The sequence below is a fragment of the Lethenteron reissneri genome, chromosome 25 (genome assembly GCF_015708825.2).
Source record: "Lethenteron reissneri isolate LAM-NWPU_2019-01 chromosome 25, ASM1570882v1, whole genome shotgun sequence".
Lineage (NCBI taxonomy): Eukaryota > Metazoa > Chordata > Hyperoartia > Petromyzontiformes > Petromyzontidae > Lethenteron > Lethenteron reissneri.
In genome coordinates this window covers 1,817,610-1,939,505 of record NC_083803.1, presented here as the reverse complement: position 1 = coordinate 1,939,505, position 121,896 = coordinate 1,817,610, and the positions used below count along the sequence as shown (strand labels likewise).

The 121,896-nt window shown below is 48.1% G+C and overlaps 3 protein-coding genes across 4 annotated transcripts; 2 read left to right on the top strand and 1 right to left on the bottom strand.

Moving 5' to 3' along the window:
* The first annotated feature begins 364 nt into the window (after positions 1-364).
* Positions 365-18,229, top strand: NEURL2 (neuralized E3 ubiquitin protein ligase 2). Its single transcript, XM_061558706.1, has 10 exons — positions 365-890; positions 10,297-10,416; positions 11,106-11,277; positions 12,589-12,706; positions 15,621-15,694; positions 15,816-15,825; positions 15,919-16,006; positions 16,160-16,195; positions 17,077-17,220; positions 18,032-18,229. Exons 1-10 carry the CDS (start codon positions 689-691, stop codon positions 18,142-18,144), a joined length of 1,077 nt encoding a protein of 358 aa, XP_061414690.1. The 5' UTR covers positions 365-688; the 3' UTR covers positions 18,145-18,229.
* Positions 18,230-21,635: 3,406 nt separating this feature from the next.
* LOC133346992 (cysteine and glycine-rich protein 2-like) lies at positions 21,636-35,741 on the top strand. Of its 2 annotated transcripts, none has more exons than XM_061558858.1 (6): positions 21,636-21,789; positions 23,511-23,627; positions 27,467-27,635; positions 32,045-32,174; positions 32,264-32,357; positions 35,410-35,741. In XM_061558858.1, exons 2-6 carry the CDS (start codon positions 23,513-23,515, stop codon positions 35,484-35,486), a joined length of 585 nt encoding a protein of 194 aa, XP_061414842.1. In that variant the 5' UTR covers positions 21,636-21,789; positions 23,511-23,512; the 3' UTR covers positions 35,487-35,741. The 2 variants fall into 2 exon arrangements, with proteins under 2 accessions (XP_061414842.1, XP_061414841.1); XM_061558857.1 differs by having other exon boundaries at positions 21,652-21,789; positions 23,506-23,627.
* Positions 35,742-37,721: 1,980 nt separating this feature from the next.
* LOC133346991 (palmitoyltransferase ZDHHC17-like) lies at positions 37,722-71,813 on the bottom strand. Its single transcript, XM_061558856.1, has 17 exons — positions 71,436-71,813; positions 68,289-68,383; positions 65,400-65,522; positions 61,050-61,127; positions 59,243-59,387; positions 57,528-57,592; positions 51,688-51,850; positions 50,368-50,493; positions 48,983-49,125; positions 46,684-46,783; positions 44,705-44,827; positions 43,858-43,920; positions 42,785-42,878; positions 42,057-42,140; positions 40,016-40,179; positions 39,202-39,296; positions 37,722-38,027 (listed from the first exon to the last, which is right to left on the bottom strand). The coding sequence occupies exons 2-17, from the start codon at positions 68,381-68,383 to the stop codon at positions 38,012-38,014; spliced, it is 1,677 nt and encodes a 558-aa protein (XP_061414840.1). The 5' UTR covers positions 71,436-71,813; the 3' UTR covers positions 37,722-38,011.
* Between the last annotated feature and the right edge of the window lie 50,083 nt (positions 71,814-121,896).

The following is a 121,896-nucleotide window of genomic DNA, read 5'->3' as shown; positions in this document are numbered from 1 at the left end:
AACAGCGAACCTGAACGCACTGATGCAGTTGAAAAAGTATGTATGAACAAAATAATGTTATTACAACGTCCTAAGTACAGCACTCTGGCATTAAGCTATTCTTACTGCATACGTATTGAACAAAGTAGTACGCTGCACCCTTGAAATGCAGTATATCTACAATTGTTTGAAAAAAAAACACGATTTAAAGATTACACTTACAACACGAGACAAAACACGTGTTTTCATCTTCGACACAATACAAAAAAACCGGGTAGCGAAATGGTGTGTGTGTGATGTGTGTAAAGTGTTCCATAAATACTCTCTAGCCATCATTATCCGCGTGGTCACGCACACGAGATAACAGCTGCTACCGCCAATCACGAGCCTTCCAAAAGAGGGCACATGCAAGTGGTGTGCTCGCTATATATACACAACTGGAAGGGACAGCATTGCGCCGGCTGCACTACACAGGGCGGTAGTAGTAGTAGATGCGTGTGCGTGGCACGGATATATACATCACGATTTCCGCACGTTATTTGCAGTGACAACGCACACACGATAATCTCTTACTACCACTGTATTGGTTGTTCATTTACGAATGTAGTGTTTTATATATACTTGACGCCGGGTTATATATAAACACACACGCATCAAGCTGCCAAAGCAAAGGGAGTGTGTATTTATTCAAAGCCCGAGTCAACTTTGAATGGCAACCAGTGCTATCACTGGCGGCAGCTGCAGCAGCAGCAGCGATGTTGACGACGAAGACGACTGCGACGACTTTGCGTATGAGAAGTTCCACGTGGTGCACGGAGGGAATATGCACATGGATTCTACGCGGACGCACGCGACACGTGTCCGCAGCTTCGGGGACGCGGTCTGCATGAGCGCTCAGCCACTTCCCCCAGGTGCGTCGATGGGTGGAGAAGGGGCAGTCCACGGAGTTGTATCAGGATCTGAACGTCTCTTACTGGAGGAATCCTATGAGCACTTTTTTCGCAGACGTCCAGGAGTTTCTCACTGACGTCCAGTATGATTACACTATGTAACACAATTTGTTATTCCTGGGTAATAAGTGTTATTTTTAAATCCGTTATATTAAGTTCGCTTGCTTGTGAAGTACCCGTCGAGGACGCTTGACAACGGAGTTGAGGCACACGTATATTTATTTAACAAGTTGCCAGTACAGGACAGCCCTAGAGGGGGTAGCGGCCCCCTCACCCGTATAACTCAGGGAACACCCCTAGCTATCCATAGCCTATCCCCTGAGTCCTCCACTAAGAGCTAGGGGAGGCTGTCTGGCCCGACACTGGTAATCGGGCTCGGTACCCGGAGTCCCAGAGCACTGGCTCTGGTTCACGGGACCACGCCACTGGCTCGAGCCTGATCCCGTGGGGCCCTGATAAGGGCGGCGATCAGGGGGAGTCCAGGGCTCTAGCTACGACGTCTTCCGACTTCTTAGCTTAACTATAACATAACTGCCTAAGCCCATATAACGACCCCTTTTTATACCCAACCCTCCTTGAGGGGTGGGGCCCCGGGGGATCGTAACGCCGAACCAGCCCCCCCCCAGGGTGTCTGGCTCGGACGTCGCAGAGGGCATCTCCCTGTGCACACACGTAGCCCCGCCCACTGTGTTTCTTTCCCATAGGCTGCCATGCATAACGGCCCTCTCTCCAACATCCCTACATCACTCCCCCCCGCATAGCTCGCAGCCGTCCCGGCTGCAACAATTTCAACCAATGAATCTTTACCCCTTGACTCCCCCCGTGTGTGCCCCATTTTTTCCATTTAACAGAACGAGAATTAAACAACAACACTAACAATGCCCCTAAAGGGAGAACAAACCGACGCGCCCCCCCCCCCGAATAAATACGAAATCCGTAGAGGCAAGATATGTACATTTCCCGGAACCCTCAGCGCACGCACAACACGCACACAAGACGCACACACACACACAGCCATAATACAACAACGCGCCAAGAGCGCCACACGAACGCAGCGTCCAGCAACAATAGCACACGAAAGTGTACCAGAAAACGCAAAAAAAAATAAAAAAATTTTCTTCTTATTTTCGTTTCGTTTTCACTTCTTGTTCGCGTTCCAGTGTTTTTATAAGAGTCTGCGCATTTTAGCGCGCGTCCTTGCCGCAGGCCCGTCACAAGGGCCAACCTCAGATGGCGGACCATTCGGTGGCCGCTGTCCCATCCGAGGCGAGTCCGCAATTGGAGTGGCGGGACCCTCGGCATCCCCCGTGAGGGATGTGCGCGAGCCCGTCATTCCGGGAGAACCTGGGGGCGGGGCAACCGGCAAGACGTCAGGTGAGATCAACAGAGGCGGACCCTCCGGGTCGGTCGACCCCTCACATGCTTGGCCCTGCGCGTGTGGAGCAGAGTCCCGCACCGCAACGAAGGGTTTTAGTCTAGAGGGGTGAACGAACCACCGGCGCCTCCCCCACTTGATACGAACGCACTGCGGTCGCAAAACCTCGACCACCTCGACGGGGCCCCGCCATGGCCGTACCAGTTTCGAGGAGGTCGCAAGCGGTACCTGGGGACAGTGCAGCCATGCCCTGTCCCCTGGCTTCCACTGCAGCACGTGCGCGCGCGCGAGTCTGAGGCGCTCATTCGCCTTTTGGCGCATGCGGGAATTGAGCATGGCAGCATCCCGCGCCTCAGTTAGCTTTCGAAGGTTAAATTTAACGTGCTCGTCCAATTTAATTTTACCTAGAGGCGCGGGGATCTGCAGCTGTGCCCGAACAGGTGGGTCATGTTCGCGACCATACATGAGAAAGAAGGGTGAAAATCCCGTGGCAGCATGGGGGGCCAATCGATATGCTGCCAGGACCCCTTGAATTTGCAAGTCCCAATTGGTCTGTGACTCCGAAACCAGGTGCGACAACATAGACGTGATGGTACGATGCAGACGCTCGACCATCCCGTCAGTTTGTGGGTGATAGGGAGAGGTACGAATCTTCTTTGTACCTAGGAGCTCACAGACTTGTTTGAGGAGGTTCCCGGAAAAATTTTTACCCTGGTCGGTCAGCAGCCGCTCCGGAGCACCTTTGTCCATGACGTAGCCTTGGACAAAGGCGTCCACGATGGCTGCTGCCGACTGATTTGCCAGGGGCCAGGCCATAGGCCAGCGTGTGAAGTATTCGACCCCTGTTAGCAAATATCTATTGCCCCTAGGGGTGGCGGGAAACGGCCCCAGGATATCCAACGCTACGAGTTCGTTCACCCTGGAGACTGTGATGGACTGCAACGGCGGGTTCGACTCCCGAGCTGGTGGTTTGCGTTGCGCACACCGGGGGCATGCTGCCAGGAGATCCGTGACATCCCGTGTCATGCCCGGCCAAAAAAAATCCAGCTGGAGCGAGGCGAGGGTCTTTTGGGTACCCAGGTGGAGGAGGCGCTCATGAGCAGCCCACACCACCTTACCCCGTAACCCCGCAGGAACTACCAGCCGGTGACGGTGGGATTTACCGTCCCAATGCATGAGCAAGCCCGCGTGTATTTCCCAATTGTCGGCATCACCCGTCCCACACCCCCTCTCCCTGGCGCGACGACGCAGCGCGAGGAGGGAGGCGTCCTCCATCTGGAGGCGTCCCCACTCAATCACAGGCAACCCAAGCAGGGAATCCCTTCCCTGTTTCCCGATCTCATCGGGGAGCGATGTGTCAACATCGGCGGCGGCCGCCAGGACTGGAACCGTCATGTCCCCAGCTGGCTTGCAACGCCCCGACCCCAGGAGGCATGCGCATTCGGAGGTGGTTGGCATGCGCGACAGAGCGTCCGCATTTGTGTGGCGAATGCCCTTACGATAGGTGGTGTCAAAATCGAAATCCTGGAGGACCTCCAGCCATCGGGACAATTGTCCCGATGGCTGTTGAACCTTCAGGGCGTACTGCAGTGCCGCATGATCCGTACGGACAGTGAAATGCTGACCGTACAGATATGGGCGGTACTGTTGGATGAAGAAAACAATTGCCAACAGTTCTCTACGGGTGACACAATATTTTTGCTCCGCTGGAGACAACACCCGACTGCCGTACGCAACCACCCGTTCCACGCCATCAACCACCTGGGAAAGCACGCCTCCGATACCTGTGTTGCTCGCGTCGGTGTCGAGCAAAAACGGCCTCGAAAAATCGGGGTAAGTCAAAGGAGGAGCCTTCACCAATGCATCCCGAAGGGAGCAGAAAGCTACTTCCTCATCCCGACCCCAGTGGAACCGAACCCCTTTTGATGTCAAAGCATGTAGGGGTTTGGCAATTGTAGCAAAATTAGCGACGAACCGTCGGTAATATGAAGCGAAGCCAATAAAACTCCTCACCTCCCCCACCGAGGTCGGAATTGGCCAGGAGCTGACACACTGCGTTTTGGCGGGATCGGTAGCAATACCCGAGCGCCCCACGATGTGCCCCAAATAACGCACTGACTCGCGAAACAAATAGCATTTTTGGGGCTTAAATTTCAAATTAGCAGCCCGCATCCTTTGGAAAACCGCCCGCAGCCTCTGGAGATGTTCGTCAAAGGTTCTTCCAAAAACAATTACGTCATCCAAATAAATCAGGCACGATTCCCATTGCAATCCAGCCAAAACCAATTCCATCAACCGCTGGAAGGTTGCCGGCGCTGAGTGTAAGCCCATCGGCAACCGGTTGAATTGGAACAGGCCGTGCGGTGTACGGAAAGCGGTTTTAGGCTTCGAATCATCGTCCAGAGGAAGCTGCCAGAATCCCGAAAGTAAATCTAGTGTGGAGAAGAATCGCGCTCCCGCCAAGGCGTCCAGCGATTCGTCCATCCGTGGGAGCGGGTATGCGTCGGCAACCGAAACCTTATTAAGGCGACGGAAATCTACGCAAAACCGCAACGAGCCATCCTGTTTCTTAACCAGGACAATCGGTGCTCCCCAAGGGCTGGTAGAGGGAGAGATAATGTCGGCGGCTAACATGTCATCGACAGCCGATTTGACATGGTCCTTTTCGGCGGGACTCAACCGAAAAGGATTTTGGCGAATAGGCGCGCTGTCACCCGTGTCAATATGGTGACGCAGCAGGTGAGTACAACCCAAATCGTATTTATTCCGACTGAAAACGTCGGAAAATTCCTTTAGCAGCGATCTAAGCCGTTGGCGCTCTAAATTGGACAGGTTCGTCGATCCCGCACAAAGCGCGTCGAGCCACCCTTCATCGCCGTCCGAATGCGGGTGCGTCCGAGCAGCAGTGTCAATGTGGTTCACGGCAGGTTCCTCGCAGGGCACCGGCGTCGCGTGAGCGAGCACAGTCCCTTGGGGAACCACTACTGTCTGCGACCCGACATTGAGGACCGCGATGAAGGGATCCTCGTCCCCCCTTACGATGGTCTGGGCCGGAATTAAATGAGGCCCATTAACCCCGGCCCTAGACGGCCCCAGCACAACACCCTGATCCCCAACACCCTTAGCGAAGGGCCTACGAAGTTTAAGAGGTACCAGCATTTGTGCCCCCGGCGGCACACGCACTGTTTTTACGACGAACGCCGGTACCGTCGCGAACGCCGTCCGAGTCGCTACAGGGGAAGGCAGGAACGCCATACGTCGCCCCGACGGAAGCTCAATGCATCCTTGGTCGATCAAAATACGAATTGGCATCCTGCCCAAGAAGTCCGTCCCCAGCAGGCACGGAACTGCCAGTGAGGAGGAGACAAAAATCGGCCCCGACAATTTGATGTCCCCGATAGAAATTTGCGCTCGAATCTGTCCCACGATGCCGAGAGAGCCCCCGTTAGCGGCATAGAAAGGGACATTAACCGGTAGCAAAGGACGGCTCTGCACCGGTAGAATATTGTAAATTAGTTCCGAAATAATTGTCGCCGATGCCCCTGTATCGACTATGATGCGTACCTCCACCCCATCAATGTAACCGACCACGGCCGACGATCCCGACGCCGCGGCCACCACGCGATGGGCCAACACGGACCACCGCTCGGGCTCGATTTGAGCCCCCGCAGTGATCCGCGCCGGTCCATCGCAGCGCCCCACCGGCCCCCCGTTCGTTACGGTGCGAGAGTGTGCGACAGGTGGGTGCGTTGGCCAAACATGTGAGGTGCCGCGACTCGCCGGATCATGGTGCTGGAGCTTGGGAGGAGGAAGAGGAGGGCCGGCGTCCTGTCGAGGCGTCGTCCCCCGCTGTCGAGGAGAACGGCACCCCGAGGCGACATGGCCCCGGATGCCGCAGTTGAAGCACCGCGGGAGCGCCGATGGAGACGATGGACGGTCGAAACGCCTCGGCCCGTCCCGACCCGGCCGCGCCCCCGTCGTCTGTTGCCGTCGATGGTCGACGGCATAAAGTTCTTCTGACGGAAGGGTGGCTGCAGCCACCGCACGCCCAGCCGATGCCCTGTTTGCCTTTCGCCGCTGCTGCAGAAGGTTGGCGTGGAGGAGTCGCGCAGCCTGGAGGGAGGTCATTTCTGCATCCCCTTGTGCGATGACGACGATGTCGAGGTCGTCCGCCAAGAGGAGGATCTTCTCCGCGACCATTGCGTCCACGCCGTCGTCGTCCATGCGGGGAAAGGCTGTTTTTGCCAGCGCCAGAAGACTTGTCCGGAAAGCCAGAGGCGACTCTTTTTCACCCCGCCTGCGATCGTAGAACTGCTGACGGCATTCGGCTGAAGGTCCATAGACCCCGGCCAGCAGCTGTAGCGCCATTGGTAGTGTAGCCCGCTTCTCTTTTGGCGCCGACGTGAGTGCGGCGAGCGCGTCCCCATCGAGGAGCGCCGGCAGCGCGCAAAGGGCCTCCTCGTCGGACCACCGCGCCATCTCCTGATGGGCGAGGAAGCGTCGCCGGAAGCCGCCCCAGTCACCCTCCGCACCGATGAATTCCTTCAGCGGGGGCAGCCTTTGGTGAAGCGCAGCGGTCGATGTGGACTCCCGCAGGTTGCTTTCACCTCCCTTTGGCGGTGCCTCGGCGCGACTGGCCGATGGCATCGCCTGTCGCGGCAGCGATGACGCATCCTTCGGCTGCGATGACGCTGCAGCCCCGGCGACGGCGATGTCGGAGCCGATGTCTAAGCTGGCCACGCCCCGAACAGCCGCGGCGTCCATGGCGGGAAATTCAAATTGTGAAGTCGCTGAAATGGCGGGAAAGTGCTCCGGCCGCCGGTTCTCCTCGCCCTGCGGTGGACCACCAGCCCCCAACCGCGTAATGCCTTCCAGTGTGGCGGCAGCGGCATAAAGTAGCTCCGCCAGCCGTTCGTGAGCCAGTCGTAGTGCATCTGGCTGCGGCCCCTCTCCATGCTGACGTCCCGGTGAGAAGGCGCCAGGCTCCGGCTGCACCCCATCTTGTTGCTCTGTCTCGGGCTCGGCGATCTCCGCGGCGTCCTCCTCTTGTGGTACCCTGGTCCGAGCTGTATGGCGCGTTTCCATTTTTACCACTTCTGACGCCAGATGAAGTACCCGTCGAGGACGCTTGACAACGGAGTTGAGGCACACGTATATTTATTTAACAAGTTGCCAGTACAGGACAGCCCTAGAGGGGGTAGCGGCCCCCTCACCCGTATAACTCAGGGAACACCCCTAGCTATCCATAGCCTATCCCCTGAGTCCTCCACTAAGAGCTAGGGGAGGCTGTCTGGCCCGACACTGGTAATCGGGCTCGGTACCCGGAGTCCCAGAGCACTGGCTCTGGTTCACGGGACCACGCCACTGGCTCGAGCCTGATCCCGTGGGGCCCTGATAAGGGCGGCGATCAGGGGGAGTCCAGGGCTCTAGCTACGACGTCTTCCGACTTCTTAGCTTAACTATAACATAACTGCCTAAGCCCATATAACGACCCCTTTTTATACCCAACCCTCCTTGAGGGGTGGGGCCCCGGGGGATCGTAACGCCGAACCAGCCCCCCCCCAGGGTGTCTGGCTCGGACGTCGCAGAGGGCATCTCCCTGTGCACACACGTAGCCCCGCCCACTGTGTTTCTTTCCCATAGGCTGCCATGCATAACGGCCCTCTCTCCAACATCCCTACACTTGCGTGCTTGCGTGCTTGCTTACGACCGTGCAATTCTTTCGGTCGTTTTTTAACCCACTTCCCGTGATCCAATCGAGCTGACATTTTCCACACAGACTCGTTGTGCGTGACAATTAATTTTCGCGAAATTTTTTTTGCAAAATTTTACACTGTTTAGGAATTTTAAAAAAAATATTTAATTACCAATTGCTTAATGCTGGCAGACAATCATCTGACCCATAGGTGGCAGCCATCTCAAGCCAGAGGACGAGATGACTAGCCGTCACGCATATAAAGGATTTAGAGTGAAAAACTTTGTTTTTACAGGTTAATTCTTTTTTTTGCTTATGCCTAAAAAGGATAGAAAATGGATATTATTACCCACAAACTTTGCTTTTGTGACCAAGACTTTATGTGAACGAAAGACACGAATGCACACGTTTTCCCATTGAAAATAGGTAAATTTCAGAAATATCATACTCTTTGGTTCTTTCGGTAAAGTCACGTAGGTATAAAATAAAATAAATCACGACGTTTCGGGCGCAACACAAGCGTCCGTCATCAGGTGGGAAAGCATGGTCTGCTGCTGATGCAGACTGTTTTAAAAAGGTTTGAAATGAGTGTAGCCCAAGGGTCATAAAGAAGTAGCCGGGGCTAGTGATGTTAATGTGAGAAATTAGCATGTAACTGTAAGATAGGAGAGCGGCCTCTTGACGAGGGCACCGAAGTGGCTATGTTAATGTGAGAGATTAGCATGATGCGACACAACTGCTAATCTCTCACATTAACATAGCCACTTCACATTAACATCACTAGCCCCGGCCACTTCTTTATGACCCTTGGGCTACACCCATTTCAAACCTTTTTAAAACAGTCTGCCTCAACAGCAGACCATGCTTTCCCACCTGATGATGGACGCTTGTGTTGCGATCGAAACGTCGTGATTTATTTTATTTTATACCTACGTGACTTTACCGAAAGAACCAAAGAGTATGGATTTCTGCAGTCACGAAAGCTTCAAATCAAGATCAAATCAAGATTCTAAATATCACTGTCCTGGTCACAAAAGCAAAGTTTGTGGGGGATAATGTAATATTCATTTTCTGTACTTTTGAGGCATAAGCAATTAGGAATATACACTATCCAGCAACAATAGTTTTTTGTTACACGGTGGTATCACCAGGGCTTCATTTGGCATGGGATATTTTCCAGCCCCCACAAACTCATGACCCTTGCCACCCCCCATGACCCTTCGAGTTTTCCTTGACAGTGTAGGAAGGGGGGGGGGGTCATGGAGAGGGTTGCATTCAAGGGCTGTAAATGATGGTTATTATTGTTGAAGTGTAATATTATTATATTCTTGGTTCTTTCGGTAAAGTCACGTAGAAGGGAAATAATAACATATTACAAATATAAAACAATAAAAATTCTCACGACGTTTCGACTGCAACACAAGCAATCATCATCAGGTGTGAAATCCACAGCAACAAAATCTAAAATAAAATATTATAGTTTGAGTTTACAGATGTATTCCAGTGGAATTCCTGTTTTCCACGGTGATGCACTTAATAATATTTTATATTTTCCGAATGTCAACAGAACTCAGCGTGGAAGAGTCTGCGGCTAAAGCACAGTCTATATACCTATTTCTAGAGCTCCCTCTAGCGGATATCCTTTGCTAGCAGTGATCCACGCGGTCTCACCGTGACTCATGGACAATTTGCTTCCTGCGCGCCTTTCTGCCATGATTATTCGAGGATAAACGCGTGTTGGGGGGAAATCATGAGATCCGCGCATTATAGAATCCATACATAGTTTTTATTCCTTGTTTACGGAATGTCCCATTGTCTGCATGGGGCCGTCCATAAATGACGTCACGCACCTAGGGGGGGGGGCATTTGTGACGATGTGTGACGAGGGGGGGGGGGGTGAGAAATGTGACGTCACATCAAAATGCGAAACTTTAAATAAACGTTCTACTTAATTAAATATACTTTTTAATAAATGTTTTCTCCTACAACATCAGAGTGTAGCGCCACATTAAATACGCACTACAATGACAATAGTTTAAAGCGATTTGAAGCATGTTTTATTTTTGGTTGGGGGGGCAGAGCTTTGTGACGTCATATTTGAGGGGGGGGGGGTCTGACTTTTTGTGACGCCGGGTGACGATGGGGGGGGGGGGTCAAAAACCGTCCAAAATCGCGTGACGTCATTTATGGACGGCCCCCATGCCGCATGCTGCTCTTGACGCGTGGTGCGTGTGGGATTGTGGGACGTTGTGTGTGCGCGTGTGTTGTCTGTGTGTTCACCGCGTGCCGTGACGCAGGCCGCGTGTTTCTCGTGGAGCTGTCTCAGAAGGAGACGGGATGGTGTGGACACCTCCGCGTGGGACTCACGCGTTTGTGTCCCGGAGGAAGCGACGGTCTGGGATGTCCCGTGGGTTCAGGTGAGCAGTGTTCATTTCCTGACAATATGTTTGTGTTTTAGGCTCGTTGAGGGCAAACTAAAATATTCGGAAAGTCTTAGTCTGTGGATCTCATTGCGTCGTTCTCTTAGCCTTCGTCGACTAACGCAGTTAAACATGAAGTCCACTCTTGGTGATGAAATGTTGGTGTGAGGTACTACGTCGAAAAAAGCTTGATTCTGGGAATTCAGGATAGATGACGACCCGAATTGCCACTCATGTTAACCAGAAATGCAACATCGGTCACTGCATTCATGGTGCAGTACGGGATCAGTTGCACCATCAACTTCATTATGTCAACGTTATATTTAAGATTACAGCAAGACCACGTGAGATCTGGCCTCTTGTTTAACGCCTTACGAAGCTGGGTGTAATCTCCAGTAAAATGTATGCAATTGTCTAAATCTTACTTGCTTTTCAACGTACCGGTTTGTTGAAAGACAAAATCAATTGCTACCTTTGTTCACATGACAACTTGATTTGTTGGGCCCTGTCGGGTGGTGGGAGGTTACAGCTCAAATTGACCTCATACACGATCTAACCCAAGAGAAACCGATCATGAATTAACGTTACATTTAGTTCATTCTATTGTAATGCTCGTTTAGCACCGTCTCCCTCCACCACAGTGACTACTCTCTCCGTGTGTGTGTGTCTCCCTTCCGGCTCAGCAGAGCAGAGTGGCACCCGGCAGTGCACCCACAGCAGGCACGGCATGCATGGCCCCGCACTGCCGATCCCCGTCCCCCCGCACGCCTCTCCCGAGATGGAGGCCCTGGGGGGCACGTGGGTGGTGCCCATCAGCACGGGGCTGGGAGCGCAGAGAGAGGCAGACGCACTGCTCGGGTAACCACCTCGTGCACAACCACATCATCCACCCTGGCGTTGCCACCTGTCGGGGTTTTTGCCAGAACGTCCGAATGACGTGGTAGCTGTCCTGGTGTGATTTGTAAGTGTGCTGCAGATGTTAAAGTCTTGCTTTTTGTTAGTCGCATGCATAATCATGCACTGGTCAAGACAATGCATTTGGATGTAGTTATTCCCACTTGTAAGATACACTTACAATAGTTGTAAGATACGGTAATTTTGTTCCCATAATATGACCTGATTTTTGTTTTGTGCCTCGGTGGTAACCCTCATCCACCTGTAACGAATCGCCCCCTTGTGGCCGATTAATTGTTTTTGATTCCATTCAATAACTGTTTTTATTGTAACCGCTGACTGTGGAGCACTTGCATTCGTGTCTCTCGTAGCTGTCGGGGGGGGGGGGGGGTGACATATTTGTTACATCATGTACAGCCCCTTTTCTATATCCACTGCTGGATGAATGCCTCCCCACGCTGTGTGGGTCGTGAGTAATGCACACGAATTTAATGTTCATTGATGCTCATGCATCAATTGTGAGCGCAATAATGGATTTTAATGGGTGAATCGATGCAGTGGCCCAAAGCCCTGACCCATTTGATCGTGTTGTGTCTCTTGAGCAGGTTTACAAAGCAGAAGTTTATTTCCTGTTAAAAAAAACTCCATACACACCTTTGCTGTAGCAGACAGACAAATGCGGCGTCCACACAGGGCCACCACCCCCCATGCCTGAACCCACACTGGAGTTTCCATGAGCTTCTCTGCAGCGTGCCTGGCAAGACACGCACGTACATGACGCTGTTTTAGTAGGTTACTACATTAAGAAGGAATGTTGCACGTTGCATACCGTACAGCCGGATTAAGAAGTCTGCACAGTTACTCAGAACCTTACTGAGAATATTCCGCCACCAACGTGTGAGTTTGCAGTTCTGCATTACTGTACAAGATAGTCTATGTGCAGCACTGTCATAGCTTTATATGACATTTTGTCATTTTGGAAGATCATGGGTAAAATATGAATCAGAAATTATCTGAGAAAAGTATGTTCTTCCATGTAAAATTGTATTCTTTTTTCAGGCCATTGGCACGGCATGCTCCATGCCATGTTGTGGTCATGCCTTGCGTGGTGCGCACGAGACAACATTTATTGTTGATGTCTGGTCAGAGGCATGGAACACAGAGCTAGCTCCTCAGCTTCACCTACCCGCTTTCAACTAGCAGTGGCTTGGCAACACGACTGCACTAGTGCTGAGTTAATGGAGTGTATATTTATAAAGCTGCGTGTAATTTCAGCGAAAGTGACGGAGAAGGAGACATTGTGAAGGTTGGCAATCATGTGATCGTAAGGGACTCCTTGGTGGGTCGGAGCAGAGTGGGCCGCTACAGCCACTTATTGGATCCACTTTTCAAGGTGACGTTTTACACAGGAGAGCGAGTATATTTTTAAACACACCACTCGCTCAATTATTCCACACTACTCCTACGCACAGAGTGATACTGCGGAGTAAACTATGTTGGGATGTGGCCACTCGAATTTAGGCACATAGGTCTGTGTTTAGACACATAACACATTCAATCTTGTATTCAACACGACTATACACAGAGCACGTAATGCTTGGAGTACAGCATTGGGAGGTGACTGGGTGACTTAGGGGTCAAGAGCCATACGCTGGCACTGCTAAGATTCTGAGCTGGAATCCAAGCAAGCATCTGTGATTAAAATGGATTCTCATGTGCAGCAAGTTGATATTCTCAGTGTTTTCACCAATGACTGCACAAAACCCATCATGTTAACTTCACTTAATTTGGCCTATTCCAGCTCTGACGCTTAAAAAATGTGGTGTGATTGACGTAAAATGATACATATTTGCAGTATGTTAAAAGGCACCGCCCTTACTGGTAACAAATTGATGTTACCCGATGCCATGTGACATTACTTTTGCTGGGAAAATATGCAAACACAGCATCGTGGAAGCGAAGTAATATTTTTAATCAACTCAAATAACTTTTTTTTCAGATTATCTAAAATGTTTTCAGATATTACGGATTAATCCACAATCCGATAAATTAATCAAAATCCTTAAACTCGAATAGCATGCCTACACATCTATACTAATGTATCAGTGCTAAAAAGCAGTGATTCTCACACTTGTGAAATGTGTGATGATGGCTGCTGCCAGTGGACAACGTGGCACGCACGACAAATATATATCGTGCCAAATGCGTAGGCTTCGAGTCATATGTTGCGATACTGGATATGTCCGTGTGATAGGCCTGCGTATATAGGTTCAAAATAGTGCTAATAAAAAAATTAAGCGGACTCGAATGTTCCTAAATTACACACCGGTTGTGACATTGTTTCACAACTAAACAGAGCATTTTTTTAAACTACTGCACACAATTGCATTTTCATGCAAAACCAGCATTTGGTGGCTTACAGTTGTGCTTACACAAGAAGGTGATTGCTACAGCACAATTGCTGACACCAAATATTTTAATTATACGTTCTCTACTGTGGGCAGTAATTGCACACGTGGGAGGACGTAACAAAGCATGTTACTATATGTGAGCCACCATGGCCAATATTTACACCAGCAACAGGGTAGCTGTTCAATTACCGATGTGCAACAAGGCCAGTGTAGGAGTGTGCTTACACGACACCAGCACGTTCTGCTGCACAAGCGAAGTGAAAACAAAAATGTATAACATGATGGGTTGGATACGTGACGTTCTTCTATACGTGCAATTTTTCGCTGGACTCTCTCTGTGCCTGCCTTTAGAGGAAGATTCCAAAGAACACAGGATTAGATGTTACTATCCTTTGTGCAAGCACTTCCAAGAGTTCATGAACAGTGAGCCTGGTGAAATTTGGGGAGTGCATCGTCAGTAGTGAACCTTTGGTTCCTAGGGTGTTTCGGCCTTTCATACTATACACCCTCCCCAAAGGCGGCCAGCGACAGGGTGATCAATCCTACGCTTGCGTCTCATTCCCAATTAGTCATAGGAGTTGCCTTGTTGTTGATAGCCAACATCCCATGGGACTATGCATGGCAGGGGTGTCCTCCTCCCTGAGTCAAGCATTGTTGACTGCATACCTCGTGAATGCCCAGGATCGTCTTCTTTTTAAATCCTTTATATTAAGTTCACTTGCGTGCTTGCTTGCGCGCTTACGACCGTGCAAATCTTTCGGTCGTTTTTTAACCCACTTCCCGTGATCCAATCGAGCTGACATTTTGCACACATACTCGTTGTGCGTGACAATTTATTTTCGTGAATTTTTTTCCCAAAATTTTCCACTTTTTAGGAAAACAAAAATGTCATATTTAATTTAAAATACCAATGTGATAAAAATGAAACTCTTACTCAAGAAAAACAGAAATGAATAATAAAATAAAACCGATGCCATGCATATAAAGGATTTATAGTGACACACTTTGTTTTTACGGGTTAATTTTTAGCTGTTTCTTTACCATGATCATTGAGCATTTTGTACATTCCATGCCTAGCGAAACTTGTACCTGCTGGAACTGGACATTTCCAAAAGGCAAAAAACTGGCAGCTTGTCCTTTCTGCTTCATTCTAATTTGTTTTCGTGAAAACTTTTAAGTGGGCACTGAGGGGTTTGCACTTGGACACGATCGGCGGGTTGGGCACACCATGTTGGCTTTCAGCTTTGCATCATGATGCCATGGCACAAATATGCTTGGGCAAACTAGACCGGTTATGGGGACACAAGCGTGGCATTATTAATGCATCGAAAAACATGTGGAAGAGAATGACACGCACAGACAAGGATACTTTGTTTAACCGTGCAACTGTTGTGGTATGCATCACGAGTGATGAGTCACAGTTGTAAAGTTATTAAGGCCAGACTAAGGGGTGATTGTGGCCAGCACCATCCTCAGCCTTTTTTGTCTCCCCAGTCCTGATATACATGACCTCAACACACAAGGCTGTTTTTTTAGGCCGAGTCAATTTTGGGGAATTCAAATTCTAGGGACAGTTCGTAAGTGCATTTGCAATGGGATTAAAACACGAGGTGCACTGGAATAACCTGATAACAACTACCATTGTGGCAGACAGTTGCGTGGCAATGATCCAAGCAAATAAATTAATGAAAGCATGAATGAGCATTTCAAGAATGAAATGTCAGACTATTGGCAGGGGGTGGCCGGTGTTATGTGTGATGTTTTACAAAATTACGAACTTAAAGTATTTTACCGTCATGTTTCTGTATATTGTATATTTCATATAAAAAAAAGTATTTTCCCTTCCTGTTTCTCTCATTCCGCTTTCGCTTCTCCACCACTCTTCCTGTCACGAAGACTCACATCTTGTCAACGACAGCACGCGGGACTCGTATTGGCGTGATCTGGCGAATATTGGAAGGAAGATACTGGTGACAAAGAGCGTAAGCGACATACCTTATTGATGTACACATAAGTTATCTACACACACCAAACACAAGTGTACGCATGGCACCTTAATCATAACTATCAATAAATGTCCACCTTATAAAGCTGGACTCAAGTAAGACAAAACTTGGGGTAAGGTTACCTGAACATAACTAAATAAAAACTCCTTTCCAAAACACTGTTGCTGTTCTAATTATTCTGTGGGCAGCAGGATGTGGCATTTGATAGTCAATCCCCATGCATCAGTCTACCATGGACACGAGGTTTACACAAATCACGTGCCAACATTACGAAGTGTAAGCTGCCAAGTGTGACAATTGTCACGAATACAATTGACATATGTGCACGAGCAATGCCCAAGCTATATACTTATCTGTTTTTTGTCAAGAGGACATTGTAGCAAAATTCCGTTGATGCCGCCATACCCCAATATCGTTTCCTTCTGCTAGATCCTGTGCTCGTAAAGTCTACACCTGCCCTTAAAGGTTTGCTCTTACAATAAACCCCACCATCCGGCTTTAGCTTTTCCCATGGTACCACTTGGTACTACTCCAACGCCTCATCTTGAAAAGCTGCTCTCCTCCATCCTGCACACATCCCACCCATCACAACTTGATTTTTCACGTTTCTATCTACAACACTTGCCACCTATCATGATCTTCGACGTTGTTTACCCTATGCTGTCCATGAATCGACAAAAATACCGATATATATGCACACATTATCACATTGCTACGAAAAATTAGAAATTTCACACACATCCTTATTTAATTGACTTGGACAGAGGTTAAAGTCCAGAGTCTCATATCTCATTCACTGGGTGCTGAGGTACCGTATAGAGGGATAAATGATCCTTATGGTGGTACCCCGGGGTACCAAATAATACTAAATGGCCGAGGCAATTAAATATTTTATTTCTGGGACACTATTTTTTCTAGGGGTGTACTTAACTCCGCGACTTGGGGTACCAATTATTCCGAAATCAGTGCTACTCCTCAATGTCGAAACGCAGCGAGGACGATTGCGCTTAAACCCTGAACGCTCGTGGTACGCACCGTAGTGGTGCATCGCGTACAGCTCGAGACGAGTCGATTGCCGCATCGCCGACCATCAACAGACTAAAAGTGACTGCACCACGGACATTATGCGAGAGCCGGGGTACGATGGTACTCCAGGGTACCGCTATAAGGTTAAAATGTTAAAAGGATTTGTGAACATCTGTAGAATATTACAGTTGCACCGTGCACAAGCTCTGCACTGGCTGTCGGTAGGTTGATTGGCCAGAGCGGATATTTGACGGTTGGATACGCGAACTTCTACTGCACGTATATTTTTCACTAGGCTCTCTCTGTGTGCTTGTCATTAGAGGAAGGCGTCATGCACCTGCTCGTGAATGGCCGTGATCTCGGCGTCTTTGCGCGAGGGATCCCCACACACACCCCCATCTTCGCGGTGGTGGACGTGTTTGGATGCACGCGCGCCGTCACAGTCCTGCACGTGGAGTACGCCGGTGTGTGCTCCCTACCAACATTAATTCATGCTACCGTGGAGGTCCTTACATGTGTGCTGTACAGCTCCCGGAATGGTTCAGATCACTCGCCGCTGGTGTTACCCATGGCCAGGATTCGAACTCAAGGAGACGGGTCCTTAGAGAAGAGTGCTAAACACTTCGCCTCCACTCAACGCCATGAAACAACCTCAGGAAATATGATTTGATTAATCTCCCATTTCTTTTTGGGTTGTATCGCCATAACCAACGTCAGTAGCGAGTGATATTTGAACTGGTTTTGTGTTTCCCCCTCGCAGCAGTATAAATGGGTACACAGTCTGGATACTCCCACCATTCGCAAGACATTTGGCCAGCGTGGATAATCAGGCTTAAAATAGTGGAGGCCCATCTGTCAGTAGTGGCGTGAACAACCAATTTCAGGGCTGCAGATGTATCTCATGGGCAGTATAAAACTATTCTATTGAGGGACTGTGGGGCAAGTGGATTCCAGATCAGGGTGTGAACCCTTAACCCCGTGGTTTTTGAGTCAACCGTCCCGACCACAGAGTCAAGCAGCTGGGTATAAAATCACGTTATAAACATTCAGCTGTTAAACACACACTGGCACAGTTAAAGAAAGTGTATTCTTATATTTGCAGCAATATTCCAAATATTTTGTATGCTTGTTTGAGAATACCTTCATGTTTAGTAAATAAAGGACTTATATTTGCACTTAATAACCTGTAGTCTGTACAAGCTTAAGAGCATGATAATTGCACATGCACTGTCGCATGACTGGCCGTGGTGTGTGTCTTTGTCTGTGTGAATCCAGTTCCATCCCTGCAAACCATCTGCCGACGGATGATCCAAAAGTTGACCGTGAACAGACTCGCAATCTCCCGTCTGGGTCTGCCCGCAGCACTCCAGTGCTATTGCCAGGAATGATCACTTTTAAAAACCATAAGTGAGATATAATGTAATTTATAAACATGTTCGTGCTTTTAGTACAAATTAAAGAGTATTTTTTAAATATCGCCAGCACGTTGAGTTTTTATGTTGTACATACATGCTGTAAATATTCAACGCAGACCAGCCACTTGTGTGAAGACCTCACACGAGGTCCTTGGTGATTGTTGGGTAATTATTGAATAACATGTAACAAAACCCCACTACCTCTACTGAGATAATTTGTGGAGCACAAAAAATATCATCAGCCATGATAAATCCACTGCTGGATGAAGGTCTCCCCAAAATTACAATCTCAGTACCCATAAAAGTGATGTTTAAATGATTGCTGGGACAATTATATTATCCGTTTTTCGTACCTATTTGATGCCACAGATATTAATACCATTCCAGTAACGTAAAACTTAAAATAAAGTGAAAATCCTTTTGTCTGGGGTGATGCCGAGGATGAACTAAATTGATCTGCGAAAAAAAACACATCGCGAACAAGATGAATGTGTCGATGAATTCCACTTATCCGCCAAAAAAATGTCGCGAGAGGGATGATGACGTTGAAATTAAAGTCGCGAAAAAGGTAACGAGATCAATGTGCTTAAGTCTGGCCAAATGGCCCCCACGACTTGCACAGGGTGAAGAAGCCCTCATCCAGCAGTGGATTAAAGGCCAGTGCGTGTGTGATATGCGTGTGTTACACGTGCGACTGTCAACATAGTGTAAAAGCGCAGTCCTTAACTCTCACCCACTCTATCTCTCTGGCTCATGTGCTATGTAGAAGGGCCATTGCCCGAAACGTCGCCTATTATATACAATACTACAAGTATTCATTTTCAAGGAAGTGTTATTGACGAATGTGTGGAGTTCTTGTTATTCGTGCACCTGCGGTATTAACACCGCACGCACTGCACGCGTGCTTCCCCCCGCTCTTCCCGTGGGACTCCTCCCATGTGTTAGACTCCTCCATCTTCTTGGTTCTTTCGGTAAAGTCACGTAGAAGGGAAATAATGAAATAATATAAATATAAAACTATAAAAAAATTTAATTCTCACGACGTTTAGACTGCAACACAAGCAATCATCAGGTGTGCAATAACATTTTCTTTGCTGTGGATTTCACATCTGATGATGATTGCTTGTGTTGCAGTCGAAACGTCGTGATAATTTTTATATTTATAATATTTTATTATTTCCCTTCTACGTGACTTTACCGAAAGAACCAAGAATATGAATCCCTGCAGTCACGGAAGCTTTAAATAAAAACTCCTCCAGTCCGTGAGACTCCTCTCAGCCCGTGAGACTCCTCCCATCTCGTGAGACTCCTCCCATCTCGTGAGACTCCTCCCAGCCCGTGAGACTCCTCCCATCTCGTGAGACTCCTCCCATCTCGTGAGACTCCTCCCAGCCCGTGAGACTCCTCCCATCTCGTGAGACTCCTCCCATCTCGTGAGACTCCTCCCAGCCCGTGAGACTCCTCCCATCTCGTGAGACTCCTCCCAGTCCGTGAGACTCCTCCCATCTCGTGAGGCTCCTCCCATCTCGTGAGACTCCTCCCATCTCGTGAGACTCCTCCCAGTCCGTGAGACTCCTCCCATCTCGTGAGGCTCCTCCCATCTCGTGAGACTCCTCCCATCTCGTGAGACTCCTCCCATCTCGTGAGACTCCTCCCATCTCGTGAGACTCCTCCCAGCCCGTGAGACTCCTCCCATCTCGTGAGACTCCTCCCAGTCCGTGAGACTCCTCCCATCTCGTGAGGCTCCTCCCATCTCGTGAGACTCCTCCCATCTCGTGAGACTCCTCCCATCTCGTGAGACTCCTCCCAGTCCGTGAGACTCCTCCCATCTCGTGAGACTCCTCCCATCTCGTGAGACTCCTCCCAGTCCGTGAGACTCCTCCCATCTCGTGAGACTCCTCCCATCTCGTGAGACTCCTCCCATCTCGTGAGACTCCTCCCATCTCGTGAGACTCCTCCCAGCCCGTGAGACTCCTCCCATCTCGTGAGACTCCTCCCAGTTCGTGAGACTCCTCCCATCTCGTGAGGCTCCTCCCATCTCGTGAGACTCCTCCCAGCCCGTAAGACTCCTCCCAGCCCGTGAGACTCCTCCCATCTCGTGAGACTCCTCCCATCTCGTGAGACTCCTCCCAGCCCGTGAGACTCCTCCCATCTCGTGAGACTCCTCCCAGTCCGTGAGACTCCTCCCATCTCGTGAGGCTCCTCCCATCTCGTGAGACTCCTCCCATCTCGTGAGACTCCTCCCATCTCGTGAGACTCCTTCCATCTCGTGAGACTCCTCCCATCTCGTGAGACTCCTCCCATCTCGTGAGACTCCTCCCAGCCCGTGAGACTCCTCCCATCTCGTGAGACTTCTCCCATCTCGTGAGGCTCCTCCCATCTCGTGAGACTCCTCCCAGTCCGTGAGACTCCTCCCATCTCGTGAGACTCCTCCCATCTCGTGAGACTCCTCCCATCTCGTGAGACTCCTCCCAGTCCGTGAGACTCCTCCCATCTTGTGAGACTCCTCCCATCTCGTGAGGCTCCTCCCATCTCGTGAGACTCCTCCCATCTCGTGAGACTCCTCCCATCTCGTGAGACTCCTCCCATCTCGTGAGACTCCTCCCATCCCGTGAGACTCCTCCCATCTCGTGAGACTCCTCCCATCTCGTGAGACTCCTCCCATCTCGTGAGGCTCCTCCCATCTCGTGAGACTCCTCCCATCTCGTGAGACTCCTCCCATCTCGTGAGACTCCTCCCATCTCGTGAGGCTCCTCCCATCTCGTGAGACTCCTCCCAGCCCGTGAGACTCCTCCCATCTCGTGAGACTCCTCCCAGCCCGTGAGACTCCTCCCATCTCGTGAGACTCCTCCCATCTCGTGAGACTCCTCCTATCTCGTGAGACTCCTCCCAGCCCGTGAGACTCCTCCCATCTCGTGAGACTCCTCCCATCTCGTGAGACTCCTCCCATCTCGTGAGACTCCTCCCAGCCCGTGAGACTCCTCCCATCTCGTGAGACTCCTCCCATCTCGTGAGACTCCTCCCATCTCGTGAGACTCCTCCCAGCCCGTGAGACTCCTCCCATCCCGTGAGACTCCTCCCATCTCGTGAGACTCCTCCCATCTCGTGAGACTCCTCCCAGCCCGTGAGACTCCTCCCATCTCGTGAGACTCCTCCCATCTCGTGAGACTCCTCCCATCTTGTGAGACTCCTCCCAGCCCGTGAGACTCCTCCCAGCCCGTGAGACTCCTCCCAGCCCGTGAGACTCCTCCCATCTCGTGAGACTCCTCCCATCTCGTGAGACTCCTCCCAGCCCGTGAGACTCCTCCCAGCCCGTGAGACTCCTCCCATCTCGTGAGACTCCTCCCATCTCGTGAGACTCCTCCCAGCCCGTGAGACTCCTCCCATCTCGTGAGACTCCTCCCATCTCGTGAGACTCCTCCCATCTCGTGAGACTCCTCCCAGCCCGTGAGACTCCTCCCATCTCGTTAGACTCCTCCCATCTCGTGAGACTCCTCCTCTTTCTCGAGGCTCTTCTACTCACGGGCTCTGATTACTCAGCCTCCTTCACAGGCGTGAGACCCTTCCCGCCAGCGCGCACTTCGCGTGGCCGCTTCGGTGGCGATCATCATTACCCAGGTGAGCACAGCTCCTCATCCTCCTCCTCATCCTCCTCCTCTACCATCATCATCATCGTCGCCTGCGCTCTCAGTCATCCAGCAGTGGAGCTGTGCGCGCCGCCTGCTTGTCGGTGCTGACAACACCAACACCACCAACACATTCTCGCGACCTTGTGGCACGAGAGAACACAATGCACACCGTGTTTGGTGGCGATGTCAGGAATGTTGTTATAAGATCACAAGTTGGCCAGGTTCTAGTTCGTTTAGCGACACAGATCTCCTCTCATCATCATCATCACGGCTTCACTCGTCCCCTTCATCGTCATCTCTTGAGCCAGGGGTGGAAATTACACGTTACTATGCCGGGGTCACTTTGCTGCCCAGAGTTCAACTTTAATTGCCGTACACCCGGTGGTTACTGATTGTGTTGGATTTGAATTTTTAAATAAAAATAGGAAAGCGTTTGAATCGCTTTTGGGGATCGGTTACATAAACACAACTTTTAACATCTTTCAGGTGAAAGAACATTGCGAGAATGTTTATTGCTAAGAATTGCCGAGGCATGCAAGTGGTGGCCACTCTATTCTGCGTCAGTGGTGATTGTGAGAGATATCGTCAGAGTCCAGCAGCCTGTTCATACACTTGTATTGATTAGTCAATCCATAGCCACCCCTGTGAGTGTGCGAGTGTTGTAGGTCTGGTGCAGCGGTGTGGAAACATCGCCACGAGGGAGACAAAGGCGGCCGGGCGTGGTGCTGGCCACCCCCCCCCCCCCTCGCTAAGAACACTTTGCCCCTACAGTCTTTTAAAGGCGATACGGGTTGGTTATTTGCATTGTTTAGAATGTTATTTCGTGAACCCAGTAACCTGTGTGTGTGTGCAGTGTGGAATGTGAGTGTGCATTCAAAGTGCCGCTTCAACTCTTCGGTGTTGCATGCGAAGTTGGAGTACAACCACGTGGTTGCCCCCCCCCCCCCCCCCACGTTTAGAAAGGAACGAAACTTCGTTCCCATGCAGCCCCATTAGGTTGCCCACTTGCTGGGCAGCAGTCAGTCCTTCACTGTCGGCTATCACCAGGGACCATTTGTTGCGGATGTTTCTTTGCCGTTCGTCTCCGTTCTCACGTCTCTTGGACTCCCACGAGGCCATCCTTCCCTACTCGTGTGCTGCCATCGATATTCACGGATTTCTGTTTGGTGGCATCTTCACCTGCTGCCTCCGTGCGGGTCAAAGGTTACGCACGAAGTGAAGCTCCGCGTGATCCTGGGCCATTCCACCTTTTTTGCGTGCTGTGCCAGTCGTAGTAGGCGCTCGTTAGCAACGTTTTACTGGTAGGAACCACCTGGTTCCACCAGCCCACAGGGGATTATTGTGTCCGTCCGTCGTGCATCAAACATGGGAGGGGCTGGGTGGGGTGGGGAGGGGCTGGGTGGGGAGGGGCTGGGTGGGGCTGGGGTTGGGAGTGGGCTGGGTGGGGAGGGGCTGGGTGGGGAGGGTGGGGCTGGGTGGGGAGGGGCTGGTCACCCCGTGGTGTCCTTATAAAACTCAACGTTTAATCTACTCACGCCGGCTTGTGCCCGCCCTCACAGTCGGGCATATTTGCGGAATACACCACGCCGCCATTGACCCTGGCCATTGACCGAGCAACCCAACGTTCCTACCAGCTCCCTCCGCAGGAATGTGTTCCTCAGCAGTCTGTGCGAGGCCATAGGGGGATCTCTGTGCGTGTGTGGAGTCTAGGCATGTCGACACTTGGTGGTGTGACGGCTCGGTGTGGGAGGTGTGCCAAGGCAGTCTACCAGGCGGAGGAGGTGATCTGCGATGGACAGCGCTACCATCGCCTCTGCTTCCGTTGCTGTGAGTTTCTCTCCCCTGTGGTAAAATCGCGGTATGACAAACACCACGCGCACGTTGCGTTTGAAAGGGGACAGCACAAAGACAACTCTGACTGTTATCCAGCCGTGACTGGACAATGTCTAGTGACGGTGGTGCTTAGTCAAATATTGACTTTGAACTTGATAATGGAGGTTGTTCAGGTGGCACAGAGGTCAGAGCTCTGAGTCGGCTTTACTGCTTCAAATATGGATTTCTAGTTTTCAGCCGCCCGTGACTAAACTGGATTCTCAAGTTTAGAAAGTTGGCGTATCTTGCATGAGACCAACGACACACTAAAGACATCATAAATGCGAGAATAGAATGCAATATCATGCATTTTTGGATTCATATCATGTCTAGATGTGTCTGTACCTCAATACCCTGTATGGAAACAGTGGGCATGTTTATTTTAAATAAAGAGGCTGTCATATGCAGAAGCATAAGTAATATTTAAAAATACTTTGTTTAAAACACGCTTTAATGAAATGCACAGTACGATTAATGGCAGAACTCCACGACTCCAGGAAGTGGCCCCGAGGCTTGCCATAACGTAAGGGGCCGTGGTGATTTACAGCCAACGTCAGTTGAGCGTGGACAATTAGACCCAAGCTGAAACACAAGAGATAAAAATGCATGTTTAAAAATATATATTTTTTATGATAGAATATAGTATTGTCATCAGTATGACATAAGTATACGAAGTTTGCAATCGATACCACATTGGGAAGTGGGTTAAAATTGAGTTATAAGATTTGAGATACGACCACGACGACAACGACAACAACAGACAGAGTGAGTTAAATAAAAGCGTGTAATAAAAAGGAAGGTCATGAATCTAACTTTGGACAGGGGCATGGATGATTGGGGGGAAGGCAGTTCTAGACAATAAGGCCAGCATGGAGAATTCGTGAGTACAATGCTAATATTTTGGATATTCTGTATGGTATTAAAACGTAGTAGGACAGTGCGTACATTTGTGATTTGTTTTGAAAAAAAACATCCACTAAGAGAGCTTGTATTCTCAAGACAAGTAGAGATCTTAGAAGATCTTATTTTTTTGCTATTTATTATGAGTGCATTGAAATGGAAATGGCACTAATAACAAACACTACATCATGAAAATTTTAAAACTCCATCATTTGTGTAAATGTGCTGGTTAATCTTCAAAGTGGAGTTTCTCAGTCACAAGAGGAACGAGGTAGATCGATTAAGGAAGGCCACTCGTGGACCGCTAATCAATGAAAAGCCTTAATACGACATGGTAAAGTGAGACAAACGATTCGAATTTGACCAAAAACGATGCATGGGAGAGATGTCAACACAATGGTTGACGATAGGCAGGCAGGGTGAGCGTGATGAATGGTATCAATTGCAGCATTAGTTGAATAGAACAAGAGGGAAAAATGCCAAGGTTAGATGAGACGAGGTCATTAAGAGCACAGAGAGGGTTACTGATATCATGGCCAGTGTGGTGAGCAGATCGCCCAGGGGCAGAAAGACTGCATAGGGTTAACAGAAGTAGAACAGGTCAAGAAGGCCACATATAAAAAAATAGGAGGTCTAAGTCAAATGTATTTATTCTGTATCGTTCTCTAACATGTGTTCAGGCTGTACAGCTGTGGTAAGCAGATTAAACTGTCACATCAGGTTTTTGAGATATCAAATATTTTCGATAAAAACTGCAGAAGAAAAATATTAAATAAATGTGGATATCTACATAAAATGATATTATAAACACACTATCCTAAAAATACAGCACCATATTTTAACACTAAAGCTGTCACTGACTCACAACAACTTGCAATCATAAGTGACAGAGTTAATTTCGGGTAAAATCAATGAAAATGGGATATGCCGATAGCATAAAATGAGATGTGATAGAGCAAATCTGAGATCAGATTTGGAATCAGCACCCTGAAATTAGTCTAAAACAGCTGCAAAAGTGCAGGCCAGAATTTTTTTTTGACCAGTGAATTATTCAACAAAAGAGACGTGCATACGAAAGAACAGCGCTTCTTTCCCAAAAAGTGGAAAACGTCGGACATGGTGCTGCACAGCACTGCGGAAACACATCGGAGAGCTGTGCAGTGAATCTTGACTTGAAGCTTTCTTGACTGCAGGAATTCATATTCTTGGGTCTTTCGGTTAAGTCACGTAGATTTTCTTTGAACCTATCTACGTGACTTTACCGAAAGACCCAAGAATATCTATGCAATAATTTACCACATTTGCAGTGGCAGCTGGCTCCAAGAGTGCAGAGCAGGGTGTTGTCTGCAATGTGTGCACTGTCTGGGATTACACACAGTGCAATTTTCACAGGCTTTCTAGTTAATTTTGTCTAATGAGGCATTGCAATGTTTTGCCATCTCAGTGTGCTGCTGAGAACTTCATTGCAAAGGTGTGCCTACGTGTGCACACACAATCACCCCATTGAAAAAACTAAAAACATTGATTTAAAATCCTGCTTTGCATAGGAATCTGTGTTTAAAAGAATGTTGGTGTTTGGCTCATTTGTAGAAAAAAGTACTTGATGGGAACCCCTACCTGTGCAGTTTATATCTATTACCACGTCCACAATTGTAGCCAGTCGTAGATTCTCACCGATATCGAGTGAACCGGCCAAGTTGTATTGCACAAGCACTTGGCTTGTGCCAAGTTGGATTGTATAATGAACGTACAGTGTGCAGTAGTAGCCATGCGCATGATGCAGGCAAACTTCCTCGTGTGTGTACCGCCACCGATGTTTGTATACACACCTACACCTTGGTGAATGCCTTTCTCACTGGAAAGCTCAACCAATGCTAAAGCTCATCTTATCACAGGAAATCATGGATACCAACAGTGGATGAATTCTAAGTGATCACCCCTTCTCTTTTATAGGCACGCATGTCAGTCAGTGGTCGTTCTGTTGATCAGTTGGACACTTGCGGATAACAGAATAAATTATCCTTATGCCGATACCCCGGGGTACCAAATAATACTAAATGGCCAAGACAATTAAATATTTTATTTCTGGGACACTATTTTTTCTAGGGGTGTACTTAACTCCGCGACTTGGGGGGTACCAATCAATACGAAATCGTTGCTACTCCGCGATGTCGAAACGCAGCGAGGACGATTGCGCTGAAACCCTGAACGCTCGCGGTACACACCGTAGTGGTGCATCGTGTACAGCTCTTCGAGATGAGTCGATTGCCGCATCGCCGACCATCAACAGACTAAAAATGACTGCATCACGGACGTTATGCAAGAGCCGGGGTACCGCCATAAGGTTCATTTGGATAATAGGGCTCTGGTTACAAGGGGTTTCAATGAGTACACGGTATTGTGAATGCAATAGTGGATATGGTTAAGAGTTGTAGCGATGAATAATATCCTTCGGATGTGGCTGGTGGCTCATGAGTGAGAAGGATGAGATTAAAGATACAAATATACTGATATGTTTGTATGCCCAGGACACTTAAGCTCAGTAATTCAACTGAATCCATCATGCGGAATGAATGAGGGCTGTGTGCTCTACTTGAGCGCTGTACCACAAGTGGGAGATGTGTGATATTATTGAGGGAGGGACACTCAGGAGTGGAAGAAGTACTCTGAATTGGCTGCGCAAAGTGGGCACGCTGAGTGTGCACGCTGAGTGCGCACATTTTCCACAATGAGTATGGCCAAGTTGGTTCATTGCGTAACAACTTTTCATAATCTATTCTTTACATATCTCACGCTTTTTCCGGAAATGAAGTACATCGAAACAAACTCGTGCAATGGACGTCGGAGTCACATGTCTCACTCTCGTCCTGTGTGTGCGCCTTGCGCGGATGCAGCCGTGTGCCGAAAGGGCTTGGACAGCACGACGCTGGCTACGCACGGGGATGAAATCTTCTGCCGTTCGTGCTACGGCAAGAAGCTGGGCCCCAAGGGCTACGGCTACGGACAGGGAGCGGGAGTCCTGAGCACCGATCGCGGGGAGCGCCTGGGCATCCGCCCCGAGGAGTGAGTACCAGCGCTCACCATTTAAAAAAAAATAAAGACTCCACGTATGTTGTCAGTTTTGTTGTATGGTGCGGAGGCCTAGACATTGGTTCAAGCAGATTTTGATCAGCTGTTGTCCTTCCACATGCAATGCCAAAGACACCTTCTTGGCATGCGATGGTTCGACTTCGTCAGAAATGTCACCACTGCATCTGCGACCGGTTTTCTAGTGACCGACAGCTTAGTTCGAGGGAGACGACTGTCACTTTATGGACACGTCGCCCTGTCTTGATGTGCAAACTCCAGCAAATTTCGCACTTCAGTTAGAGGACTGCGACCCTCAAATGAACGGTGCCGCCCTGTGGTCACTTCTGTGTTCGCTCCTGTGATCCGTGGATCAAACAAATTACTCAAGACGCCGGTGTATGACAGGAAGAGCGGTTTATGTGAATGCTGTCACAAGAGGTCACACTTCACGGACTATGCGTGATAAATGAATATGTTGATCCCAATTGTCATATGAGAAATACATTCCTGGGTACATCCCCTTACATTGGTGGTTGCCCAGATTGAGATGGACACAGGCCTCTTTGCTCAGGAGGCATCGACTGCTGCGAGTGACTGGCTGGGGTGGAGGGTGCTTTGGACCCTTTGCCGGTCAAGCGTTGACAGGAGTAGTTGTAGGAGGTGTGATGAAAACTATTGACAAGCGCTCCTGATTCATCGTCACAAATCTATGTATGTATAACGATTCGAAATAGTTGCCCTATCCATGGAAGCTGAAGAGAAGGCCCTTACATCTGTTGATGCCGAGTTGTTCTCGGCGTGGCGAGTCCCCGCACTCCGACAGTCGACACCGCTCACCCAGCTCTTGAAGTGGTTTCTCCGCACTCCCAACAGTTGATAGAGCCCTCTTCAGGGCTCTGGGTGTGGCGTGTCACCCCCACCCCACTCCAGCAGTAGAGACTGGACCCACACCTGTCAGCACATCACACTCAGCTCCAGGTACAGCACTCGCAGCTTCTAGGGCTGCACTGCTTGAGGCTATCGCAGCCCTGGTTGTGGTCTCTCCCCACTCAAAAAGTAGATCAGGCCCTCTTGCTGCACTCAGTGTGGTTGGTCCACACTCTTGCAGTGGACCAGGCCCTCTTGCTGATTGGCTCCCGTGCTTGGCGTCCTTCTTCCATTTTACAGCCGGTACATTAGCATAATTTGGCTTCCCTACACCCATTCTCCCAAAACCGGTCCCACCAGCTATCACTAACACCATCGGGAAGCCAGGGATGTGATCCTCAACTTTCACCTCGTTACAGTATGTAGAACTTCTTTCACACCATACATAGCCAATCGTACTAATCAGTGCGGGGAAGGACAACAAGCTGGGACAGTCCTTTCTGCCCCAGTTTTTTTACTAATAGTGAGAGAAATCCACATGTTCTTCTTAAGAGACTGAAATAACAAAAGATGAACTGAGAAAACCACTGGAGCGTTATCGACTCGCTGTTCACGTATCCCTGTGACACCTGCAGAGAGGGTGAGCTCCCTTACCTTGCCAGTGCAGTGTTTGGTTACATTACTTTTGAACCCTGTCAGGCATTTACAAATAACACTTACCAAACCCTATTATTTCTGTGCATACTGAATGAGAACACTAACTCCTGCTGTTAAATGTTTCCACTCCAACATTATAATGCCTCTGATTGTGTGGACCCTTACAGTGCTATCGAAGGCTTTTCACCTTCTCATTCTTTCGCCTGTTGATGTCAAACCTGAAGTCCAGTCCTGGCGACACCTCATTTCAGAACAATCCGACATGTTCTTGCTTTGATACAATGCTCTGACACAGAACCAGCGTTCCTTCTTATCAACTGCCTTGGTAAATCATGGGGGCCTAGGTCTTAGTAGTAGGAAGATAACCTATTTTTAAAGGAGTTTAAGGTTTTTTTTAAGGTTACAATGTCAATCTCATTAACATGCCTGAAGGCACATACTGTATATCATAACTGTTAACTGATGAATGTCAAGACGGCACTGACAAGAATCATCTTGAAAGTACTGTACCACTAACGTGTGATTCTGATGAACTTATAGCAGGAAGTGAAAGCTGCCTGTCTGGCCATGCAAAGCCATGGTCGGAGAGGATTTAAAACATATTTTCTGCCTCATTCCCCTCGCACAAATAGAAAAGATGAGGCAAGACACTGTCCAATGCCCGAGTACCATAGCCTAGGTGCAGGAAGAACGCGGTGTTTATTTTGTGTAACACGTGAGGTGTGCAGTAAACACAACACTTAAGGGTCTGTGGATAATTGCACCGCTTCACTTCCTTCTCTGAAGAGAAGCTATGAGAGCAAGCTGTGCCCTGGAAACAAATTAAAATCTACATGGACGACATCACCCATTCTTAGTTAAATGATTTTTTTTTATGCAGTGATCACTCTACATTTAGCTTTGTTTTCAAAAGTCACTATAGTATTGACGTTTTTTTTATTAAATGGCTTTTGGTCTTTTTCTCCTAATGTATTCCAATTGTGTTTTGGCATAATGTCAGGGTACAAAGGATTAATTTGTAAATCTGACAAACCAGTGCACCCATCACGTATCGGGGAATGGCTGCTGAAGTGATTTTTTTTTCCACAGGACTTGTAAAAAATATATTTGAGCATCCTCTCTGTCCACTTTCCCATACACTCGGCTTTGCGATTGTTTCACATCACAGTCAAACCGATACAAAATATTTTCAGAGCTATACTTGAGCTAGATTTTATTCAATTGGTGGGCGAGTCTGCCAACTCACTGCACTTGAGAACCTGTTTTAATCACAGGTGGCTAAAACTTGGATTCAAATCGAGGCCCTTAGCAGTGCCAACTCAGCTCTCTGACCACTTGGGCCACCAGGCCACATTGCACTTGGGCACAGATCCTGAAGGCCATTGTGCATCTCCGATTAGCACGGTTGGCTACGTATGGTGCGAAAGAAGTTAAACATACATATGCATACAGATCCTAAAGGCCATTGTGCATTATATGGAGTTGCATTTTAGTACAAACGCCTAGGTTTTTTTCTGATCTGTCATTAAAATATCTGCCACATTACTGGAGATTCAGAAGTGCGGATTATCCTGCAGTTTAATTTGAGAAGCAGTGTGGTTTGACAGCGAAAAATAAAAAAAAAACCCAGAATATTTTGCTCTTGGTGTTTTGTCCATATTCTGGAACACCCGATGCGTAGTACGATTAAAATGATGGCTGTGCTTTGTTGCTTAATTATGTTGTTAGGTCAACATAAACTAAGATTGTCTGGTGGCAGATTATCCGATAGTCAGTATGCAAATGGACGTGCAATTAAGCTCAGCTGCACAATGCCATTTCGTTCTCATTTCAAAAAGCATTTCTCGATGAGCTGGAGCCACTGCGAGTCAGGCAAGTAATATGAATTAGTAACCGAGTCGGGCAACTATATGGATTAGAAACCGAGTCGGGCAAGTATATGGATTAGTAACCGAGTCAGGCAAGTATATGGATTTGTAAGCCACACTGATGGAAATGCGCCAAAAACTTTCCAGCGCCAGTATTTTTTGACTCTTACAACAATCGGAATATTTAATTATACTGACGGAGGAATCTGATGAGCTATAAAGCTCTTTTTCACAGAAGTCCAGTAGGGGCGGGTCAGAACGTTACAACAACTAACAATATAAAATCACGATAGGAGTACAAAGTATAGGAAAGGTAATCAAATCACAAAAAATTCATTCAAATAAAACTAAACTGTTATTTTACCAGGTAAAGCCCCCCACTGAACTATTCGTTTCTTTGTCAGCAGCAACCTGGCCACAAATGATAGCTCAGCGAAGTGGCTTATCATGGGGAAATGTATAGCAGCCAAAATAATCTAAATGCAAGCCAGCTGGTGCAATTAATCTTATTACATACATCTTCTATTATATTAATAAAAATGTCCAGTGAAAAATGCAATTCCAACGCATATTCAAGTAACATTGATATTATTACCAACTTCGAAGCAACACCCTGCTAACCCTGCCTAGATATCTGCCTGGAAAGGTGTATTCCACGCAAGCTAATTACCAAGTCGTGTAGAGTATGAACATTTGTAGCAAGGCATCCTCCGGGAAGAGCACAGGCTTGTAATTAACGGTGCCGCACCAGTCTGTGGGTGACCAGACCTTGTGAATTGTGTTAAATGGGCACGTGGGAATCCAACTGGCATTGGTGGTTCCTTCTCGACAACTAAATCGGCCACTATAAAGTGGAAACTTGACAGTTGAATGATTCGAATGATTCGTCTTGTATGTCCCTCTGGCTCAAGCGTGATTTTAGGGGCAGCAGGGAAGGGACGGTGCTGGCATGCTGAGCAATGGCTGGTAGATTCTGCTGTGCTGAACATCTGGCCGTTTGTGTTCATACAGGCCTGGTGCACCTCAACCTACATTCAACACCAATCCATCCCCACTGGCACGCTCCTTTGGTGGATCCGATAAATGTCCACGTTGCAGTCAGTCTGTTTACGCGGCGGAGAAGGTGATGGGGGCTGGCAAGGTACGTACAACAACAATTTATTACCTGTAACCTTTTGTCAATTACATACACGATCGTATTCGTCCTTGACACGTAATTTTATGTCTCAGCCTTGGCATCGCAGCTGCTTCCGTTGCAAGCAGTGTGGGAAGAGTCTGGAGTCTACAACACTGAATGACAATGATGGCGAAATCTACTGCAAAGGTGCGATCACTGAGCACACGGCATGCACATTATCGGTTTTACAGAATTGGGGAAAGGTCACAGTATGGTTGAACTTCTGAACTTCTTCCGCACCGTACTGATCGTTAATTGTATTAGAATCGTAGCACTCGAATTAAGTGCATTCTCAGTGAATGAATTATAGTAAAAAAACAATCAAATCACGTTTGTGGTTTCACCACCAAAATGAAAGAATGTTTACTTATATTTATTCACCAGCCAGTAAGCCGGGCGTTTGTTTCAGCAAGGTAATCCCCAAACTGGTTTAAACCTCTCTATTATAAGCATGGTCTCACCTGCATGCTATCAGGTGGCTTGATATTCTGAGCAATGAGTCATCCACGATTGACTACTTTGAGGCTGTAAAGCAGAATGCTCAAAATAACAATGTTTACTTTAGTTCAACATGTTTTGATGTTTTACACTGGCATGGGTGAGGTCAATTAATGCCTCGCACGATTCATCAGCTGCTCTTGCTGCAGGGTCGTAGCCCTTTTGGAATTGAGAAACTGAGTTCCACTTTGTGGGATGCTGCCAGTGCTCATTCTACAGAGACGCTGGCATCTGTCATAAGAATGTGGAATTTTTCGTTCTGGCTTGAGGCCATCAGTGGAGATTAGCTGATTTTAATGGGAAGGCCTTTTAACTTCCATTTTATTTACAAGTGTTGGTGAACTTGATGTTATTTGTTTTTACATGCGTCTATGTAGAAGATGCAACCGTTTTCCTCTGCAACTCTATCTAAGCACAGTGACAAATCGCTGGTGGCAGCAGCAGCAATCTCTCTTTACAGTCCCCTTTGTTGAAAAAGCCCACAAAATTAAGGGCGAAACTACATTTTGCACTGTTGCACACAATGTGTGTATTTTCTACACAAGTTGTTGGTCTGAGCCGACCAAACCCCACAGGCTCAAAGACAATGTTTCATTCTTGGGCAACTGCCCAAAGACTAATCCCAGGATCTCAAACATACAACGCTATTCTGATGCTAATTATTTGGTGATGTTTTGTTGGCCAGTGGTGCGCAAGCACAAATAACAAAAAGTAAACTTTACACGTTTGTCAACAACACTGCCTTGTAAAGAAAAATTATATAAGAGGTGACGTTTCGGGCAATGGCTCATCTTCACAGCACAGAGATGCTAAAGGTAGAGTCACTCTAAAGAGTCACTCTAAAGTTACTCTACCGCTCTGGCCTCTCTATCTGTTGAGTTTTATTTATTTCTGATGCAAAGTGATCTCAATACAGATCTTCTGTACTACCACCACACCGCTCGCCCCTGTTTTGGCTGGTTTCATCTCATCTCACAGTGCAAGTGTTAAACTTTATAATCACATGAGCAAAGTACTCTTGGTCACTGAAACCGTTCTCGCATATGTTTGTGTACATTTTGGGGCTTTTGTTAAATTAATATGAGGCAGTGGAGTTACTCTGAGCAACGCTTCCCCCTGGGGCACTTGTATCCTGCGCATATTTCTACTTGCCATGTGCTTGGTGGATACAATTTTAAGATAATAAAATAACATGTTCAGCATTCGAACTCTTGTTTCACTTGCAGGTATTATCCACTCGTGTTGCACTTTTTAAGCCTCAGAGTGCTGCATGGAATATACTGCGGTTTCTCATTTGGCTGACCTCACTGTTTGGCCACGTTAACAAAAGGGGCCCTTATGCAACTTTGGGTCTTGTTAATAATGAGGCTTTGTCTAGTTCCTTGGCGTTGGCAGAGAGGCACAGAGCTAATCACCAGCTCGTCTGCATGGCTAAAGTGCTTCGAGAGCTCGTAGAAATAGACAACAGAAGGATATCCAGAGGCCTGCATTAGTTGGTGATAATTTTTAAGATGCTTCACTCGTGTAGAAATTACATATTTGTTTGGAATTGTAACATTAAATGTGCACAACTGAGCAGAGCATAAATCTGAAGGTGCTATGTTGTTTTTGTGCGTTCCTACAACATTCACATGCCCCTTTGTGTTCAAAGCCAGTGTATAACTCCCTCCCCCCCCCCCCCCCCCGACATCAGAATTGGCTCATCCACAGCCATGTATGCAGGCATCTTCAATGGAAAGCATTCAATTAATCTTTAAAGTTTAGAACGTAATGTGGTTTTAGGATTGGGTCTATCGTATACAAGTAATAGTATAGAAACAGGTTATTGCAGAGACTGGCCATTGTGTTATCCTTTGATGACTGTGCAGTGCTGTGGGAAATGAGAACAGGCATGAGTGAGGTGGCAGTGTTGGTGTTGGAAAGCATTGTGGGGAGCGGTGGTGCAGCGGTTAGCGTGCTGCGCTATGAACCCAGCGACCCAAATTCGATTCCCACTCACGGCCAACACCAGTGACCATTATCTGAACCGGGCCTGGGCCTCTACCAAGTTCACTCAGCCTGATATGAGTCCCTGTGTGATGTGAAAACATCGCCACTAGCAAGACAAACGCTGGCAACCCACCCCCTCATATGTCATGCCAGCCTTCATAGGTGCTCACACTTGCCCAACAGTCTGTTGGAGTGTGGGGATGTTGTTGGTCTCATGATATACATTGCATAAGTGACGTCTACCTGCTGGGGGGGATATATACATGTTTAGGCTGCAAGTACGGGCAGGACGTGTTTGCAGTTGTGAAGGGCATGGATAGATGAGTGTGCATGGTGGCCTACAGAGATTATGCCCGAACATGAGGAGAACGATAACAGTACGTTTGGAAGAACACATGGAGGTGACCGCACGCTCCCATTCAAAGTATATACGTGTTTACATGCAGGGACATCCCCTCATTCTTTACAGATACGTGCCTGGAAGGCATTTCATGGGCCGTCCTACTGCAGTTTGAAGCTTTGTTGAGAAGAAAAATAGACTTTAAAGTCACCATTTATTTTGGGTTGAGCACATTAACCACAGCACCACCCAGCCGGATATGCTAACAAATGAAAATACGTCACACTGTACGTATATATAGTATAACAAAACAATATCCTGAACCTATAACAAAATGAAAGCGTTGCGTCTCATTGTCTCGTGCATTTGCAGCCTGCTACGCGAAGAACTTTGGCCCCAAGGGTGTGGGTTACGGCCTGGGTGCTGGAACCCTCATGCATTCCCAGTGAGGCTGGTCTCCAGAGTGAAGATCGGCTCTTCGACACGCACGCATTCCCCCATAGCCTGGTGCAGGCCTTAGCTCCATACTTCACCGCTCGAGGCAGCCACATCTCCGCTCCCACAAGGGTTGCCGCAAAATTCCGATATCCACGATTTATTGTTAAAAGGTCCACGATAATCGTATGGCGTCTGTTCTACAAAATATTGTCATATCATGGTTATCAATGTTTTTTAATATTTGATTTCCTCACAAAACCTTTTTTTTATAACCTACTCAAGTTTAACATATCCGAGCTCACAGTGGCTATATTTACATGCAGTTAACAGTTTTTATTGGGTGTTTAAATCCTTGAGTGTTACCCTTTGTCAATCGTTTTAGGATACTCTCTAGTGCTTGTGCTCTTAAACGGTAACTCAGAGATGGCCACTGCAGTTTACCCGTGCACATTTTATAGTAGTTTTATATTTTTTATTCGAGTAAAACCTACGACCAAGTTGTTTTTGGTTTATGAATAAACAGTGATCTCTAGGAATCGTATAGCCCTAAAACAAATATGATGTTCTTTGTAGGTTTTAAATAAAAATGCAAATGAAATGTCCTGGCATATTGTGTTCATGTCCACACCTTTGCTTATAACTTATATGTGAGAGATATTATAAATATGGGCTTTAAAATATCTACCACCAATTACAGTATACATTAAAACGTAAATTCAGTCACCTCTGAATTGGAGTATTAATTAGAGATGGCAAACAATTTAAACATGATTTTTAAAACATAATTCCAGCATTAACAATTCTACCATGCATTTGTATCAACCTGTGTATCCAGCTAAATTGCTTTCATAAATGCAAGTGCCTCGTCACACCAGACACATTTAGTCAAAAGGTAAATGGAGCGCTTTTCCTGCTTTATCAATGCGGCCGAGCACTGCACTCGATGAAGCCAGGGTTGCAATTGTCTGCACCCACACAGCTTTCTTCAATGTTGTTTACCTTTTTGCACATAACAGCGGTGCTGTGATTGGCTGCAAAGCATTTATCATGGTAGTGAGAAAAACAATCCCAACATATTTTTGTATGCATGGATTGTATATTTACTGGGACACCTGGATTAATGTGTTTAAGGTAATTGACATAAATGAAGGGATCAACGAGTGAAGCTTTATAGAAACGGTAACAATACCGTGTTAAAGTATAGGTGGAGTTTTATATGCAGGGTCTACTTATGAACGAGTTACTTTCTCGAAGTCTATTCATAAGTCGATTTGTCCAACTTTACTCCTGTCGATTCCAAACATGTACAGTATAGATACTAAACACGGGGAATGGCTTTAAAGGTTGTAAAATCTCCTGTAGATGCCACTGGTTTTTCATGTTCTGCAGATGTAGATACCACCACTGCCATCTATTGCGCGTCGGTTGAATTTACTAATCTCGTTCCGAGCAGGCAACTCAACATACGGACAGGTTTCTTCATATCTCTGAATGTTCGTAAGTCAAATGCTCGTAAATAGAGGAGTGTCGTGTCCTGCATATCTTAGGTAATATTATCTTTGAAGTAAAAAAAAAACCCACTTGGATTCAAAAGTAATAATGCATTTTTTTGTAAACAAAGTGTCACGTATTTATGAGTCGAATTTATTGAAAATCTAGTGTGCCTTTGTGGCCGTGTCACACATGGCAAACATCTGCAAGACGCCTTAAGAGTGCGTACAGGTTATTACACACTATCTACGGAGAAAATCCAGGGACATCCAGTGTTGTAATGTTCATTGTGGTTATCAATATGATCATTAGTGTCTATCCGCTGCCGAATGGACTCATGCCATTGACGAATCTCACCACTCTGCATCTGCGGTGGCTGTAGTCTTGGATCCCATCTCTTCTTTGGTGTCCAGTCTGTCGCTCATCCCATCCATCAGCCATCTATTCCAGAGATGTGTTCTTTGCAAGCTCATTTTACTTGCCCTCAACATTCAATCTGAAGTCTCTGAATTGCATTTGTTGAGTGATCCATGCGTACGCTCCATGTGGCACCATGTAAATGACACGTGACATTGTTGCACATGCTTCAATATCTGTCCTGGGGGCATCATGTCAAGTTGACTTGGCAATGCAAGCTTCGTAAATGTCCATCGCATAGAAGTCTGGCTGCTTGTGTCTGTCGATTTCGTTGTACGATTATAAAACAATGTAAAAAGACAACAAATATTCCATATATAAAGCCTCAACGAAAAATGTAATGATTTTCAGTTTTAATTAACAAGATACAAAAACCCAAGGCAATTACATAACTCTCAATTCATAAGCCACCTAGCAGATTTATGAGCCCATTATAGACATTAAATTACCAACAATAAAAACAAAATCATTACATTGGTAATTTTGTAAAGTAACATTTCCAACTCAACATCCTGGTACCGACTTCTTCCAGGCAGAAAGATTTAGGTCTCTTCACCGAGGACCCTCGAAGGCCACCACGTGAACATTCACACAGAACAGCCGGACGACGATGGCTGAGTGAGCACTTTCATTTTTCTTTGTTTCTAAAAGTTCAAACAGTGAAACAAAAAAAAGATTGGATTATTATGATACGATACATTGACGACCATGTTCAACAGGTACTTGTGATTTCGATTTAAAGCTTTCGTGACTGCAGGGATTCATCTTCTTGGTTCTTTTGGTAAAGTCACGTAGAAGGGAAATAATAAAACAATACAAATAAAACATAATAAAATACAATTCTCACGACGTTTCGGCCACAACGCAAGCAGCCGTCCTCAGGTGAAGAACAGGTCTGTCGGAAAGACAGCGTCTGAATGACAAACCTGTTCTTCACCTGAGGATGGCTGCTTGCGTTGTGGCCGAAACGTGAGAATTATTTTATTATGTTTTATTTTTATTATTTTATTACTTCCCTTCTACGTGACTTTACCGAAAGAACCAAGAAGAGGTACTTGTGAATTAAATTGCTAATGTTGTGGGTTTACCTTTCAACACAACCGGTGTGCTGTACTAGTAACGAATTGGCACGTTCTGTTTACGTGACAAACCTTACTAACTGGCTGTGTCGGGTGCTGGCGGGTATAACGACACATTTACACTTACGCGATCTAACCCAAAAACCTCGTGGATAATACTGGTCGCGAAAGCTTACGTGTTAAAGTTACGTCTTGCAATGGATCATTTATGCAAACAAGTTGAGAGTCTGGGCGAGCGGCTCACACTGTGACGTGAAGCCGCCCCATTGTGCGCACCGCCACATTAAATACACAACAGCAATGACCGCGGTGATTTACGAGAAGGCACGGAGAGCAACAACTGTGCTCGTGTACTTCCCCCCACGGTTGTGGCTCTCTCGGCCAGCTCTGCACATTGCACAAAAGTCTGGTGGAAACTGCAATGCAATGCCCGGCACTTTGCATGGTTGCTCGACAAGCCGTTTCCATAATGCACAGTATTTAAGTGAAATCCGGTTGCATTCAGATGGTTTACAAAACAAACTATTATATTGTATAAATGCACAGGCATCATTTATTTGAGAGAGAACAGGTGTGAATGCTTTAGTGGTTGGATTATCGCGGTCGCTAAGCATGCTCAGCGGCCAACAACAGCACGATGAACGGGGTTCTTAATTATTCCATTTTGTAGAACAAACGGGACCGCGGCCAGCATACGACGTGAGCGACATGGCCCGAATGAGCGTCGCGGTGTTCTCACTTGTGAAGCGGTGGCATGTGGGGATGCGTCCCGTGCTCATGGTGGCAGCTCTTTTTACTGACGTACTCTTCTACCGTCATCCTCAGAACAAATATCTGTCAAGTATAAAAAGTGGGATCGGATAGGAAGCTTTACAAAACGATTTTCAACACAAGTATGAAAAAATAAGAATAGATTTTAATTTGATACTGGTAAAAAGGTCCCATTTTTTTATAACACAAACTGGTGGAGAATGTTATGCTTTTTGATGTGATAAACTCGAATTTAAAACACAAACTATTGTCGAGTAAATTCAATGAACCTTACAACGGACTGAGGCACGCCAACATCAAACCAATCGCACCATGTGACTGAAGCTTTCGCTATGTATACGCTGATTTAAATCATATCACGCATATATTTGTTCATTTAATGTTCACTTAATGTTAAAGCTGAGGATAGCTGTATTCAATACAGTCGTAAGTTTCAGTGACATCGCTGGCTGGATTTTGTCCACGGGCTGTAGTTTGAATATCTCAGATCTAGTCTGAAGAGCACACGCTGAATGAGCTGCAATTAAAGTTTGTGATTAAATGGTTACATTTGGCGCCAATGAGAGATTCCCCCAGCACTCCTGCATGTGTTCGTGCGCGCATTGAAGCACACCAAAACAAAGATCCCCCGTTCGAGCCTACGTATGCCTATTGGGGCGAGTGCCGTTAGCGAGCGCCTCTGATGGCCGGCACGGCACGCGCGAGGTGGCGGCGTGGCTCGCGGGCCACTCTCGCCCACTTTGTCTTCGCGACTCGCCGCACGCACGACGCCACGGACAAACCTGGTAGAGCTGCGTGCTCAGCGCAATCATCAACCACATGATGTGGAAGGCTACGTTGAAGGCGGTCCAGGTGACCCACGGGGAGCAGGTGGCGATGCGCGACACTCGGCTCCACGTGCCGTCCGGCCCTGAGGGGCCCCAACCCCCACACTCTGCATTCCAGACTGAGGGACCCCCCCTGCGTTCAACACTTCTGAGAAATGATGTGGCTGGACGTGGTACAATACGTAATTTTAAGAAACATTTTTGGGTCAACATGTTTTTGTTCAAATCTATGTTGCTGAGCACAGGGCCAAAGGCTAAAAAAACAGCAATAAACAGCACTATTCAAGGCGTAATAGATGTGTTCATACGTTTCCTGAATTGAGAAAGGTTAGAAGAACTTGGAGAAAGACGTAGTACATTTGTGAAGCCGTAGAGTAGTGGTTAGTGCACTGCACCACGAACCTATGGACCTGAATTAGATTCCTAGCCATGGCTAATGTCAGTGCTAAGTGATATTTGAACAGGTCATGGTTGCTCGCCCCACAAACCCCACTTCATCAAATGACCCTCACCATCATGGCGAAGCATGGCCAAACAACCCCTGTGACCGACACGGCGCGTGGAGGTCTTCATCCATCAGTGGATTGACAAATGATTGTACCACCACACTGGTCAGTGTGAATTGATGGCGGGGATCAGATGTAGGAGCTTAGAAGTGCAATACAACTGAATGTCTCTGCACTGCCCTCTGCTGCCCACCATGTAGCCCCGTAGCAACCTTCTGTGCATGGTTGCAGGTCACCCATCCACGCACCGTCCACTGCTCAGCGTCTGAGATCTGACGAGACTGGGCTAGTTCCGGGTGAAATTTGGTCATAGGCAGTGACGACGATGAACCAACCGTTCATGACTCTGCGGTGTGTGAAAATGCAATCGATGGAACGAGGAAAAACGATCCGATCATGGTCTCTTGGTTCTAGAGGCACCGTAATACGATAAATTCATACACCCGACAAAATCACCAATCAGAGATTTGCCCTCTCCCATACACGGAAGGAAGTGGGCGTGTGTTTGCCCATATATGATCATTGCGGAGCATTAATCGAGATCAATTGTATCGATTGCGCTCAGCTGACCCACAATTTAAACGCATCAAAATTATCTGGGATAATCATAATTTGCGTGGTTAATCGCTGCGTCGATTTCATTGCCAATCGATCCACGGACCGAGTAATATTGGATTGGCTAATATCAGTGAGATCGGCGATTCCGTCGCAGTCCGCTTTCATTGTGACCACAGAGCGCATCACGCTCGAGCCACCAGAGAGTCCTTCCTAGTCGTCACGCGTCACGGATGAAGAGCCGCCTCTACGCCACGCGGGGGCGCGCGCACGCGCGGGATCCTGCGCTCGTTACGTCGAGAAACACAAACACAAGCAGCAGTAGCAGCAGCGGCAGGCACCACTGGCTATGGCCATTTCAACGCCGATCCATCGACTCAATATGGCAGAGTTGGGGAATGTTATGTGGCACAAGGATGAGACAATAACTTGCACCCATATTAATATTTTGTATACATCGTGTCACTCGTGTGTGTGAATTGCAATGTTTGCCCGTGCACTTGTCACCACGACAGACACGGGCAACACATCATGCACTGGAATTCAAATAGAAAGGTGGAATAACAACGCAGATTATTCGAATCAAATTGTACTCTAAGTCAAGTAAATTGTTCATCAACCTTTTTCCTCCCTTGTATGATGTTTAACTATTGCTGATATTTGTCTTTCTACATTTTCCTGTTGTTTTGTTCAACTCTGCATGCGATTGTTTCATTTATCTACTCCGTGATTTTACGCCACTGCCGACCAACCAGCTTGGGCTGGACACCTTAAGTAAACCTTCCATGAAAATAAACATTCATTAACTTGTATGCACTTCAAATATACGCCAGCCAGCGTTGCGTTATCTAGACTCAACACAGGACCTCGCAGTTTCATTCAGAACATTTTGTGCAGAAGCATGTAAAACATTCAACAGGATTTTCTCAACTCACAAAAGACGCATCCCCAGAGGAGCCATGTCAACCATGCCAGTGAAGACAGCATCAAGCCAAAGAAGTGCCTCCAATTCTTTGCACCTAACACAAACAAACAAACAAGCATAGTTATCCCTCGTCACCAGGACACACAATTTTAATGTCCACATTTACCTCAACGAAACGTTTCTATGTAAAAATAAATCCCACATTTTTGAGCAAAGCTTATGCAATTGCAGCAGGAGCGTAAAGCAAGCACATGTCCTATCTGCAACCAGAGCATCACTGGGTGCCGCACTGCGATGCGTCCATGACTTCACCGGTGTTAATTTTGTAAGTGAAATTGTAATGGGAACATTCGTAAAAACGTTCTATTTTAACTTTAGTCAACGATAGCTCTAAGTGGGTGTAAATAAATTAGGCTGAACGAAGGCGCTGACCAAGATAATTTAGCAACGGTTTTTGAAACAGCAGTGCTCTGAGGGACACAATTGATAATTCGTTTTATAAATACATTTAACGTGAACGCCGATTGGCTGACGTGATGATATGTGGAATGGGGGGGGGGGATAATATTGTCTGCCGAAATGTTTGACTGCTTAAGTTGGCTAGATGAAGGGGAATGACTAAACAAAATCCACAGACTAAGACCTGACTAAAGTTCCACAGTCTGTCGTCAACTAGGCTAAGACTCGGAACTAAATACAACAAAGTGTGGAGGAACCTCACAGTTACTCCGCACTCACCAACACAGTTTCCGATCCACCAACAGTGGCTGTCGTAGCCCTCGATGCATCTGCCACACATGGGGCAGTGCTTGGAGAAGGGGGGCCTGGGTGCCTGGGTTGTGAAACGCAGCAGACAAGGGGGGGGGGCGCCGAGTCACGTGACGCACGCCAACACGAGTAAAGCAGGGCGTGTGCGAATGCACATCTTGCAGCCACATAACATGTAAGAATGAAGGAGCCGGCGTATAGTTTAAATAGTCAAAATGTCAGATATGTTCGGTACACCAATGAACGTTGTGCGGTGGGTCATGTTTATTGCCGGTCCTGAGGCAATGGTCAAAATTTCACAAATCGGTAAGGGAATCGGTCCATTCGTTAGACCACCACTGTCGATTTCCCACAAAGTGGTACGCGTTTTATTGACCCCAGAGGAATGATGCCCTCAGGGATTTGACCTCACAACTTGTAAATGAGTCACACTCTTCCACAGCGCCACCGCGATTGCCTCTCCCGTGATTTATATAAATGCTGATCGTCACTGAAGGCGCCCTCTTCAGCAGGCTTGATGATTTAAGTAAAACAGTTTGGGTTTCTGGGAGAGCAGATTTTTTTTCGTGGTTTGTGAACCCCACCTTGAAATGGATAACAAGCATGTGGTACTCGTCCACTCTTAATTGCACGTGGAGAGGGAGAACCGGTGGGGAGATCGTGATGGGAAGATTGTGTTTGTGCAATGACAGCACAGCCGGATGCCATGCTCGCCTGGCCACCCTCCACAGGGAGTGCCCGGTAGAGCCCTGTAATTATGCCGTGACTGAGACGGGAAGTTCGGCAGTGAGTGGCCTTGATTGACCCAACTCTCGCCTTACGTTTCTTCTCATATGGGCCCCAAATGTGCTTTATAAAGCTCAGCCAAACATTCCACTTTGCTTATTCAAGGTCACTAAGTGTCCCCCCGCTCCCATCGCTGGCCCGCCCAGCGTTCAGCCTCGTCAAGAGACAAAGTGAAGGATGGAGTTAAGGATTGAGCAAGCGAAGGACTGAGAGCAGAGAGTATCATGCTGGGACTGAACCGTTTGGGGTGAACATACCAGGCAAATGATGCAATACGTGGACGCCGTGAATGTTCCAGCCTCAGCCATTTTGATGATCGTCTGCAAACCACGCACGCAATCGTAGTTTAACGCAACACACAAGCACACCAACACAAATACACATCAATTTGAAAATACGCACGGCAAGTTTACCATCTTCACCATCATCATCAACGTCGTCAGTCTCATAACCATGGAGCTCGTGGGGGAACCAGTGATGCTTTAGCAATCAATTCTCTCCACCTTCTGCGCTCCTTTGCGACCGGCACGTGTACCCTATTTCCTGTTGCCCACAATTAAACTTGTCCACATTGACGCAAAATCAGCTCTGAGAGTGTCACCACTCTCTCGTAACCATTTATGTTTTGATCGTGGTAAACACGCGAGCCCGGTATAATGAGCCGGTGTTTTGCACTGTCGGCATTTACTCAGTAATAACCTTAAGCGATAATTTACAGTTATACATCCACTGCTTAACGGAGCCGTCCCTGCACCGTATCATTCATGATGGCCATTTGACCATACTACTGAAATGAGGGGGGTGAGAGAGCGGTTCCCAGGACCAAGTTAGGTATCAATAAACTCTGCACTAAGCCATGGCCAGGAATCGAACTCAGGCCAGCAGGTTCATATCGCAGTACACGAACCACTGCGCCCGCTGGTCCCCACGCCAATGCAGCTTCACTCAGAGGCCCGGTTTACTCACGGGTGGCTGAAATCAGGATTTGACGGCAGCTCGGTGCCCCCCGACACGAGCGTCAACCCCCGTGAGCCACCCAGCCAATGCGGCGCGGGCACACGCGCGCACCTCGTTCGAGACAGTGTTGGGTGCACGTCTGCAGACCTGTCTCTGCTCCTGCTGGTTCCTGGCGATGCCGGGTGGAGGGCGTGCCACCTTCGCGAGGCAGTAAAATGCCGCTCCGCTCACAATCACGGCCAGCGGCTGGGACCAAGCGCCACCCACGTGTGCACACGGCCGTCAAAGAAACAATTCACGTGAAGGCGCAAGGAAATACAAATACCGCTTGGCAGCTAAATAAAGCTTTAACTGGTTGTTCTTTCGTGCCAATGGGCACCATGTGTTCAGCACTCTATAAAAACCCTGGCTTCCGGGCACCTCCAGCCACCACGTTTTTTATGTTTGGAGTTGGTGGGGTCCAATAAAATGTTTACGGCACCGACAAAGTGTTTATGAAAGTGTGTGGAACGTGTAAAATGACTCTACAACATATTGAAAATAACCCTTTAAATTTAGATTTTATTTACATTATACTTAATTCAGCGGGAAGGGCCGTGTAAGCTTTTAGGCTCTATTTCATGGGCGTCCGATGTTATGCAGCACAGATCTTGGTTACAAGGTAATTATTAAATGTGAATCCCGAATTGCCATGGATCAGTTACATTTATTAGAGGCACGAAGATCTAGATGCTCTGATTACTTACCTGTGATGAGGTTACGTTGATTTACTCGCCACAAACCTGAGAGATGCATGCCAAGCGTCGGGAGTAGAGTTGACTATTCCCACATGGCTCTCTCTCCCCCTTGCCTCTACTCGCAGCCTTCACTACTCCCAAACTCATCCATTTCTCCCACCATGGATCCTCCTCCCCACTTCATCAATCCCTCTCTGCCTCCATCCCTCTCTCCCCATGCAATATAATTTTTCTGAAAAAGAAGCTAATAACTCAGTGTGCTTTACCTGGTAGAATAAACACACATATATTAGTGACTTGCTTACCTTTCCTATACTTTGCACTCCTATCATATTTTCATATTGTTTGTCGTTGTAACTTTCTGACGTACCCATGCTGGACATTTGTGAAAAAGCACTTAATAGCTCATCGGAATCCTACAGTATAAAGAGTATGATTCTGCGTTGTTAATTGACTTGCACATTCTATTCCAATAAGCATAATTTTACTGGTTTTTTTATTGTTTTGCGCTAACAATCACACAATTATGGTAACATACCTGCTGACATCGCCACACGTGGTTGTGTAAGCATTCTACAAAACTGCCACCCGTCCACAAATGACATCACCGCGTCAATGTAAGAGCGCCGACAATACATGAATGCATCTCTGCACTCAAATACACGACGGCAGCCTTGAAGTGCCGTTATTGGCTTCCTCTGCGTGCAATAACGCCACAGCAATGTTTTGCCGAGACTGGAAGTGGCCCTCGAGGTGTCGTGCATGGACGTTGCATCTTGTACCGTCCTCAGCTCTTCTACATGCGTGAGAGGCATGAGTTTTGACGGGACGACTTAATTAATTTCTGCGCTGAGAGCCACGCGTGCTGTCAATTTTTGAGACCTTTCAATACAAATGTGATCATTTTAACAAGAGGCTTTTGTCGTCAAACACTACAACAGCTTTAATTCTAGCTTTGAAGCTTTCGTGACTGCAAGGATTCATACTTTTTGGTTCTTTCGGTAAAGTAACGTAGGTAAAAAATTCAATAAAATAAATGAAAACAACTAAATTAAATCACGACGTTTCGGGCGCAAAACAAGCGTCCTTCTTCAGGTGGGGTCAACGTAGCGAAAGCACAAACGCTTAATTGTGTCTCAGAGATGGCTTTCGCTAGGTTGTCCTCACCTGAAGAAGGATGCTTGTGTTGCGCCCGAAACGTCGTGATTTAATTGAGTTGTTTTTATTTATTTTGTTAAATTTTTTACCTACGTGACTTTACCGAAAGAACCAAAGAGTACTAAAACAGCTAGCCGTGTCCAGTGTTGGTTGACCTACCAAGATGGAGAAAAACATATAAACAGCCAAAATCAAATGCGGTGCATTGTGGGTGAAAACACAAAGGATATGAGGCCACAGCCAAAAGAACCACGTGAAGTGCGTCCACAGCATGGTGGACGAGAAGGCAGCAAGCTGCGCTACCTTCTGGCTTTCCTGGAAAAACAGGAACCTGAAAAATATCACTGAGATGAGAGACAAAATATTCGCACAGTCTTTGCATACAGTTTGGGTTGCCGCCTGTCCCCTTGTTGAGGCATCTGTTCGGGGAAATCTGCGGCATTGTAATGCCAGAGGAAGATAACGGCCCCGGTTTTGCTTAGGCTGGTCCCGGTTTTTTGTCAGTTGTGTAACAATGCACTTTTGAGTCCAGTCCATCACAAATGGGCACTGATCACACAGAGTAAGCTCTGTGGAATAAAACAACATTATTTTAAGTCTGTTGCAAAACTGGCTCAGGATCAAGGATGGACACGTAGTTCTCCCCTCTTCTGCTATTGTGAGAAATCCTTCTTCCCACGATACGTCCCGTTTTTTATTTTGGCAACCTTACACACCGTAGTTTTACACAATATTTGAAGATTGGAGTCAAATGGCTCGGTTACAGTATTCGATGAGCAAGAATCTAGATGCTGCACAATAACTCATTCGTGGTAAGTTTGTATTCTCTACTCGCCAAAAAAGCTGACAGCACAGCAAAAAGGAACTGCAGTGGTTTGGCTGCACAGGCAGGAATCCCTCTACCCGTCCCCTGCCCTCCCTCGCCTAAAATGCAAGTGGAAATATCGTGAGCCACTCGAGTGCAGTTGTGCATTGACATGGTAATTTTAAAGTCATGTATGAAAAAACACACAAACTAAATTTGAAGTTGATGTGATTTTCAGCAAAAAGCAGTGAACATGAAAGAAAACTATGCAAATATATTATGTCTTGTTATGGAGCATTATGTGGAATGCCCCAGATAAAAACCATCTGGAAGCCCAGCAGTATTCACTTAACAAGCCTGACTGCTGATGAGACCCTGAAAATCAAAACCGGTCCAGTATATGCCTTTATGTTGAACTTCTTTCGCACCGTACGTATCCAACCGTGCTAATCGGAGGAGTAAAATACTTGTATTGATAACTTAAATCGGGAAAGCCAAGAGGTCGACGGACTAAATACTATGTTGTACAACTGAATACAAATAACAGCTGGCTGAGAAGGCGAGATCATGTTGTGATCTAGGTCACCGAGGCAGCGGTAGGGTAACGCTGTAGCCATAGCAACTATTCTCCGTCCACTAAATTGTCACAATTCATTGAATTGTTTCTCATTTGTTCTGTGTCATTTGTACGTTCTCTTGCCACCCTGAATAAACCAGTTGGGCAGCATCTGCAACTGATTTTTACAATGAGTGTAGTCTTGGGACTTTGAACTGAGCATTGGCAGCTGCATGGTTGGTGAAACAGTTTATGTGTGTATTACTGGTAGGAACCTCCTGGTTACACCAGCCCACAGGAAATTATTGCGTCCGTCCATTGTGCAGGGAGGGGCTGGGTGGGTAGGAAGGGGCTGGGTGGGGAGGGGAGGGTGGGGCTGGGTGGGGAGGGGAGGGTGGGGAGGGGCTGGGTGGGGAGGGTGGGGAGGGGCTGGGTGGGGAGGGTGGGGCTGGGTGGGGGGTGGGAGGGGTGGGGCTGGGTGGGGAGGGGAGGGGCTGGGTGGGGAGGGGAGGGGCTGGGTGGGGAGGGGAGGGGCTGGTCACCCCGTGGTGCCCTTATAAAACTCAACGTTTAACCTACTCACATCGGCTTGTTCCCGCCCTCACAGTAGGCCATATTTGCGGAATACACCACGCCGCCGTTGACCCTGGCCATTGACCGAGCAACTCAACGTTCCTACCAGCTCCCTCCGCAGGAATGTGTTAATGAACTGCAGTGGCCGGGCTTGGTGGATCAGTCAGGTAACTGAAGCATAGCAACTGGGCTTTGCAGAGTACATGGTGCTAAAGGAAAGGCTGCAGACTGGACCAAGAAGTTGGCTGCACCAGCAGGAGCAGATATCTCCAAGCCACATGTTCCTCTTTCTGTTCCTCAGCGAGTTTCCAACCGATCACCTCTATCTGTGCTTATTTCGAACATTTTAGATTTTTTATCCCAGGCCACCTTCAATAATTGCGCTAATGTACCATACACATACTGTTACTATGAAATATCCATTGAAAGTTGTGGATAAATGCGAGTATTTAACAGGTGGATAGATAGAAGTGAAAGAAGTTGCTTCGATTTCTCATTGCACTCCAGTGACTTGCGATATGGATGATGAGTGTAGAAGGCCGTAGTGAGTAAGATGGTAGTAAGCCTGAGGGGTGCATGTTTTGTCATCGTGGTACCTTGTGACTAAGGCACTGGAACCCCACACGGCAGACAGCAGGGTGCCTTTCAGCAGCCATGATTCAGAATTCAACGTCAGCACGCCGCCCACCAGCCCGAACGACAGCCCAGCAAGGAGCCACACCAGCACCGTGCCGAGACTCTGCATGCACCCAGGAGGTAATAGCACTTCATGTTTAGACCGGGGGTGTCATGATGTGGCATCGATTAGTAGCGATTCTTAAGCTCACGATGCACGAGACGAACCGCTTGTGTAAGAATCGGTGTTTTTCATTCTCTAAATTATCATCTTGTTTATGCTATGGTGGTCACCCAGACTGGGTAAAAGTAGGCATTGCTTTAAGAAGATGAAGATGAAAAATAACACAAGGTTTACCCGAAACAAATTCAAGATTGGAACAGCCACATATTCCTTAAGCATGTTTTATATTTTCCCCAGGGTTATCCCATTTGAGCTATCAATTTCTTGCTGGTACCACTGCCAGCAAAAGGCCCTCTAGTGGAAAACTGGCCAATTATTCCAGGCTTGCATGATGTCTCGTAAGAGGTGGGAGGACCCACACATCACTCCTCCACCAAACATGACCTGCAGATCATTGAACTGTTAAACATTGGTTACACTATACTCTTTGGTTCTTTCGGTAAAGTCACGTTGGCATAAAATAATAAGAATACAAATTCCTTTCCAGCTCAGACCCCGCTTGCTTGCCCATCGCCACATATATAGCCTCTTGTTATAACAGCTCTCTCGCTGGTTCAGCAGTTCCACTGCTGGATTATATTTTTTCCGCCTGAGGACGACCGCTTGTGTTGCGATCGAAACGTCGTGATTTATTTTATTTTCTACCTACGTGACTTTACCGAAAGAACCAAAGAGTATGGATTCCTGTAGTCACGAAAGCTTCAAATCAAGATTGGTTACACTGCATTAATGTGCAAGCCCTTGAATGTGCAAGTATATACGGTATACATTTAAGATTAAACAATGGCAGGAAAACAATACCTGTGCACCTAAATAATGATTTATTGTGAAGTATTTTTATCTTTTCTAATAATTCCATTATTAAACAATGCTTACTGAATTCAGCCATGTGCAAATCTGTCTATACGCCTCATTCTAATAATGCTTTGACTGCCTCCCGTGAGTACCTGCTATGGTTGCCACCTGTTCTGGTTTTCCAAGGACAGGTGGCAACCATAATACATTTACATATAGCATGTAGTTCATCCCTCTTCTAGTATTGTGAGATATTCTTCTGCCCGAGATATGCACTGTTTTTGTGTACCCAAGAGGTGGCGACCCTCGTACACCAGCGCACGCGGGCGCTTGTGCATGTTCAAACACAGCGCAAGCTGCGCGCACGTTCCCCAGCGTGAAACTCGCCTTGCGGGACTTGAGTGCGTACATAAGGCGCGATCCGTGGAGGCCTCGTGTCTTGCGCCCCTCCACCAGCAGCCGGGCCACGAAAGAGGCCTTCATCCGTACGGCCATCGCCAACGGCGTTTCACCCTGACAGGTCGGGAGGGGCGAGAGGGGCGGGGGGGGGGGGGGGGGGGCATCGCGCCTCGTCTAAGGACACACACGGGCACTTGCACAGATGTAATGACAGGGTGCCATCTGTTGACAAGAGTGACAGGGTACCATCTGTTGACCAGGAGGGGTAATCACGACTATGGGCGCATTATATAATAACCAACTAGAAGGGGGGTGTAACTGGGTTAAAGGTAAAAGGCGGGGTCAGTCGGGAAGCTCCGGGAAGCTGCTCGAAGGTTCTAGAAAGAAGCCGTGGCCGGAGGCGGGACCTGGCCACGCCGAGGAGTATATAAGGGGGACGTGACTGAAGGTTTGGGGCTGTCGTGGGGTCCGGGTCCTGGCTGCCGTCTCTGTCTTCGCCGGCATCTCTCTTTGTCGTCCGGCCGCATGGCCGATCCTCTGCACGGCTCCCATCGTCGTCGTCGCTATGTTAGTCAGCCAGCTATTTCGTTAGACGCCGAAGATGGGGCTGTGTAGATGGGTCAGCCATGCGTAGCCATGTATATATATGTCGCCCAATGATTGTGCCTGAAGTGTGAGAAATAAATAAGAAGCCCTCTACACGTTGTGTCTCGGAAGTCGCTCACTACACAGGTGTGCACGAGGGAAAAGAGAAGTGAACTCGACAATTAAGCAGTGCTGTCGTAATGGTCCACGTTTTCTTGATAGACAGCATGAAGCATTTTAAATATTATTAAGTTGTACTTGTCGATCAGACTATGGAGATCAATGAGGGTAAAAAAATATGAATAGGTTTTTTTACACTTTCCAACTTATGCTGAAAGCATTCATGCTTTAGCTTTGTCTGTCTGTAACAGTGGGGGGAGGGGCACTCTTAATTTTTTTGAATATGGTCAAATATCAATAAAACTGCCATAGAAAGTTGTATTGCTATTGGCCACTTGCCCTATTGAATTTAAAAGTGGTAATATTGATCAAAGGGTTACCCAAAACTTGGAGACACAAAAAGGAGTATTTACACATGTAACACAGCATTCCATACTGCCAATACAAGACATTTAAAAGACCTATGCGATGGAAAAGCATTACATGAGCCATGCATGGGCATCATTTATTCACATTTTTGTTGTTGTTACACACAACCAGACCTTGTTTGTGTTACCTAAACTCGTAGCGGCTCGTCCGGCAGGGACCCATGCAGAGCGGTACCTCTTTGTTGACGATGTCGATCGGAGCTCCGGCATCGAGCAGCACCTGTGTGGGCATCCCCGCGCCGCCCTGCACGGCGTAGTGCAGCACCGAGTTGCCGTGCAGCTGGTCCACGCGCCCCAGGGACGCTCCGCACTGCACCAGCATGCGCGTCGGCTCCGGGCTGCGTGCGCGTGAGTCCGCGCGTGCAAGACGTGTCGGAGTGGGTTTATACATTACATAGGGGAAAATGTCAAAACTGGGTGGTTTTTAACTTTTGCCGACAAAACTGGATCCCAAATGTCAAAACTGGGTGCACCCTGGGTGGCCAAAAACTTGAGTTTTGGACACTCAGGGTGCACCCAGTTTTGACATTTGTCAAATACACTTGATAATTGTATACTAGCACAGTGTGCCAGCACCCCATTCATCCAAACACTTGGTATTTGTATACTGGCACACTGTGCCAGCACCCCATTCATCTAAACACTTGGTATTAGTATGCTGGCACAGTGTGCCAGCACCATATAACTACACACACTTGATATTTGTACGCTGGCACAGTGTGCCAGCACCCCAACGACCAACATTTCAAGCTACGGCTCGGACTCGGAAGTGAGCTCGGAGCGGGCTTGCGACCAGGCGGGCGCACTGCCACCTTGCGTGATGACCTAGACTAGTGACTCGCGTCAATACCAAACTTTTGGATTGTTGGTTGATGCTACGCGCTACTGTACACCCTTAAATTTGCCATGCATTCGACCATAGCCCGCCAAACGACCAAGCACAGAGACAAAGGCGACGTCCTTGGGAGATGGACCAGCCTGCTTGACGCTCCTGACCATGGTCCCAATGGTGCGGAACAAACCAACGAATGCGCATCTCGTTGATTGGTCAATCCTTTGGCCCACCGTTACGGTGATTGGCGGATATATTGTGTGAAAAATCAAATTGCTGGCAATGAAAATAGACATATTGTCTCGTGAAAAATTGAAAGTAGACGTAGAAACGTGATTTTTCACAAGCATTTTTCACAAAACAGGTGGAGGAGCGGCTCACATTCGAATGGCAACCCTCCACCCCAAGAAGACTTTTACCACGCACCGCGAGGCCATCCACGGCATCCAAGACTTTGCTTTGCAACAAGGCAAGCGCGCGGTCCTTGACCTCAAGCGAAGCGGCGGATGGCACGTTGCCATCGTCTGCTCTAGTTCAACACCTTGTTCCTTCAAGGTGAAGCTGACGAAGCTCACGGGGGAACGACGCGGCTTCCGCGTCTCGGCGCTGTGCACGGATCACCACGGCTGCACGGGCACTACCAAGATCACGCAGCGCCAAGTGGAGGCGAACACGACAGCCCGTTCGGCCTTTCGCGCCAACCCCCGTACCTCCGCACCGACTGTCATTGCCCAGGTCGCCGACGTTGCTCGCGTCATTGTCCCAACCCGGATGATGTACCGCGCCAAGGACACGTGCATCGCGGCGAACGAGAGTGCGGCCCATGCAGGCTTTGAGTTCATCAACTCGCTGGTGGAGACGTTCGGCAAGCTCAACGCGACGACCTGCAGTGTGCGAGAAGACGCGGGCATCTTCTGGGGTGCGTTCATCTGCAACCCGATCGCACGCTCGTTGCAGCCAAGTCTTCAACGCGTCGTCGGCATCGACGGGTCGCACATGAAGGCGCGCGCCTACAACGGAACCATGCTCGTCCTCGTTGGGCGCGACGGCAACAACCGCAACGTCCTTCTCGCCGTGGCGCTGGTGCCGTCCGAGACGGCAGCGGCCTACGACTGGTTTCTCAACTGCTGCACGACCAACGACAGCGAGCTCGACGGCACGCCGGTCTTCTGCGATCGTGGCACGGGCATCCTAGCCTCCGACTGAAAGGACCTCATGCTCATCCACTGCACGCGGCATTTGATCTGCAACGGCGTGGACAACATCGGCTCCGCGTTCACGCCCGACCTCCAAGGCATCATCTACGATGCCCAAGGGTGCGCCTCCGAGGCCGCGTTCCGCAGCTCCTTGGGCTGCTTGGGCGTAGCTCTGCCTGCGGCGGCCACGTACTACAACAAGATCGACCCCCACACGACGCCATTGTACGGCTGGCGCACGACGAACTTTGTGGAGTCCACGAACAGCGAGGCCCTGCCGGCTCGCGAGATGGACCCCTTCCACTTCCTCATGCACCACATGGAAGACATGATGACGACGGCCTTTGCACACCGCAGCGACGCCGAGAAGTGGGCCGCTCAAGGGCATGTCATTACGCCGTACGCTCAAGGACTCATCGACGCTCAGCAGGCGTTGGCCCCGAGGTACAAGGTCTACGAGAGTACCTCGACGCGTGCATACGTCAAGGATCCAGACGCCTACGCCTCTGCCAAGCGCCGAGTCGATCTCAGCTCTCGGTCGTGCACGTGCGGGTACATGAAGCAGATGGGCTTGCCGTGTCGGCACTACATTCGTGCCCTCATGGCGTTTGGGCGGATGCCCGAGCTCTACGACGCATGTGCGGTGTGTTACCAAGTCTCTGCCATCAACACGACATGGACCTCGGTTGCCGGTATCGAGCTGCCCATTGCCGAGGAGCTGCAACGCGACAACACCATGATGCCACCTCCTCGCCAGAAGAAGGCTGGCCGCCCGAAGAAGCGTCGGATTCGCAACCGTGGCGAAGGTGGCCCATTGGGCCTCACGCGGTGCTCCTTCTGTCGCGCCAAGGGCCACAACAAGCGCTCTTGCCCGTCGAAGTAGTTATATATATGTAACAAACATGTTTTGTTCTAAGTGTGCAGCACCATACTTCTCGACGCAAACACTATCTACCATTGTTCTACTGTAGTAGGTGTAGCATGCAAGCTGGCACACTGTACCAGTATACAAATGGCAAGTTCGTGTATGTTCGCGAGCTGAAAGTGTTACTGTAGTTGCAAGCTGGCACACTGTGCCAGTAAACATATGGCAAGTAAGTGTTACTGTAGTAGCGAGCTGGCACACTGTGCCAGTATACAAATGGCAAGTAAGCGAGCTGGCACACTGTGCCAGTATGCAAACGGGAAGTTTGTGGTGCAAGGTATGGAACATGAGCCACGAGAAACATCATTTGGAACGCTCTAAATCTGTGGCAACATATGGATGAATAACGCAAGGACCTAAACGTGTACAAAATGATACATTAAATCGTACACCTTCTTCACCCAGTTTTGACATTTGTCCACATTGAACATCACCCAGTTTTGTCATATCAAAAAGCACCACCCTGTTTTGCCTGTCGTTTTCCAAGACCACCCAGTTTTGACATTTGGGATCCAGTTTTGTCGGCAAAAGTTAAAAACCACCCAGTTTTGACATTTTCCCCATTACATAGCATGACTTCAAGTACGTTTTTAAATATATATAAGGGATGACCACAGATGAGGCTGGTGATAGAATGGCAGCCAAAGAAAGGAATGCACACTCATGTGGATGACCACTGCATGCGAGATGGATTACAGCATCGCAAGACCGTGGGGGGGCATGGCGACAATGTGGGAAGGGGCCTAATCTGGCAGTCGTTAGATCATGGCTATGCAAGATGATATCGACGATGATGGGAAGATTTACCTGAAACCTATCGCGCTTCCAGGACAGTGAACATAGCATTCTTTTGTATCACTTTTAAAGGTGTAATTGTTTAGCGCTAATGAGGGAATTGAATATAGCAGGGTTATACAAACTTTGTAAAATCTACTATTTTGGAGGGAATTCCAAAGTTGGGTGGTATGAGAAAAAAAGCAGAAAGATAAGTGTTGTGACCTGCAGTGTGGTGGTTTGATGCAGTATGGATGAGAGGAGACAGTGTCTGGTAGACTTGAGCCCTCAACATTGGTGGAGGAATCAAGATGTGAAGTTCATTGGCACGGTAACCATGGTAGTTGTGATAGGATAGTGAAGAAGACGACTGACCACCAGTGAGCCAGTGGTGACTGGAGGGAACTGGTGATGGCTGGATTTGTTCAATCAAATTAGACGGTCGCAGTGCAACATTGGTGTGAGCACAAACTGCATTGTGGGTAATACAGGCTTCCATCAGTCCTTGCACGTAATAAATGTGATATAACATTGATAAATATACATCATCCATACACTGTCAGTTAATAAATACATTAAGTCTGTGTATTTATCCATAATGCAATAACAACACAATTATTTTTCACCCGATATTGCTTTATTTTGTAATTAACCAGACCCCTTATTTGAAAAGAGAGTGCTCTTGCCAATAATTTCTGGCAACCCACCGATATTTGTTTCACAGGTTCTAACTCTGCTGAGTATACACAGACAGTCGAAACCATTTACACAAATATTTGCTCACGTAAGCAAATGCTGCTGGATGAGTCTGGTCTAGAAAGACCAACAGCTGATGAGGCGAAAATACTGAAATTTCATGTAGAGACAAACATTTGTTTACTGTTCTGCCTGTACAAATATATTAGCAGCAATTTGAGTGCACGCGAAACAATGTATGTGCTGATAACAGTACACAATGCAGTGCCATGTGTACTGTACAGTGCAATAGTTTCCTGACAATCCACTTTTGCAGCAATATAAATTGTTGAACTGTGTACCCAAACGCTCCTACGGGTCTACGCTCTCCAACTTCACCACCCCATGCACTGTTGAGCATAAAGTATGGTCAATAACGTCAATGACCCGCACAGCGTGGGGAGGATCTCATCCAGCAGTGAACTGACCAAGGGCTGTACATATATATGCGATATTTTACCACGTGAGTTGACAATCCATTGTTGTAAATTAGAGGTACGCCAAAAATGAAAGGAGATACATTTTCGGATGATAGGCCTCACGGTTTCCAATGACAATTTTGTAACTGTGAACCTGGATTATTTTCATACTCTGAAATCATTAGCAAACCATCATAATCACGATCCATGGGCAGATAACCCATAGGTGTCCACTGCACATTTTATCATTTGTTTACACTTTCCTGTCTTGTGCCAATATGCTCAAGTAGTGCCACATCTTTCTGGCACCAATATCTTTCGTCGTAAAGTCACTCTCTGTTAGGTCTCCCTCGCTTTACAGTTCCTTCCAGACCATACTTGGCTTCAATTCCCTCCCTCCAAATAAAAAAGTAAACGTAATAGGCCATACCCAACAACGTGGGGTTTCGTGTAATAAAACCGGCTGTATGTTTGTTGAAATGCATACGTATGTCTCTTTCTTCATCTGCTAATAAGATAAACACAGTGTATCTATTATATTTTTTTTATATTGTGGCTCTAAAGAGGGATTTGGTGATTGCAGTGAAGTCGCCCAATCCCTAATGTCTCCGGCCACCACTACCAACTGGTGCGCTCGCACACTGCCTCCACCCTCTTCCATAACCTCCAGCACGACCCAAATAAGCCCAACCCAGTGTCCTGAGGAAGAGGCAGGGCCTTAACAGAGAGGCGGGGCCGAAAGAAGAAGAGGTGGGCCCTGAAAAGGAAAGGCGCAGAACCAAAAGAGGGAAGTGCTGAAAGGGGCCCGATCATGAAGGGTTAGGGCCAAATCAGGAAGGGATGGGGCCCAAGGAAGAAAGGGATGTGCCTACAGAGGTCAGATTTTCTATTGATTTAAGGTAATAGAAGCATAGACTCATATACGTGCAGGCAGTACCACAGATGCGGCCACAAGCCAACTAATTTAATGTAAATGTAGGCACTAAAAAGAATCAACCTTTTGCTTGGCTCTTACCATAACAATCTGGCACGCATGTTGGCAATGGACGGCAACATGTATGGCAATCTGGTGGTGGAAGCTGACAATTCCTAACAACGTGAAACTGTTTGCAATGACCGTGGTTCTGTACTCACCCCTGAGTGCGAAGTGCCGCCAACATGATCGGTGTCCGCCCGTGCTTGTCAAGCAGATCAATGTCCTGCAAGATAGACACACATTGTCACCGCTAGAGCCCCGCTTATTCCATCACACGTTCAGGAATCACAGTCACAAGTACCCGTGACTCAACATCGCACATTAGAAATTTACTTTGCTTCAGAAAGAAAAAATACATTGACTTTGCAGAAATCTGAACTAAATATTTTAAAAGTAACTTTGTAATTTAGTTATACACAGATAATAACAATACTGTGCATATTTTATTGTTAAGATTGTCCACAGCTTAGAATCATTTTGGTTTGCCCAATAACGAGAAAGCAGATATCATGCATGACGTCATGTACAACCAAATAAGTCAAATGACGGACAACAATCTCCATATTACACTGATACAGGATGTGAAGAATTACATATTTCTTGAATTACAGTATTTATTTATTATATCACCTATTAATGTGAATTACAATCAGCAAATTTTATACATATATATTCTTGGGTCTTTCGGTAAAGTCACGCAGATAGGTTCAAAGAAAATAACAAAAAATAACTAAAAACTACGACGTTTCGATCGCAACACAAGCCATCGTCATCAAGAGAAAACATAGCGGGAGAGCTGCTGAGGCAGGATGTTTTAAACGGTTTGAAATGTGTGTAGCCCAAGGGTCATAAGCGAAGTGGGCGGGGCTAGTGATGTTAAAGTAAGATCGGAGAGCTACCTCCACGACAACGGAGCTGCGGAGGTGGCTATTGTATTGTGAGAGATTAGCATGTCAATGACGATTTGCTTGTGTTGCGATCAAGACGTCAGTAGTTTTTTTGTTATTTTTTGTTATTTTATTTGAACCTATCTACGTGACTTTAACGAAAGACCCAAGAATATTAATTCCTGCAAACACTGAAAGCTTTAAGTCAAGATTTTATACATATAAATACTGTACAGGGTGTTTAAAAAAGATGGACCCGATTTGAAATCGCTATATCTCTGCTACCACGAACCGCCCATGAATGAAACTCTTACCACTCGAAAGGATGGGGCATAGAGAGGGCGGGGCATAACGTTTCAAATGATTACCGCTAGATGCCTCTCCCAGCGCAGAAACAGCCCCTAGCCTCAGTCATTCGCACGGGACCCCAAGACTTGGCGCTACACTCTTGGCCCCCAAGATCCCCAGACATCACACCCCGAGACTTTTTCTTGTGGGGATACGTCAAAGACCGTGTTTTTGTGCCACCATTAGCAACTAATCTGGATGACCTCAAAAACAGAATCACCGCAGTGGTGACTTCAGTGGAAGAAGAGACTTTGAAAGGCGTTTGGGATGAATTCAACTATCGTCTCGATGTTGTCCTACAGCAGGTGGAGGGCACATAGAGCATTTATAAAATGGTTAGTAAAACTTGATAACTCATTAAACCGTTTGTAACTTTTTGTGTAATTGTAACATGTTGCCCTCATAAAATATACTGCTTTGAAATTGGGTCCATTCTTCTGAAACACCCTGTATATAAAATCAAAAACCTCTGAATTTCCACAACATGTACGAGAAAGAATATTTTCAAAGGCAATATTCTTTTGTGTCAGCATCAATATACTTCAGTGTCTGAAATCTGATCCGTTATAATTAAACTTGGAGGCACGAGCAATGCAAAGGAGCCCAATGGACCCAACTGACCGAGACATCTCTCTCACCTGGCCCTTTGCGAGCAGATAGGCAATGATGTGAGGATGGTCGAACTGCGCGGCTGTGTGCAGGCACGAGCCGCCCTCGTCGTCCCACAGGCCAGGGTCTCCACCAAAGGACATGAGCAATACCGCCATCTCCAGATGCCCCTGCCTGCAATGGATAACGGGCCAACGGGAGGTGGAAAGACTGAGCAACGGTTGAGTAAGGGGGTCACCAGGGGGAAGTTAAGAAAAGAAAGAGATCCAATATAATCAGGAATTGTGTTAGGACTAACTCTTTGTGCAGTTAGCCAATTGGCAGGTTACTTGTGTGTGTGTGGGGGGGGGGGGAGGGTAAAGTGTGGGCAATCCCTATTTCTTTGAATATATCTGACAGCCCAGGCTCAGGGCAAATGATAAAATGAAGGACGTGGAAAAAATATAGAATTATGGGTCGCATGAGCTGAGCACACACTCTGCACTTACTGCATATATACCTAAACATTACAAATACAGTAGAATGCATTTGTAGTGACATCGGGGATGTCACTGTAATGTAGCCGGCCTGAGAGGGCCAGGGCACGCAATGCACCGTCATCGCAGACACCCTGTGAGCGGGTGTAGTACCAGCCTTAGCGGGGCTTGGTGAGCACTGGATAGTGTGGGCACCACACATAGCGTGCGGTGGGGGCTCCTACAAGAGGGAGCGGGAGAGTGTCAGCCCAAGGGCAGGGTTGCCCCAGGCCATGACACTCTGGTTGACCCTGCAGACACGTGATCTGGAGTGTCCATAGAGAGGCCCCCACGTGGGGGGACTAGGGGGTGATCACGTGTCCAGGGAGAGCTCTCGAGAGGGATCGAGAGGGAGCTAGAAGGCTCCAGAAGGGGGCGGGGCCAAGGGGACGGAGCAGCCCCGACCGTAGGGGGATATAAGGAGGGTCCCTGAGAGGGACCGAGGTCGCTGCATTCTACAAGCTGAAGCTCTACATCCACCAGCTGAAGCCCTACATCTCAAGCTGGAAGCTCTACGTCCTTCGAGGCAAACACTTGGTCGCGGACCCGAGTCGGGACCCAACCCTTCGTAGCAGTAACTCCTCTGTATAGAGTAGTTAGCTGGGTGGTCACCACCCTAGGCTGTATCTGGTGAAGGGGCAGTTACCCCTTTGTGTTACAAATAAATGTGTAGCCTCTAAAAGGAACAACGTCTGCAACTCAGTTGGTCTCACTACACATTGATGAAAACATTTTCTAAAATAGACGCGCTGGTAATGTGATATATTTCATGAGAGTAGAATGTAAATATGTTGTGTGGATAAGAGATTAACAGTGGTAAAAAGAGGAGACTGGGTAACTCCGATGTGAAATTGTCGAGCTGGCGCCACTGAGACCGTGGAGTTCAATCCAGGCAGCCCCCTGGGATCGAACTGTGTTCTCTAGTCTGGTGCGTTGATGCTCTCGGTCAAGTTACCAATCACTTCCTAAAGAAGCGCCACATTCTAGCTCTGATAACTAAAATCTAGGAACCAAATAATGTTGAAAGAAGGAGAAATCAAGACGAGGAATGCTGAGGGGCCAACAAAACAGGATCTGAGATTAAATCAGATGTGCAAGGGCAATACATGGAGCAGTATCAACACACAGAAATCCAATACATTCCTGAGACCAGAGGCCTGAAGGTTCCATGAATTGCCTCCTTGCTAAATAATGACCATTGCTCTAAGTGTTACTCTATGAATATTTCAAACTGCCACCAATACGGTGGCATCGGGCCGTAATCACTCCACAAGGATTGCGCTGTTGATGTTAAATAGTGACAATCTCCACAGAACCTTACCTGACAGCCCAGTGCATTGGCGTGGCATTCAAAACCCCCGCAAACTGGTTCACAACAGCTCCTTTCGACAGGTAAAACCTGGACAGGCACAGAAAACAGTGTTATCACCAGAATGGATACCGCTCACATACGCTTACTTTGTATGGCATAGCCACATTCTTGATACAGAGATGATGGAAGAGTAGGGACGCGGAGGGGATGTCACGTGGGAAAAAGACGAGGGCATAGGTGTGTGCATGGACAGGTATGGATGTACACGCATGGCTTCAGTGGGTGCTGCTCCTGAAGTTGTGCCTGCCACTCGGCGCAGGCGAGACAGCGTGCGGTGAGACGGTCTGGTGCCAATGCCTCCGCTGGGACTCGTGGACAGGGTCAGAGTCAATTCTAGAGATGGGATGGATTCGTCCATTAAGCTGACTAATCGACCCAAAATTGTAAACAGCTACGATTTTGTGATCAACTTCTCAGGTACCAACAGCCTGCCTACTGAAGGTGGAAACTCACCCCCCCACCGCAAGCCATGCCCAGCATGACGTGACCGTTATCCCAATGACGTAATCAAGCCCTGCCTAGCACCTCCCGTTCAGTGGCACACGTGGAAACAGAAGTGGGATATTTTTTACCCCAACTACTTACGTGTTATCCGATTAGTCATGCAACTCAACTGCTTATCGTTGGAAGTCGATTACTTTATTAACCAGATAGCTCAGCTCTAATCAATTCACTGCCTTTTGCATTCAAATACCTACACTGCAGACTTGGCCAACAGTGACGGTGAATGCCCTCTTCACAAAAGAGAATTGCACACTTACTCAAAGGCAACATATTTGTTGCAGGGGAACTAACCATGGTGATAATAAAGTGAAAGCTTGTTAAAAAAATGATGAAATACCATCCCGCACTTCATTGTGAAATTTTGTGGTGAATATTAAGACTAATCACGTCTCTTTAAGTCCGGTTATTTGGATGATAAGCTGGTAATTCTGAGGCGTGCATGAATATCCTCGCAACAGTTAGCCGTAAACAAGCTGGGACATTCAGATTAAATTGGGCTTTTTAGTAATCCCAAATGACACACAAAATCTTGTTTGGAATATGGTGACCCAAGGCATGGGAGGTAATGTTGCCTGACTTATTGGTGAGGAGGGAGATGCATAACAATGCACAAATCAGAGAGCAGAAGTTTCCAGTGAGTTGTTACTTTAAAATAAATACCGACGTTTCGGCCACAACGCAAGCAGCCGTCCTCAGGTGAAAACCAGGTCTGTCGAGGCGACAGAGTCTGAATGAAACAGCACACGGGCTTGGAGCATATATATAAGCTGGGCGCATTGACAAAGGAATTTGCATATCAACAGGAATTTAGCATATTTATGGGAAATGCAGGAATGTAATTAGTACTGCATATGCATGTGCATTATGCAGGATTAACAGCATCAAAGGGAGCTGCAGTTACTGCTGCTGCAGTAGTTGCTGCTGCTGCTGCAGTTTCTGCTGCTGCTGCAGTTGCTGCTGCTGCTGCTGCAGTTGCTGCTGCTGCTGCACCGGATTCCCACCACCATCCATCCCAGAAGAATTCCCTCATCAAGACTCTATATCATAGAGCCCAATGCATCTCCGACCATGAACACATTTCCAGTGAACTCAAACACGTAGGCCAAGCTCTTAAGGCTAATGGTTACTCCGACTACACAATCCGCAAAGCCATCACTCCAACCATCAAGAAGGATCCTGTTGAGGAGCCTTTCAAGACCATCACCTTACCCTACATTGCTGGGGTCACAAAAAAGATCTCCAAAATCCTGATTAAACACAAGATCCAGGTCCGATTCAACACAGTACATAAAATCCGTGATCTGGTCCCGTCTGTAAAAGATGTGGTTCCAGACATACAGTACCCTGGCGTCTACAAACTAAGTTTCCTCTGTGGTAGCAGTTACATTGGAGAAACCAAACGACATGTCTCGGACCGCATCCGTGAACATAAGGCAGACCTGAAACACGGTAGGACAAACACCTCAGCCGTGGCAGATCACTGTTACAATTCAGTGGGCTCACATGACATTGACTTCTCCAAGACAGAGGTTCTCTGCAAGCCATCTGGCTATCATGAGAGATTCGTTCATGAGGCGATCCACATATACAAACACAGAGACAATTTCAACCGAGAAGATGGATTCTGGCTTAGCAATCATTGGAAGGACGTAATAAACCATTTCGGATCTTAACTGATTGTGTTCACGTTAACGGTGACTTTCAGACCGCGTTCCACTCACTGGCATGGTGCAGTGTGCAGAGTAATGTATGGTGTCGTAATTGTACAGTAAACATATAGCAGTATGATACACATTAGGGTGGGTAGAATAATACATAGTGTTATATTAAAATGGATAAGGCAGCAACTGCAGCAGCAGCAGCAAGTGCAGCAGCAGCAGCAAGTGCAGCAGCAGCAGCAAGTGCAGCAGCAGCAGCAACTGCAGCAGCAGCAGCAACTGCAGCAGCAGCAGAAACTGCAGCAGCAGCAGCAACTACTGCAGCAGCAGTAACTGCAGCTCCCTTTGATGCTGTTAATCCTGCATAATGCACATGCATATGCAGTACTAATTACATTCCTGCATTTCCCATAAATATGCTAAATTCCTGTTGATATGCAAATTCCTTTGTCAATGCGCCCAGATTATATATATGCTCCAAGCCCGTCTGCTGTTTCATTCAGACTCTGTCGCCTCGACGGACCTGGTTTTCACCTGAGGACGGCTGCTTGCGTTGTGGCCGAAACGTCGTGAGAATTGTTTTATTATGTTTTATTTTTATTATTTTATTACTTCCCTTCTACGTGACTTTACCGAAAGAACCAAGAAGATGAATCCCTGCAGTCACGAAAGCTTTAAATCGAAAAATAAATACCGACGTTCAATGAACATTGTAGAGTCTAACAGCATTTCAGGGCTACATGGCAGCTAGAAATGTCACGTTATGTTAAACTAGCGGTGTACAATCTACTGCCCACGGGCCGGAAAAAGAGCCCACAGTGTGGTTTTGACGAACATGCGACCAACAGCGGCACACCTATGCTCGGCGGACACCTCGGCGGGCTGATTACTAGGCTACCATGCCCACTTGCATCGAAGAGGGTGAGGTCACGTCTGTGAATATAACCACATGGCCTTCTTGGCCTGCGGGGATTTAAGAGACTCTGTAGGTGGCCCTCGCCTGGAATAGGTTGCACAGCCATATATTAAAACCCGTCGACTAGAATACAAAGTTAACTAGCATATGTGAGACATCGTATCCAATTTTCAATTAAAATCAATTATTACGCTACATAATAAATGCATTGAATGGTGCGTGTAAGAATCCAATTGCTCGGATAACTTGTATAAGGCATCAGGTTCATGTGACCCTTGCTGCTTCTAGAGAGCACACAACATTTGCTGCAAGAGAAAATTTAAAATAATTATCGATTGTAGAATGAAAAAGCGATCGTGAATCCGTCATCGTCACAGGCCACGAGGCTGCTCTAATCGCAAACGCAAGCCACTTGGACCACATTTGAGGCACACACACGGTAGTACGTGGGCTGTTCTTGCAAGAATGTTTTAAGGAACACAATGTTGTGTGTGGGGTGGGAGGTTTATTTCACATCGGCTCTCCATATAGTAATAAAGAGGTATTACAAATATATCCGTAGAGATTAATTCCCAACACACTACTTTTTTTGGTATGACTATGTAAAAAGTATTTGTAATGGTGCAATCTAAGACAGATGTCTGGGTAGAATTTAACGTGTGAGCAAAAGTGAAATGTGGTAAATTTAGTACCGAGACTGCACCTAACACTGATGCAAAATAAGACCATGCAAGTACAATTGTGCAGTGCATTGTCAATCCACTGCTGGATGACGGCCTCACCATGCCTTGCCATGCAGACATGAGAGATGTTTTGAATGTGCGGCAGACATACGATACTGTGTTTGAATGTCCACAATCGCCTACCTAAGCAGATGCTCTTTGGTCTGTTAGAATAAGGAAAACATTTGCAAGGAGAAGGGCACAAGGTACAAAAATGATCTGAAGCAGACGATGAAAAGTTGCCGCACTTAAAATATTGGAGCAGGTAAGAGTTTAGTGGGGAGCCAAGACACACGAAGGAACAATATGTTTCGAAAACTGGCGACGAGTAAGCAATAAAACAGCAGCCGGTGAAATAATACCAGATCACACGCTGCCTACCCCGCACCGACCCACACGGGCATCAGAGACTCCACGGGAAAGAGACAGCAACCACCGTGATGGCAAAGCGATCGTCGATATCGACAGAGACGAAGAAGAACACACTGCAAACACGCACTTGGCCACGTCTATGCGGTTGTTGATGGCGGCCCAGTGAAGCAGGGAGATGCCCTCGGCGTCCGGCTCCCGCACGTCTTTCCCGGCCTCCACGAGCTCGCGACATCGCTCCAGCAAACCATACCTGGCGGGCGGAGAGAAGCGGCACGCGCCCACATCTCTCAAATCAAACGTGCTGGTTTTTATTTCGAATCGAGTACTTGAACTCTGTTTAAAAGAGACACAGATCTATGCGGGATACTGAACTCCAAATAATGTCATGCCTCATGCTCAGTCGTCAATGTGCATTGTTATATCCAGATCTTACAGCAGCCAGGGCCACGTGGCACTAGATTACATCGGCATGCATTTGGATCTGCACACAGCTGCCAAAGTGAGTGTGTCCAGTCGGCAGCACGTGGTGACCCGATTGGCCCATGCACCAAGACGGCCCTCGCAGGCTTTGCGCTGTCCAGCCCGTCTACTTGAAACTCGTTACCGGTTGCTCTCGGGAATGTGTCACTGTCAGCCAGTTCCGCAGTAGACTCAAAACGTAAATGTTCTCTGAATCTTACAATGCTTAAAAATAGCACCTTTGCAATAGCGTATGTGCTCTAAGAATGCCAGTGAAGATCAAATGTACCGATGCAGGATTATGACGGCTATTTACTGGGTCACATATGTACGGACCACAAGTGCCAGACTTTAATTCGGTGCTAAAAAGCCGAAAACTCTCACACTGGGCTTCTCAGCAGAAATATCCCCATGTGACGTGAAATGGCACACTCTTGATACCTGCAGGGCTGGAATAATTTAATTACAAAAAAATCCCAACCAGCAGAATATGACACATGTGCAGCCTTTATTGCGATTCCAACCCTGCGTGATGCCCCATCTACACCGTGCAGCCGTGGGGGTTGACAACACTTCACTGTGAGGAGCATAGACGTGGGCGCATAGCAGTGGTTTTACGCAATGCCCTCTATATAAAGACACAAATACAAACAGCAAGCAATAGAATAATAATATACCTTGCTGCACTACAGAAACAGATTATTATTAATTGAATGTCGTCAAATTTGCCTCATTTGCATACGAATACACGATAAGACAATGCACAACCAAAACCTGAAATTATGCATCCCAGGACGTTTCTGTGGATGTAGCTGCAAATTCCAAAGAACTGGAAAACCTGGTTTTATGCAGCCGGACCAGCTGCTGCAGTGCTTCTATTTAAAGCGCTAAACCTGGCCTCATCACAAGTCAAACATTGCGAAATAGCTGAATACAACAGGGTTTGGGATGGCAACAATTGAACTCACGGGAAGAAAAAAACGTATTTTATTCGCAAGACGTTAACATGCTGTATTCCGATTTAAAGCTTTCGTGACTGCAGGGATTCATATTCTTGGTTATTTCGGTAAAGTCACGTAGAAGGGAAACAATAAAATAATAAAAATATGAAACAATTAAATTCTCACGACGCTTCGACTACAACACAAGCAATCATCATCAGGTGTGAAAAACACAGCAAGAAAATTTGAAAAAAGTGGCGGATTTTTTTTGCTAACGTAAAGAAAAAACCCGCCACTTTTTTCAAAATTTCTTGCTGTGTTTTTCACATTGCTTGTGTTGCAGCCGAAACATCGTGAGAATTTTATTTTTTATATTTTTATTATTTCATTGTTTCCCTTCTACGTGACTTTACCGAAAGAACCAAGAATATGCTGTACAGTATTCCGTTGTATGTGGTTGGAAAGCCTATCCAAACGCTTAGCAACTGATGTCCTTTACTCGGGAAAGGCTCACTAAGCTTTACGACTCATTTACAGCTGGATCCCCACCTTGAAATAAATTGGCCGGTGCGATTAAGGGAGTGGTTTTGCAATATGGGAGAAAAAAAACAAGTCCCTTAAAAAGAGCCGATGCAAATGAGGGGGGATACAACTGAAAGCTCCACAGAGAGAGATTTGAGACCAAACTTAACACATTCCTAATTCCTGGCCGCTTGGCAGCTAAAGTCTACAATACCAAGTTTGCTCAGTTATTAAGATGACATGTTGATCTGCTCCTCTTTCTATCAAATCGGGGTTCTACACTTGAAAATTGTGACATTGACTGCCATTGTCACAGGCAATATGAAGTGGCCCAAGCGTGAAGGTTGCTGACTTAGTCTCTCCCGGTGATCTGTGGTTAAGGTGAAGTGAGTATATTTGACATTAAAGTCATGACCAATGTCTACAAGCAAATCGGATCAGATGACATCTGTAGTTTATTTGTTTAATATTGAATTGCTGATAAAAACAGAACTGAGTGGGTTTTTACGTGTTGCTTATAATGTGTTCTCCATTACAAAACCCTCTTTTCTGTGGCATCTTATTTGGTTACTTTCACAGAAAAGAGACATTTCCTATAAGTAGAGTTTCTCTTGGATGGCAAGAAGATATTTTTAGACAAATAGCTGGTTCCCAAGTGGCATCCACATGTCGCCACAGTTAATGACTCACTTGCGCAGAAAGCTATTTTCTGGTAACAACAAAGCAACGTGTGCTGTTATCAAATAGTTGGGAGCGTTGGTGACCATGTACATTATAGTTGAATGTGGCCTTCATGTACGTGGAGTTAAACGATGAATCTCGCGCAGCGGTCTTCATTGCAAGGCCTGCGGGTCACTGGTGGCCTTTAGTGCGGCCCATGAGGTGCGGCCGATGAGGTGCAGCCCCCGACAATACACAAATGTGAAAACACCCCCATCATGCTGTCAAACCCAATAGTTAAAAATGTGTGGCGGCCTCAAACTCGTGATGTGTTATCGGCAGAAGTGGCCCCCCTCTATGAAAATTAGTGAAGAACACTGATCTACCGCATTAACGAAGCCAGTTGGTTGTAACCGTGCAACAGGAATACTCACTGAGTGGCCTTGACAATGTCCCACGTACGGATGTCGACTCCAACTTCCTGCTGCCACCTCTGAGGCTGCTCTTTGTTTCCGTGCTCACAACCCATCTGCACACAGCATCACACAGCATCGGCAACACCGGCGTACGCACGCGGACAAATTTAAATCAACCACTTAGAGCAAACACACTTCTCTTCCTGCTTCTGTCCTTGTGTCATGACAATAGAGGCCTTCATGCGGCGTGAGGGGACTCGTCGCCACGGGAGGTAATGACAGGGGAGTCAGTTGTGGGTGCGAAGGGACCGGTGGCTACGGGAATATTCGAAAAGGGAGCGTGGTTAGGTGACGGAAGATGACAATATGACGGTAGCGTCTGCCGGTGGAGCGAGCGTCCAGTCAGCGAGAATGATCGAGAAGGGATGCGTGGCCTCGGTTGGTATAAAAGGGAGATGCGCGGGAGACTCAGGGCTGTTGCAGTGGGGGGGTCTCTGCCTGATGTCAAGTGAACGTGTCTTCAATAAAGTGCCATCTCAAGAGAAGTGTGATAAGTCGTCATTACACTTGCACTGCTCGATTTTGGAATTTCCTCCCACGGTCCCCCCCCCCCCCCCAAGTTCTTAGAACCTTGCTCAATTCAAGAAATATATCACCGGTTACGCCTTCAATAATGCTGTTTTGTTGTTAGCCCCTTGACATTTGGGGCCTGTGGTACCCTGTGCTCATCAACCATGATTAAAAAAGAATATATTTCGTTTCAAACCTTTTGTTTTACAATATTTAACCGATTATTACATATCACCCATCTAATACATTATAATTTTCAACGCTTTGTCAATCCACTCGTGGATTAATTCCTCCTCATGCCATGCCCATCTTGAAGGTTGTTTGACCATACTTCGCCACACTGGTCAGTGCTGACTGGTGAAGGAGGGGGCCCAGGACTGGTTCAGGGTATCACGTGCCATTGATTTTAGTCGTGGCTGGGAGTTAAACTCGGCTTCCCATGTTCAGAGCGCAGTGTGGAAACCAATACTGTATCAGCACCACTCCACCCAGTGAAGACTCATCACGATGGACTCCGATGACAATGTATGATAATGAGAATGATGAAGACGGATGATAGAGACGATGATGATCACGTTAATGACGAGGGTATCACACACCACACTACTTCCATATCCCTGTTAGCTGCGACCACGCGTCCCAACTGGGCTCTACTGCACCAAGACCCGGCAGAGTGGGGGGGGGGGGTCATTGCTGCTGTTGCATTTGCGTGCCATTTTCGCAGTCCATGGCAATAGCTCTGCGCGTCGCTTTAGCGTGAGGACGCGCAGTTACGGTCAAGAGAGCACTTTCAATAGAAATCTACAAACAGTACTGGCTAATGCCACGAATTCGGACGTACATTTCAGATACTTAACAAGCGCGGCTGATCACGAGTGCAATCGTGAAGTGTTCGTTTTACTCGGGCAATGTATACGACCCATTAGAGGACTGTAATTCAGGTATTACAAAAAATATAATTTGTATCTTTCTCGATGAGGGACAAATGCTCAAAATACAAAGCTGTCAGATGAAGTTGAGTTTTTTTAACCCACGCCTGGATCGTGAACGTGAAATTCAGTTTCGTGAACGCGCGTCAAAAACTACCGGTATATTTTTTCTAAAAATAAAGACGACTGCCTTTGAAGTTCCAACTCCACGTACATTAAAAACAAATGGCTGTTGCGTTCAGAGTAGGGCGTAAAGCATACGAGGCGGCCACCTCAGCCGAACCGTAAAATCGAATCGTAAAAATACATCGTCATGTTCTTTTTAGGAATTTGACGTAAAGATCGCGGAAGTGTTTTACCCCAAAGCTCGTGGACACACTTGCACCGTCTATTGGATACAGGTCACGGAAACTGGCCGCTTCTTTTCCCCAAGCAAATCACACGAGCACCATTTCCACGTGCACCGCATGCCCAGAAACACGCGTGTGCTGACCCCGTGCGCCGGACTCTGCACGTGCCATCACTCGCAATTGCCTTGTGAACGCAGAGGACAAGTAACTTGACTTTACAACCCCTTGGTAAATCATAACCTCCTCACCACCACCACCACCACAACAACTCCAGACGGTTTACTCCACGATAAGGCCATCCCGTACAGCCACGTGGGTCACAATTGGCCGCAGCCCTCAACATCCCGCCGTGCCAGTCCTCATCACAGGCACGGCTCAAGCCAACGGGTGGCAAACGCGATAATAGCGTGATGCCAGGCACGGCGAATCGTGGAAGTGGGGGACCACGCTCACGACAGCTGTAGGTGTGCGAGACACAGTACACCTTAGCCCATCCCAAACATCGTAACCCTAAACCACTGTACAAAGTGCTCCAGATGGTCTTGTGACCCACCCATTTCATTCTCTAAAACGTAATGAAGTTGCATTCCAATGGGTGTGAAAAACAGAAAATGAATAAGCAAAGGGGAAAATAAATGTTAGGGATCAATTAATTGGGGGCCACAAGACAGCTGGACCACACTGTACAGCGCTTTTATTGAGAACCGGCTGGTACACATGCAATGCATTTGCCAGTGGTATTCGGGCCGAACGATTAATCGATTTAAAATCGAAATAGTAGTTTGAAACAATGCGATTAGCAAATCGCAAAGGCTGCGATTTTTTTTGCGCTTTGAAAAGTCCTTTTACTTTCTTATTGGAATTGTTTTATTTATTATTATAACTTTACTTATTTAACTTAATTGTTCAATGTTTGATTGTTCTATTGCAATACAAACATTTTAATAAATACATGTTGGAAGCAATTCATATATCTTAAGTTATCATCCTTGCATTAGAAGATATAGAGCAGTTCAAATTTTGATGGTACCATGTGATAATGCTCCATCACGTGTTTTAATATATCACACAGTGAATATTGAACTGAAGTTTAACTTAAACAAATTTAATCGCAAATCAAATCGCAATGTCAGAAAAATGCAATTAGATATGTTCCCCAAATCATTGAGCCATAAGTGGTACTACTCTCGTGGTATAAGCATAGTAGGGTAATAGAGACGCACGACAATTGAGACACATGGCGTAGATTGCAATTAAATTGGTTGATCGAGCCCCAGTGCTCGAGACGAGGGCGACACGCCGGCCAGTTCGCTCACCTGTCCCCTTGATGCCGGAGCGCGCGGCTCCTCCGCACACTGGAACCTCACGCCTGGATGGGTCCTCACGCTGAGATCTCACCTTGAGACCCCACTCACGCCGGTGAGGGGGACCTGGATTCACCAATATCTCCGGATCTCACGCTGAGATCTCACGCTGGGACCCCACTCACGCTGGAGGGGGGACCTGGATTCACCAATATCTCCGGATCTCACGCTGAGATCTCACGCTGGGACCCCACTCACGCCGGTGGGGGGGACCTGGATTCACCAATATCTCCAAATCTCACGCCGTGATCTCACGCTGGGACCCCACTCACGCTGGGGGGGGGGGGTGCTGGATTCCCCAGGATCTCCGGGTTTCACGCCGTGATCTCACGCCTCGTGCCTGGCTGCTGCTGCTGCTGTTGCCGCACGCACTTCCTCGTTTCACTCTGCGTGAGTGGAGGCGGTGGGTGGCCACTCCTTCCCGCAGTGTCACGCCACATGAGAGGATTGCACTCTTTGCTGTTGGGGAAAACAAAGATCCAACCTGTCTCGTCGTGACGCGACTGCGAGGAACAACACTGAAAGGCTCGAAGCGACACTTTTGAAAGGGACACGAACCCCCCATTGTGGTCCTGTGGTCAGCAACCGTGGTTATGAAGGAAACAACACAATTGGGGAATGATTTATATTATAAATAACAGCCATTTGCCAATCCAATGCTGGCTAGATAGCGCGCGCCTTGCATCGTTCAATTAGCGTAACTTTTCCGCGCTTCAGGTAGAGCTTTAAACACGCACACTTAGCGAGGTACGCGTTTTTAGTTCAGGTAAGATATGCTTTTGGGGCTATCTTCATGCTGTTACATAGACGCTGACAGTTACAACCACATCACTGCCGATGCGCACAGCTGAGTGAATTCGCCGCCTGTTGTGATGGGAAGGGCAGTCGCGCATGCGGTCCGGTGAAAAAAGTGTAACGAGTTGTGCCTGTCACGTGAGCCGCACCACACTGCACATTCACATTGGCGTTCACACGCACGGGCGCGATGATACACGTTGTAGCCACAGCTGATTTAGCAAGCGGGGTTTTTGTTTTGTTTTTTTGCCTCTCTACGTCGTAAAAAATATAATATGCTTCCATCTAAACTTTATTCTCTTACATCACACGAGTCTACACCGTACTATATACTGCCATAGACAAACCCAACATTAAATGATATACTGTATTGCTATTAACCACCCTAAACCTTATACATTGTAATATTACACTATGTATTATTCTACCCACCCTAATGTATATCACACTGCTGTATATTAACTATACAATTACGATACTATATATTACTTTGTACATTGTATTAAGCATATACATTTTATACTATTTGTTATTTTACACTGTACCATTGACCGTCGTGTGAAAGATACTAAGAGGAAGCAACGAAATATGCCAATGGGAGAGTAGAAGTGGGAAACTTGCAGCGGAGCAAAGAATCCATTCCCCGCAAAGAATACAATGCCAGTGAGTGGAAAGCGGTCTGAAAGTCACCATAAACGTGAACACAATCAGTTAAGATCCGAAATGGTTTATTACGTCCTTCCAATGATTGCTAAGCCAGAATCCATCTTCTCGGTTGAAATTGTCTCTGTGTTTGTATATGTGGATCGCCTCATGAACGCATCTCTCATGGTAGCCAGATGGCTTGCAGAGAACCTCTGTCTTGGAGAAGTCAATATCATGTGAGCCCACTGAATTATAACAGTGATCTGCCACGGCTGAGGTGTTTGTCCTACCGTGTTTCAAGTCTGCTTTATGTTCACGGATGCGGTCCGAGACATGTCGTTTGGTTTCTCCAATGTAACTGCTACCACAGAGGAAACTTAGTTTGTAGACGCCAGGGTACTGTATGTCTGGAACCACATCTTTTACAGACGGGACCAGATCACGGATTTTATGTACTGTGTTGAATCGGACCTGGATCTTGTGTTTTATCAGGATTTTGGAGATCTTTTTTGTGACCCCAGCAATGTAGGGTAAGGTGATGGTCTTGAAAGGCTCCTCAACAGGATCCTTCTTGATGGTTGGAGTGATGGCTTTGCGGATTGTGTAGTCGGAGTAAGCATTAGCCTTAAGAGTCGAAAAAGATGGCAAGCTACCCTTTTTGGATGTCCTAATCAAAAGGAGACCTGATGGTTCAATGAGCCACTCTGTCTACAGGAAAGCCACCCACACGGATGCTTACCTAAAACCGGATTCCCACCACCATCCATCCCAGAAGAATTCCCTCATCAAGACTCTATACCATAGAGCCCAATGCATCTCCGACCAGGAACACATTGCCAGTGAACTCAAACACGTACGCCAAGCTCTTAAGGCTAATGGTTACTCCGACTACACAATCCGCAAAGCCATCACTCCAACCATCATATACGCTGCCAAGCCTGGTGGTGTTCATTCAGACGCTGTCTTTCTGACAGACCTGTTCTTCACCTGAGGACGGCTGCTTGCGTTGTGGCCGAAACGTCGTGAGAATTATGTTATTATGTTTTATTTTTATTATTTTATTATTTCCATTCTACGTGACTTTACCGAAAGAACAAAGAAGAAAAAGTTAATATACACCTTTGCCTGAGTCACTCAAACACACAAATAAAACAATGCGTCACTTGTGGTGGTGTTTTTCAGTGCTGCATACAATTGCCGGCGACTGAGACATTTGGTTTGTTTGAGATGCAATGTAATGAATATGGACTTGCAATGCAGAGGTCGCCGTTTTGATTGGTTCAGCTGACCATGTAATCTTTCTCACAGATGTCCAGTAGCTGGCCGTCCATAAATGACGTCACGCGATTTTTGACCCCCCCCCCCCCCCTTCGTCACACGGCGTCACAAAAAGTCAGACCCCCCCTCAAATATGATGTCACAAAGCTCTGCCCCCCCTCCCAAAAATAATAAAATATGCTTCAAATCGCTATAAACTATTGTCATTGTAGTGCGTATTTAATGTGTAAAACGTGTTGTCTATATTTGTTTAAAGTTGCGCATTTTGATGTGACGTCACATTTCTCAAACCCCCCCCCCCCTCGTCACACATCGTCACAAATGTCTCACCCCCCAGGTGCGTGACGTCATTTATGGACGGCCCCTAGGGGCTGGTCAGAACGTCATTACAACAAACAATACAAAACACGATAGGAATGCAAAGTATATAAAATGTAAGCAAATCACTAAAAACATACTTTTTTTTACCAGGTATGGCTTCTGAAAAATAAGATAATAGCCCACTGAGCTATTATCTTATTTTTCAGAAGCTACTGGCCACAAATTAAAGGTCAAAAAAATGGCTTATCATGTGGACATTCATAGCAGTGAAATAACATAAATTATAATCTCAATGCGTGTTTCTAAATGTGGAGGGGAAAAACCGAGGACCCGGAGAAAAAAAGTCCACGCAAACCACGGGGAGAGAGACACGCAAACTCCAAATTATACTGGTAGGAACCTCCTGGTGACATCAGCCAACAGGGGATCATTGTGTCCGTCCGTCCGTCATGAATCCAAAAATGGGAGGGGCTGGGTGGAGAGAGGAGGGTGGGGAGGGGCTGGGTGGGGAGGGTGGGGAAGGGCTGGGTGGGGAGGGGAGGGTGGGGAGGGGCTGGGTGGGGGGTGGGAGGGAGGGGTGGGGCTGAGTGGGGAGGGGCTGGTCACCCCGTGGTGCCCTTATAAAACTCAACGTTTAACCTACTCACGCCGGCTTGTGCCCGCCCTCACAGTCGGCCATATCTGCGGAATACACCACGCCGCCGTTGGCCCTGGCCATTGACCGAGCAACCCGACGTTCCTACCAGCTCCCTCCGCAGGACAATGTGTTGCAGGCGTCAGGGTCGGGATCGAGCTCCCGTGGCGTGATGTCTTCACAGTTCCATCCCTGCTACCACGCCTTTTATAGTCACTACTGCGGGTGTATTAAAAAAAATAAGTAACATTTAAAAAACTTTTTTAAAACACGCCTTAATGAAATGTACCGTACTAGCAATAGAAGAACTCCATGACTCCAGGAAGTGGCCCCGAAGCTTGCCATAAAGTAAGGGACCGTGGTCAATTACAGCCAACGTCAGATGAGCGTGGACAATTAGACCCAAGCCGAAATATAACATTTAAAAAAGATGGTTTAAAAATATTTTTTATATTTTTTATAATAGAATATAGTATTGTCATCAGTATGACATAAGTATACCAAGTTTGCAGTCGATACCACGTTGGGAAGTGGGTTAAAATTGAGTTATAAGATTTGAGGATACGACAACAAACAGAGTGAGTTAAATGATAAAAGCGTGTAATAAAGACATGCTCCATGTATTTCCCAGCGGACGTTATTCGAATAAGAGTAGGCCCACATTTTCCAAGTTTAAAATGTACTTACAAAGTACCTACTTGGGTAAAGCCACATACGCGTTATTGCCCCGACTGCCAGGCAAGATTCTACACCCTTGTGAAACCTGGTACTTTCGGCATAGCCTGGTGCTGTACTCAAGATGTGATAGGAACGCTGATTTGGGGGGGGGGGGGGGGATGTAACGTACCAAACAGCCTTTTGTACGGCAAAATGAAATACTTTCCAGAACCACTGCTATTAAAGATCCACAGCGAGAGATAAAAAAAGTGCATTACCTTCCTGACCCCGTGGGAGAAGGTTACCTGAAGGAATTTGCAGAAAGGGGCCCTAAGCCCGTCTCTATGAAGCCATCTCTTCCCACATAATACAACCCAGATGCTCAAGAGCCGCAGCCACATTGAACGTCTTACTAAGTCGCACATTTCAAAGGTCACTTGTTTACGATCTCTCCAGTTCTTTAAGAGTGAAATTTTCAGCGTAGCACAGTAAATCTGCAACAACGTGCGCTAATATTTGGACAAATGGGCACCAGACGTGAGATTGAGGAAGAAGATATCAGGTGATGGAGTAATTTCGGTTGCACAAGCCTGATTATCATGATGAGTCAATTTAGAAATTCTGGGAATGACCAACATATTTTTGTTTAATTGAAAACTCTTGTTGTGTTTGTTGTTAGCATGCTTGGCTACACCCAGCACACACATGTTCATATGTTTTCAAATTGTCGCGGCAGCGGTCCCCAACCTTTTTTGGACCAGGGACCGGTTTCGTGGAAGACAGTTTTTTCACGGACCGGGGGGCGGGGGGGGGGTCATCATTGGGTCTTTCCTTCTTTTCAAAGAAGCTCTCCAGCGACGTTTGTGTTTTACTCATTGTGGCTACTAGGGGTTAGCAGCTTGTGGGCTTAGCAAAACTGTGACAAGTGCGCAGTGCGGGAAAGAGGCACGGACGAAGTGGTCAATAACACTGGTCAACACACTTTTTCTGGCACAAGGTATTCCAACGGTTTTAACGTAATTTTGGGGTGCTGATTCCAAATCTGGCATGAGTTTTTGTCTATCACATCAGGTTTTTGAGATATCAAATATTGCATTTTCAATAAAAACTTCAGAAGAAAAATATTTAAAAAATGTAGATATCTACATAAAATTATATTATAAACACACTATCCTAAAAATACAGCACCATATTTTAACACTAAAGCAGTCACTGACTCGCAACAACTTGCAATCATAAGTGACAGAGTTAATTTTGGGTAAAATCAATTAAAATGGGGTATGCCGATAGCATAAAAATTATGTGATAGAGCAAATCTGAGATCAGATTTGGAATCAGCACCCTGAAATTAGTCTAAAACAGCTGCAAAAGTCCAGGCCAGAAAAAAAAATATTTTTTTTGTTGACCAGTGTAATAAAACAATGGGGGAGTGCCACGCGCGGACTCACCGCTCTCACCTCCTGCTGGTTCCTAACAAGCCACGGACCGGTACCGGTCAGCGGCCCGGGGGTTGGGGACCCCTGGTCTGCGGAACACCAAAGCTAACACAGATTGATCAACGAGGAGTATTTTATACAATGCTTATTCGTGGGATATGTTCCAAGTTAAAAGGAGGTCCTCTGCTTGGCTAATTAACAATCATGTTATCATATGGACTGAGAAAGGATCCCACTCCACAGTAGTATGTGCTCCTATAACGCGATATTTGCGTTCCTGAAAAATCGCGTTCCAGTATAATAAATAATAGACAGTATAATATAGGCTAAGGAACAGTCCGCGATAACACGTGAGATGCGTATGCAGGCTGAACAAACACTGAGGCGCGTGGGTAGCATCTAGAATCATCCAGCAGCACCCCGCCGTACTACCGCTTATTCCTACTCGCGCAACGTAGTTCTGTTCACTCAATCGCATTATGTCTAATTCACATCCGCGTTATATTCCATTTGCGTTATGAAAAGACGCGTTAAAGGAAAACACACTGTCTGTACTGGTGTTTGTAGCAAGAGAGCTGTAAGGAGACCACGGTTTTGTGAGCTCTGTCTCCAGGATTTTCTAAATATTCTTGTCTCAACTAGCCGTGTGAAAGCATCTCAGGCCCCAACCGCAAGGTCATCGAGTTCCTGCAAAATAGAGGGCTGCCAATCCTTTATTGATTTTTGTAGTCAATTCAAAATAGTTGATGCAGATGATGCTATGTGTTCTGCCACGGTGTCATGGTCAGCCCGTTAGACTTGTAACCCATGTATCGCCGGTCGGATCTCCTGGTGAGGCAGTTAAAACTATCGGCACGTTTCTTAAATCCCTTGCTACTGCCCACCCAGCAGTATAAATGGGTTGACCACAGTGAGTCTCATAATCAAATACTTTTGGGTTAGATTATGTCGGTATGATGGCAGTTTTGACAATGTATACAATTGTCAAAGTTTTACTTGCTTATCAACATTCCGGTTTTCTGAAAAACCAAATCGATGGGCACGTTTGCCCACGTGACAACTTGGTTTGATTGGCTCTGTCAGGTAGTGGAGGGTACAGCTGGAAATTGGCATTATACCTACACGATGCTCGAAATCAAAAATAAGTAATTACGAATCATAACATTGGTCGTGAAAGCCTAATGTTATTATTAAAATTTAAGGCAGATTACGTCCGGTGGGGTAGAGCATGGATGCACCAATCACCTTGCAGGAACTCTGGCACGCATAAAAGAGATGGCCAAAATATTCTCAAGAGCGATGTTCTTCACTAATTTGCAGTCGGGGGTGGTGGTGGCACTTTCGACAATAAGACATCATGAGTGCGAGGGCCGCCACACCGCCACGTATTGCCAGGGGCCGCACTAAAGGCCACCAGGGGCTGCCAGTGGCCCGCGGGCCATGCAGTAAAGAACGCCGCTGTCGAGGGATTCGCTCGAGGTACGTCTAGTTTGAAGCCCTTCCGTCATCAAGTGTTTGCAGGGTATTTTATGATACTGTTTGTAGGCGAGTGTACGCCTGCGGCGCAGCTTTGTACCAGTAGAGGGCGTCGTGATAAATATTGGTGAACTTTGACAATTTAAGACGGTGATGTGCGTGTGTGCTCGTTGTGGGCTAATCAGGGAGAGCGCGGGGAGTGATGTGTCTGCTGTCCAGGAGACTCCGATGGTTTAGTGGATGTATCGTATATTTAAAATAAATATTTGTTGTGTGGAAAACGTTAAATATGCTTGCTTTTTTATTTAATTTAATTCGAAAACCCTGACATGAGTAAAATGTTTTGGTTTTGCTGAATTGTAACTTGTAACACAATGCGCGCACATTGTTCGTGAATTTGTGACACTTGGTTCTCGGCAATGTCAACCGTGTCTCATGCAGACCCAGGATTCATGCTTCTCGATCACTCCTTAAGAAGCCCTTTAAAACAACCACGTATGTCTTGTGATTGCATTATGCCGCTTTCCCACTGAAAGAGAGCCTTTAGGGAAGTCTGAATGTATCCGGTTTATTGTCAGCAAAAAAGAGACTCAAAATGTCACGGATGCATTATTCTGACATTATTTCTGTGATATTTGTCTCATGATCATTGCCTAATGGAATGCTTCTCAGTGCCCATGTAAACTTTGTGCACGACACAAACTCGTGTTTCACACATTGTATGTATTGTGCACGACCACAGGTAAAACATAACCAAAACAGCCTTTCCATTATTCATAATAAAGGTTGTTGGGGTTAAATTGCATGAGTATGAATGTGTCGTAACCCTCCAGCACCCAACACAGTCAGTAAGGTTTGTCACATAATCAAAACGTGCCAATTAGTGACTACTTCAGCCCACCGGTCTGTTGGAGAGTAAATCCACAACATTTGCAATTTGAGTAGTACGACGTTTTACTGGCAATTACATCCAGCATCATCGGGCGATTTGGCATTCTGGCAAATCATCGATGATGCTGGATGTAAGACCATGGTATTTATTGATACCCTCGTATAACCTAAACGTGCACAGAAAAAACATTACGAATAAAACGTGTCGCTACTAGGTATTACTGGGCAGCTACAGTAGATGGTGCTGTACGGACGCCTCAAAAATTGAAACGCATAAATCCACCATTGGCGTTTTGAGTGCAAGTTTAATTTCCAGCCTAATCTCTCAGTCGATTTGGGCGAGTCCGATTTCAAATGGTAAGAGTTGGAACCCTGCCCTCTCAGTCCGCATAAACAAACCACATTTAGCCGCTTTATACCGCCTCGTGGTGAACAGGGACTCAAAGTCCTTTCCTAATGACACGAAACACTTTGCAGAGTCAACAACATTGCAGCAGTGCGAGGGGGTACACCCATTGGTGCAGATTCGAATCATATCCCACCTGATATTCCCCCCCCCCCCTGAAATAACTGAATGATTATACTGGCCATGCATGGATTGGATTGTGATATTTTCAAGGCTGGGGTCACGTCCTGATCATGGCCCTGATATTTAGAGGAGAAAATAAGCACATGTGAGGTAACCACACAGCCCTCTCCACAAAGAAGAAGTTATTAAACCATCGGCCTGTCCTAATCCTCCTCTCCTCTCTCTCCCCTAAAGATTTTTTAAGGTGATATATTTTCACATATGCCTGCAAAACACATTGAACACCACCCATCATTATCCCAATCACACCTGACTAGAAAACTACTGTATTTAGTAAAAAATACCCTCTAAACTATATTTATTTGACCAGGTATGGCCTCCTGAGCTATATAGCTATTTTTCAGAAGCGACCTGACCACAGATGATAGCTTAACGAAGTGGCTTATCACGTGGAATATATCGCAAACAAATACTCTAAACGCATGTTGATTCTAAATGTTGCGGGGAAAATCGGAAGACCCGGAGAAAAATCCACGCGAGTACACAGGGACAGAGACATGCAAACTCCAAATATACAGCAGCAGGCGTCAGGGTCGGGATCGAACCCACGACCTCCTGTATACCAGGCGAGAGTAGTTAACATCTCGCCATTGTGGCACCCATAAGGTTAACAATTCCTTATAGCTTTTTGTTCACACATCTGCAAACGTCTCCAAACACGGGTAGTTGTATCAAACGCATTTGTAGACTTAGCAGGACGTTTTGTTTAACCAACTTCTACAAGTGCAACGTACCTCATACTTTGTCAAGCAAAGAAGTCGAGGGAGCATGCACAAGGAGATCAAGCAACGATCCATGCGAGTGAAAGCCTCTTTTTGTCCAATCCATAAAATAAGCAGCGTTTAAAAAAAAAATCTCCTTGAAGAACGGAAAAATGACAAGTACTGGAGCCTACGAAGGAAAATTCAGTTCGTGAGTGCGCAGATGTTTTAGTTCAGGCAGCGAGGTTACACAAATAGAAGAGGCAGAATAACTGCACTCAACACAAGAGGAAGCCGATGGTGAATGATCTTGCATCGTCTGCAACGTGACTTCACCATCGCCACGGGAGTCAACGATTGTCAAATAGTCGGACACTGATGTCCAACTGGCAAAGTTTGCACGAGACATCAAACCGCACGTATTGTTTGATACGGGAGCGGAAAATCGAAGACAACATTTCGATCTGCAGTATGTCAAACGCAGAAGTTGGTAAAGGTATGTGTGTGGCGCTGCATTTGCGAAATTCGAATTCTGGATGCCATACAAACCGGTGCTTCTGTTCCGCAATTTACCGTGTATTTTGATGAGCTGGAGCATGTCAAATGCCCTTATAAACAACAACAGCTCTAGACTCGTGACATTAACAAGCTACAGCTCGAGAAATTCCTGCAAAGGTTCTTGAGCCTCAGGCGAGGAATGTTGCTGTCAATTGGAATGGACCTCAGCATTCTACTCCTGCCGTACAGAGCATCGCAGCATCACCGAGGGGGCTTATAACAAGGGTACTGGCAGCTACACCGACTTTAGATTTACAATGCAGATACTTCGTTGAAGGGAAGCTGTATTTTACGTGGCTATAGAGTGAATCGATGCCAAACAACCTCAGGGATTTGTTGGTGGAAGAAAAACAGAGTAACCATGATTAGGAAGAAGCCCCTAAACTCGTGATCATGGCAGATACTATCTTTCAATCTGAATACTAAAGTGACTCGCTGGCTTAATGCACTTTGGTTGAATAATATTGAGACCTTGTTTTATATGTATTAAAACAAACACCCTTAAAAGTCTTACCGCCTTGTCAGAAAGTATAAGACTTGTGATAAATTTAGGCTCCGAAACTTAACCACAAGGGAGATGCAGTTTTTGATGATGACAGCCACTGGACCATCAGTCTAAAGTTGTATGAATCCTTAGAATCTCCAGCAGTGCAAAAGCAAAAGTAAGACATGACGCATTTTAAATACAGTCATTGTTTTCTGCGTGCACAATTCAATATATATAGATCGTGTAGAAATGTATTAATTTATCATTTCATGCACAATACATACATTTGGGAGAACAGCGGTGCATTGGTGAGTGCACTGTGATATGAATCAGCGATCTGACTTCGCTCGTGGTATCTGAATTTGTCTTGGCTACCTCGCACACAAACCCGCACTGAGCAGTGTGGTGAAGTATGGTTAAACAACTACATCATCGACACAGCATGGGGAATCTGTCAGCCAGCATTTGCTTTGCAAAGGGCTGTAATTTATTATCTGTTAAATAAGCAGATAATCTGTATATTTGTCATGAAAACTCCTGGACCACTCCAGCAATTTTCACGAATGAATTGTAATGTTTAACCTCACGTTATGTAGTTTATCCAAACCAGGTCGAAATTACCAACACAAATTTGACCTTTGAGCCGATATAATTGGCACTGGCTCTGCTTATCTCTTCCTCCGTTTAAAATCGCCCACGATGTGATGCGAACTACATTCAAGACCATACAACGAATAGGCATGAGTGCCATTGGGGGTGGAGGTTGATGAGATACCCATGACAGCGCACCTCCCACAAAATCCCAGTACTCAAAAGCAATCCTATTGAAAAAAAAAAACCCTAATTTTTCGGAGAACGCCATTGAAGTTATTTATTACCTTCGAATCTCAACGGGTTCCCTGCGGGGAATCCGTCGGTGCTTCCCAGTGATCCCCGATGCAACAGCTGGTGCTGCACTTTTGTGTTATTAACTAGCATGCAACGATCCACTCGTCCACTATTCTAGGAATTGTCATGGTTTAATGTGAAATTATGTGTTTTGCCATTGCAGTGAATGTGCAAAATGCCTAGGTCAGTGGCTTCCAACCTGACGAGATGTTAATTACCTCGCCTGGTATACAGGAGGTTGTGGGTTCGATCCCGACCCCGACGCCTGTGTATTTGGAGTTTGCATGTTCTCTCACTCTCTCTCCCCGTGGCCGTGTAGATTCTTCTCCGGGTCCTCCTGCCTTTACCTCCACATTTAGAAACGTGCGTTTAGAGTATTTGGCTGCTATAAATTTCCACACGATGATAAACCACTTCATTGAGCTATCATTTGTGATAGCCAAGCCGCTTCTGAAAAAGAGCTACATAGCTCAGTGTTCCTTACCTGGTGAAATAACAAAAAAACGTTTAAAATACCAACTGTCTGCGTACCCCTGCCAGACGTCGACAGGTGATATACCTTCAGTGAGATTAGAGAGCTCAAAATATAGATGTGTAGTGATTGAAGACAGCTTATAGCGATTTTACGAATTGTTCGCGAAGGTTATTGGGAACGCAATAACGAGACATTTTGAGGCCAACCAACCACGGAGTCATGCAGTTGTGGAAATTATTCTCTCCCATCAAACCACACGAATGCTGTTGATCCAATTCTGGGGGGATAAAAAGAATGACTTTCAACAACCATTATTGTACCGTGCCTTTGAAAACTATGGAAATACAATCGCCTTGGTGGAAATGATGCAGTTATCAAAGCTGTCACAAACCAAGGCTTAAAAGAAACGGAGAGAGAAATAAGAATAAAATATTTATAAAAACAGAACAGACACACTAAAAAGAAAGTACATGAATACCATAGTGATGAAAATTACATGAGGCGTTTTTCTGACAATTGGATCGCAGAAACACAGCCATGAACAAAAATACAGAAAATATTTAACCATCTTATATGTGCTGACGATATCAACATTATAACGTCCAATTGGAAGGAATTTACAGGAAATGTTAGGACAGCTGAATAAATAAATAAAGGTGTATAGTCGGGCTCGGGATAAATGAGCAAAACAATCAACGTGTACAACATGTTCGCTAAGCAATTTGATGTACCTGTTGGAAGGGCACATCTGGTAAACAGTCAAATGTGTGCCTACGATAGCTTTTGAAAGCCCACCGGAATTCAAACGTTGAAATAAAGCGACAGACTTGAGCAGCCTGGAATGATTTTAGAAACCAGAACTTGCATAATAACAAGCAATATATCCATTAGACTCAAGAAGAATGTTTTCTAATCAGTGTGCACTAACTGCTATGATACACGGATCAGAAACATAGACTTTAATGAAGAAAATGCAGGAAAAAAAACTTAAAAGTGGCAAAGAAGCATGGACATGTGCATGCTTGCAATTACTCAGAGATGAGGGGATTAGAAAACACGTGCAGATCAATTACATAATTTAGCTGCTAATAAAAGTACGCGTGCTTGGGCAGGACATGTCGTGAGAAGGGATGGTGACAGAGGGCCAAGACTAGCGATGGAGTGGCAGCCGAGGGAAAGGACATCTACCGGAGAGATGGAGCGATGAAGTCAGCTCATGTGCAGTGCAAGTGCCATGTTGATATTTTGTTTGACATTGTGGGATTGGGAGGGTGGCGATGGCTTAGGGAGGCCTTCGTCCAGCAGTGGATTGATCATGGCTGATCTGATGAAAGTGTTCAGATGAGACGTGGGAGAACGATGGCACCCTGGCTACCCCTCCTACTCCCGTTTGTTTTGTTCCCACAACCATCAAGTGACTACAACGGCCACATATGCCGTTGCGGCCACTTGCATTAATTAAAACTAATCAAATCAACTAAAGCACAATATATTATTACGTAACTATCCAATTTCACATTCTTTAAGCGTGCATTATTCGCCTGGATCCTTAATGGTAACAATCGACCAAATATTAGAAGGACCCTGCAGAAAAGTGGACATTCAGTGCGCCTCTGTGTGAGACGCGTACTCGGAATGCGCGAAGGAGAGCACATCAATTCTGGCCACGCACATGGAGTGGAAGAGTCACCAGATCCAAAGTCCTCCTGCCAGCCACCAACCTCCACCGCATTACGTTCGTAGATGCAGCCGGTCTTGAGATGCATCCGTATTTCGACGCTACATAAATTCAAATTGTACTGCGTTGTATTTATTAGCTGTGTGTACATTTTTACAGTTCCACTAATAGTACAAATACAAACGCTGTGTAAATAGTAGTTGAGTTTTTTGTTTCGGTTATATCGCAAAAAACCTCTATTATGGATGATATTGGTCACGACAGCCTCCGTGTTAAACTAAATAGTATTTGTAATAATATAAAAAAAATTGTAGTTCCTTGATTAATCCACTGCTGGATGTAGACCTTCCCAAGCCACATCAGCCAGAAGGTTTTGTTTGCCCACACTTTACCATGATGGTCAGTACAGGTTGGTGAAGCTGGGATGCGGAAGAGCTCAGAAATAGTTCGGACATCACTCACCCGTGATGTTAGTTGAGGCCGGGCTGGCTTCATGTCACAATGCGCAAACCACTGCGCCACTGCTATTCCCCAAATAGGTGCAATATATTTATTATATTTTAAAGGGCATTTATGAAATGTTCCACTCCACTGGCATTAAAAGCAGCCAACCAACCCAATATTTACGGTCTGGTTACAAATGAGATACTTACAAGTGTTATGGCATGAAGAGTTCGATATATTATTGCTTTAATGCAGTGGTCATAATAGAGGTTTTTTGGGGTTAGATCGCAGAAATATATAAATGTGTCATTAAAACCCGCCACCACCTGACACAGCCAACTAGTAAGGGTTGTCACGTAAACAAAACGTGGCCAATTCGTCACGAGTACAGCACGCCGGTGTGTTGGAGAGCCAAGCCACAACATTTACAATCTGAGTGTACGACGTTTCGCCAGTAATTACGTGTTTCCGTGACAACCCTTACTAGTTGGCTGTGTCGGGTGGTGGCGGGTTTTAACGACACAAAAGTCTCTATTATGGATGATATTGGTCGCGAAAGCCCACTACGTGTTTATGCAGTGGTTCTTAACCTTTACTGCAGCCTTACTCCCCTTTAGTTCTGAATTGTAAAAAAAATTATGTTAATAAATATATAGGTTTGATGAAACAAAGTAGTTATCCACGTTTCGCACCCGCAGACAGGGCATCTCGCACCTCCAGGGGTGCGTGCACCCCAGGTTAAGAACCACTCATTTAATGTACACGTGAAATACTGTCCAGACACTATAATTACATATTGGTGAATCTACCTGAATCAAGGCTGCATGGTTGCCAGAAAGCAGTTCGTGCGAAACGCGTCTCTCCACATGGTCCCTTCTCATCTCTGGGGCCAAAGTACATTCAAGCGCTGTAGTGCAACTCCACAGCGAGTCTCTCAGTATATTCAGACGCTTAAAAATCAAGTGAAATAAACAGCTCATTGTGTTTTTTTAAATATATACAGTATATATACTCAGACTCTTTAATGTTGACTGAACTTAATTGCCGACCTAAAGAATATAAATACATAAACGTATGAACTCTCGTGAAAAAAATAAATTTGGACGACCAACATTCAGATTTAATTGCAAATATTTACGTCACTTCCATAGTTGTTTGGGTTTCAGCAACTATAGACAGTCAATTATGGGATGCACCAATTGGATGTGTCTAGGCAGCACTTCCTAAAATAACCGATTAATGTCATCAAACAATGGAGCCGCTATTTGAAGGCGAGAAAAAGCACACTTTCCCTGATACACATTGGCAAGGGAAAGTGACCATCTAAATAAAGCTTCAGTGTGCACGGTAAATTAAATACATTACTTGTCCATCCTCTATGAATCTTGGAACAAGCATGTCAGCTTAGGAATTCAACCATTTTAAGTTTTCCATTTCTGGTTCAATACAGAATGTTTAGTAATACCACATGTCGGCTTCTGACTTGACAATTTGGGGGCTCTGGAAGAGCGTTATACTGAGATTCAATACAATGTAGGATACAGTAAGTCATTTACATTCCCTTTGTCCACAAGTCAATGTATCTGTGACTCCTGTTGTCTGTGGATCCAAATCGATCGGCAGAAATTTGCGCTATCGCCAGGATGATTCTTCTTTATCTGCATTTGAAGAAATGTCGAATATGAGGAGTCACCTGGACGTGGTCACGGGCGAATACTTAAACCTTATTACGTTTTTTGGTAATTCCTGCGCATAGGAGGACCTAGATTATGATAAAGATGCCTAAAATTATGATTAACATCATCATCATACCATGAGTGCTGTGTGTTGCCTTTATTGATGCTGCAGCTGCTGATGACATACATGGCGCACAGTTGCCAGCTTCTGCAGTCTCACGCTCTGCGTAGCCACCACTGTGCGGACTGCACAGTCGTCTGCCCTTGTGTGTGGGTACAACTGGTGGCGAATGGCAGCCAAAAGAGAGACGCCGCCCGAGAGTGCAATCAGCGCGAAGATGGAGTGATGAGATCGGCTGGTGTGGAAAGGAGTGAGATGCATTTGTATCACGTCGCAACGGCCAGCCAATGCAGATGAAGAATATTTTAACGAATGATGAAGACGTTGATAATGACAATATGGTGAAAGTTGCCTTTTTCTGTCGCCACCGTCTTGTGATGGAGCTGTGAGGTGCGGGGCGCTCCTGCACAACTCCGCCGCAGCAGCAGCGCACTGGGCACAGCGAACTAAGCGTGGCTGAGATGAAACATCACCTCTTCTGTTCGGCTCACCCATTGCGATGTTAACCTCAACAAAGTTGTCCTGCTATCCACGGGGAGGGGGGACCTCAGACAACAATATGTCCACGAATAGTCCCGCGGCCGTACGCCACATTTCACTCGCCAAGATCAGCAAATGAGATGAGTGTGGTGCGAAATTCAAAGCGACTTCCTGCTGAAATGGACATCGAGGCATTTGGTGCTCATCTCTACAGCCCTGAGCCATTGTTGCAAATTCCACATTCCAGCGTTGACTTCCCCACAAGTGGAACTCATTTGTTGACCCCGGGAGGGATGATGGGGCGGTCAAAACCCGACCAAGATTTGAACTCGAAGCGTTACGACTGCGAGCCTCTTGCTCTACCGGTGAGCCACCTGGCAGTTGACCCATCTGTGTTGAAGAGGAAGTCCACGGGATTAAACCTCCAGGCGGTGGCAGTGATGGGCAAAAGCAAACCAAGCAAATGCTTAGGAACCCCAGCACCTAAAGGTGCCCTGGATTTATGAGAGAAAAAAATGGCGATGCATAAAATATAACATAAAATACTAATAATATAACCAGATAATTATGTTTTTATAAAATGCAATCCAATTAATCGTTCTTATCTCGATCATGCCTGCATCTGTCTTCTCTCACCTCACTATATCTCTATGCTATCTCATTGCATATTTATTTTAACAAATCAACACTGAAGGGTTTTTTCTCTCTCTAAACCTTTTGAAGATTGTTTTCTGTTTGTGGAGGTTTTGCATTCCACACTTGATCATTTTATTAAAATTTTACTTGCTGTTGTGTATCTTTAAAATTAAATGTAAAAAAAATAGCGAAAATAAACACGTTTTTTGTTATGTTTCTACAATTTAGCCCAGAGCAAAAAAACTGATTTTGACATCGGCTACAAACCAGTCTGGGACGACCTGGACAAGCTACTAAAGATTCGACAAGCCTTCTCTCACGCCAAACAGAGGACGATTGGTGCAGCAGCAGCAGCACTTCCCAATTTGGATCAGCTGCTGCACCAGTGGTTGCAGCCTAAGTGTGCAGATGGCGAGTCCCCTTCAATGTCTTTGCGTTGTGCTCTGCACGCATCCCTTGGTGTGAACAGCAGGTGTTCCACCAACGCCAAGGATCGCTTTGTGCTTTCCAAGTGTAATAAAAGACTCGACCACGATGTCTGGCTTGGTGTCCTTTATTCGGTTCTTCTCTCTTAACCCGCACGGCTGTCCTTCTATAAGACTCTATACTGACACTGATACTGCTCTCCTGCAGTTTCTCCCCTCGTCGTTCTCTCAGCCTCTCTCTCCTCTCGTCGCTCTCGTAGCCTCTCCCTCACACACAGCCTCGCCGGCTGTGTTCCCCGCAGCTCCTCGTCCGCCTTCTCTCCAGCCGCCCCACCGCTGTCTTCTCTCGCAGCTCCGCTGGCTGCTCCCTTAGCTGGCCACCGCTGGCCGCCGCTGCCACCCCTTGGCCTTGCCCACGTGGCCTTACTCTGGTCCAGTCCCACTCGTTCTGCCTTCCTCTTCCGGTCTCCTCCCTTAAGAACCTTAACCTTTCCTCCCACGTCACCTAACTCCACCTCTCCGTGACGTCACATCCGGGAGGTCGCCCGCGCCCGCATTACACCACCCTCCCCCGTGGAGAAAAACCCAGCCGACCTCGGCTGAACAACACCAACAGTAATGCGGGCGAACCCGAGCGTAACACACCAAAGGACACCAAGCATGCAATATAACAGTAAGAACAATCAACACAACTCAACAATCAATAACGTAGCAGAAGCAGGCAATAAATACACAGTAAGAACAATACAACATAACAATCAACGAAACACAAGGGATTTAGAGCGTGTGCGGGTCGCCGGCCCGTCCCGGACGGTCGGCGGCCCATCCGCGGAACGGGAACGTGATTGAGTTTGAGGAGCGACAGGGTGAAATCCCCCTGTCGCTGTTGGAAGTCCACCAACGTCCCGTGTCCTTGAAGGATCAGTTTTGGGCTTGTCCCGCGGATGCGTCTGCAGCGGGGTCGGAAGGGCTGCAGGGCTCGAAGGACCCGCAGATCTGGCAGGCACCCTCCGAGCAGAGCGCCTCGTCCCCTCCGGTGTCAAGGCCGGCCTGCCTGGAACAGGTACGACAGGCGCTCTAGCAAGATCAATGGACGCAGGCGGGGGAGAGTCGGCAGCAACAGACCCCGGCAAGGCAACATTGGGAGATGATGCATCATGTAGGGGAGCAACATACGGTTTCAAGCGCGACGTGTGAACAAACCAGCGGCGAGAACCAATTTGAACACGCGCCGACTGAGGATTAGGAACCTCAATGAGGCGGACAGGCCCTCGCCAAGGTTTGTGAAATTTGGGAGAGGTACCCGGCCGCACCTGCGGGCAATGGAGCCAGGCCAGGTCCCCAACCTTCCAGGGGCACTCCCCTTTGGAACGCCGTGCGTACCTCTCATTTCGGGCCTGAGCTTTGGCCGTAGCCACACGGGCACTCTCCCTCGCCTCCGAGACCCGGCGAACAGTGTCCCGAATGTAGTCAGGAAGCGGTTTACAAGGTCCCCTCACACCGGTTCCCATCTGCACATCCATTGGCGGCACGTTTTCCCGACCATACATAAGGTAAAATGGCGAATAACCCGTAGCCGCATGAGGAGTCATCCTGTACGCCGAAAGCACCCCCGGGATGTGCAGGTCCCAATCCGATTGTTGCTCACTCACCGTGTGGCACAGCATGGCAGACAATGTCCGGTTTAGCCGCTCAACCATACCATCCGTTTGCGGATGGTATGGGGATGTCCGGACCTTCTTAGTCCCTAGGCCCGCGCATACTTCCGCCAATAATTTCGAAGAAAAATTTCGGCCCTGATCCGTAAGGAGTCTCTCCGGCGCACCCTTGTCCATAACATATCCGAACAAAAAGGCGTCGGTAATGGCCGCGGCCGATTGATCGGGCAACGGCCAGGCCATCGGCCAACGGGAGAGGTACTCAACCCCGACCAGCAAATATTTATTACCCCTCGCCGAAGGTGGGAAAGGTCCCAAAATGTCCAGTGCCACCAATTCATTGACCCGAGACACCCGAATTGACTGTAAGGGTGGCACATAAGGATGTTTAGGAGGCTTACGCCGGGCACAGTCAGGGCACGCGCGGACGTGCCCCACGACATCCGTCGACATGCCGTGCCAAAAATAATGACGTTGCAACGTCAACAAGGTCTTCTGCACACCCAGATGTAATAGCGTGTCACAATGGAGAGTTCTAATCAACTCGTATCGGAGGGACGCAGGCACCACTAGACGCCAGTGTTCCTGGAGACTTTCCCTCCACATAAGCAGACCATCTCGGACCGCGGTTTCCGGCGCACCCTCCGTAACCGGACCCCCAACCTCCACTTTGGATCGCTTCCGCAAGGACACTAACGACTCATCCATCATTTGCTCCCTTATCCAAACAGACCGTGGCAGATTCAAAACCCCATCAGTCGGCCCCGGTTCCACAGTAGCATCCGACTTCTCCACAGCCAATACCACCGGCTGAGGGGGGGGTAGGCTGGGCGCACATCTCTGCGTCCCCGACGCACATTTGCAAGGGGAGCGCTGCGGCAACCTAGAAAGTGCGTCTGCGTTCGCATGGCGCACCCCTTTACGATGGTGAATTTGAAATGAAAATTCTTGCAGCGTGTCCAACCAACGCGACAGCTGGCCGGAAGGTTGATCCATTTTAAGGGCATATTGCAAGGCCGCATGATCCGTACGTACGATAAAGGAACGGCCGTACAGGTACGGTCGAAACTGACGTAGGAAAAAAACAACGGCTAAGAGTTCCCTGCGAGTGACACAGTAGCGTGTTTCCGCGGGCGACAGGACCCGGCTACCATACGCAACGACGCGCTCTACGCCCCCTTTAGACTGAGACAACACCGCGCCAATACCTGTGTCGCTCGCATCCGTATCAAGAATGAACGGTTGATTGAAATCCGGATAATCCAATGTTGGGGCGGTAGCCAACAGATTACGCAGACTCTGAAAGGCCGCCTCTTCCGGCGGTCCCCACGCAAACTTACGTCCCTTACCCGTAAGGAGGTGCAAGGGCCTCGCGATGGTCGCAAAATTCGGTACAAATCTTCGATAATACGAGGCAAATCCCAGAAAGCGACGTACATCCCCCACGGTGACCGGAGTCGGCCAATCTCGGACGCACGCCGTTTTTTCCGGGTCCGTAGACACCCCCTCAGCACTCACGATGTGCCCCAAATAACGGACGGACCGTTGCAGTAGGTGACATTTCTTTGGTTTAAATTTCAAGTTCGCGGAGCGCATCCTCGCGAACACCGTCTCCAGCCGCCTTAAATGTTCATCAAATGTGCGGCTGAAGACGATGATATCGTCCAAATATATGAGACATGTCTCCCACTGCAACCCCGTCAAAACGAGTTCCATGAGCCTTTGAAATGTGGCAGGGGCCGCATTCAGCCCCATCGGAAGGCAGTTAAATTGAAACAACCCCTGCGGCGTACGGAATGCGGTCTTCTCCCGTGAGGGCTCGTCAAGGGGAAGCTGCCAAAATCCCGAAGAGAGGTCCAGTGTAGAGAAATACTTAGCCCCCGACAATGCGTCGAGGGAGTCGTCCATACGCGGCAGGGGATACGCATCTGCCACCGATATCTTATTCAATTTTCGAAAGTCAACACAGAATCGCAATTTGCCATCCTTTTTCTTAACCAAAACCACAGGCGCGCCCCATGGGCTGTTCGACGGCGATATAATATCCGCAGCCAACATATCCTCCACTGCCCCCCGAACGTGTTCTCGCTCGGCCGGACTCATTCGGTGCGAATTCAACCGAATAGGGGCAGCGTCGCCTGTAGCAATGTGATGGTGAAGCAATGAGGTGCGTCCCAAATCCAAATCATTGGAGCTAAACACATCGGAATACGTCAATAACAATTTATGAAGCGCACCCCGTTGATCCACAGACAGGGAAGAATTTCCGTCACATAAGCTAGCAATCCAGCGGTCATCCGAAGCCACAGGCTCGGAAACACCAGCAACCACTCCCTGGCTATGCGAACAATCGTGAGCCGTAAATGCCGTGGTGGCATGTGCCACAACCGTGCCGGCTGGGACACAGACATTTTCCGTACCCGCATTGAGCACCTGCAAAAACGGTAATTGATCTGGCCGGACGATGGTCTGCGCTCCGACCAGCGCCGATCCGGCCGTTATCGAGGCTGAAGGTGACAACAAGATCCCAACCGCTCCCAGCCGACCAGGCAGGGGCTTCCGATACCGCAGGGGAATAAGCATCTGTGAACCAGGTGGAATATCAACAGATGCCACGGATAGCGCCTGCACTTGTACGGCCGAAGCAGGTCGCCCCCAGGGCGACGGCAGAAACGAAATTTGACGGCCACCCGGCAGTTCAATACAATTCTCATTAATTTTGATCAAAATAGGCATCTTAGCCAGAAAATCAGTGCCCAATAAACAGGGAACTGCCAAGGATCTTGAAATCAACACAACGCCCGAGGCCGACACATCCCCAATAGATATTTTAGCGTCCACCTGGCCCACGATGCCCATACTACCCCCGTTCGCAGCGACGCACGACCCGTAAACCGGACGCACGGCCCCGGGTGGGATGCCTAACAGATGAAAAATGACATCCGAAATAATAGTCGCGGACGCCCCGGAATCGACCAAAATGCGCACGTCCACCCCTTGTATAGACCCCGGCACGGTGGACGAACCCGTAGCGGCCGCAACAACCCTCCGTGCCAATTTGCGCCACTGCGTCACAGAGCGACAAGGCCCCGTCGAAGGTCCCTCTTTAACAACAACACTATGACCGCACAACGAAGGTGATGGGTGAGGTGTAAAGCCTTGCCGGGTGTCTGGTGCGTGCCGACTTGCCTGTTTCGGTGGATCCTTGGGCGGCTTGGCCGGTAATGAGGCCTCCTGTTGTGGCGGACCCGGGATGCGGGCCCAGCAGTCCTTCGCGTAGTGGCCCTTCCGTCCGCAGCGGAAGCAATCGGCGTCGTTGCGCCGAAGCGCAGGCCTTGCATCGCGCCGCCCGCGTATCGGCGGTGCAGCACGAGAGGCCGGTCCACCGCGGCCTGACCATGGCACCGAGGCGGCCGTCAGCTCCTGAGGGCCCCGCTCATCCGGCACGTATACCGACTTCGTAGGGTCCCAACCCAGAGCGCCACCCTCCGCGACGGGCCCCCCTGTCCACGCCGTGACCTGTTTCCATCGTCGTAGGTTGAATTGTGCATCCAGACATTTCGCCGCCGCCCGGGAGGTGAGCTTCTCATGCCCGCACACCGGCATGGGAATCCCAAGATCCCGCGACAGCTCGAGCATCTTGCCCAAGATGAGAGGCTCGAGCAGGTCAGGTGTTGTATCTGGATACGCGGCCATAGCCAAATCAAGCACTGCACCCCTGTACGCCACAGGCGACTCCTCGGGCGCTCGTTGTCGTTGAGCGAATCGCCGATGCGCGTCGTCAGGTGGCTCGTAGGCGTCGGCCATTTCTTGAAAAACTCCATATAATGTCCTCTTCTTCTCGGCCTTAATGGAGCGAAAAAAACGAACAGATTCGTCGTCCAGAAGAGTCGGCAACACTTCCAAGGCCTCAGCATCGGTCCATCTCGCAGAACGGACCGCCGCTAAAAATCTGCAGGCGAAAGCGCTCCAGTCGCCCCCAATGGCGAATTCCTTGACCGTGGTGAGATGGCGACTCCGACTTCGCTTCACTCCGCCCTCCGCCGATGGTTCCTCCGGAGGCAAATTCAAAATGGCGTCGAATCGCGGCGTGGTCAAGATGGCGGATTCCCGCCGCGGCACGCGCAAGATGGCGGCCTCCTGCCGCGTGGCCCATGGCGCCGGGAGTGAAGAACCCGTGGCGGCCTGTGGAGCACTCTCCGCTCTCTCCGTCGCCGTGCTTGGGGTGACGAGATGACACAATTGGCCCAGGGCGTCCTTGAGAGTCTCCAGTTGCTCAGCCACCTGCAGCCATCGCCGATCAGCGTCTGATGGTGTCGGCGGCCCTGACACTGTGGCTACATCTTCCACTCCCGTCCCCGCACTCGTTTCAGCAGGGCTCTCCTCCACCACCCTGGCAGGATCCATGTTTGGAGGGAAGTCTTCGTCTTCGGACGAAGAAGCCGATGCCGGCGCTGGAACATTTTTCTTTCTCACTTGTTTCGACATGCCGTTGCACTTCCGACACCAATGTAATAAAAGACTCGACCACGATGTCTGGCTTGGTGTCCTTTATTCGGTTCTTCTCTCTTAACCCGCACGGCTGTCCTTCTATAAGACTCTATACTGACACTGATACTGCTCTCCTGCAGTTTCTCCCCTCGTCGTTCTCTCAGCCTCTCTCTCCTCTCGTCGCTCTCGTAGCCTCTCCCTCACACACAGCCTCGCCGGCTGTGTTCCCCGCAGCTCCTCGTCCGCCTTCTCTCCAGCCGCCCCACCGCTGTCTTCTCTCGCAGCTCCGCTGGCTGCTCCCTTAGCTGGCCACCGCTGGCCGCCGCTGCCACCCCTTGGCCTTGCCCACGTGGCCTTACTCTGGTCCAGTCCCACTCGTTCTGCCTTCCTCTTCCGGTCTCCTCCCTTAAGAACCTTAACCTTTCCTCCCACGTCACCTAACTCCACCTCTCCGTGACGTCACATCCGGGAGGTCGCCCGCGCCCGCATTACACAAGGAACGGCACATGATCCATTGGCTGTCGATGCTTGGCATAGAGGTTTGGAGCAGATGTGAAGGCCACAGCTGACTTCAACAATGGAGGAGGAGAACGCCTTACTCTGAACATTTTATGATGCAGCAGCGACATTTTTTTTTTAGCAAACCCTAGAAAATAAATGGAGAACAAGACTCTGGCGACTAAGTAGCAAGTAGTCCTTTCGGATTAGTGCAGATTTCCAAATTCTCAGTTTCCCAAAAAAACGGACAATGGAGGAAGCGGGGGCGGGAAGAGCTGACCAATTGATGGAATGCTGGGCGGTGGTGGCACACGCTTGCAATCCAGCACTATGGAGACAGCGAGGGTTGGTGAATCACACAAATCTTGCGAAATTCCCTTCCCGTCGGTGTCGAGGTGACATGCCCTGGCTTGTCAAGAGAATGCGGTACAGCAAAAAACCTGGGCTGATCTCCATCTGTTCCATCTATTTTGTATCAAGTGTTGCCCCCTCTCTCACGTGGGTTTTCTCTGAGTGATCCAGCTACTATAAACACTCGTTACGCTACGCCACCACTTCGGGCCACGGAGAAGAGGGGTCACGTGATATCGACATTACTTTGACTGCTTCGACAACCTTCTGACAATAAGCAGTAATCAGGTTTCTGACCTTACACTACCTTAAAGTGTACTCAGAGTATGTTCATTAGGGGAAAGTGCCCAATCAAGAGTAATTGATAGGTGCAGAGTGGAAATAGCAGAGTGTAATAAAGAGGAGTAGCCGAAAGTGTAATAATTTCCTGGACCCATGGTTTTGTTTTCTCTTGAGGACTGGCGAATTATGATCGTGTCTGGACAGCACGCTCTGCGTTGCCACTAGTTGACATCGGGGACATGGCGTTTCTACCCGCTGTACGAGAGCTGCCATTTCATCTGGCAATGTACTAATTGCGCATCCAATTTCGATGACGAATTGCGCCTGAATCTGTACGAAACACCGAAGCAACACGTGGAGTGTGTTGGAATACCGTGAAACCAACCGAAGGATGTCATGTCATTTTGCAAAAATGTCCATTGAAAAAGCACATGTTTGACAAGCCCACGCTAGCAGTTCAAAAGTGGTGGAGCAACAATGCCGAATGTTACTTACATCAGTCCTTAATGTGCAACGTGATTCCCTTGACGGCATGAAAGTAATTACGAGCTCTGAGTTACAAAGACATGAAACAAACACAAATCAGAGACTTCATATCGATGTCTGTTTGCTTCTTTGCTGTACTTCACTTCATATGTTTCGCTTTAGTCGTTTCGGTCACCTAGGTCACTCATGCAAATGAGACTATCCTGGTTTACTGAGTTCCTTACCAGATTAAGCAACATAAACTTGACACTTGAACTACTATGAAGGAAAGTCATTGGCTTTCCGGAATGGTAGCAAAAGCGGTGAGAACACAAAGATGGATGGAGCAATATTCATTCAATTTATTTTTTGGGGAAGAACTCGCCCCCACAGAAATTAAACAAAGGTAGTTCTACCTATAATATCGAGACACATATAATAAAAAATATATAAAAATGAGAAGATAAACAAGAGAAAAAGCTAAAAGTAAAAAAATAGTCTTGCAGAGTTTCCTGAATTGCTTGGTGCTCGGAGGCAACCTGAGGGCCGGCGGTAGAGAGTGACAGATCTTAGGCGCCACCCTCGAGAAGGCCCCCGACTACTACCGCCGAGCATAGAACGAGACATTCGAGATTGAGCTCGAAGGGCCTAGCCCCAGGAGCGCACGGTATGTATCTATCAGACGTCGTCTAGGGGGCAAGAGGGGACTGCGGGCACTGAGTACCAATGCGCTGTTGAACTTTTTAAGTCATTACAGCTTACTTAAATTGCATGCGAAAGCTGACTGGTGGCCCAGTGCAAATCACGGAGGATGGGTTTTATGCGCTCGAAACGGCTAAGACGTCTACACATGCAGGCAGCCACATTCTGTACCAGCTGCAGTTTCCGAATCAGTCCGCGAGGCAACTCAGCGTACAAAGCGTTTCCGTAATCCAGACGCGTTGACACAAAGACATGAACCAGTGTTTCGAGATCACTGAGACCAGTTCGTGCGCAGCAGTGAGATGGACTGTGGCATCTACGGGATCATGAGCTATGACAACACTGTGGCCAGGCCTTCATCCAGCAGTGGCTATACAATGGCCGATGACAATATTAATCAAATTGCATTTTATGGAGTGAAACTTTATTGGTACCAATATAATCTATTCATCGATAACTTCGTTGGGAAAAAGTGTGAGGTTACATCAGGATGCCATCTTAATATTATATAAATAGAATATGAATATTAAAATGGGTTAATATTCACCGTATCAGGTTTGAAAACATCTCGCACTTCGTTTGCGCTAGTGCAGCATGCAAGGTAATTATATTTACCTAAAAAACATATACCTGCAAAAATGAAATTTTCATGATATTAGTAACGTTTGCAACGTAATTAGATTTACCTAAAAAAATACCTGCAAAAATAATTATTCATCAAATTAGCAACACCATACCAATGTCGAGGTTTTTTGCAGTTGCGCAGTGCAGCTCTCCGGTGTGTTTTCAGGTTGCACCGTGTGTTTGTTCAGTTCTTGAAGATGCTTCCAGCACGTGGAGCGAAACGTCGGACATCATGCTGCACAGCACGCGGTACAACCCGAAAACACATCGGGGTCAGCACATCATACGTAACTTTCTGCCCGAGACAATGTCGGTGAATCATTATCCGTTTTACCGATGTCACGTGAAAATAATACTCTGGGGGCATGAACAGACAGAAGACTGAGCAGTAGAAATAAAGGATGGCGCACATGGAACACACACACGTACTGCATCTTCACGGAGTTGTTGTATTGTGTCATCAAGGGAGGCATCCATCGAGCACTCGTTCCCGAATAGCTGACAGTTGTAAAAACAATTTTCATAGCGATGCGCAGTCGGTTAAGCATGGGGAGATCTTTATTCAGCTGTGGAGACTGCCTGCTGCTGAGATGCACAACCATTTAACGATGTTTACTAATGCTGTGTAAACAGGTATGAATCGTCGTTCAGTGATTGTATATACACTGCGCGATGAACCCGGCGAACCTGCGATAAATTCACAGCCACAGCCAGCATCAGCGATGGGTGATGTACCCTCTTGCACGTCCTTGAAGCCGCGCTGACAGGGTGGTGGAGTGGTACTGTCACACGCCGTGGCGCGGTGCTGGCATTCAATCATCTAGCAGAGGGTTCACAAAAGGATGAAAATGACGACAACATGTGTATATCATTTGCAAATGTTTTCATTAATATTTGCATCATTGAAATTTACTGGAGGTACAAACCCCGCGAGTGGCGTGTGTGTAGTAGTAATAGTCTGGGTTATTGGTGTGTGTGTAGTAGAGATTGCTGGTGTGTGTGTGTAGTAGTAATGGTAGGGGATATTAGTGTGTGTAGTAGTAGAGTTTGTTGGTGTGTGTGTGTAGTATTAATAGTCGGGGTTGTTGGTGTGTGTAGTAGGGATTGTTGGTATGTGTGTGTACAAGGTGGGGTTGTAGATATGTGTGTGTGTGTTTGCAGGGTGGGGTTGTAGGTGTGTGTGTGCAGGGTGGAGTTGTAGGTGTGTGTTTGCAGGGTGGGGTTGTAGGTGTGTGTGCAGGGTGGGGTTGTAGGTGTGTGTGTGCAGGGTGGGGTTGTAGGTGTGTGTGCAGGGTGGGGTTGTAGGTGTGTGTGTGCAGGGTGGGGTTGTAGGTGTGTGTGTGCAGGGTGGGGTTGTAGGTGTGTGTGCAGGGTGGGGTTGTAGGTGTGTGTGCAGGGTGGAGTTGTAGGTGTGTGTTTGCAGGGTGGGGTTGTAGGTGTGTGTGCAGGGTGGGGTTGTAGGTGTGTGTGCAGGGTGGGGTTGTAGGTGTGTGTGCAGGGTGGGGTTGTAGGTGTGTGTGTTTGCAGGGTGGGGTTGTAGGTGTGTGTGTGCAGGGTGGGGTTGTAGGTGTGTGTGTTGCAGGGTGGGGTTGTAGGTGTGTGTGTGCAGGGTGGGGTTGTAGGTGTGTGTGTGCAGGGTGGGGTTGTAGGTGTGTGTGTGCAGGGTGGGGTTGTAGGTGTGTGTGTGCAGGGTGGGGTTGTAGGTGTGTGTGTTTGCAGGGTGGGGTTGTAGGTGTGTGTGTGCAGGGTGGGGTTGTAGGTGTGTGTGTGCAGGGTGGGGTTGTAGGTGTGTGTGTGCAGGGTGGCGTTGTAGGTGTGTGTGCAGGGTGGGGTTGTAGGTGTGGATGCAGGGTGGGGTTGTAGGTGTGTATGCAGGGTGGGGTTGTAGGTGTGTGTGTGTGCAGGGTGGGGTTGTAGGTGTGTGTGCAGGGTGGGGTTGTAGGTGTGTGTGTGCAGGGTGGGGTTGTAGGTGTGTGTGTTTGCAGGGTGGGGTTGTAGGTGTGTGTGCAGGGTGGGGTTGTAGGTGTGTGTGGGGTTGTAGGTGTGTGTGCAGGGTGGGGTTGTAGGTGTGTGTGTGCAGGGTGGGGTTGTAGGTGTGTGGTGCAGGGTGGGGTTGTAGGTGTGTGTGTGCAGGGTGGGGTTGTAGGTGTGTGTGTGCAGGGTGGGGTTGTAGGTGTGTGTGTGCAGGGTGGGGTTGTAGGTGTGTGTGTGCAGGGTGGGGTTGTAGGTGTGTGTGTGCAGGGTGGGGTTGTAGGTGTGTGTGCAGGGTGGGGTTGTAGGTGTGTGTGCAGGGTGGGGTTGTAGGTGTGTGTGCAGGGTGGGGTTGTAGGTGTGTGTGTTTGCAGGGTGGGGTTGTAGGTGTGTGTGCAGGGTGGGGTTGTAGGTGTGTGTGCAGGGTGGGGTTGTAGGTGTGTGTGCAGGGTGGGGTTGTAGGTGTGTGTGTGCAGGGTGGGGTTGTAGGTGTGTGTGCAGGGTGGGGTTGTAGGTGTGTGTGTGCAGGGTGGGGTTGTAGGTGTGTGTGTGCAGGGTGGGGTTGTAGGTGTGTGTGTGCAGGGTGGGGTTGTAGGTGTGTGTGTGCAGGGTGGGGTTGTAGGTGTGTGTGTGCAGGGTGGGGTTGTAGGTGTGTGTGTGCAGGGTGGGTTGTAGGTGTGTGTGTAGGGTGGGGTTGTAGGTGTGTGTGTGTGTGTGTGCAGGGTGGGGTTCTAGGTGTGTGTGTGCAGGGTGGGGTTGTAGGTGTGTGTGCAGGGTGGGGTTGTAGGTGTGTGTGCAGGGTGGGGTTGTAGGTGTGTGTGTGCAGGGTGGGGTTGTAGGTGTGTATGCAGGGTGGGGTTGTAGGTGTGTGTGCAGGGTGGGGTTGTAGGTGTGTGTGTGCAGGGTGGGGTTGTAGGTGTGTGTGTGTAGGGTGGGGTTGTAGGTGTGTGTGTGTAGGGTGGGGTTGTAGGTGTGTGTGTGTAGGGTGGGGTTGTAGGTGTGTGTGTGTGTGTGTGCAGGGTGAAGTTGTAGGTGTGTGTGTTTGTGTGCAGGGTGGGGTTGTAGGTGTGTGTGTGTGCAGGGTGGTGTTGTAGGTGTGGATGCAGGGTGGGGTTGTAGGTGTGTGTGCAGGGTGGGGTTGTAGGTGTGTGTTTGCAGGGTGGGGTTGTAGGTGTGTGTGTGCAGGGTGGGGTTGTAGGTGTGTGTGCAGGGTGGGGTTGTAGGTGTGGATGCAGGGTGGGGTTGTAGGTGTGTGTGCAGGGTGGGGTTGTAGGTGTGTGTGTGCAGGGTGGGGTTGTAGTTGTGTTTGCAGGGTGGGGTTGTAGGTGTGTGTGCAGGGTGGGGTTGTAGGTGTGTGTGTGTGTGTGTGCAGGGTGGGGTTGTAGGTGTGGATGCAGGGTGGGGTTGTAGGTGTGTGTGCAGGGTGGGGTTGTAGGTGTGTGTGCAGGGTGGGGTTGTAGGTGTGTGTGCAGGGTGGGGTTGTAGGTGTGTGTGCAGGGTGGGGTTGTAGGTGTGTGTGTGCAGGGTGGGGTTGTAAGTGTGTGTGTGCAGGGTGGGGTTGTAGGTGTGTGTGTACAAGGTGGGTTTGTAGGTGTGTGTGTGTGTTTGCAGGGTGGGGTTGTAGGTGTGGATGCATGGTGGGGTTGTAGGTGTGTGTGTGCAGGGTGGGGTTGTAGGTGTGTGTGCAGGGTGGGGTTGTAGTTGTGTTTGCAGGGTGGGGTTGTAGGTGTGTGTGCAGGGTGGGGTTGTAGGTGTGTGTGTGTGTGTGCAGGGTGGGGTTGTAGGTGTGGATGCAGGGTGGGGTTGTAGGTGTGTGTGCAGGGTGGGGTTGTAGGTGTGTGTGCAGGGTGGGGTTGTAGGTGTGTGTGTGCAGGGTGGGGTTGTAGGTGTGTGTGTACAAGGTGGGTTTGTAGATGTGTGTGTGTTTGCAGGGTGGGGTTGTAGGTGTGGATGCATGGTGGGGTTGTAGGTGTGTGTGTGCAGGGTGGGGTTGTAGGTGTGTGTGCAGGGTGGGGTTGTAAGTGTGTGTGTGCAGGGTGGGGTTGTAGGTGTGTGTGTACAAGGTGGGTTTGTAGATGTGTGTGTGTGTTTGCAGGGTGGGGTTGTAGGTGTGGATGCATGGTGGGGTTGTAGGTGTGTGTGTGCAGGGTGGGGTTGTAGGTGTGTGTGCAGGGTGGGGTTGTAGGTGTGTGTGTGCAGGGTGGGGTTGTAGGTGTGTGTGCAGGGTGGGGTTGTAGGTGTGTGCGTGCAGGGTGGGGTTGTAAGTGTGTGTGTGCAGGGTGGGGTTGTAGGTGTGTGTGTACAAGGTGGGTTTGTAGATGTGTGTGTGTGTTTGCAGGGTGGGGTTGTAGGTGTGGATGCATGGTGGGGTTGTAGGTGTGTGTGTGCAGGGTGGGGTTGTAGGTGTGTGTGCAGGGTGGGGTTGTAGTTGTGTTTGCAGGGTGGGGTTGTAGGTGTGTGTGCAGGGTGGGGTTGTAGGTGTGTGTGTGTGTGTGCAGGGTGGGGTTGTAGGTGTGGATGCAGGGTGGGGTTGTAGGTGTGTGTGCAGGGTGGGGTTGTAGGTGTGTGTGCAGGGTGGGGTTGTAGGTGTGTGTGTGCAGGGTGGGGTTGTAGGTGTGTGTGTACAAGGTGGGTTTGTAGATGTGTGTGTGTGTTTGCAGGGTGGGGTTGTAGGTGTGGATGCATGGTGGGGTTGTAGGTGTGTGTGTGCAGGGTGGGGTTGTAGGTGTGTGTGTGCAGGGTGGGGTTGTAAGTGTGTGTGTGCAGGGTGGGGTTGTAGGTGTGTGTGTACAAGGTGGGTTTGTAGATGTGTGTGTGTGTTTGCAGGGTGGGGTTGTAGGTGTGGATGCATGGTGGGGTTGTAGGTGTGTGTGTGCAGGGTGGGGTTGTAGGTGTGTGTGCAGGGTGGGGTTGTAGGTGTGTGTGCAGGGTGGGGTTGTAGGTGTGTGTGCAGGGTGGGGTTGTAGGTGTGTGCGTGCAGGGTGGGGTTGTAAGTGTGTGTGCAGGGTGGGGTTGTAGGTGTGTGTGCAGGGTGGGGTTGTAGTTGTGTGTGCAGGGTGGGGTTGTAGGTGTGTGTGCAGGGTGGGGTTGTAGGTGTGTGTGTGTGTGTGCAGGGTGGGGTTGTAGGTGTGGATGCAGGGTGGGGTTGTAGGTGTGTGTGCAGGGTGGGGTTGTAGGTGTGTGTGCAGGGTGGGGTTGTAGGTGTGTGTGTGCAGGGTGGGGTTGTAGGTGTGTGTGTACAAGGTGGGTTTGTAGATGTGTGTGTGCAGGGTGGGGTTGTAAGTGTGTGTGTGCAGGGTGGGGTTGTAGGTGTGTGTGTACAAGGTGGTTTGTAGATGTGTGTGTGTTTGCAGGGTGGGGTTGTAGGTGTGGATGCATGGTGGGGTTGTAGGTGTGTGTGTGCAGGGTGGGGTTGTAGGTGTGTGTGCAGGTGGGGTTGTAGGTGTGTGTGTGCAGGGTGGGGTTGTAGGTGTGTGTGCAGGGTGGGGTTGTAGGTGTGTGTGTGCAGGGTGGGGTTGTAGGTGTGTGTGTGCAGGGTGGGGTTGTAGGTGTGTGTGCAGGGTGGGGCTGTAGGTGTGTGTGTGCAGGGGGGGGTTGTAGGTGTGTGTGCAGGTGGGGTGTAGGTGTGTGTGCAGGGTGGGGTTGTAGGTGTGTGTGTGCAGGGTGGGGTTGTAGGTGTGTGTGTGCAGGGTGGGGTTGTAGGTGTGTGTGTGCAGGGTGGGGTTGTAGGTGTGTGTGCAGGGTGGGGTTGTAGGTGTGTGTGTGCAGGGTGGGGTTGTAGGTGTGTGTGCAGGGTGGGGTTGTAGGTGTGTGGTGCAGGGTGGGGTTGTAGGTGTGTGTGTGCAGGGTGGGGTTGTAGGTGTGTGATGCAGGGTGGGGTTGTAGGTGTGTGATGCAGGGTGGAGTTGTAGGTGTGTGTGTGCAGGGTGGGGTGTAGGTGTGTGTGCAGGGTGGGGTTGTAGGTGTGTGATGCAGGGTGGGGTTGTAGGTGTGGATGCAGGGTGGGGTTGTAGGTGTGTGTGTGCAGGGTGGGGTTGTAGGTGTGTGTGTGCAGGGTGGGGTTGTAGGTGTGTGTGCAGGGTGGGGTTGTAGGTGTGTGTTTGCAGGGTGGGGTTGTAGGTGTGTGTGCAGGGTGGGGTTGTAGGTGTGTGTTTGCAGGGTGGGGTTGTAGGTGTGTGTGTGCAGGGTGGGGTTGTAGGTGTGTGTTTGCAGGGTGGGGTTGTAGGTGTGTGTGCAGGGTGGGGTTGTAGGTGTGTGTGTGTGCAGGGTGGGGTTGTAGGTGTGTGTGTGTGCAGGGTGGGGTTGTAGGTGTGTGTTTGCAGGGTGGGGTTGTAGGTGTGTGTGCAGGGTGGGGTTGTAGGTGTGTGTGTAGGGTGGCCACGTGGCATGTTTGAACGCTCACTGCGAAGGAGAGGCTGCCACTTCTCTGTCGGGAGCTGGACCGGTATTGCCTGGATCTCTGTGGTATTCAGGAGGTCCGACGGACTGGCTCTGGCTCCTGCCACCATGAGGGGACAGTCCTCTAGTCGGGGTAGAAGACTGCCAAACAACAGGGAGTGGCTCTTCTTATGAAGGGGGTGGGGGAGCGTGGCGGTGAGGTGTGGGAATCTGTAAGCCAAAGGCTACTGTGGGCTCGCCTTCCCATCAACCAGAGGCGAGGAGTGGCGGTGGTTACTTATGCCCCCACCGAAGATGAACATCAGTGGAGGGATGCAGGCAAGACCGATGAGACAGATGCCTTCCCATGACCTTCTGTCGCAGGTGCTAGCTGAAGTGGCCCCTCGGGATAAAGTCATCCTGTTGGGTGACTTTATTGCCCGAGTGGTTTATGATGCTGGCACCTAATCTGGAGTGATTGGAAGGCTTGGGCCAGATCAGCTCAATAATAACGGTAGGAGGCTACTAGACTTTTGTGCAACCCATGGGCTTGTAATTACCAACACGCTGTTCCGGCATTGGCACATCCACACAATGTCATGAATGCACGCCGGGTCCAAGCAAGAACATCTGCTGAACAATTTAGTAACAGAACAACAGATGCGGGCCCATGTCCTCGATACCAGGACCTACTGTGGAGCTGATGTGTGCACTGACCATCGGCTGTCATTTGTAAGATGCGCCTGCCATTCCTCCACTGCGGTGGTGGATGTACACTCACGACCCCTTTCAAACCCACATTGGCCTGGTTTCAGCTCGCTGATTAACGTTCCAATCAAGAATTTCATCATCGCTTGCAGCTGTGGTTGGCATCATTCCTCCCTCCTCCTCATGCCGAGGGGAAATGGGCGAGGTTTAGGACTGTGGCTCATGCAGTTGCAATGGCTGCTTTGGGTACACGGTCCAAACCTCCCGAGAGACCCTGGCTGACATAGGAGGTGTTCCGGTTGGCTGAGGAGGCTTACCGCAGCCTTTTTCCCAGAAGTTCGGAGAGCCATGTGGCGCTGCAAGGATGGGTGGTGGTCGCGGGTTGCTGAGGAGATGGAGTCGGGCTCATTAGCTGGCAATCACAAATCGCTCTTTAACTCGATCAAAAAAGTTACTTGCAGCGCCACACCTATCACCATCATTAGGAGAAAGAAAGGTGATCCGATCTTTGACCCCCAGGAACAGGTTTGCACATTTGCTGAGCATTTCTGTGAGTTCTTGGGGGAGGGGAAATCCCTCAACCTGTAAAACATCAAAGGGCAAAGTGGGGATGATCCTGCTGAGGCTGCTGTGCCTCAAATAATGGAATAAGTAGTCACCCCCTGTGAGTGGCTAGCTGAAGTGCCATTTGTTGAAGTACAGACGGTGATCCAGAGTCTGAAACCAGGGAAAGCGCCAGCCAGAGATGATCTCTCAAGCGAAGTTCTGAGGGTGGATGACGTTTGTGCGTAGACTGCTCTATATTAACATCATAATAACAGACTGGACCACTGGGTGGGTTTTACAGGACTGGAAGTATGCCCTGGTAGTTCCCCTCTTTAAAAAGGGGGACCACACAGACTGTAACAACTACAGGGGTATCTCCCTCTTCAGTGTGCCGGGAAAGGTCCTGGCAAGGATTATTCAATATCGCCCTGTCAGGCACGCTGAGGAGAGGCTTGTGAAACCCCAATGTGGTTTCAGGCCAGGGCTGCCCTGCACAGATGTCATATTTTCTGTCCGTCTGCTCCAAGGCCGTAATTACAAATATGCTCAAAATGTCCCCCCCAATATATTGCTATAAAATAAATTTCTGTTTATATGATTGTGGTTATGGTTGTTCTTTATTAATCTCTAATCTCTGCCATTACATACAATGAAACAAGAAAAGGTAAAAAAATAAAAAAACAGAGCAATGTAATGCAATACACTATTAGACATTATTGTAAAAAAATAATTTAAAAAAGTCCATCCCATGTGTTAGTGAATTTTTTAATATTTTAGGCAGGAAATGCCAGGAAATTCGTTTTCAAATTTAGATTTTTTGTTTTGGGGTGGGGGACCCCCAGACCCCCTGGAAGATTTGGTCCCCCCCAATGTTGACTCCATGGCTACGGCTTTGGTCTGCTCCAGCAGAGGTATAGGAAATTCCAACAGGACCTACATATCTGCTTTATTGACCTGGTCAAGGCCTATACTACCATTAGTAGGTCTGGGCTCTGGGTTGTTCTTCATGCTTTCGGAAACCCTGACTTTCTGCTGACAATTATTAAGGACCTTAATGATGGTGGGCAGGCCCGAGTAAAACTACATGGTCGGGAGTCAGAGCCATTCCCTATTCACCTTGGAGTGCGACAGGGATGTCCTCTGGCTCCCACATTGTTTTAAAAAAAATTCGACCACGCAGTTCGTGAAGCCTTCGATGGCTGTACCGGTGGAATTTCCATCTGGTGCAGATACAATGGGAGGCTGATCGATGCCCGGTTGCGGTCAATGGATGGCTCCATATTGGTCAATCATATTATGTATGCTGATGATCTAGTGATTGCTGCTCACTCAGAGGAGGAGTTGGAGGCGCTGCTGCCGAACCTGCAGTGTGACACTAAGAGGTGGGGACTTACCATCAGCCCCACCAAAACTAAGCACCTTCCTGGGTATTTTGTGACATCAAACACTCCACCTCCACAACTCCCAATTGGTGATAGGGCAGTTTTGGAGAGAGTGAAGAGTTTTCCATACCTGGGCAGTGTGCTCATGACCGGCTCCGTTTTGACAGCAGAGACCTCACTCTGAATCAGTCTAGCAGTATAATCTTTCATCGGCTACATAACGCTGTGTGGAAGCTACCTGGTCTGTCGCTCCGCACGAAGCTTCAGGTCTTCTCGGCCACGGTCATTCCCTCCCTTCTCTACGCTTGCGAAACGTAGATCCCTCTAATGGAACATCTTCACCGGTTATAAACATTTAGGCTGGCCTGCCTACGATCCATCCTGGGTTTAACTCGGCAGGATTGTGTGAGGAGCTCACGAATCCTTGAAAGATCTGGCCAAAGTCCTATCGGTGAGCTCCTCCAACAGACAAGGCTGCCTTGGCTGGGGGGTTATGTAGCCCTCAAGCCCATCCACTGCATGCCTAAACAGCTTTTGTCTGGCCGGATAGAGAAGGTTAAACGGACGCGGAGTGATGTGGTACAAGAGGATGTGGAGCTGAGTGGACTTGCTGATGACTGGTACCAGCGGTATCAAGATCAGCCTCTGTGGAGGAGGCTCGTGAAGGACGCTACTGGGCAGTTGGAGGCAGTCGCCCTCCAACAACAACGGAGGGCGGAGGAGCGACGCTAAAAACAACGAGCGGAGTGCCAGGTGGCTAAAGCACAGCAAGTTGTTACAATAGTGGGGTACAGGTGGTGCATCAGCCACTCATTTCAGTCATTCGACCCGTGGCACCTGGGTCTGCCCCGTGACCTTCTGCCAGCGGGCGTTTGACACTTCACGTGGCCTCAAGGTGCACATAGCCTGGCACAAGCGTCGTGGTGACGTCACCGCCACTTAGTGGCGAATGGCGGCTGTCGTTGTTGTTGCCGGGTGGGGCTGTAGGTAGCCGCTTCCTCGCTCACGATCCACGCGTTCAGCAGCAATCTGCAGTGACTCCTCTCGCAGGTGGCAACCCCAGAACTTTGGTCACCCCTTGCCGAATTGCGATGGAATGAGCAAATAATGCCACGCAGTATGCAAACCATAATTATTGTAGGATGATGGATAAGTTTCGCATTTGCTCATAAAACACCGCGTCATTGAGACTTTTGTTTTTATCAAATACAGAAACTTTTTTTTTCAAAATTCAAACAATTGATCGCCTTGCATTCGGAATCCTACTATCGCTGCCCTGCTGCGTGACGTTGCCTCTCTGCTGTCTTAATGCGACCGAAGTGTTCCCTGCAGCAAATGCACTTACAGCGAGGGCCGAGTAGAGCAAGAAGGTACAAGTAACACTTTATCATACGACAGGCAATTTTGTGGTGTGGAACTTAACACTTTGTCAAGAAGCTTATTGTGGTTTACTATTGGTACAGCATGGCCAACTGTTGTGTATGTGTGTGGGTTTTTCTCACGTGTGGCAATAATATTAAAATCTCACACACATACACACTCGTGTAGTGGTGATTTGGAGGAGAATTCTCTTCTAAATAAAAAAAAATCTGGACAAATAAAGCAGGGCAGCTGCAGTGCTTCCATTCATCCTTCCCTTGACATCTGGATCTAATTTTCTTGCTGTGAGCAGGGAATGTGGATTTTGGATTTGCTCCACCATGAGCGAGCTGTGGTTTTTAAAAACAAAACGGGGGGGGGCTGGGGCAGTGGAGTGGTGGGGGGGGGGGTCGATACTATGGAAAGACTGCTACCATTATCCGAGCACTTTCTTGTGGGAATTCATACAGTGTGTGGGTTGCAAGCCGGCCACGTGAACTTGGGTCCACAGCACCTGAAGGAACAGCTGGAGACTAATACAGGGCCATGAACCCGCACATTTGTTCGCTCACGTTCACCAAATGCCCGAACTGTGTGTATATATATTAACGTGAAATATAATGAACGAAAGCAAACTTTTGTTTTTCACATGATGCACAATGACCTCATCACGGCCCTCGTGGGACATTGGGCAACTCCCCAAAGCCGAGTTAAAAGCCGGTGATCTGCGAGCGTCGGTGCAGTTTTCCAGACATTCCTTGATGTAGGCAGTCACTCGCAACTGTTACTGCAGTGCAGTTGTACAGAACGCTTTTATTTAAATATTGCACTCTCAACGATTAGCACGCACATCCTGCGCACGTACGCCGAAGTGTTTCAGGGCATCGTGCTTGTCTTGGTCTGAATGTATTTAATTGTCTTGGTCTGAATGTATTTAATTGTCTTGGTGTGAATGTATTTAATTGTCTTGGTCTGAATCTATTTAATTGTCTTGGTGTGAATGTATTTAATTGTCTTGGTCTGAATGTATTTAATTGCATACCTTTAATTATAATCGTCTCCCTGCAGAAAGGTCACCGTGTTTTTGGAACTGGTGTAGGTTCTGTTGTTTTGGGTTCCCCTGAATAATTTGTTATCGTTCCTCTGCAAGCGAACATGTTTTCCATAGCTCATCACCAAAAATAATAAACATCAGCAACGAAGGCTTCCCCCACGCTGCTGTCCCAACGGGTCAGCGACGATGCCGCGATCAGTCTCGCTCCCGCACGCGAGATGAGCTCACTCGTCCCTCAGTTTCCGCACTGGGTCATCCGTCTGTGCCTGTTTCTCTCTCTCGACTGTGGCTGCCAATCCCTCGCCGTTCCCGTCAGAAATCGTCTCTTCGAGTGACGTGTCTTGACTTAGCCCACTTACTTTCCTCTGGAAGTCAATAGATAATGAGGTCTTTAATTTGATAGCTAACAATAGCACTCTTAGAAAGAAACAAAACCCCCCACTTCTACAGCTCATGCATACGGACCCAATCTATTTATGAAATCATAAGCATGCACGGTAATTGCTTATGCAATTGTACCGTAGCATTAAGCTTTAGCCCATTGTCATCGTCAAACAAGTGGCACTCACGCACTTGGCCCGCTGTGCGCGTCCCTCCACTCTGCCAAGGGCTCTGTGCGCGTCCCTCCACTCTGCCAAGGGCTCTGTGCGTGTCCCTCCAAGGGGCTCCGAGGTCCATGTCGAATGTGTCACCCGAGTTCATTCTTGGTTCGGTGTTTGGACAACTGCACGCAAACACATTGCTCGTTTATCGCTGCCGCCACCACCGCCACTGCCTTTGCCCTCACCGCGTTGGTTTGTAACGGGTGGGTTCATCCAGCTCTCCACTGAAAGGACTGCTGCTTAACGATGAGTGCAAAGACTGCACTCTGTTTAAATGCACACGGTTGTTGCAGAAAAAAACACATTCCTGCGGAGGGAGCTGGTAGGAACGTTGGGTTGCTCGGTGAATGGCCAGGGTCAACGGCGGCGTGGTGTATTCCGCAAGCCGGCGTGAGTAGGTGAAACGTTGAGTTTTATAAGGGCACCACGGGGTGACCAGCCCAAAACCCACCCAGCCCCACCCCTCCCACCCCTTCCACCCCCACCCAGCCCCTCCCCACCTTCCCCACCAGCCCCTCCCCGCCCTCCCCACCCAGCCCCTCCCCACCCTGCCCTCCCAGCCCCTCCCCACCCTCCCCACTCAGCCCCTCCCCACCCTCCCCACCCAGCCCCTCCCCACACTCCCCTCCCCACCCAGCCCCTCCCTGCACGACGGACACAATAATCCCCTGTGGGCTGGTGTAACCAGGAGGTTCCTACCAGTATAAGCCGCAGGCCAATTGTACGAAACTTACGGGTTCTGAAAACAACATGAAAACATTCCATAACGATAATGCCCAAGTAAAACGTGTAAGCCTAATCTCTCCTATTACCAATATACTTCGAGGGGAAACGCCTCTCAACTTGTGACTCCTGTAATCGGTGACCTTCCATTATATCCACAATTCCTATTATCTGCAGACCTGAGCTAATCCGTGGATATCCCCGTTAGTGGCAGCCCAGTTAAATGATCTCACCCACCACATTTTTTCGCAAAAGACGAAGCGAGTTTACCCAGCAGTGCAGTGCAGTGGTGTTCATCGTGGGCGCGCTGCGCTCATCCACCGTTCCGTGGAGGGCCATGCGGAAGAAGGTGACGAGAAGTGGGGGGGGGGGCTAAGACGCGGGGGTCTTGGTAAGAGTGGCAACGTGCCCCCCATGCCATGGACAAGTCAGGCATTTTGGCCGCACCAACGTATCAGCAAGATTAGATGTTGGAACTGCATTCCTCTTTGCCACGAGACTGCGGTACGGCAAGTAGGTCCATACCCCCCCCCCCCCCGCTTGTGACGAACGTCAATTGTTATCTCGTCGTGTGTGTGTGTGGGTTTCCTCCAGGTACACAATTTCCACACCCCTCCCCACCTCCAGATACATACCTTTCCGAATGAAGAATGGACTGTGTAAACAATCCAATGCAAGGACCCTCTTGAGAACAGGTCTTGATACTCAATAAGGCTTTGCTGGACATGCTGCGATTTGATCTTCTTCTGCACCGTAGCCAACCGTGCTAATGGAAGGTGCGGTGTAAGGACAACAAACCAAACACAAACAACTGTTCTAATTAAATGAATTTACAATATATGTGATTTAAAAGTGCGTAGTTCCAGTGGCTTCCTAATATCATAAGGAAGAATGTTCCAGACGGCCTCAGAAGATTAACATAATCATCATCACCAACAACATCTGAATCACGTTCGTAATGATTCAGACTCCATTCTAGGAGCCCATCACGTACAATCCCCCCCTTTCCCCCCATCCTTCTGAGGCCTGAGCAGTGCGGGGTGGGGGCTATTTTACTCAAGCCCCCCCCCCCACCCCCTGCTGAAGGTTCAGCATGGTGGGGAAGGGGGTGGCTGCTCTCTTTTGTTTGCATAAGGCCATGCTACAGGGCTGGACGAGGGCACCCCACAATTCTAACGTGATTGATTCCGAATCCGAATTATTATTTATACTGGAGGAATCCGATGATCTATGAAGCTCTTTTTACCACAAATGTCCAGTAGATTCTGCTACGGGAACCACGTCCAGGCGAGTAACGGTCACAGCGGGTTGGGGTTATGTCAGAGCTGGGGGAAAGCCACAGGGGGAGGGAAATGTTCTTCCCTAGCTCTGCCATAAATGACCCTAACCTGCTGCGACCCATTCTGTCGGTACTGTGAAGGATGAGGAGTGGGGCACAACGCCCATTCGAACTGCAGGATGAGGCCAAGTTTGCCGCAAAAAACGGCGGCTGTCATCCTGTCAAAAATGTGGCAGGGAGTGACGGGGGAAATTCTGTGCATGAAGGGGGCCCATTGTTTCTAGTCGACTGAAGAGCTCCACTTTTTGTAGAGAAGCTAATTCGTGCTTGTGCTCAATTGCAAGTCTGAAAGTGCCTTACATATTTTGGAATAAATGTTTAATTGATTACTACGCTGTGTTTTCTTTAAAAAATCTCGACTGCAGAGAAATTGATGGTTATTTAAAGGAATTCCAATCGAAAATCGCGTCACCTGATAAAAGTGTAATATTAAGATTTATACAGACAGTTGCCTCAACAAAAAATGGGTAAGACCGCAAAGATTGTATGAAAGTGACCATATATTGTTGTAACCATACTGTGAAAAACGGATAAAGAAAATCAAAAAGAAGAGATGTATTAGGACAGCAGTCACTGGACATTACAAACTACTATACTTTAATTTTATTTTAAAAGTGGCCAAATATGCAGATTTATGTGAAGCATCTGGGATGAATCAATGCACACGCCCAGTGGTATTCTTACAGCAACTCCTTGTGCTCTCCTCACGTTGTCAAAATACTAAACATGAGTTATTATATTATTTGACTTTGCATCTTCAAACATGATGGAGTTTACATTACTGCGCAGAATCAATCCATTGCAATGCTCTGTATGCATCAATACGACTATGAGAGAGCCAATTGGCATACCGTGGGGCTAGGCCTATAGCCACGGGAAGCCCAGGGGGGCATGACCCCCCCCCAACCACGATAAAGTAGCGCCTGTGCCCCCCTCCCGCTAAAACTGGAACTGCCAAACCACCCCCGCTGTGTTGAAGCTGCACGTGGAATTCTCCTTTTTGGTTGAAGTGAGGCTGCATATTTTGCCTGCCCCCTCTGTCTCCATCTCTTCCCGGTTCTCCGTGTCTGTCTATGGCTCCATCATATCTGTGTCTGTTTCTCCCTGTCTCTCCAGGTCTCTCACACCCTGTCTCTGATCATTTTCCTGTATGTTCATGTCTTTTTGTTTCTCCCAATCTCTCCTTGCTTGAGTGTCCCTCTGACTCATAGTCTGGCACTCCATGTCTATCTCCATCTGTCTTTGTCTCTCTCCCCGTCGCTCTCAATCTCAATCTCGGTCGTCATCGTTACCTTCACCAACATCGTCAGCCTGTAACTAACCACCACCGTCACCTCCATCAACAAGGCTATCATCATGATGAACAGTTTTAGCATTAATCATCCATCATCATAGAGCCTCGGCATTGCTTCTGCCTCCCACGTGGTCGCCGCCGTTCCCCCTGCTCGGGTTTAGCGCCCACCGACGACTCCGTCTTGGCCGACGATTGGCCTCCACGGACCAGATTCACACATTAGCGAAAACACAAGTTCTGCCATTGCAAATAGACGGCAGCAATGTAACAATTTTATTTATTTATATCAAAAATATACACAGAAACCTCCTTTTCACCAGCGCGTGGAACAAGTCCCATATTCCTTACGAGAGACAACGTGTCCACTTGAATAAGCATCTTTGGCAACCATTACAGCCTTTTTTCAGTGGGATGGAAAGTCACCGTCCATTCCTCAACTCTTTTCCCGCAGTGGCAAATCATATTCCTCCGTACCTCCATCTGCCCGATGGGATGGGTGAAAGTGTGTGCAGAGCTCGGGCAGGGCTCGGGCAGGGCTCGGGCCAGGGCCTCCATAAGTTGCTAACTTGTCTGAGCATCGCAGCTTTGTCTATTGTACACGAGTGGATATAGCTCCTCAGGAGTGGAGAGGACGTGCTGCTCCATTGTTTTCCGTCACACGCATTCTGCCGAAAATGTTGCCAGAAATTTCACCACAAAATCCCAAGGGCTGACACCTCCCAGGATGGGATCATACGTGGAAAAATAGGTGCACGAACATACAGATAATGCCGAGCATGTAAATGATGATTATGATTTACGAAGGTGATAATCACATTGCTAATTGATTATTCACGTGCAGGCGGGTGAGTGGTGATGGGTGAGACTGGTGACACACTCTCTCGCGGTAGCCTGCGCGTGGCGGTGTGGCTGAAGTGAACGCGGGCCCTCTCTGCGGAGACAGAACCTGGCGGTGCACCGGTAGACACTCGGTAGACACTCGGGAACCTCGTGTCGACAGTGGTGAGGATGGACGCCTATAGATGGCTACTGGGGAGTCAAGTCTACCGTACCTGGGGGTGTCACACGGTGGCTTATAGCATGAGCCAGAGTCCGAACGCACCTCCAGTGGTGTTGCGGCAGACCCCAAGGTCATTGGCCCGAGCCGTGCACGTGTGCTGCGTCTCGGGCCGCAGACCGAGTGACCGCACTTGCTTGAGCTGCAGTGTTCATCACTTGTGGCTAAGTTGGCAACGGCAGCACTCGTACATCTTGGTCGCAATCTGCCATATCCCGTATCCTCTGTAATTGTGTTGTACTTCGTCCTCAGTACCATGGCGCAACGGTTGAAAATATTGTGGTCAGCTCTGAGCCAAGTGGAGTGCACGAGGCGTTGCGTCTGCCCTCGTGAGGTCCGTCCCACATGCAGTTTCTTGTATTTTGCCTTCGACGTCAGCTTGGCCACGTGGTGGATTAAGAACGTCCAAACGTACATCAAATACTTTGCATGACGAGGAATGATAAGGTGCGCTGCGATGTAACTAAACGATCTTTACCTTGAACAAGTTTGCCTCTGCTGATGAACCCCAAAAGACCGAAACCAGTGCTTGCTTATGCAAATACTGATTGATGATATTGGCCTGTAAAACCAAATACAGAACACGGATGGTCTAAATATATATTCATATGTGGAAAGAGAACGGAATTCTGCTTATATATATCTCCCCCCCTCCACTACAATACTCCATGGCAACTTGTGAGTTTGCGTACGGTTTAATCCTCATAAATTACTTCATAAACAATTAACTCGCTCACAAAAAAACAATTTGACTTCATAAACGGGCCCTCGGGCATCTGCGCAGCACTTGAAGCATGTGCTGTAGGTGGAAGTGCAGACAAACAAAGTGAGCGGCCTGCTACAGCTTGCCCAGTGCACTGAGTAATGGGTCCTGTGTTTTACTTCTTTGCAGAGGGCACTAAGTGCCCGGGGAAGGAAGCTGCTCACTTAGAGAATAACAAGGGGACGCCGATGCCAACAAACACAATTGCTACCATGGCAGTGGCCCCGATGCCCGTTGTTGAGCCATTTGCAGTTGTTTTGAAAGTGACGGAAACGTCACGTGGACTTGTCGATGAAGTCATTCAATATCACACGTGCAGGGCGGCGTTACGTCTGGTGACCTTTAACCTTGTTAAGCACCATTACATACTCGCTACCACATACATTCCGGCAGGATATTTAGCGTTTCTGACAGGATTGCTGTCTACATCTCTGGTATAAACGGAAAAAACCTGAACTCCGTGCTGTGAATTGCACTTTGATTACTGTTCCGCCTTTGACTGCACCCCCCCACCCCTCCCACTCTTCTCCTCTCCTTGGGTTTATGCGTCGAGGCGCTGAAGCTGTTGGTTGCTGCTGCCCAAGCCAGACTTGCACTAGCCATTTCCCTCCGCGTCCCTGTCGCTATTTCCACTTTTATTTTAAATTTTTTTCTCCATCTGCGTTTGGACCTTGACTGACCTCTCCTCAACACCGCCACCTTCGTATCAGTGTCCAGGGCATCGTCTGCCCCTGCAGCTTTCCAGATACTTGATGCTGCTCCGGCTGCATGTGGGAATTATTGGCGATGGCTCTTTGCATGCATATGCATGTACATTGAACTTGTATGTCGGTATGTTCGTCTTATTTAGCGCCGCACGTAGCCAGCCGTGCTCATCGGAGGTGTGGCGGAAGGACAACGAACTAAACACAAACCGCGGTTCTAAAAAGAAAGAGTTCAATCTCGATTTGAAAGTGCATAGCTGCCGTGGCTTCCTCAAACTGTTTCAGAAGGAAGAACCTTCCAGACGGCAGCAGAAGCGCATCTGAAAGATTGCTCCGGGACTTGTTGAAGCTTCCTTATCTGTCGCGGTTGCCCCTAGGGATTGTTATTCATGCCGAACCGCGCGGTTGCTTCATCTCACGTTGTGCCACGGTGTTACTGTCTCTCTCTGCGATGTTTCTCAGCCCTGGTCTCTCCCCCCCCCCCCCCCCCCCCGCTTTCCTCCCTCACTTTTGAGAAGTGTCTTGAGATGTGGTTGCATTTATATGCAACATTCATTTAAATAGTTGTTGTATGGCCAGGATGCTTAGGATGAGATTTCCATTACGTCCTGGCCCCTTCTCTTTGTTCCAAACATACTCAAATTAAGCCAATAACCAGGCATTAAAGTGGACATCTTTTGTCTTCGGGGCATAAGCTCGTCGTGACTGGATGTGGTCAGTCGTGGTTCTTGCGTAAATGGCAGCAAACAAGAAAGCGATGACTTGAAATACGTGGCTATGGAATCCGTGGGAATTCAGAGCTATCAAATGACATTCCCACAAAACTCATTATCACAGTGATTTGCTGCTCAAATGAGTATTGAGGTGGTGTTCATTGCTATTTACAGCTCTGAGCCAGTGGTGGAAACTCGACATTCGTATGGTGAAGGCGAGTATCCATCGGACAACTACTGTTGACTTCCCCACAGAGTGGTATTGTTTTATTGACCCCAGAGGGATGGTGACCCGAGTCAACCCCCAACCAGGATTTGAACGCACAACGTTCTGAAATGTGCCATAGATGTGCGTAGGACAACTGGAATTGAGACAACCTGTACTTTGGAAGACATGAAAGTCTAAGACATTACTCGTGTCAGGGCAAGCGTCAGTAATCAAAGGCGTGGTAACTGATGGGCATTGCATTTGATGGAATTGCCTCCAGTAGAGTTTTAATGCTTGAGGATGACGAAATCGAAGACTGATCATTGCAGGGAGTGAGATGGATAGAAACTGAGCACATTTATTGATGGTAACTTTTATTTTCACAATGCTAAGAAGTCATCTCAATGCTCTGAACACATGCAATAAATTATGCTGCCTTTGTTTTGCTGAGGTTTGTGAGTATGGAATGGCTCAAATAGACAGCTCATACACAAAAAAACAAAGATCTCCCTGTATAGCATAAACAGACTTTTGGGCAAGTGCTGTTAGCGAGCACCTACGAAGGCCGCCACGGCGATGTTTACACACTGCACTAGGTACTCATTTGAGGCTGAGTCTACCTAGGGGAGGCCCAGGACCGGTTCAAATAATCATCACTGGTGGTGTTGGCCGTGAGCAGAATCCGAACTCGGGTCGCCGGGTTTGTAGTGCAGCTCGCCAACCGCTACACTACCGCTCATACACAGACACAACAACAACCGCCCTTCGCTACCATGTGGCGGTGACGTCTCCACTGCGCTTGTGCCAGGCTAGGTGCACTTTAAGGCCACGTGAGGTGTCGAACACCCGCTGGCAGGAGGGTCACGGGACAGACCCAGGTGCCATGCGTTGAGTGACTGAGATGACTGGCCTCGTAGCCACCACAGCGGCCAAATTGGGGCTCTGCACGGGTGCGAGGGTCTGGTAACCCCTCCACCTTCAATCCAACTACCACTGAACCACGTGAACAATATAGAGACACAGCTCACAGATGCGCGGAGCGCGCAGACCACACACGCACAGCGCAGACTCATCACCCGTCGTGCCCTCACTCCGACGGCGGCCACGTTGTCACGTTCACGCCGCCACACGGCTCTCCAGCACCTTGGTATGGCCCTCTCCAGCCCCATGCGGGCGGTTGGAGAAGGGCACCCCCCTCCTCCCGCCCTTCTCCCTTTCAATTTACGGGCTTCTTGTCTTGATATACAAACTATCTTTATATGGATGGAAGGGGCTGGATAAAATGGCAAACGAAATTGTAGAATTTCGCGATGGGCATCGCAGTCTTTCCTTTCACGCAAAGTGGATGAGAGAGAGAGAGTTTGAGCAGGATGCAGTATAGACAGACGCATCTAATACCATTACTCATTCCATTTAGTATTTAACATTTGGTTAAGGTTTGTTAAACAGTGACTGTCGTGCACTGTTTTTGTATGCTTCCCCTTTAAACAAGGTCACCCCACAAAGGCTGACCCTGATGGAAAGAAATCTTCAGGGAGGCAAAGATAAATAAGAATTAATGACAATAGCCCCTGAATCTATAACTTGCTATAATCCAAATTAATTAATTAAAATGTAATGAATTAATAAAATATTGAGCGGTATTTGTGAACACATTATAATACTGTATATTAAGCACATGTTATTGTAATTAACTCAAACTTATGAATAGCCCTTTTTTCTTAGTTTAGACGTGATGAACATTATGTTAACGTTATATTAAAGCACCGTAAATTTCACACACGTTGTCCAGATGCATGTCTTTTATTTTCAAAGAATATAATCGTCGGTGCAAACGTGCATCAATCTTCCCCCTTCAAAATGTCCAGGACAGCTCTTATAATAAGAACATCACGTTTGGAATACTGGGCTTGGACGCAGTGGCAATGACAGTATGCCCGTGCGTCAATTAATAAGGGCTCTGAGGAAGAATGATTTTTGTGAAGAGTGTCCTGGCATTTAGCACGGTAGAACCCACGGCTAAATGCCAAGACAGACTTCTCAGCACCGTGCAACAGGAAGTTTGAGTAGAGGCCACTGAAAAATGCGGTTTACAGCACTGCTTCTTAGCATTCTCATGTGTGCCTTTGTCATGGTGATTTAATATTTGCTTTGATGTCCACCACGCCAGCTGGATTTTGCCTTCCGCAAAAAAAATTAAAGTCGGTAATTTTTAAGTAATGCTTTTGACTTCTTGCTGTGACGACTCATGGTATTCCAGCGAGTTCCAATTGGATTCGTATTACAGGAGTGGATGCACGATTAATCAGCTTTAGACATTGTGCTTTGGTGTGTGCCATTATATTAATTGGAAACATTTATAACCACCAAGTTAAAAAAACGTTATTTCCCAAAAAAAACAATCTTGCATTCACTGTGCAGTAGGTTGCAGCCTTCATTACTTAAGACGGCGAAATTTCGCCTGTCATTTTAATTTCTCATACCAACAATTTGTACCACGTGGCATGAGGAACTTCTGCCGCTTTAAAACGTTGATAGCGGCATTCAGTTTCGTGGCACACTGGGATTCCGGTATTCAGGAGCACGACACCAATATACCGGGATAGCAAGCAAAAAGTAAACTGCTTCAGTTTCCGATTCAGTGGGGAACTTGTCCCAGTGAGACTCAATGGTTGCTGTTTGTTTTTGGGGCACTCTTCCACAGCCCACACCAGCACGTCGCTGTGGCCTACATTTCTGTATAGAGGTTAACGGTGCAGCCCTGAAATGTTTTGCTCACGCCACTGCTGATAGACGGGCTTCCACGAGAGAGAGAGAGCTCCCACGAGCTATCTTTAGTGGGAGCTCTTGTGGGGGCCGACGTCTGCAGGGCGGTGGGGCGGACGTTTGCCCCTTCCACTCCGTCCTCCACTCCCTCCTCCACCGCGTCGATCGGCTCCCGCCGGGTCCCTGCCGGACCCCCGCCGACCGGGTGATCGTCCCCCCCGTGCTGGTGCTCTCTCTGAGGGACATGGCTGCAGCGCTGGCTCACCGCTGCACGGGGTTACTCCGCACACGCCCACGTACACCACCACTAATACGAAGGTGGCTGCGTGCACACGCGCGCCCCTGCAGGTGCTTGTTTCACACAAAGGCTCGCGCTAAGGCGGCTGTATGAATATGCGCACGCATCTCCGGGTGGTTAAACCCTAATCTGCTTGCACACAAAGGCGAGCGCTAAGGCGGCTGTATGAATATGCACGCCAGCGGGTGGTCGTTCGCTACCCCGCAACCGCCCTAATACTCGCGCGGCACGGCTGCATGGACTCGCGAGTGTCGGCGGCCGTTTATGTTGTAATACACGCACGCCTCACACACACACTCAAATTACCAACACCACAGCGAGGTTACCCCCACACACACAAATCACACTGCACTGATACTCTGTACTTAAGTTTATTAACGGCGTGAATACACACTACCTGGGGGGAATATTTTGCGAGAAGAGCTTAGCCTGACTCTGCCTACGAACCCAGTCACTCAAACGTCCTACCACGTGCCTCGAAGCTGGACTCACGGCATCGCACGGACGCTGTGAGAGTTGGAGGGAGAAGGACGAGAGAAAACTTTACCTATCACTGCCTCGTAGCAGCACTCGCTGGCATCACATGGAGGCTGCGAGAGGCTCGAAGATGCAGGACGGCAGGGAGTGGGTCTTGACGGCCCGGAGGTTGAAGACAACTGACCAAAATCGTCCTGGGCCACTCTTTTTATCCCTTAAACTTCAAAGGCCCAGTGACGTCGCCCCGCACAGCCAATCGTGCGCTTACCTGTGGTTACCGCCCCCCTGTTACCGTGGACTCTGTGTTGTCAGCCACCCATTGTCCCTCGTTGCCCATTGTCTGGAAGGGCGCCCGGCTTACGCTTTTCTTGCTTAATATTCCGCCCTCCGTCCTCCCCCCAATGTTGTGAGTGACTCATTGCGGTTGGCCCAGTGAACCTTTCCTTTCTGCGCCCATACAAGTTGAAGCCAATTTTAGGGGCATCGCAATGTAACCTGTCCTGCGAGGGTCGGCCAATCTCCTGGCACCGGGAAACCGTGGGACTTCCCTTCTAGGGGCCTTTCGGATTAAAACCCGATGTGCCAGGCAATCCCCCGCCAGGACACTGCGTGGGTGCGCTGCGTGCGGGTGGCGTGTTTAGTGCGGGGGCCGGGAGGGAATCGCAGCGCTTGCGGAGTTTCTCCGCGGTCATGGCACCACACTCTCGGGAGCTCCCCGAGGGGCGTATTTCAGCCTGCTCGTCCATGCTGGCCTAACATGTTGGAAGAGGTGGGGCTACCCACACTTTACCCCATTCACAAGCCACCTGCCAATTGAAACATTGTGGTGATCCCATTTATACTATGTACTAGGTGGAAAAAAGAGAAGTAGAGTAACAACATTTAAAAATATTTACTTTGGGTTACTGTAGCCCAGCAGTTCTTAAGCCATGCGGTTTGAAAGCCTTTCAGCCTGTGGCATGGATACCGTGCAGAAAAATATATGAATGTGTGTATGAGGAATGCCAGTGGCACGATGCAGCAACACAGACTAATACGCAACATAAACCAAATGCCTACATTGACTCTTGTCCTTCCCCTGCACCTTTTATTATCAAGGTTGGCTGCATACATTGCGAAAGAAGTTCAACGTACATGTGATTTATGTTGCAATGTGGTTCCTGTTGGCTTAGGGTGGGGGAAACCAAGGGGGGGGGGGGGGGCGGGCAGTGTTCTTGAGTGGGGGGGGGGGGTCACCAAAAATGTTAAGAACCACTGGCTTAGGCTATCTCAAGCCAGTGCTTCTGTCCTTTGGACACACTGGCACCTGCCTTAGAAATGTTCAAATCCCCGATCAGAGGTCAATTGACGCGTTTGCCACCTGTCCTGGCGTTTCCTAGGATTGTCCTCTTTTTCAGATCGTCCTCCTGAGAAATACATTTTTAAAAAACCCAAGCTGTTGTAAATTGCATTAAAATACCAAACTTCCAACTATGCATTTTATGTAATTCTCCCCTCTTGAGATACAGGTTGTTTCCCTCGCTTTATGTGGTAGATGCATTTCAAGAAAAGGGTGCACGAAGCGACACAGCACAAGACAGCTGCCTGCTGAGTAGCGCATACAAAGACAAAGCTCCCCCGTATAGCCTTAACAGACTGTAGGGGCAAGTGCTGTTAGCGAGCACCTATAAAGGCCGGCACGGTACACTAGGGGGTGGGTGGCCAACACCA

Coding starts and splice junctions, on each gene's coding strand:
- LOC133346991 (XM_061558856.1), bottom strand. CDS start 68,383: ATGGGTTGTGAGCACGGAAACAAAGAGCAGCCTCAGAGGTGGCAGCAG. Junction 49,126..50,367: donor ACGCACTCAAGTCCCGCAAG/GCGAGTTTCACG, acceptor GGGTGCATGCAG/AGTCTCGGCACGGTGCTGGT. Junction 44,828..46,683: donor GGTTCTTTTGGCTGTGGCCT/CATATCCTTTGT, acceptor CGGCCGTGTGCA/CACGTGGGTGGCGCTTGGTC.
- LOC133346992 (XM_061558858.1), top strand. CDS start 23,513: ATGTCGACACTTGGTGGTGTGACGGCTCGGTGTGGGAGGTGTGCCAAG. Junction 27,636..32,044: donor CTGGGCATCCGCCCCGAGGA/GTGAGTACCAGC, acceptor GTGTTCATACAG/GCCTGGTGCACCTCAACCTA. Junction 32,358..35,409: donor TGGCGAAATCTACTGCAAAG/GTGCGATCACTG, acceptor GTGCATTTGCAG/CCTGCTACGCGAAGAACTTT.
- NEURL2 (XM_061558706.1), top strand. CDS start 689: ATGGCAACCAGTGCTATCACTGGCGGCAGCTGCAGCAGCAGCAGCGAT. Junction 891..10,296: donor CGCTCAGCCACTTCCCCCAG/GTGCGTCGATGG, acceptor GCCGTGACGCAG/GCCGCGTGTTTCTCGTGGAG. Junction 17,221..18,031: donor CCTGCACGTGGAGTACGCCG/GTGTGTGCTCCC, acceptor GTGTGAATCCAG/TTCCATCCCTGCAAACCATC.